This window comes from Pithys albifrons, chromosome 13 (assembly GCF_047495875.1).
Source record: "Pithys albifrons albifrons isolate INPA30051 chromosome 13, PitAlb_v1, whole genome shotgun sequence".
In the NCBI taxonomy this organism is placed as follows: Eukaryota; Metazoa; Chordata; class Aves; order Passeriformes; family Thamnophilidae; genus Pithys; species Pithys albifrons.
The window spans coordinates 15,660,356-15,802,609 of NC_092470.1; the positions used below are offsets into that span (position 1 = coordinate 15,660,356).

Here is a 142,254-nt window from a genome sequence, read left to right on the forward strand (position 1 = left end):
TGTGTCCTGTATTACCAGACTCCACTGCAAAAAACATCCCCTCCTCACATTTCCCACTGCACCCATACCAAGCAGAGAGTGTGTGGTGTGATGACATGCACACTAATGAGCAGCTAAGAGGCACGTGCAGCCCAGCCCAGCAGGATGGCAGATGGCCCTCCTCATAGTCTTCCTACTCCGACTGTCTGGAGGTCAAGTAGGGGAAAAAATTTTCAGGAGACACAGAGAAACTTCTCTTTGGTTCTAAAATGTTTTCAAGTGTGGCTGGACACACCAACAAGCTTGAAGTGTTGTAGGAGGCACTGTCAGATCATGCATCACAGTGTTCCCAGCACAGAAAAGCTGGATGGTAGGGCTAGGCTGAGCTGGCTGCTGTCACACCTGACTCCACAGAACCTCCACCTTTTGCATCTCCTGAACATCCTCAGCAAGTCTGTCATTGCAGGTATAATTTGGGGAGAGGCTGAGGGAGCTGGGATTGTTTAGCCTGGAGAAGAGGAGGCTCAGAGGTGACCTCATCACTGTCTACAACTACCTGAAGGGAAGTTATAGCCAGGTGGGGGCTGGTCTCTTCTCCCAGGCACTCAGCAATAGGACAAGGGGGCACGGGCTTAAGCTCTGCCAGGGGAAATTTAAGTTGGATATCAGAAAAAAATTCTTTACAGAGAGAGTAATCAGGCATTGGAATGGGCTGCCCAGAGAGGTGGTGGATTCGCCATCCCTAGAGATTTTTAAACGCAGATTGGACGATTCTAATTACACCTTGTTGGCTGTGCCTCAGCAGTTTCCAAACTTTGCGTTTTCTGGGGTAACACAGGAATACATGCTGGGCTTAGAAAATGTGTAAATATTGAAACCAGAAGTGAGGGAACTTCTTTGCAAGAGTTAAAGAGCTCCCTCCTACAGCTCTTCCTCCTGTAGTTCCTCTAATATATCTGCCCCTTTTGATGGTGATTCACTTCAGCACTGAGGCAATGCAGAGTAAGCCATGAGCTCTTTCTCTTCCCCTGCTGATTTCACAGTGCATTCACTGTGTCCTGGCTTTGGAGAGAGAAACCACCTGAGCCCAGAGCTGTGGGGGCTGTTTTGGGTCAGTGTGCACCACCCCTATCCTTGATGCTGCTGACAGGAGGCATTTTGCACTCCCTCCTCTGCCCCAGTCCCCTGTCTCTACTCTGTATGTACTGGCTTGTGTGCTCAGGGAACTGATACTGAAAAGCAGAGAAAAGTAGAGCTGAAAAGTAGGAAAAAAAAGGAAAAATATGGAGTTTGAGCCTGGATGAATCCATCAGTCTGACTGATGATAAGGGTACTTGATAGGAAGCATCTCCACAAGAGAAGGGGCTGCTTTCTCCTTGAGCAGCAGCTGATCTAAAAGCCAGCTATTACAAAACATCTTTGATGTTCACTCCTGCTTCCCTCCAGCCTTGCCTGCTGTTTCCCAAGCCAACAGTGCCCCTGTTCTGTTCTCTGGTGGTTTCAGCCAGGGCTGAGCTGGCTGGAAGCTCCTGGTGAGTTTTCAGCTAAATTAATCCTGCCCCAGCACCCTGGGTGGCTCCATGTCACCGAGGCTGATGAGAAGGACATCCGTCTCTTCCCTTAACACTACCATGAATTTGTGACCAATTAAAATGACTACTAACTGTGGCCTTCATTAGTAGGACAGACAATGGAAACTTTTAATCAAGCATCTGGCTTGCAAAAGAGGCCGAGGGAGAGGATCACTTCTCCATTTACCACAGATAAGTTACCGGAAAAAAACAAAAACAACCTAAAAAAATTTCCCTGCTAGTAATTTGAGTGTGATACAGCTGGATTATAAAATTTAGGATTTAGGTGTGGGAGGGAGAAAATATATCTTAAATCCCAACTTTCTCTCCTCAGAGAGATGAAGTTTAGCAAGGATCAGGTTAAGGTGACGACCGATTTCCATGCTGGTTCTTGAGTGTTTCAGCCAGAACTAGATTTTTGTGTCCCATTTATAACAGGGCAGGAGCAGCAGAAAGGAGCTGTAATGGACATGCTGACACCACTCCAGCAAGGGCAGCCCTATTAGTGATGCCCATGGAGCTGGAGGAGCCAACTTGGCAGCTCATACAGGGGCAAGGCTGACAGAAAGGCTCTTTGAAAATAATTTACTGTTCCAAAAATAAATGCAAAAAGCCCAACCTTCTTCACATGGAATGGGTGGCAAAATTGCTCTTCCCTTTATGGGAGTCCCAGGACATTGTCCAGGGCTTTCTCAGCCAGTGCTGCTGTGGGATGGCATTAATTGCTTGAGGTGTGGTGGGAATTATTGGCTGTGATTTAATAACACTCTACATCTAAAGGGAGTGAGCAAAAACTAGCTAAGCCAGAATAATCCTGGCTTTGCTGAGGCTGGAGGGATATAGGGTGCAAGACTAAAGGTGTCTTGTCTATCCCATGTCCTTCTGATCCTGAGCAGAGCCACTAGCCACCAAGTGTCCTCCCAGCCCCACAGCCTAGGTCTGTGCCATGCTGCTGTGGTCCTCCTCTCAGCTTCCTCACACATTTTCCATGACTGCGATCCCTTTAGTTTGCACGGAGTGGAAATACCTTCCCAGGGAGAAGGAACAAAGTCTAGGTGCTGTAGGCTTTGGGAAATTTCTCAGGATGTTTTTGGCAGAATTGCCTTCTCTTTTCTCCCCTTGGAATGCACATTGTGCCACAGACCATAGGGCTATAAGGAGGCAGAGCAAACCCACCGCAGGTATGGGCAGCAACTGCCCTGCTCAGTGCAGGGCACAAAAGAGCTGGTGCTACAGACAAGAAGTTGCTGTTTAATGCCAAGTGAAAGTGCATCAGCTGGGGACACCACCATTTATCAGGTTTTTCAAGTCCAAAGCTGAATTTAGAGCAGTGCTAAACTCAGCTGTTTGCAGTGCGGAGAACTGTGCAAAAATCAGGAAGTTCTGGGTGTTGCTGAAGCAAAAATGCTCATTCAAACCACAGAATCTAAAGAGAAATTAAAGGTAGCCTGGAATTTTCAACAAGAAATTGTTCCTTTTAGATAATGAGAGTTTCTCATAGCAATGCAACATTTTTAGCAGGGAGGTGACATCTTGCCAAGAGGACCCAGAGCACTGAGAATGCAAGGGATGCTCAGGAGGTGGGAAAACAATGGGGATATCACAAGCTGGGAAAATTAATTCAAAATGTGTATTTCAAGTGATCTTATAGTTGGAAAGTGTAGGGCTTACTTGAAAAGCAGGCTATGAACACATGTTTAAATTCAAACCGTATTAAGGTGAAAAGCCCCAGCACAGCTGGGCTCAGTGAGGCCCCCAGCATGGTGCAGCACATCCCTTACTGTCATGCACTGCCTTGCTTTGGTAAATGTGTTTAATTAGTGGTAGCCAGTGCTGTGTTTACCCATTACCCTGTGACAACAGTGTCCACTGTGTGGAAACCCAGGTTACATTAGCAAAGCTAACAAAGACAGGGCATCTTTGCATTCCCTCCCTTCAGCATGCTGACTGAACTCAAACACTTTTGCTTTCTTTGCTTCAGAGCACAGCCTTGGAAATGCAGAAGAATATTCTAGAGATTCCCTCCAGCTGAGCAGAGGCTGCCACGTGGGCAGGTCCACGCCTGACCACTGCTCCTCATGTCTTTATGTAACTCCAGCCTCAGTCAGATTAACTTTCACCGGAAGGCAGGTTTGCAGCTATTCCAGGGAGGCTCAGCAGGAAGCCGCCTGTGCTGTTAAAGGGTTTCATTTCATTTCTCTGTACAGCTTGTAAAAAGGCTTCTCAGAAACCAGATCTTTGCATTTTACTTGAGTTCAGTTATCTGCCACAAGCTGTTTTAAGTTACTCTCTCTTTCCAAGCCATATTAAATGATCAGTAGGTAAGAAGGAGGCAGCAACAAGTACTATGTATCTTTGTTGAGAACTCTCTGCGTCTAATTACGTTCCCGGCTTATAAGCTTTAATATCGAGGACTACGAAATGAGGTCAACCTCTATTAAATGTAATTACTTTCCCTGTGGAGTGTGCAATAAAAACAACCCCCCAACAAAGGTTTCTATTTAAGGAAGAGGAAGTTTCTATTACAAAGAAGTCCCCTGACTTCGTGCAGCAGCTTAATTTTCATTTGCTAGCTACAACAAAGTGAAAAGATTTGGGTTGAGATTTTAACCAGTGCTTATCTGAGAAAAAATGGATAGGAGAATTAAACATGAAGATGAGGAAGAATAAAAGCCCTGTTGCTGCAGAAGCTGACCTAGAACCAGTCTGGCAAGCAACACCTGAAATTGCTGTCAGCTTCAGAGAGGGCAGAAAGCACAGCTGCATCCCTGAGCCCCACAACGGCCACCATGAGATGCATGCAGAGAGAAAAAAAGGTAATAGCGAGGGGAGCAGCTTTGCCTTTCTCTTTTTGCTGCAGCCTGGACAGGTTCCCCACAAGTGCCTCGAGAACAGGCAGCGTGGTCTGCTTCTGCAGGAGATGAAACTTGTAAATGGATACCGCAGCTCATTTTGAACACTGCAAAGAGCACGGGTTGGTGCTGTGCCCACTCGCCAAGCAGCTCCTGTGCCTGTGTGCCTGCAGGGCAGATGCTGCCCAGCCCAGTGTGCAACTCTGCACATCTCTGGTATTTGAAAGTGCTGTAGCTTGAACGGGTTCTTTAGCTGCGTGTGGCTTTTTAGCTTGGTGTTCAAAGCCAGGTAAGCACAATGCTGTCTTAATAACTAAATTCTCTTTTATACCAGAAACTGGAGGTAAACATGGCCATAATTTTTTAAAAATGGCTGTTGCCTTAACAGCCTAACTTGCAAAGTTCGCTCTTTCTTTAAAGGTGTTTGGTTTTTTTTAGCTTCCTGCAGCCTTGCAAGCAGGAATTTGCCAGGCAGTTGTCAAAACATCGCGCCTGCCAAGCGCAGGATTATTTTGGCATCAGCTCTCTGCTCGCATTAACTGCGCCGCGCTCAGGTCGCCAAGTTTGGGCCGCGCCTGAAGCAGCACCAGGGCGGCCGCTGCCGCTTGTTCAGCTCTGGCTGCTCTGCTCCCCCTTCTCTCGCAGCTCTGCTCGCTGCTTTGCCCTTCTGATCGCCGCACTCGGCCGACATGCCACACAAATGCAGTTCCACCACATTAGCGCCGCGGCGCACTGTGACGCACTGCGGATTTTGCGCAGGAAACACAAAATGACCCCGGGGCGCACTGGGAAGCGGGAGGAGGATCAACCTTCCCCGCCAGCAGAGGTACTCGCCCTTTAAGAAAAAGCCTGCAGTAATTTTCCATTACCCTGCGCAGTCTTGTCTACGTGGCAGGAATTGTTTGTGGAGGCAAGAGCATCACGGGCGAGGCGCAAGCCCCAGCTCGGCTGCCGTTGCCTGGCTACGCGCTCCGCATGCCGGCGGCACGCCAGGCTCCTGGGAAGCACCTTTGTTCCCAGAAAAGGGATTCGAGTTGTGTTTTCATGCCGAAAGCTGGGGACAAATGCTGCTTTTCTCAATCAGCCTGGTAGAACTGGGCTTTCAAAACAGCACGAGCCAGCCAAAGCACTCAGGGATAATAATATGCGTGGAGTCCATCCCCTGTGATGGTTTCTCTTCCTTTTGAGCAAGGAAATGTCTTGTTGCGAGCTCATGATGCTTGTTTGGTGTTGCGCTGATCATAATAGTCACTTAAGCAAGACAGCACGTTGAATTAAGCAGAAATACTGTCAGCAAAATCCTCCCCTGCTCTTGTTGTTTCCATATAATAAACCAGACGGATCGCTGTTGTTCTGCAACTTGATAAGCAGATTATTTTTTTTAATGTAAGCTCTGGAGTCCTGACAGGAGAGTTTCTGCTCGAGGCTGCTGAAGGTTGTCTGAAACGCCTGAAATATTTCAAATGCCACTGGCAGAATCCACAGCAGCACGGAGAAGCAGGTCTGTATGCCTTCCCTGCTCGCCGGGGCTTGGCTTAAAGTGTGGCAGCAGCGTTAGTGCAACAGGCGTTTCCGTGATATCTCGACATGGCCTCAGCTCCAGGATAGCTTATTTTATCTGCGTCAGGTTTGATACTTCCATTAATGAGAGCTCCGTGTTCCTGCTACCAGCCCGTGCGGTCAGGGACTCTCCCTGCACCACCAGCCAAACCTACACAGAACTGTTATGCAAACAAGACTGTGTTCCCCCAACCCCCCGCCATCTGCACCAGCTTCAGGCACCTTCAGGAGTTTGAATGGACATGCGATTTTGGGGTGTGGAAACGTGAGAATTGAAAAATTTTATATAAAATGGAACACACTGAGCATCAACCTTAATTCTGCTTCATGAGGCATGTGAAGCCAGAGGGGAATTTTGTGCTTGTGGTCTCACATCCTTCATTGCAGAGGAACAAACCTCACCCAACAGAGCCCTGGCACAGCTACAGAGGGACCACCTACTCAGCCCTGCTCCTTGATGGGGGCTCCAAATGGATGCTTTGAGGCATCTCTCCTGGGCAAAGGCGTAGCCCTCCCTTCAGCCCTTGTCACCCTGCAACAGTTGTCTCCTAACCACAACCTCTCTGAGGTTTACAGTTTAGATATATTGGCTTCCTGCAGTTTCTCTTGCAAATTAGCCACCTTCTCTGTTTTCTGGACTCCTTTTTGGTCCTATTTTCTCACATCCAGCCTTTCCACCACCTCCTCTTCACTCCTGCTACTGAGGGCTCCATTGCTGCCAGTTGATGCCCAGACCATCTGGGGAGACCTGCACAGGTTTCCCCTCCTCCAGGAGAGCCAAGCAGGAAGGGTGGAGCTGGGCATGTTTGGTACCTTGGCTACATGCTATCTGTCACCTGGAATATGCTTGTCCTCCATCAGTGAAGTGTGCCTTGTATGATGGGAATGACTGAGCAGACATTTAGGATGGTGAGTTTCCATATGCCTAGGTCAGATTTTCCTGTATGGGGAACTTGATGGTTAGGAACAGTTCCTTATTCACATGACACTGTGGTCAGTTGACTCTCTGTTCAGTGAACTTTTTGACTTATCTGTCTTTGGATTTTTTTTTAAAGTAAACTACTGCTTCTTAGCAGTTTTAGAAAACCTTGGTATCTAAGAAAAGATGAGCTTGGCTCTTGAAAACTGACTGCTAGTAGTAGCCTTTTTCGTTGTGTTTTCAGAAGTGAAAAGCAGATCTTCTGAACTCTTCATTTTTTCAAGAAGGCACATAAACACAGAGGTGTGCAAAGTAGGTTCCCTTTCCAAAATACATTTGCCCTGTGCACAGCTTGCCTCTCCTTGGGATTTGCTCCACGCAGTAGAATGCGGAGTATCCGGTCTGCCAGGAGGGTTTGCCTCCCTTGTTTGCACATTTAGGAATGTGGGTGAGTCACTGCCTTATTTGAGGAATGAAACCTTCCATGGAAGCCCTTTTATGCCTTTGTTTGCTTTTAGAATTGCAGTGTTGTTGAAAGTAACTCAGACTCCCGTGGCTCCTCTGTGACTCAGGTTTAACATTTGGTTTCACATTTTGTATTTCCTTCTTAAAAGCACAGAGATGGGACTACATCTTCCGATGTGTGCTACAAAATCCGTAGGGTCCAGCAGACCCTAAGAGATCAAAGCAGGCAAACCCACATCCATTCCCGAGTGAATGAAAGAGGATGGTTTCCGTACAACCCGTGTAGTTCTTATATAGCAACGTCCTTAATTAAAAGTGACAATTTCTAACTACAAAATTAGAACAATTTTTGAGGACGATTTGTTTCAGGAAGGCAAGAAAAGCAGAGAAGGAAAGAATGTGGAGGAAAGACACAAAAAACACAGCACCATTTTCTAACTTTTCTAGCTTTCAACGATTTAAACTTAGGGACCTGTGGCTATTTGGTGAATGAATTCTCTGATTTCAGAGGTGTTTAAATGCCTCAAATGATACCTACCTTGAAAATAAAGTCCTTACTTTATGTAGATGCTTGAGTTTCACTTCTTTGTTTTGCAGATAGAAAAAAATATATAAAAGACTCTTCATACATAATTTGCCATTTTCCTTGACTGCAATTTGACATCTAAACCTGATCTTTTTTCCTTACATAATAGATGATTTCAGTCTTGGTGTTTGTTTGGTTTTTTTACACTTTAGGTCTGCCAGTTATTCCCAAAAGCCCAGGACTTATATTTATTCCACAGCAAGCATGTGACTGGTGCAATTGCATAATTAGATCAAAATGAATTTGGGTTCCTTTTGTTGCAAAATGTTCTAGGGCTACAGATACATTTTGAGTGCGTAATAAACTCTGGGTATTGAGATTACAAGAGAAATAAACTGCAAAATCCTACGGATTAAGGTCATGTATGAGATATTTAATTCTCCCTGCGAGGTTCGATTGCAAGATACAGTCTGCTTCCACTAACTTCTTAAAATGAGAAAGCTTGAAAAATTGACGAGATTCTGTCAAATTTGCTTTGCTGCTGGTGGAACTGGAGGTGTTGGAAGAAATGGGGAACTGTGAGGAAAGGCAGAAGCGGGGACCAGGAGGGTCAAAATCCCTGCTGGCTCACAGCTTAGAAGTGAGGAAAGACACTAAGATGACTCTTTTTTTTTATTTCCACAATTTGATCCACTATAGAATTTATTCTGTCAGAAGGGGCAGCTCATCCCCTTCTTTGTTGCTGACTGCAGCAGTGTCTCAAGGCTGTGGTTGGGACTAAGGCTCTGTTGTGCTGAGGCAAAGAACATGTCCTTGCGAGTAAAGGATGCAAAGGGAGGATAGGAGCAATGTAAGAGCAGCCTGGAGGTCATGGGGGAAGCACCTTAGTCCTATGGAAACTCAGTGGTATGGGGTTTTTCCTCTTGAGATGGATGTATCAGGCAATATGACACAGAGACTTGAAGGAAGGTAAAAGTGGAGCTGCTGTCTGCAAGCCTGCCAGTCTCCAAGGCACTGCAGACCACTGCTCACCTCCCCATTTGCCAGGAGCTCAATTTTTATTGTTTTTTAATAGAGGTGAGCATTCTTCTGCCTGAATTTTCTCTGAGATCATAATTTCTTTTTTCCATAAGCTATTGAAAATCATCTGATGGGAATAACTTCTAGTAACTGATTCTGCAGTACAAATGAAGTGTATCCTTATGAAGATCAAGCTACTCCACTTTTAAGTTAAATACAGATCAGCTGCATGCACTCTTGTCTCAAAAAAAAAAGGCTATGGATGTATCAATTTCACTCAGTTGCAGACATGATTAGTCACTTCTGTCCTTCATGCCGTCTGTAACTAGGGCAGTGCTGCTGCCTCACTGCCTGTACCAAGGGATATGGGTAGTGTTTGTGCAAAGGCGATTGGGCTGAGCAAGGGGTGGAGAAATACAGCTCTCGGCCCAGGATATATTTAGTGAATGCAGCTGTGGGAGGCAGCAGGAACAAGAGAGCTCTTGTATTGGCAGAGCTCTGACAGCTCACATGCCTTAAATAATCTGCTAGTTTCTTAACATTACATTTCCCCGCCATGCTCCCAGTGTTTCTAATTTGCATGCAAAGTTATACTTTAATGTAGTCACAATCCTTCCTGGAGCTTAAAAGTGAGTGTGTTACAGTGTTAGCCTTGCTGTAGCCCTTCAAGCGAAGCAGCACACAACTTCCACAGGCACTGCACCTTCTCCATGGCAAGCAGGGAAATTTGACTTCATTTTCATCCATGAGGGAGGGTAGTGATGTAGGAATATACCTTTTAAGTGCACTGCAGTACTTGCTTGGGCTGGAAGCCGACCTGCAGCACTAGTACAGCTCCCCCCATGTTATAGAAGTTTACTTCTTGCCAGGGCTGCTGCGCTGGTGCACAGAGCCTGCTTTTGGTACACTGGGCACTCCATTGTGCTGTGCAAACTCTTCTGGTCCTCCTGGCATTCCGAGGAGTCTGATCCAATATTCACTGGTACGTCATGGGATAAAAAAGGAGGACAAAAATAGGTTTATCAACCCTCTGGGTCAAGCGGGAGCAGTTACTGTTGATGTGCATTAGGACTAATTGGTCTGTGCTCTCTGGCCATGTTCAGACTTGACTCCAGAGAAGATGATCAAGTCTGGGAATTCTCTGTGCATCTTCTTCCCTGGCTTGTTCAGCTGTGCACAACAAGCCATGAGCTAGTCTGCCTCAGGCATTAAAGGTTTATGGCAAATTAAACTGCAGAATATAAAAAGAACTAATTTTTTAGTCTTGTTCTGATGCAGTTAAGGGGTTGGAAAGACTGGTACAGGGAGGTCCAAAGCATATCTTTGTGTCTGGATGATGGAGACATCACATTTAGAGGGAGACAGACTCTGTCATTGCTTCAGAGTTTGCCCCACCTTAATGGTGTTTTTCCACCCACAGCAGCTTTGCGGGGAGATGTTGCAGTTACACATCCGGCCTTCTCTGCCAGGGCAGCTTCCTGACCCTTCCCACCCCACCATGGATTTGCTATTCCTGTGGCAGGGACCTATCCCCACCTGAAATCCCTACTGGAAATGCAGCTCTTTTGGGTGGCTTTCATGGTTCCCCCACAGGCTGTCACAGATTCTGGTCCAGCTTTGAAAAATCTTGTGGTATATGTGTTCTGGATACAGCCGGCCCACCTTTGCATGCTGTGACCTAAGGGAGTTTCAGTGGCCAGTTTGTGTATCGAAAATATTTAGTAATAAAGTGTAGAAAATTGCGTCTATGAACAAATCTGCATGAGCTCAATGCTCTGCATACCCAGACAGGCTTTTTTGTTTCGAATCCCGCTGATCCCATGCCTGACACTGGATTCATTTCAGCAGTGAAATGGTTAACTGGAGGACTAATTGGCTCTGAGAGCTCCAGTCCTTTGCAACAGATTATTGGCATGCTGGTAGGAGCAGCTCCCTTCCTTCCCTTCCCCCTTCATTATAAAAACATGTACTGTAGAGAAACCAAATACCACATGGCGCCCTGCGCCGAGCCCGTCAGTGCTCCCGGCTCCGTGTTCCGCACAAACAGTCCCTTTATATTTGGGAAGGGGAGGGAGAAAATTCTGGAAACGCAGGATCGTGGCGATAGCGATAGAATCAGCACATTTATTTACAGTGTACAGGCGCTGGACCCCACAGCCCCCCACACCCACGGGCCCCGCGCCAGCATGGGGGAGAATCCCAGGGATATCCAAAAGGGAGGGCAGATGGGAAAGGCTGTTCCCTGAACAAGGAGAGCTCTACGGTCCCTGTTGTGGCGTTGCAGAGGGCTCTTGGGGGTCACCAAGTGGCTGAATGTAAAGAGAGAAAAATGAAAGCTTTAGGGGAAAAAGAAAAAAAGAGAATTGCATTTCTGTTTTCCCGAGGAGCCATGGGCGTTTTTAGGCAGCTGCCTGCAGAGGTGTCGCCATTTCGTGAGGCCGCATTAATGCAGCAGGAGGAGACATGTTGTGTTGTTCATGGAAATTTGGATTTTAAGGTTTTCCTGCTTGGTTTGAAGTGTATTCATTTTGCCTTCACCCTCTTTCAGCCCAAATGCTTTCACTTTTAAGCTTAAGGGAAAAAAAAGTAATAAAAAAGAGAGGAAAAGTAGGGAAAATAGGAAACGTTCTCCTGAAGGGATTACAGTGTGCAAGCAAAATCAGGTCTCTCTTCAAGAGACCGAAAATTTTACAGGTGTAAATTAGTTCCAAAAATGCCCCCAAGGGCATAGGGAGGATAATCAGGATGACAGTGTGGCTGTGCACTCAGCATCTTGGGGCATAGCCCAGGTGTGCAGGGAAAATGTAGTTCATCAGGCATGTTTTAAATAGAGGATTTGTTTCTGGTATGAAAAGATGCCTGACTGGTCTGTGCACAACACAAAACCAGCCCTTTGTGCCTTGCACAAGCTGACTTGACTTCCAGGTATTGAGATACTGGTTTTGATGTAAAAGCCCAAACTCTTGCTAGTGCTGCAGAAGCGCTCATTTGATCAAAGGGGAAAATAGGGATTGTGACAGGAGGAAGGTCAGGCAGATCCCCCTCAGTGCAAAACTCCTGGAGCAAGCTGCAACATTTCTGTTAAGGGCCTTCAGTATTGCAGTTGACTTTTTCCACTCCAGAACCTTTCACTTGCAAAATACATTATAAGGCTCATTTGTTTAACAAGTCTCCAGGACCTGTGAGAGAGAGAATTAATGCTGGCATTTGGGAATACAAGTGATAGTGCTGCATTTGATTTTGGTTTTGTGTCATTATTTTCTGGTTTCAGAGTCAGGAAAAGCTGCTCATTTATTTTTCATGTAGCTGTATTTTTTCCCTGACTTCTTAAGGAGGCAGGGCTAATGAAATCATGCTGTAAGAGCCCTGGAGCTTTTTATCTGATGTTCAGTGTCAACAAATTTCAGTTCTGGAGTTTCTGCACTTTGAGGGAGACTGCAGAGAGAGGAATTAGTACATCCTGAAGGAGGAACTAGAAAATGAGTGCACAGGGTCTCTGTTCACTTTCCTTGCTGACCCAACAGTCAGTATCTCATTGCCAGCTGACTGGTCAGTGAAGTGCAGCTCAGGAATATTGCAGCCACTGCTGGAATATGGCGCAGGATCAGGAGTGCTGCAGCAGTGCAGCACCGTTGGCTGTGCAGCTGCTGGCTCTCAGGAAAGCAGCCGTCATTATTTCAGCTGCTCACAAAACACTTGATAACCTCCAGCATGGATTCAAATCCCAACTAGGTTTGCAAGAAGTATCAGTCATATTTAAAATGAAGACTAATTCAGATTTCACCACGTTAGCTGAAGTTGAATTTTGCAGGATCTCTGATCTTGCTCTGGCTCCCAAGGTGTTTTCTTCTTCAAGCCTGTCACCTGCAAAGATTTCTCTGAGGTAGTGATTCCTTCATTATAGAAAAGCAGTGTAGAGAAACCTGTTTGCCACCTCAAGATCATTATTTCCTTAATTGCCCTTTTGTACTCTGCTACAGTTACATTACATCTGCCGGTCAAATGTAACCTGAATGCAGCGTGCACCGATCACATATAGCAATGGAGGCAGTACAGAGCTTTAGTGTGAACTTTGTGCACATCCTTGATTTGTGTAAAGCTGTGTATTGTAAAGATAATATAAAGCATCAAATAGTTTCCATATATAAAAATTACATTCCTAGCATATACTAGCCTTTCATAACCTTCTAATTGGATTATGTGTTCTCCTAAACTTAATTCCATTTTATTAACAACAGTTGAGTAGACTTCAACTGCATTTTTTGTTCCAGTTTTCATTCTGTTCAGTGCATGTGTATATATATGTATATACAAGAAGATAATCCTTTATTAATCTCTTGAGCAGAACAGTGTTCATTCAGGCTGCAGAAGTCCTGTCTCTGAATGTTCATTATCAGCACCTGATATGCTAGCCTGGAGCACAATATCCTAATAATTGGAGTTTAAGGGGAAAAAAAAAAGACAGATATTAAAGTCACAGTGTTTCATTTCTGTGCATGTTATGATTCTAAATTATTCAAGCATTTGATTAGCTCTTACACATAGAAACCTATGTATTCCCATGCATTTTTCCAAAGTTTTCTATGGCTTCCTTTGTCTTGCACTAGGTCAGAGTATTCAAATGCACTGTGTAGTACTAGTAGCATATGTGGCTTGTTACAAGAAAATTTGAGATAGTTTCTCAGTTAAATGTGTTTTATTTTGACCTATTTGTTTCTATTTGAATCTAACATTTGGTCTCTTCATAGTCAGTACTCTGTTTTATGGAAAGGTTTTTAAGTTGTACTGAAGGAATTAAGAGGTGAAGTACCTAGCACAATTTGGTTCATATTATTCCTTTTGCTATTATTAATAAAAATAGGAAAGAAAAAGAAAATTTGAGGAAAATACAAGGGGTGCTGATGCCGTTAAACCTGCATGTGCAAAGCTACATGCTTGCCTTTTCTCTTGAAATGTATACCTCTGCTTCACATTCTCTTTCCTTCTACAGACTGGGATAGTTAATTTCAATTGCATTTTCCAACTACTGATATACCTGTTCATTCCTAAATCCACTTCATATGCTTCCAAATCCTTAGGACAACATGTGGTTTAGACACACCAAGAAAAACCTGGAGTGATTCCACTGACCTAAATGTAATTACTGAGTGCTGAATTAAAGGCACAGGCACATAACTTAAGACCCATGTGTTTGGGGTAACAAGAAGAGATCAAAATGTCAGCTTCTGCCATTAATGTTTGTAGAACTTAAACCAAGACATATTTGTAGAGAGGTGATAGCTTATTGTGTTAGATGCACTGTTCAGTCCTGAAGAAAATAAATCATGTTTTGGACCTGTAGAACCTTGTTGGGGTCTTCCACTGGGTGAACTGGCAGTGAAGGTGGCAAACAGATTTTTCAGGTGATCAAGTGCTGTGGATGTCTCACCCAAGTCGTCTTGTGTTTCCTCTGCTGCTTTAATTGCACAAAAAGCCATTGACCTCATTTTGTGACAGGACTGTACCAACAGTGTTTTCTTGGGCTGCTTACATCTTCTCCCAGCTCACCTTCTAATACTAATCTTTGATTAAATATTAAAACAAAAAGTGTGCTGTAAATGGTTTTAAACTGAAACAAGATTATCACTGTTAAGGGCTTGGTCAGAGAGAGTATTTGTTTCACCAGGTAAATCTCTTGCCTGCGACAGTTAAAGCTGCTAATTCTGGAGTTTGGGTGGCTGACATGCCCAGAGCTGCTCTAGTCCCTGGGCTGGTGAGAATGCCCAGCTGGGTAAAGCTCTGTCAGGAGCGAGTTTACAGTGCATTCACTGAGGGAAGAAAATATAAAAGCTCATGGGAAACATGAACCTGACACAGGAGCTATATCTGTTCAGGTGACATTCTAATCCGAGTGTGTTGATGCATCGCTACAGCAAAAATTGATTTGACTCCACATCTAACAAGTGTTGACAAATATGAAGAAGTTTGTTTTGAGTTACATAAGGGGTCTTTTTATGTATGTGGTGCATTACAACAGGGTAATTCAGGGCTTTGTCAGACTGTCTATAAAAATAAAAAAATTATATGCTTGTAAGATTTCAGAAGAATGGGTGCAGTTTCTTTTCTCTGCATGTGGCAATTTGCTGAATAATGCATCATTTTGTCAACTCTCATATAGTAATCGATAAACGCCCTACGGTGCTACCTGCTCATGGGAGACAAGAATGAAGATTGTTATGGAAACAGTCTTGAAACTTGCTTGAAATAAAAATACCACTTCTGTACTTGTGGTTTTGGAGGCCTGGGCTGTTTTTCTTTTCATTTTGGAGGAGCTGTAATTCATCTTGTTCAATTTGAGTGAAATTCATCATGTTTGCAAGGCTAGGATGAAACCCTTTGCCTGCAAAACTCCAAGGAGATTTACCAAGAATGTATAGTTGTTGTTATGCTCATCATCTGAACTTTCCAAAGTCTCCACTAGAACTCAAATGGAGAGTTGGTAAATATAAAAACTAGAGCTTATAGTTGGGAATTTTGTTTTGTCCTTGATTTTGATGTGTAAACACATATTTGTGCTAAGCCTGTTTTCCCTTTTCTGGTCATACTCCTCAAACACAAGCAATCAAGCTTTACTGGCTCATGTTTGCAGCCAATAAATTTCAAGGATGGACAGGTAAATGCCTTCGGAAAACGAGCTTTAAATTTGCACAGGGAAATAATCATACTAAAATTTCAAATTATCTGAGTTTAAAAAATAAATTGTCTATATCTACTAAAAATGTAATTTTGCAGCTACATTTAAAATCCAAATATTCTGAAGATTTGGCTTAAAAGTTGTGAAATGTTCTGCCTCTTTAAGTAATAATTCTGTTACATTGGAAAATGGGAGAGCAGTATCTTTATTTTGAACATAAGATAGGGTATGGCTCTCTTAATTGTGCCAATTAGCAGGCTCCTGCTAAAACAACAACCACAGAACACTCTTGTGTCTCTTCAGACGGTGTTTACAGCCAGAATGGTGAGATAAAGAACACTGGTTGCAGCTGCTAACTTTTAAAGTGATTTTAAACCCTACCACTATGTCTAATACTTGGAAGTTTCCAGTCCTGCAACTTCCCAAGCAGCAAATTTCATCAGTGCAAAGCAGTTAAAGTTTGTAAGTCAGGTGTCACAGCACCTGACTTTGCATGCTGTATCTACAGGCATTGCAGTCCCTGGGATGGTGCACTTCAGTTTCTTATTTGCTTTCAAAGGTGATTTCAGTAATAAGCAAAGTTGCATCATTCTTTTTCATGTAAGGAGATGTGTAATACCTTGTTAACATTTTTAGCAATTCCAGTGTCTAAGTAGGTACAAGGCAAAATGGTCAGTCAGTGTTTTTCCTGCCATGCCCCAGTCCTCCTTTAAAAGTTGTCCAAGCCAAGCAGAAAAGCATTTTTGTTACCTGAAAGCTGACCTTGAAAAAACAGATCATTACATACAGGTAGCAGGGGTTAAAAAAGAGGGTGAAGAAACAGATTTGTTGTTCCAAGAACAGTGGTTTGCTTTTAAGAAACAAACATTATTATCCAATCACCGATATTCTTTAAATAGTCTGAAGTTTTAAAGTCTCATATCATCAAAATAGGGCCTGCTGTATCTTTCTGATTTTACCTCTAAGGCCGCCATTTAAGGCAGCAGCTGTGTGTTAATCTTGACCAAATACAGCATAAATACCTTGAATGAGATGGTCTCTATTTTTTACAGTTAAGATGGCAACAGGGCATAATTTGAAGATGATCTGTAATAATGAGTTTCAAACCTCCTTAAGAAAGGTGGACTTGATTTCCCAAGAAAAATGTGTGTATGCTCCTTAGTGAAGTTAATATAAAGTGCAAGAATTAATCCTCCCACTAAAGAATAGTTGCTGGTCTGTTACGTCTTACTGTACACAGGAACTCATGCAAAACTGAAACAGCAAGGTGGGTCTGTTGTTAAGGAGCTCATAGATCTAAAATTTGACCTCAGGCCACAAGATAACATGTATGGGAACAGAACCGATTCTTTGATGCAAATTTAAATTTTGCTTAGAAGAGACCATTAAATCCCACAAAATATTTTGAATCCATTGCTGATTTCCATTTAGTCTTTATACTTTTTATTAATAACTTATTTTTCTTTGAAAACAGGAATAAAAAGAGCTGAATCTTGGTAAAAATTGTTTCATTTTGAACAAACTGAAAAAAACATTGGAGTTTGGCTTAGACTGAAAGATTTTTTTCTTTACCATACGTTTTTGACACTGATAACAATTTGTTTCTAATTACTCATGCTAATAAATCTTTTTCTTGCTGCACACAAGGTTCATCATTCTGAACATGAGCCCCATAAAAGTGCCAGCAACCCCCCCCATATTAACATAATCTCAGTTTCCAGTGTTAAATCCTGGGAACCAAAAGGGCATATGTAAAAGTTCTCTCTATGTGTTTGCAATTATTCATTACCGGCTGGAGCAAAAGTCTGGATTTGAATTCCAGTTCCAGGCCCTGAGCAGAACGAACAGCATAAGTTCCTTGCTAGAGCTGAGTTTTATCCTTGCTGCTGCTGGGTTTATTGCTAGTCTTGTGACAGTAGGAAAAAGCTTTAGCTGGGATCAATACACCATAATCATCTCCACCAGTCACACGGGGATGGTGGTTCCTTGCTTAGAAGGTAAATTTGTATCTACCTGTGCAGTTACTGTGATTTTCACAGGGAATTACTGAGGAAGGAAACGGAAGGGGGAGAAAAGTGGAGATTGATTGTTTGACTGATATGTTACACATTACATACAAAACCTCAAAATAGAGCTCTATTTGATTCAGGACAAACAGACAACTTCAGTGAACACACAGTTTGCAGGAAGTTAAATGCCTCCCACAAACAGCTCACTGTACTCAAAGGGCATTCAATGTCCTGTTTGCATATTCTGTGTCGAAGTAATTCAAACTATTCTCTCTATCTTAAGGCCCAGGAAATTGGCAGTGATTGCTCCTGAAAAGTGAGTTTTGGATTGAAGGGAAGTTTGGTGAAATTGCACATCTCTCAGTCTTGCTTAAACTCCTCTTTTCCCACTTTAAAAGGCAGACACAATATTTAACTCTTGTACCCTTTGTATCAGAAAGAACAAGCTGCTTCACCAGCCTTTTGGCATCCTGTGGTACAGAGGACGTGTTGGGGCAGGCAGGGAAGGGATGGTGCCCTGTGAAATCAGTGTGCCTTTGTATGTTGTCCCTAAGGGATAATAACACTGGGGCTGGGAGGAGGGAAAAAGGATTCTAGAAGAAAATGGAGTACCAGAAAGTGAGGTTGTGTGCCTCCATCTGGAATTCCAGACGTACATGCAGTCTCAGAAAATAGTTCCCAAATTAGTAATGGAAACATTAAGTTGTCTCGTTACTATCAAACATGTGGTTCATAAAACATGGCTGAAGTATTTGTTCTAATGGTACACAAAGGAAGAGTGTGTCATCTGAAAGAGAAGGAATGAACTGTATGGAGGAAATTGCAGTGTAGAAATGCTGAATTGAGAAGGAAAAGAACGGGGTAACTGCAGAGGCAGTAGAAGTGAGAATTTTGTTCCACTGTTGCATTAAGAAGAAGACAAACAGACTGTTACTGGTAAGGAACAGCAGAGCTGTGTGAGGAGAACCATGGCTCTGGAGAGAGCAACTCAATTGGAGCCAAGAAACAGAGGAGTCGTGGATACTCCTGTAAGGTTTTTTTGGAGTTGCTTTAGGCCTTGCTGCCCAGGAAGCAAAAGAGCGGCACTGAATACATGTAATGAGGATATTGGACTTCGGTATTTTTTTGGTTACATGTAGCAGCAACAGAGTAAGGGAATTCCAAAAACATTTCTGTCTGTAAAATATACATGGATAATTTTTTTAAAGAGAAACAGTCTCTTATACTAGACAGTCTAGTATAGTTAGAGAAATCAGATAACAGTCTGAGCACACAGGTTAGGTCTTGTTGGGTTACAATCTTAAGCTCTCTTGACTGGAATCACACTACTCTTACTAAGTGCAATTATGTCTAGAATGCCTCATCTCTTCTCTCTTTCATGTGGTTATTAAAAGTGATCAGACTTTATATATTTTTCTAGAAATGTCCTTGTGTTCTGTGGAGAAACAATAGAAAAGCTGAAAATTTTACATGGAATTTCCAGTCTTGGTCCGTGCTGGGAGGTTGTACCTTGCAGGGTCAGCTGAAAATGCTGATGTAAGCAGAAATGCTGTTACTGCACCCTGCTTTTATCTAATTCCTGCCTTATCTTTGGTTGCCTTCCCCCTTTTTTTCACTGTTGGTTGTTTTCCAAGGAGAACAACATCTGGGTTCTGTCCATGCAAGCACCTTTATATACAGTTATGTGTGAGCAGTTCCACTGAGAGAGCAAGAGGATTGGCTTTTGCAGGAATCTGAATAGCAATGAAGTTGCAGAGCAGGCCTCCTGCTCTCCCCTAGTCTCTGCAGACCAGAACTTCAATTCTTTTTCTTACAAGGGAAGACACGAAGGCCTTTTGCCCCTTTTCAGTGAGAAGCTGTGTCTGCTGTTTTGTTCCACCACTGATTCCTTGGTTGAAGGCTTCCGTGCTGTGGTATCTTTATGTGGGCCACCACCATCTGTTCTTTGAGGATGGTGACACCTTATCTGTCTACAAGCAGCAGATATTCCCTGCTATCCTATACAAGAGCTCAGCTTTTTCTCTGTATTTTGAAAGGAAATACATCTCTTGGCTCAAAGTCATGGGGATCGATTCTTTTCAGCTGACCACTTCCTTGAGGCATTTGCAGGACCCAGCTCAGGAGAGAGCTGCCAAAAGTCCAAATGTGTGATTCAAGAGCCAGACTGTCTCCTGAGACCTTGCATAATAATTTGAAGCATTGTTGGTTTAATTCTGCCATAACTACCCACATTGTTAGGATGAAAAAGGAAGAATGGGAAAATTTCTTTCTGGTTTTAATGGAGTGAGCTGGGCAAATGAAAGAAGGCAAAAGGCACATCTATCATTTAAAGTGACTGCTGAAGTATGTAAATACTAATTCCAGTCATGTTTATTCTGTGTGCTTCTTGCAGAGGGACACCATAACTGGGGCTGAGGGCAGCACTGATGGCAGTGACCAGTAATGGGGCGGAGATGCCCTTCCATCCTGCTAATATATGAAGTGGTTTCCATGGCTGTAGTCAAAATAGGAGACAGTGTCCTGGCGAGGTTGGCACGCCAGACAGTTTCTATGGTGCTGCCTATAAAAAGCAGGACACCTAGTTTTATTTGGGTGTCTGTGCTGTTTCTGTAACGAGGGCTGGGCCTGATGTGGCAGACGGGCGGTGATGGGCTTGTGCCGGCTCAGTCCCTCAGGAGCTGAGGGTGCACAACATGGGGGTGCGTACTCGGATCAGAAGAGAGAGGTTGTGGCCCCGCCGCTCTCTGTGGTGAGCTTGGCGGGGGAGCTGCCCCTGGGCCAGGCCGTGTCAAGGGCTGAGGAGAACAGAGGTGCTGTCTGTGGGATGGCAGCAAGCGGGGCCGTGAGGCGCGGGGCGCCAGCACCCAACAACTCAGGGGGCTGAAGCCCCCTGCATATCAGTGCAGGCAGGCGAAGGGACGAAGAGGTGTCTGGAAAAGGGTCTGGCCGAGAAGGCGGCGCTCGGACGGAGCGGGGTCGGGCCGCGCTGGGGCCGGCGGAGGTGGGTTCGGCCCGGCCAGGTGGGGCTGCGAGGGGGCGGCGTCCGCTCCCGCTCCGCTCCCGCTCCCGCCTCCCCCTGAGGGGCGGTGGCTGCGGCCGCGCGCGAGGAGGGGGCGGGAGCCAATGGGGAGCGGCCGAGGCGGGCAGCGCGGGCCAATAGGAGGCCGCGGCCGCCGCGCGCGCGAGGCCCGGGGCGGGGGGAGGCCAATGGGGACCGGCGCGCGGCGCGCGCGCAGCCGAGGGCGGGGCGGGGAGGGGCGGGGCGCGCGCGCGGGGCCGCCCCTTCCCCGCCGCAGTGAGGAGCGAGCGGGCGGCCATGTTGTGCGGGGGGAGGGGAGCAAGGAGTTGAGAGGAGACGGCGGAGGCTCCTCACACACACACGGCACAAGATGGCCGGGGAGCAGCCGCAGCTCCCGCACGGCTCCCGGGCGCGCTCCCCGCCGCTCGCACCGGGGACACCCGGCCGGCGTCCCGGGTGCCGCTCTCGAGGGGCAAGTCGGGCCCAGCGCTCTGGGGGCTCCGGGGCTTCGGAGGGCGGCGAGCGGGGCTGCCGAGCGGGGCTGCGCCGGGCGGGCTGCAATGGCGCCGGGCTGCGGAGCGCTGCCCGCGCCGCTCCCTCGCCGGGCGGGCGCGGGGCCGCCCTTGGCCGCGGGCAGGGCGAGCAGGGGAGCAGCGCCCCGTCCTCGGGGCCCCGGGTGCCGGCCAGCGGGCTGCCCTTCGCCGGGTAAGTGCCGGAGTCTCCGCGCTCCTCATTGTCCTTTGTCCTTGGGAGGAAAAACAAAATGTCCTTGGAGGGGGAGGGGGCGCTGCCTCTCCCTGCCCCCCCCCGCCCGCGCCGTCGCTCGCCGAGGGGACCCGCGGGGACTCGGGGGGACCCGTGTCCGTGTCCGTGCGGGGCTGGGCGGCAGCGGCGGGACAGGGGGAGCCCCGGTGACCCTCGGCGGCTGCGGGCGCTCCGCTCCCTGCCCTGCAGCACCCGCGGGCTCCGCACGCCCCGGCCCCGCTGCAGCACCGGGCGGGCAGCGGCGGGGTTTGGGCGCCCGGTGCGGCACCGAGCACGGGGGGCTGCAGAGCGGCGTGCCAGGGGGGTATCTGCAAACCAGCCTGGAACTCCAGTGCAGCAGAGGAGGGAGGGGGGAGAGGTAAAGGCTGTACGACATCATCACTAAAATGTTTAGCCCCGTGTCTGTGTAAAGAGCGTTTGTTGCCCGTCGCTGTTCGGATGGGGATATGTTTTCGTAGTTTGTGAGAACAAAGACGCCATGTCCTTTTCTCTTAAAAATAAAACTTGATGTGTTTTTCTTTTTTTTGGTGGGGTGTTGGCTTTTAACTCTTTGTAAACCAGAAAGAAAAAAAACCAGACTGCGGATGAGACAGATTAGTACTTTACTGAGACAATAGAGAAATTTGACTGCACTTGAAAAACAGCAGTTCAGGTGCAGAACTTTAAAGAAAACTCTTAAGAATTACTTGCAATTGGATTTTGCAATTAAAATGGCAATGCAGAAACTTAAAAGCTTGGAAAAAACAAAGCTCGGTCATGCCAAGTCTACAGTTTAAAGTTGGCAAAATACTACGGTTGCGATTTAGACGACGCTACGAGAAGAAAAGGTAGTTACTTAAATACGAATTACACGATAAGGAAATGGATGAGTTTGTGTGTTACGTGAAAAGCTTTTAAAAACATTTTTGGGGTGTCAGGTTTGTTTTTAATACTCAATTTCTGCGTTTTTCAGAGATCTCAGTCATTTCTGTTTACAAAACATTTTTATCGTCTTTTCGATGTTTGATAATTTTAGAAGTTGTACAACACCTATTGCAAGACTCTCTAGAAAAATGCAAGTTTAAATGGAATGCCTGACGTTTGTTTAGCGTTGGCTCGCATTCAGCAATTACCAGTTTAAGGGTAAAATCGTAATTTTTAGACGTATAAAAAGTCGCTCTGGTAGAGCAAGGGGTAATATTAAGAACTTTGGTTTTAATTGGAGGTTGTGTGTAGCCATATTTGTTGGATTTATGTGGTGTTCACTTGTGGAAGGTTATAAAACTCCGAGCAGGTTTTAAACATTGCAGTTGGAGGCAAATCTACATTTTTCGGTACTTCCTCTGCAAATGTGAATCCGTCATTGCAGTAATATAAGTTTGACTTTTTTTGGAAATAGAAATACAAGTTCTAGTGGTCACTGGACTTCCATCACCTTTATGCAAAGAGTTCAGTGTCTTTATTTTAGATTTGGATTATGGTGGTTTTGTAACCCCAGCACCAGTTCTGCAGTGTAGAACAGGTTCTGGCATTCACACTTTGCCCTAGAGAAAGTTCTAGCTTTAGGTGGGTGTCTACTGAATTTCTCTTAAATATGTTAGGGGATAATTCATTTAAATACCTTTTGACTAGTTTCTCTCAACAACTGAAAATAAAACAGCAAGTAATTATCTCAGAAAAGAAATTGCTCTTAATTTGTAAAGTGTTTTGTTTAACAGTTTTGATTTTTTATTTTGAAGGTGTAGGAATTTGAATTTGGATACCTTTTAATCTAGCAACAAAAGTTTTTAAAATTTGTGTATTTACAGAGTGTTTCGAGGTTTCTTCTTAAATATGAAGTAGTGGTGGTGATAAATAAAACTGCTGTAAAATAAAATGTTTAAGCCTTTTCACAAACGGCAAGAAAAGTTGGCCAGGACTAGTGCAAATATGGTGTTCCTTGTGTTAAAGAGCATAGTTTGGGATCTGATTAAAGGTTAAAGAAGCTGAAGGCTTTAAAACTCTTACTCTGAAGGGCAAAAAATACGTATTTTGGGGGGAGATCAAGTAACTTAGGACTTAAAATTCAGAGGAGCTGATGGCAGAAGCCATTTTGAGATAACTTTGCTATCAATAGAAGTTTTATTTAATTTTGCATAGACTACTTTTAAAGACTTTAATATGAAAAAAATGCAAGGGTTGAGGGGTATTGGGTGATAAATTACTCAATAAAAAAATTTAAATTTGCATTTGATCTCTAAATCATTTAAAATTAAAGTAATGGAAGGCAGAAGAGCAGATTGCAGTTACTCGTGGAGAACACAGATCGTGTGTGTGTTGTATGACAGTCACTTTCCAGTGGGTTTTCCTTCAGCCAAGAGTGTACTTTTATTTTTAGAGTTGAGTTCTAAAGGTACAGTTACTGCTGTCTTAAGTTTTTTCTGACTTAATAATTACATAAAGATTAATAAAGTTCAGGCGTGTGACTTGTTCTGCTTTTCTAAAGAAAAATGCTGAAAATTTCCATTCTTTTTTTTTCAGGTAGAATTCCATGAACAATACCTTGTTCCTGACTGGCTTCAGAGGAATCATTCGTGCCTTATTTTCTTAGGTAAGAGTGGCTATAACTTGTGGTAGAATGTTCATTTCCTTGTTATTTTTTTTATCTTGGAATTTACTTTTTTGCTACTGTGCAGAGGGGAATTAAAACTCATTTTTACATGGAGGGGAAACATTTTGTAAATTATCTGGACTTTTAAAAAGCCTTTTTTTATTTGCAGATGCTGGTAGATTGTCTTCAAATAATGTCATGTTTATGTGCTACTTCTCTATAAATTTTAGTTTACCAAGGTTCTTTATTTGATTAGATTGTTATTTTTATAATCTATGTATATTCATACATATGCATTGTATTTGGTGTAAAAAGACAGTATTTTCACATAAACCCAGGAGTTGTGTGTGGCCCATTTCACCAGTGAGAACCTGCATTAAACTTTGAAAATGCTTTGGATTTTGTACTTGAGTTTGTAGCATGAACGTTTGGGGATGTTGCACTCTTTGTATACGACAGTATTAGCACAAGACTTCACCTATTTGTAGAGGAGATTTTTGGGGCCTGTTGCTTGTTTGTGGGAACACAAAAGCTAAAGCTTGGCAAGGATAGAATGCGGAGTTTCTGTACTGTTGGTGGAACTTGTATCAATTGGAAGATGTGTTACCAGAACGTTCATGTCAGTCAAGAACATTGGGATTGTAGGTGAGATCTCTGTACCAGACAAACCTGGTTTTGTTTTTTTTCTTTGTTTTTAAAAGGCTCTCACTGGATACTGTTCTTCCAAAGACTGAGACGGCTGGTTGGGTGTAAGACCTTGAGCAAAATCCTGTCCTGTGTGTGCCAGGTACGTTATACTGAGTTGTGGGGTTTTGTTTGTTTTGTGGGGGTTTTTTAATTATCCTGGAAATAATACTTTTTCAAAATAAACATTAAACATTTAACCTTCAGTGTTTTACCTTGTTGAATTTATTTTCTTTCAAGCTTAGTTCATTTGAATAGTGTTAGCAAGTACTGACTACAGGAATGTTCACCTCTCCTGCATCTTTGAAGATTTTTATGGTCACTCTCAAATACAACTTTTAACAATCCGCAGTGACCATGTTGACATGTAGTGAAGCCATCTGTGCTCTGAGGATTGTTCTCTCCTACAGACATTCTCTAACCAAACTTTAGAAACGCTTTTCCTTAGCTCAAGGTATTCATTCAGTAGCAAGGGACACTCAGAAGCTTTTTCTTTCCAATGAATTGTTTATACAATAAACTGAGAAATTCTCCTTTTGGTGCAAATTTAACTCTAAAAGCCTGAACCTGCATCTAGTCCTTAAGATGCATCTTGCTCTCCTCCTGCAGTACAAACAAATCTGCTTTCTAATGTTTATTTTTACACTTTTAAGATTCTGCATTTAGACTGAGGCACGTGTTTCCTTTGGGTCAGGCTTTCCCCACTGTGTGATGGAGCTGGGGAAGCCTCTTGGCCTCTCACTGGTTTCCTTTCACAGCATGCCGTGCTCAGGTGCCCTCAGTGGGTGCTCAGGTGCCCTCAGTGGGTGCTCAGGTGCCCTCAGTGGGTGCTCAGGTGCCCTCAGTGGGTGCTCAGGTGCCCTCAGTGGGTGCTCAGGTGCCCTCAGTGGGTGCTCAGGTGCCCTCAGTGGGTGCTCAGGTGCCCTCAGTGGGTGCTCAGGTGCCCTCAGTGGATGCTCAGGTGCCCTCAGTGGGTGCTCAGGTGCCCTCAGTGGGTGCTCAGGTGTCTTCACGAGGACATGTGTGTCAGGAGTCTGAAAAAATACTCTTGATACTTCGCTTTCTAAAATCACATAATTTGCTGTGATAACTGAGTGATACAGTCGTGAGCCCCTACCAGAGTTCAGCTGTTTACTTGGCTTGGATGAAGCCTTCAACCTGTTCATATAAAAAATCATGCACCAATTTTGCATAAGCTTTATAAAGCTGTCGTTTCAGGTTGTAATAAACCTTTATCTGCCCGAAGTCACTGCTGATGTGCAAGGCAGAATTCAGATAATGTTTACAGATAATGGACATGTCCATCATTGTGGACGTCCTGCAGCAAACACGGCTGATGAGCAAACACACTTTGGAACTTGGCTGTTAACTGTGATAGGATTTGTAAGAACTAAATGTTTGTGTTAGAAATGATCTTGTACCTTAAGAGCAATGGAGTATATCTGGAATCCCATGTCACTTTTCATTTTCTAGGGTCAAAATCAAAGATATTGCACAGCCTATTATGATAAAGGCAAGGCCAGCCTGAGTCACACAAAAGTCTGATAATAATCAGGGGACTGAGCTTGTCAGACTCACGAATTGTGTTCCTAATGTTAAATCCTGAAATGTCTAAAGCTGCTCTTAAAAAATTAGAATAATTAAATAGAAAAATTAAAACCCACGGTGCTTAGGAGCAGATCTTGGCTGACCTGTGTTCTATGATGAATGTGAAATTGAGCACTTTGATCTTAATGGTCTGCACCTTTCCTGTATTGTCCTGGTGCTGTTTGTGCTGAATAATAGATATTACAATAAAGGCAGTTTTAACTGTCCCTTGTCACTTTTGTGAGCTCTTTGGAGCTGCCTTTTCGTCTAAGAGCAACATGTTTTCATCTAGCACATGGCAGCTTGACCTCTAGTTTGGGTAGACTTGATTAGGTCAGGTGGACACTGCTGGGGCTGAGGAAAATTTTAAGTCCCACTGCCCTGCAATGTGCTCATGAGGAGTGGGGTGCTCAGCAGAATCTCTCTGGTTGAGCCCTCATAATCTTTTCAGCAGAAACTGTTCCTTCTCTGGGGACAGAAAGCCATATTGAGTATTCTCGTAGAATGGCTTTTTGAGATCTTACATGGAAGAGCTCTGGCATCATAATATATGTCATCTTTGCCAGAATACTTTAATAATTAATCCCAGGAGAGAATCTGATACCAGTTAATGGCTTTTGGGTGTCTGACCTCACCTCTTGCTGTAAAGGGCCTGTTGTTATGGTTGGTGCCAGTCTTGGGGTGAGGGGCCTTTGATTCAGGGCATGTTCTGTGTGGCAGAGGCTGTACTGCCCTTACAGCATCTGTGATTTTAAAATAATAAATATAAGCCACAGCTATCAGACTGCCTGAAAAAAGTAAATTCATGTTTATTTTTAAAGAGGAATGGATTTTTTTAATCAGATGAGTTACAACAATTACTGCAAGTAGTCTGATTAAAAGACTTCAATAATGTTTATTAAATACAGGAATTACTTGTGTCAGCATGAAAGGTTAATTTTGTTCAGCCAAGACTTGTATTTCCAAGTTCCATGGTTTGTGGTATGTTCTGTAATAGTTGTAAAATTACTTATATACTCATGTGAATGAAATGTTACACATTATCAACTTCTTGGTAGTGTTTTTACAAAACTCATTATTTAGTTCCTCCATTCACTTCCAAGTAGAGAAGTGTTACTATTGCTCAGTAACAACATCCTGACAAACATTATATTCCTTTTGCAAAATTGTGTTGAGGTCGGGCCACAACTCGGTCGAGTCTTTGCCATTAGAAGAAGCTCCTCTGTGGTGACAGAAAGTCATTATATCCTCATTAAAGTTTCTGTGGAACTGCTGTCCATAGCTGTGTGCTCACTCTAGAACTAGAGGAAACGGGAACCAACCTGAATGCAGGTGATGAATGTGTTGCTGTGTTGTGAATTATTAAAAACAGCTGAGAGCTGTAAATTGAGAATCTTGCAATCCTTAACTTACTTGTCTTCATATATTAGAGTGTAGTTTCTAAGTGGCTTTTTGGGGGTGAAATGACGCAGGGCAGAAGGAGATTTAAAGGGTTGCAGTGAATGTATTTACGTGGTTCATTTTCATGCTTTGGGTGGCTGGTGGAGGCCTCGGGGATGATGCAAGTCCAGCAGCCATGTTGTGTTTTTGATAAAATGGTGGATGGGCACTTTGCAGAAATTCTGTCTCCATTTAATAGCAGCTGCTGGAGCACATTTAAGTACGTTTTTCAAACCTATAAATGTCATGTTCATCTGGATGTTCTACATGTTTATTCCAGTTTACTAATACTATTTTTTTGTAATTGCCCTTTTTTTAAAGGGATCTTTTTTCATAATAATAATTTCAAGTAAATTACATTGACAAGGGAATGACAATTCTGTTCATCACAGCTTGTTTTCTATGGATCTGAGGAGATACCAATGGAAGAGAAGAATTTAGAGGATTGCACAGTATTCTGTCACTGGGATAGATTCATTAATTTTTATGTATTTGAGGCTATATTTCAATATAAGATTCTGAGAAATCACAAGAGAAGCAGTTTGCTCGTACATGTTAGGGGATAACCCTTATGGCTCATTGCACACAGTCCAAATTTACAGTAAAAAGGAAGTTCATTAATTGTTTTAGTTTTAGGTCTTACTTTAATCTTATAACTGCTGTTTATGGTGACTGTGATTAAATTTTTGTTGGCCTTGATTGCCAGTAAACATTTTCAAAGTAATTTTTTCCCATTGGGACCTTGCCCGTACAGGGATAACTTTGAGATAGACAGTGGATGATTTGTTCCATATAAATGTCTTACATAATTGCCCTTCATCCAGTTGATGTCACCTCTCAGTAAAGAGAGTATTTTATTTTACCTTGTGAAGGGCAGGTCAGTTTAAGTTCATTTCCACTTGATGCTTGCCTGATCTTTTTCAAAAATTAAGAAAATTTTTTTTAAATTTCTCAAGGCATTTGTGTTTGGGACTGGGTCTGAATTTCTTGGGTGTTTTTCATGTATTCTTTGATAGCAGGTCGCCTAGTAATACTTCACATTTTTTATAAAAATGTCTTTTGTAGCATATGCTGTGATCTGGAATGCTTGGGGTTGTTTTCCTTTGAGGGTAGGACTTCTGTAATACTCATAGGCTACTGCTTGGTCTTCCAGACCTTGGGATTTCATTTTTATTTTTTATTTTAATACAAGTGTTTTAATATTCCATTTTCCCTGCAGATGTGTTGAGGAATTGATTTACTCACTGTAAGCAAAATAGCTGCTCTTGGTTGAAGCACTGGTAAGTTGTTATTCCTACTAACATTTACTTTTTAGCTTTTTTAAAAAGACCAGCCACCAGGCAAGGCTATAATGTTTGACTGGCTGAAGCTTTTGGTTGAATACATTCTGAACCTTGTGATTGTGTGGCCTTGTGCACACGTTTGTTTCAGAAAGACCCCAGGATTGTTCCTGCTGGGCTCTGAGGAAATGAGCAAACTCTCACCCTGTCTCGCTGCAGAAAGAGCATTCACAGCTGACTGTAGTTCTTTGGTCTCCTGTGATTTGACTGTTTCGTTGAGAAGTTTTCTGTTGTAGGTTGGCTGGTTCAGAAGGGTTTGGTACACAGATGTCTGTCTAGAGAGGTACTACACAATTTGGATAACAAATGGTGTGGAAAGTATTGCAGGAGGAACTTTGCTCACAAGCATCTTGTTTTGTCCTTATGCTTCTGTCAGGATCAGTGAGAATCTTTGAACAGACAGTAACTGTCTCCTGTTCTGCAATTGTTCTGTTGCTGTGCTTCATTCACAAAGCTCTGATTTTTGCACAAAATGATATATAATGCCAGTACAGTTTCCTGTTTGGTTGTATTTTTTTTAATTAAACTGCTAGCTGAGAGGCTTCAAATCATTCCTCATACAGTCAAAACACAAAATTGGCAGGCTCAAGTAGAAAAATTAATTCAGTTCTATACTGGATGAATCTTTTCCAGTTTCCATAACTAAGAGGAATTTGGTCTTGACCTTTTGTTGTCTCTGGCACATTCTGTGACTTTCTTGGCAGTTTCCTGTGGAAAAACAAAAGTCCTTTTGTCTTCCTGTCTTAAAATTCAGGCTCCTCAATTCTGCATTTTTAATTAGGGCATCCATTGCATTTTGTGAAAATGGTTTAACTTTTTTGTGGAAAGCTCTATTCCTGTGGCACTCTGCCTTGGAATATTATATGCATTTCTTTAAAAGAAGCAGTTTATTGGAACCAGTTCTTTCAGTCTGACATGCTACCTGGTTGAGAAGGACCTTCCCTAGGCTGCAGACAGCTTGGGGAAATGTACCCAGGTGCAAATCCTCTCATTTTAGTGGATAGATGACAGTGATGTTCAGCTGTCCTATGGCTGGGTGTGTTGGCAGAGCCCTCCAGCAGCCACTGCCATCTATGGTGCCTTCAGTACTGGAAGAGCAGCTGCTCCCTCCTTGCACTCCAAAGTTCAGTGTTTTCCTTGTCCACTCCCATGATATGGAGACCAATCTAAAGGTCTTTGGGAAGGGAAAAGGAGTATGTGGGGATAAGGTGCAAACCCTGTCTAGGCCATGTTGGTCTGGCCTTGTGCTGCTTCTGGGTCCAGTGTATTTTGGACCAATTTTATCACTGAGTTTTCAGTCTTGAAACAAGAAAGTTGGATTAATGAACTTTGAATTTGGTTTTTAATGTGGGTACGTGAGCTCAGTTTGGATAATTTTTGACAAGTATTTAATCTCTTCTACTGCTGTGGTCTGTAAGTTTTATTACTTTGTTCCTTCAGAAGTCTTAAGCTATTTTTCCCCCTTCAGGTACATGTAAAACAGCAAATTTCTTTCCATATTTCTTCTTCCAGCTATTCCTCAAAACTCTTCCTGTGCTATCCACTGATGCCTTTCTAGCCCCAATCACCTGTAAGAATCTCTAAATACGTGACTCATGTTCCATTTTTATATTAATCTTCATCTGATTCCTACATATTTCAATGTACATTTTTATTTGTTGTCTCACTGGGTTGTAAATTAGCTGTTGTCAGATCTGGTTTCTTGAGTACACACTGAATAATTCTTCCATCCTTTTCTGGTTTATAATCCTTACCTAAAGGAAGGGGTGAATGTGAAACCCCTGAGTTAGTGAAACACTTGTCTGCCAAAGAAGTTGCTTCAAAAAGCAGTTGCAAAAGCATCCAGACATGTGATCTTGAAAGGTCCAGTATTGCCCTCTCTGGTTAACAAAGACAATGCTTAGATGAAGGACTGATTTTTACTTTCAGTTCTTTGGTTTTTTTAAGAAAACAGGGAAAATACTTGAAAACACCAGGAGCTTTATTGAAGTTGAAATACTTCGATTAATGCACTAAAATTTATTACTTAAAAATAATATCCACTATTTGTGAATAAAACCACATCTTATGGGGAATTAATCTCTAAATCTTAGAAACCTGGCAAACAGCCTTTTTTAGCTAAAAATGCGCAGAGCTACATAACTTTTGGTTTCATTGCTGGGCTTAAAGAACATCCAGTTGTGGTAAAAGCAGAGTTAGGGCTGTCCAGAGCGCTTAGTTACTGTTAAAGACTGCACAGAACAGCATCGTGGACTTCAGTGTCAGTAAAAGACATGTCTGCTCTTTTCTCCAGTGTGAGTTACCTGAGATGTGTCTTTGAGAATAAAACCTTGCTTTAGTGAACTTTGAAATGTAGAACTTGAGGTTTGGTTTGTTCACAACCTCAATTTGTTCATTCAATTCCTTCTCTGTTGGAATGAATTCCCTTTTGCCAGGAGGTCACCTCGGTTTTTAAATTTAAGCCTCAGATTTCACTCTGGAAAACTTGGTAAATGTTTTCGTGTCTCATGCGCAGGTGTTGGATGTGTTGAGTTGAAACAGAAGGTTCCAGTAGATCTGAAATGGCTGAAGCCATGGATGGTTTGGCCTTAAGGGATGTCTTTCATTGCTATGGCCTTTTCATAGAGCAACAGATAATTGCAAAAAAAAACCTGAAGAGAAAAACTTTGTTTCAAAACGGTTGCCTTGAACCCTTAGTCAATGTTGGGAGTGTTTCTCTCCCTTGGCAGGGAGTGTCACTTTCTTAGCAGTGCCTGGAGGAAAACTTTGTTACTATGGCGTGACTGCTCAGGTCCCTGATTTATCATGACCGAAATACTTTGTTTGAAACCAGACCAGTAACTGGTAGACAACAGAAGCTTGAAAAATGGGCTGATGCCTAAATGATGTTAGAGAAGGAACAAACAATTCATGCCATCTAGGAAAAGAATTGGGCTTTTTGGTGTCTACCTCAAGTTAGGATCACTACATATGTCTTAGTGGAGGAGTATGTTTTTGTAACATTATGGAAACTTCTTAGTAAAATGAGCCTTAATTCATAAGTAAACAACTGCTGTGAAATCTTTTAAACCAAATGTAAATTTCATAAGTGTAGAAGTTGCTATTCATATTTTGGCCATTCCTGTGGCATCTTTTTGATGTATGAATAACTTTGAGAATAAGAACACGTTCTTAATTACAATATGTTATCAGGTCTGTTTACTGCCAATTATTTTACAAGGTTGGGAGAAGAGTTTAAGATGAAAGTTGTGGGTTACTTGCAAAGTTTTTGGTGCAACCAAAGTAGGTGAACCTGGGAGGGAAATTTGCCCTTGAATTGGTTTTGGCAGCTCTTCTGAGTGTCCAAGGCAGCGTTTGACCCAACTGGAAAGAGCCTTTCAAGGGTGACTAATATGTAACTAAATTACCTTTTTGAGAGGTGGGGAAAGCTGATGCTGGTAATTAAATATGTTAAGCTTATTAAAAATAACTATAAAAATTATTTTAATGGTCTTATTTATGGGGTTTCCACTGTGCTTATGTTAGTACTGTTGAGTGTTTGATTGTGACAATAATTGACAACTTTCTGGTGTGTTCTTGTATTTCAATACCTTGGTCAAGGCATTAACATTGAAAATTATGCAAAATTTTAATTCATATTCAAATGCCTAAATAGATTTGAAATTAAGTTAGTGAGAAATGGGTGGGGGACCAAAACCAAAGCAACCCCAAAAACTGTTTATTCAGTTTATTGTGGGGGAAAAAAAAATCTTTCAAAATATTTACCACCTCTCTTAACTGGGCGTGAGTTGAATGCTTAAAACAAAGCATTTTCCTAAACTTGTATCTTCAGTTTCTGAGAACATGAAGATCCTGGGGCTGAATACTCTTGAACCTACACACGTTTCACAGTGCAAAGTGAATTCCCAGGTCCTGTATTCCACTTCTGTGGGCTGTACTTTTTCATTGTAATTAAAACATGGAAATCTGTAGAACATCATAAACCAGGACACATGGGCAGTTGTGAAAGTCAGACCGGGACTTGTTGCACTCATTGCAGTGCTCTTTGCTGTAACTGGTTATTTTGAGAGGAGACTGGGGAAACTGGGATGCCAAGGCAGAGACCACTAGATGGCCCCACTGGTTCTTGCTGGGCAGTGGGTAATTTCTGCATCATTTATTGTCAGAATCAGCCCAGGGTTACCAGGGAACCAGGGCAGTGGTGAATTTGGCTTTCAGAGTCAAAGGAGGTTAAACTTACACATATTCAAAAGAATAAATTGACATTGGAGTGCAGATACTCAAAATCATGAAGACATTTTAAAAGCTTTTGTGCATGTCAGTCCTACAAGTCAGCATTGGTTTCAAAATGATGTTCTTAACACTTAGTGACTTCTGTACTGAGTTTTGCATGTGAGGAGGAGGAGTAGGGTTTTTCTTAAAGCAAATTGAACTTAAATTTCTTGGAAGAAGATGGAGAAACAGGGCCATTTGGTTTGTATTTAGCCATGTGGGTGTCCTTTGGTCAGTTTGATCTGTCACACCTGTGGGCTTGGTTGCTGTTCTGTGATGAGTAAAGTTGAAATATGGATCAGGAGGCTTGCAAAAGGCAGCTGGTGTAGCTTGTTACCATTTTCATCTGATTTCTGACATGTCTTTGCAACCAGTAACTATACTTGTAATTCTATTTCTATGTGTGTTGTTGCTCTGTGTCTTTCATGAGCTGGAAGGTTGGGCTAAGATGGTGGAATGTTTTCTCTCCAGTCACCATCTGTTTATAAGAAACCAGTTTTTATGCCTATTTCATTGGTTTTGATGGATCTATGCCTTTGAAAAAAGGAGCATGGACAGTAGTTACAAATTTTGGCTTAAATAGCCTTGGTGTTTTACTGAGCAGTGTCAGCCTCAGGAGATGGGTCAGTGCAATGAAGATAGTTGCAAAAGCAAATGTGTTGGATTTCCCACCATTGGTTTCTCTAGTGGTTTAACACTGAGAAAATTTCAAATGGAATTTATGGACCATGAAAGGGTTCTTGGACTTCTAATTGTTTCTCCCTTTTATATAGTTTTGATTAAGTTTTATATTTTTATTCTAACTGATGATTTATGACATTGCTCCTGATAAAAGTAGATATTATGGAATGTGTAATATGGAGTGAACATCAGTTACATGTTTGAACTATCCTGAAGGTACAGTACTTGAATGTCTTAGTTTAAAGCCATGATGTATATTCCAACAGCATTTTTCTTTTAATTTTCCATAAAGTGCCCAGTCAGATGAAGAGTGTCAGAAGGAGTCTACGAATGTGACACCAAGATGGCAGTTCCACTGGTGATTGAGAGGTTGAGGAAATGGACTAATGCATGAGTGCTGTGATGTGTCTGTCCAAGAAAAGGATGTTAAAACGTGGACTCTCTCATGTTGTTAAAGCAGAGAAGATCTGGGTTGTGATCATCCTATCAAAATGGACTTTGCACTTGAATGAATCAGTGACTATCCAATGATGGATCTGTTTGAGGACTGGGTGGCAAAATTTTCCTTTCAGGTTGTGTTTTCATAACAGGCAAATGATTTTGGTAAAAGATCTGTTGCTACACCTTTGGAGAAAATGTAATTTTTAACTGACTTTTAATAAAAAGGTTTTGGTTTCTTTCACACTTCGTGTTTGTCCTTTCTGGCTGAATATTTTTATTGTGTTGCTATTGAAGTGGGTTACATTTTGATGGCTATTAAAGTGAGAAATACTTTAGCAGCTGAGTACTGAAGACAAGGTAAAATTTTGTGCTATACTTGATTTCAAATGTGGTTTTCATTTGCAAATTATGTTCACTTTGCCATGACTTTGAATGAATTTTTATTCGCTGGCTTGTTCATTCAGGTGCTTAATATGAGGGGTTTTTAGTACCTGGCCTATTGTCAGGGCCTTGCTGCTGAACTTTGTGGTTACTTTAAGATGGAATTGATACCAATTGAAGGCTGGAAAAATATAATAAAGGGGTACTTGAATGTTTTGTGTAACTCTTGTAGGTATGTTCTTTGTTGTGTGTGGGTACAGAAACTTTTCAACAGATTTCCTGGACAACTTCCTAAATAATCTTTGGTCTTAAAATTGTTCTGTGCAAGTGTCCAACCTGCTTCCCTGCATGTGGCCTGGTGGGGCCATTCTGTACCGTATGTTTGGGGAGAAAGAATGGGGTTATTTTTGAAACTGCTATAGATGACACGGAAAGCTTTGCAAGTGAATGTTAAAATGGTTCTAAAGTTCAAAACCCAATTTCCTTCCAGGTTCCTAGTGGATCAAATAGTTTAACTGCAGCCACTTCATGTATTTGACCTGAAATTTGGTTGTCTTCATTTTGTGGGCCAAGATGACACACGTGGGGCTGAGATAACCGTGGTGTTCTCTTTGAAAACCCAAACAAACCCTCATTCATTGTGTGTTTAGCCATTTGCCTTGCTCAGACTTCTTTGCAGATTCCCATTTTTGCCATGTTGAGTTGCTCATACCTGTCAATCCAGCCGTTTTGGTGCTCCAGCTTGATTTTGCCATGTGTTGTTTTGTGTTGGAGTTGGGTACTGGGACCAACCTAAAGGGATCCCCATTCAGATGGGTGGATTTCCTTAGTGTTAGCCAGAATTGCTTGGAATGGTCTTGCATTGTGGTTTTTTAGTTCTTGCAGTTCAGGTGCAACGAGTCTTCTGTAAATAGTCGGTAAAGTGGCATTGTGGACTGTGACAATGGAGTGTTCCTAATGAAAAACCCTTTGTGGAAAGAGGATGGGTGGTTGGAGGATGCAAATGGCAGGTGTATGTTGAAGGGGACTATGTTGAAGGAGGAGTTGAAGGGGACTATGTTGGTTCTACTGGTTGAAGCCACTGGTTTTGGACTGTTGGGATGTTGTGCCACAGATGTCCCTAAAGTAGCCCATTACTTTCCCCCCAGTGGTCCCCAGTGTCTCATGGCTCTGTATTGTTATGGATATGCAAGGTGTCCTTGTGCTTTCAGGAGTTGGTTTTGCTTGTGGAAGACAAATGGTAGTCAAAATCAAGCAGTGGGGGATGCTTGGATCGCCTCCATTCCATCAGAGATACATCCTCTCAATTCCATGATGTTGTGTTGGGAGGTATCCAGTGATTTTCCAGTTCTGCTGCTTGGCTATTGTGTAGCTTTAAAATCAATTTGCCACATTAAAATCTGTTAAAGACCATGAATGGGTTAAGGAAGTGCCTTATCAGTAACTGGTTTAATGGTGTCAGACTGACTTGACTGCAGTGCCTTGGTGGAGCTGATGGAAATGGTGTGGCTGTTGGATTTGGGTTGTTGGGGAAAACCACTAGGGAGGCGCTGTCGAGCTGGAGGGGAACATGGACCCTGCTGGGCTGGATTGGAGCTGGTGTTGCTCCTGTCCCACCCTGCCAGTGCCAGCGTTGGAGGACAAAGGGAAGAGCTCTTGTCTGGGGATTGTGCCACCGAACTGGGGGGAAGCTCCCCCTTGGGTGGGGTGACCCCAGGGTGGGCTGTTGGTGCCTGCCTGGCTGTGAGCTCCACTTCCATGCCTTCAAAATGGCTTGTAACAGCACCACTTCCTGTCCAGGGAGGAAGTAATTTTAGCCCAGGCACTGAAATATTTAGCAAATCTTTAAAACAAAAGGCACAAATTCCATTTCTTTCTGGTTTCCAAAGGGTGTCTGAGCCACATGGGGTTAAGGTACCCCTTGAGCTGGGGTAGTTGGAAGGAGCCAGGGCTGTTGGGTAGCAGGCACCCTTTAGGTGGAGGCTCTCTCTTTTTTTGGTAGAAATGAAGGGGTGGGTCTATGGTACATCACCTGAGTTGTGGGGTAAATGTAGAGAGTGTCAATCAAAGGCAGAGCTCAGAGCTGGGAAGGAGCTCTAGATGGCGGCTGTGCCTTAGAGAGAGCGCGCTCAGCTCCGTGCCTTCCCCAACACTTTACGCAACTTTCCCCAACTTTCGGGCAGCCTCAGGGGGCCCCCGCAGCCCCTTGCCTCTCCTAGGCACTAATCGGGGGCTGAGTGGACCTTTTTCGGGCAGAAAAGCAGCTTTTGAGGGCTCCCTTTTCGTGCCTTGCTGGAAAGAAGAAGCCGTGGAGAGAGCCCAGGTCGTTGTTTTTCCAGCTTAGAAGCCATGGCGTACCTCCATTTTTGTGCGCTCTCCTAATGAGCTTTTTTCCCCGGACATTTTTGTACTAATTATTGCTTCTTTTGCTTTATCGGCAGCATATTTTTGGGATTAGTATATATATTTTTTTCATTTTCTGAAATTTGTATTTTATCGGTATAATTTTAAGTATTTTGGATCTAATGTTTTTCCACTACCCGAAACTAATATCGACTTGGTCCTGGCGGCGGTGCACGGATCAGGTAGGTGAGCAATTAATAATAATAATTTTTAGATTTCTGTCGTTTTGAGTACTTTGATTTTCGACCGATTTCTGCTGTATTGAGATGACGCAATAAAATTCAGAGATTATTTGCATCCAGTGTTACTTTGGGAAAGTTTGCAGGATGCTCCTCTACCGTGTTTATTCTCGGATTTTTCTTGTAAAAAACGATTATTTGTTTTAAATCTCCGTTTTGCCGTGTTGATCAGTGTTGTGTATTGTTATAACAATATCATTGCAGCGTCAGGACTTTGTTCCTGATAATGAAAGCCAGTGAAACGAACTGGGACCTTACCTTTCTTTCAACTTTTGACAGTAAATACCTGGGCACAGGACTTCAAAGCAAACAGACACCCCTGACCCCCTCTTAATATTTTAAGAATAAAAAGATGATGAGAAATAAGGACAAAAGCCAAGGAGAGGAGGGTTCAGTCCACAGCAATGCATCGAGGTATGACCTATCAACTTTCTTTTCTTTTTTTTTGTAAAACCTGTGAATAGCCTGTTTACTTTGACAGCCTTGGGTTACTGTCAGTGCTTAACAGAAAACATTTTACTGATTTTGTTTCCTTTTTAAGGAATGACCTTGAGATTGTTAGCATGCCACACCCTAATTTTTTTTGGTAGCAATTTCTGAAAGTTGTGTTGTGACTTAAGGGCCCATGTCCTAGGCAAAAGGTACTGTACCTTTATTCAGGGCAGCCCTTGCCTCTGTAGGATGTTTTTCCTGCTTTTGAATTTCAGTTTTTAGGTTTTTTGTGCTGTGAAAAATGACCTTGTCGGTTTAGCCATTGCTGCATTGCACCATTTTACATACAAGGCAAATTTTTCTTTGAAGAATCTCAGAAGTCTAAACTTTAACTGAGGGCCATACAGAAGCCTGGTGTAGTAGTAAATTATAGTAAATAGACACAAGAAAAAGTTACATGAATGAAAAAAAGCTCATTTTAAAATATAAACTGGAAAGTACGTGTTTGTCTGATACCCCTTACTTCAAATTTTATTTGGGCTTGTGGAACTTTGATATTGTTCAGGTATTTTAGAGTATTTTTATACAATTTAACCAGACTTTGTCCTGCTGGTGATGGCATTTTGTATCATAAAATATACACTGGGACTCCTAACAAGAGGCACCAACGCTTTGCTTGTTTTGTTTAATATTTTTTTGTTCAGTGATTTTTATTTACTTTTGTCAAGTAATGAGATTCTTTACAGATTTTTATAAACTTAATCTTGATGTGGGAAAAGTATTGAAATACTGGAAATGTTTGTTTGCTGGGAATGCTCAAGTACAATTACCAAATCACTCATTTTGTATTTAAAGGGTCAGCTCTTTCGAAAAATGGAAATTAAATTATATGCATTTTTGTTTTCTAGTTTGTAAATGCTTTTGAGTTTTGCATTTTGTCAATTTTAATTGAATCATGGCCTGTTTCTTTTTCTCTGGTGTTGTCTTCAGTCATTTTTAACCAACATTAATAAAAAGAATTCTGAACTGTCTGTTGTATCACATGTGCTCTATGTGATGTTCAGGTGTTTGAATAGAATTCCTGATGTCTTGATTTAACCTTCCTTATGCACACGAACTTGAAATACTGTGGGAACAGATATATTATCAAATTACTGTAACCTTTAGTATCAATTTGGATGATATTCTCAGTGTATTAAAATTGCAGTCAAATTTTAAGTCCTAAAATGGATATGGGTAAGTTTGTTTAATTTGAAAATATTATCTAAATTAGCCTCTGGGATTGTTGAAGCATTGCATGTAGCACCTCTACAGCTTTTCTAATAATGCAGTTTAAAATACATGGGATTTTCAGACTGTGCTTTCTTTACTGTAAATGCTGTGCACAAAATACGGTGTAAAATCTCGCGATTTTAAGAAATTATTTATGATTTAGCTTGCCTAGGGTTTTATGGTTTTTTAAAGTGCAAATTTTCAGCAAGAGCAGTCACAGGCAAAATTTGTTCAGGAAATCGGAAGGAAGGTGTTTTTTCAGTGTTAGAAATACTGTGCTGAATAGAAGCTGAAATTAGAGCCATGTAGCACAAGTCCCACAGGAAGAGAAGACCTTTGGGGTTTTGTCCTTAGGGGTATGGGATTTGCATAGTGTCTTTATGTATCTCTAGTGTGCTTTTGGGGTTTTCATTGAAAGGTTATTTATCATAACTGATTCATTTACATGTAACACCTGTTGTGTGAGATTACCCTTCTGCCCCTTCATGTATTTTTTTCTCAAGATAAACTCGCTGTGGGGTAACACCAACTCACCTGAACTGTGGGAACAGTGGAACACACAGAGGATATTTGCAAGTGAACTCTGTCAAGCTTATTTCTGAGCTGTGACTCAGCTGAATGTCATAAAATGGGCTTTACTTCCTGAGGTTGACCTGAAGTTGTAGGGGAAATGATTTCTAGGAAGTAAAGCCACCACTTTGCTGTACTGTAACCCAGAAATGCACCAATAGTGTCTGCACTTCACGTGCTGCTGAGACAGGTTGGCACCTGTGGAAGTTGGTGAAGTCCTGTGATAAAGTCCCTGTGTAAGTCCGGGGTGGTGAGGAGGTGGATGTGGCAGGTGCCATTCACCTGGGCTGGAGAAGCAAAACTGCACGACTGCAGAAGGGGGTGAAAGTGGAAGAAAATAGAATTCCTGTACACCACCTTAGTGTCCTAATTGAGGAATGTATCTTGAATGACTCCCACCTTTCCAGTCCTAAGGAAATGCAAGGGCCTGTGCTGAACAAACAATACCTGAGGATTGTCTCAAAGCAGATGATTGTTCTTGGGAAGGGGGAGATGGCATTAACTCTTTGCAGTTTGTAAGCTGAGGGGTGTACTTGTTTCCTTTCCAAAAGAACAGCAAGACCTGCCCCTTTGTGCATTGACAGTAAATCCAAACCTGGAGCTGTGGGATTTCATGTAACTTTCCCCACCTGGGGTAGAAATTGCTGTGGGTCTGTTGCAGTTCCTGCTGACCATCACCCGTGTGCTGGGGGCTTGCATTACATAATTGAACACCACAGGCTGGTGTGTTTTCTAGCATCTTCTGTGCTGTGTTTCTGCAAGGCAGGTGCGTGCCAGGTACATCCCTGATGGAACTGCAGAGGCCAGAGGCGGGCTGGGCCCTGCAGCGGAGTTTGGGAGTGGTTTTGGAGCGATAGCAAGTTACAGAGTAGGGCTACATTGTTTTCCCCTGGCCTGCTCTGTTGCAGTTACTCTCCATCTCCAAAATACCGCCCGTGGGACTCGTTTCTGCTGCAGAAGCTGCAGGATTGGACAAGCTTGTGTGTTTGTATCCAGCTGTCAGCTTCTTTAGCATTAAAACATTAATATGACGGGGGGTGGGGGGTGGTAAAAAGGTTGTGGTAGGTTAGCCGTCAGCCCATTTTCTGTGCAGAGAGCTGGAGCTGTGGGGCTTGAAATGGCGTGTGTTCTCAGCAGCCTCCCCCCCCGAGCAGGGCTGTGCAGCCTCGCTCGGCACAGCACAGCACCCTGCCTGGCGTGGCAGCCATTTTATGGAGATGTCTGTACATGCGAAACAGGACTTGGCGAGGGGGGGAGAGCAGGGAAACCAACATGTTAAGCAACAACTGCCCTCCCTGGCTTGCGTTGGAAGCCGAGGGCATCCCTTTGTTGTTCGCGTAGCGCTCGGGAAAGGGTCGTGGGGGGCCGGAGCGCTGTGGCCGCGGTGCGGGAGCGGCGGAGTCACAAAATGGCTGTTCTTTGTGCCGCACTGGCGGCCGCGCCGGAGCCGCGGGAGCCGCGCGGGGTTCAAAGGCCGCCCCGGGCTGGACGCGCCGCCATTGGCTGCGCGCGGGTGCGCGCGCATCGCTCCGCCCCTCGGAGCGGGACGGGATCGCATCGGGGGCGGCCGCGGCCTCTCCCCTGCCCTGCCCTGCCCTGCCCTCCCCTCTGCTCTGCCGGGCCGGGGCTCCCGGTTCGCTTCGGGGTTTTTCTTAATAGTGAGGCTATTTTGAGAAGTGACTTGATAAAGAGCAGAGCTATTTTCAGTGCGGCTTTTGTCTTTGTTTCTTTTTAACTTCAAAAAGGATTGCAGAACACCGTAGTATTCCTGGAACTTTTCTTTCTTTTTTCCCCCCTTTTTGTTTGTTTGTTAAATAGCGTTACAGCTTTCAGTATCCTTAAATCGCAAAAACTCATTGTTTGCTTTCAATGTGCGTTTTCAAATGATATTCTTTGTGATGAGTGTAAACATTAAACACGTTTATTAAAATTGCTGTAGCTGTGGATTTCAACTTTTTATCCAGCTGATGGATTATTTTTTATCCATTGTGGCCATCGTGCATGCACGAGACTTTCATTTACACTGCTGGATTCTTTAACAAGAATTCCCTTCCCCATCCCCTTTTTGAGCTTTAACCCTTTACGAAAGTGTCCAGAGCCTCTTTTGAAAAGGGAAAACCCTTGATCAGTGCAGGACACAAGAAGAATAATGTGCAAGGAGTTCATACGAATCGTGATGTAATTTGTGTGCACCACAAAGGAGATTGTTCTTGTTTTGCTTTGTTACTTCTGTTTCACATTATCCTCATGGAGGAAATGTCTCATCTAATTACGCATGCACAATCCTGAGGCTTTCCACTGCTCTGTTCCTGGTTTGTGATTGCTGCCAGGGATGAATACAGTATATACAGTGCTATAAAAAGGGCTCACCAACTGCAAGAAGCCACATTTAGCTGGAATTTATTATCTTGTGGATCATTCATTTTTAGTTAAACATCTTAAGCTAATTAATCAAATTTTATGTTTTCTCTAAATGCATGAGTTTTGCTGAATAAAAATGGGAAAATAGGAATCAAGAGCTCACCTGGGTACTTCTGTAACCCTGCCCAAGTGTGTCTGTGGCACAGCGTGTGCTGGGCTGGGGCGTTGCCGCAGCGGAGAGCACAGCACGTGTGTGCAGGCGTGTTCCCACGGCTCCTGCCCGAATCCACCGCTGCCTTCAGCCAGGGCACGGTGACGTGGCTCAGGTCATAGATTAGAGTCTGTTCCACTTTCTGCCGGGTTGGTGTTTCACCTACTGCTCTCTGAGGGCAACAGTTTCTTTCACCTGCACCTTCCCCCATTTCCTACACCAGCTGGAGCAGAGCTTTGCCCTGGCTCAGGGGTGGGATTTCCAAGAAATGATCCCATTGCTGTGCCTCGGGAGCAGCACGTTTGGGCTACAATAACCACACTTGCTCTGCATTAAAGAGAACGTTTCCCCTGTTAGTTTTGAGAGAGCTTGGAGGGAGGGACAGGAAGGCAGTGATGTTTATTTTCTCCAATTTGGTGTAGTGATAAACCAGTTCCTATCTTTTTGTGTTTCACCCCTCAAAAAGCTGTTCATATGATTAGCATGTTCCTGAGTTGCTAAACCTGTCTCTGAGGAATTTTTATACTGACCCTTCTCTTAACTCAGATTTATTAGTGCTAGTTTTGAGGAGCTGGTGAGGGATACCAGTGGCAGATGGTATGAGGTGAAGGCCCTAGGGCTGAGCAGGAGCGGAGGGACTGAACTGAAGCTTCTGATGCCATGGCCTGGCTGCTTTTGAACTGGAGACATCTAATGTAAGCGTGCTGTTAAGTTTTGAAGACAGAAAAGTCTTCTCAATCTCCCCTTACCCTTTGCTGAAATGCAGCTTAGGAAGGGGGTGATAATGGATGGAGAAAGATTCAGTTCTGCTTTATCTCTTGCCTCCTTCAAGGAAAGTAAATACAAATAGCACAGCACTGGGGGAGGGGAGGGCCTGGATTGCCATAATTAGATAGAAGCAGCCTTGTAGCAAAGGATGTGCTGTTCTACTGACATGGTGTCTTACATCAGTCTTTCTTGTGTGTTTTTATTAAAAAAAAACATGCTGAAATGCTGCTTGAAGATGCTCTTTCAACAAGTGCTGGTGTGTCTTTAAAGCCCACCTTTACACCCTGTAAAGGAGCCTTGAAATGAAAGCAAAAAGCCTAGGTGAAAAATTTACCCCTAGTAACTTGCACTGAAGCTTGAGTAGGTCTGTCACAGTGATAATGCCTCCTTTTCTTGGAACAGGAGCTGCCTTTTGGATATAATTATCCGTATGTTCCTGAGTCTTTCCAAATGTGCAGCAGCTCTTACTCCACCACAGCTTGTGCACTGCTGTTGCTAAATTATAATAATTTTCAATCTCCAGCTTGCTTTATATCTACCTGTGGGCTGAGATAACCTAGATTGTACTACGTGTGCTTTTTTGGCCTTGACTAGTAAGGGTTAAAAAAAACTTTGGAACGGTGGTCTCTGATTCCCTTTTGGTATCGTGCTGAAAGCTCTGGCAGGGCTTTTGATCTTGGCAGGGCATCTATGGAATGTGTCTGCCAAGTTCCACAGACGGGATGGGGTGGGCTGCTGAACGCTTCGTTGCTCATCAGCCTTTACCCCGGCTATGAACAAGGGTGTTGCAATGTCAAGAATCCACTGAGTCCACAACACCTGACTCCTAGGAAAAAGTTTCGTTGTAGCTATGTATGTTTTTTGCAAGTGTTATTGTTAGGCATAGATGACTTAAAAGAATTGCTAATATGTTAATTGTAGGAGTCATTTGCATCTTTCATGGGAAGGAATCTCTGTGCTTCACTATGCCGTGTCACCAGTTAAGCTTTGAATGGCCTGTGCTGTCCGTGAAAACTGAGGCTTAATGATGAGCCTTAAATCTCTTGGTTAAAAAGAGCTTGTAACACTCACTTCCAACCCCCTCAGGCCAGATCAGGTCCCCTTTTCTGAGCTGCAGGTCACCTGAAACCAGAAAGGAGTTTCTGCACTATCATGTTCTTGTTAATGGGTTTGGGATCCTAAATTTCTATATACACTGCAGGATTTAATATGAGAGGTTTTAAAGGAAGTTTGCAGATGTGAACAGTGCAAAACCAACCACCTTTTCTGTACTAATTTAAAGCATAACTGTGTGTGCACACTCCAGCCCACTCGGGCATCTTCGTGTCCTTTACAAGTGAGGTGCAGCTTGTGCGGAGTCCCCTTTGTGCTGCTACTGAGCTTCAGCCCGGTGGGGACACGGCGGGAGCTGGAACTGCACAGGGCTCAGCGAGTTAACCCTGCTGCTGCCTCATCTGGGGAAGGTGTGCAGCCCTGGGCTCCTGCCCTCTCACTGTGTGGGGTGAGGAGGTGGTGGGTGCTGCCAAGATCCAGCCTGGATCCTCCCGCTGATGGGAGTCGTGGAGCCGGAAGCGCTCCAGTGCTTCCCGGGGAGGGAGAGATGGGCCCTTTCAAACCCTGAGAACCGCAATTGTTCTCCCCTTTCTGTGCAGGGAAGGGGAAGGATGGTGCCTTTGGACAGTATCAATGGTGATCCTTAATCAAGCAGACAGGTTTTGACTCCTTTTGTCCCTCTGCTGGTTTTTTGCCTTTTTTTTTTCTTTTTTTTTTGTTTTCCCACTAAACATCCCAAGCATTTTTAGCCCCTGGCTTAAAGATCAGAGAGTGAGAGAGCGAGCTCTCCCCACCATGAATGAACTGCTCATTTTGCTTGCTTATGAAAGCACAATGTGGTGTCTTTGTAGTGGAGGAAAAAAACCTAAAACAACCCACTTTTGGAAAATCGTTGTCATTCAGGATAGGCCAATGTGCCTTACTGAGCTGCAGCAGAGCAGTGAGGGGTATATTTAGCTCAGGATTACTTTGGCATTTGGGAGTGTTGGGCTGGGCTAAGTGGCAGTGGCCAGAGTAGGCTGGAAATGCTTACAGCCCAGTTCAGGTGGATATTTTGGATGAGATACCTGTTGGATGCATAATCAATCCCTCAGCTGGTACAGCAGAACAGTGGCCCAGTTGTGCCTACTGCTGTGTAAATGTAATTAATACCCAATGCTGCAAGCCAGGTTTGCAGACACAGGTAGAAGAGATGTGGATTCTCCATGGGAGCTTCTCACATGCCTATTTACAGGACGAAAAAAGAAAAGAAAAAAGGTTGCTGGTCACAAAGTGAGGTTGGAAAAATATTTTCCTGTTTTTTGAAGTACATGTTGGCAATCTGGAAGGGGTAACTGTGGGGTTTGTTGTGCCCTTTGAAAGCTGGCCCAGAGTTGGCCAAATCATATTGTGAGTATTCAGTTGTTTGAGGCTTGCTCTTAAACAGTATGAAGAGTCTGGTTGTGTTTTTGATATTCTTGTTTAAGTTCCTGCTTAGAGACATCACTGTTAGAAATACCATGCTAGGGGTATGGAGAGTAGAGGAGCAGCAATATTTTTCTTCCTTCTCTTCCCCCCATTTCTACTTTTGCCTGCAGAAAATAAATTGGGGAAAAACTCTTTCACTGACCCTTCTCAAGGCTTATTGCTCAAACTCTGTCTTGAGAGACAGGCAAGCACCAATCACTTTTTAATAGACTTTCAGAATAAAATCAAAGGCACTCCAAAAGCTAGGAACAAACTTATCTTCAGTGTTGCAATCTGCCCTTCACTTCCTCTCCTGCACTATCTGTGTGCTGTGTCTGTGTGGCCTTGTCTATGATTACTGTGGCATTTGCTCATTTCCCTCCCTCCTCAAGACAAGGAAGAGATCCCACGCAGTTCTTCTCAGTCCCCTGTGGTACCTGTATTATCCCCTCTTTTTCCAGTGATCTATAGCCAGAGTTCACCTTGTGTTCCTCTCCCGGCTTGTTTAGTGGTTTGTTTGTAAACGTGTCTTATAGCCTTTTTACAGCTACCCTATGACTCGAGTGCATGTGGCAACACTGATGCTGCTTGTTTGTATTGCAACATATGTAGATATTCCATATAGTTTTATATGGAATCTTAGAGTGGCCTGGCTTGGAAGGGATCTCACCTTGTTCCACCCCCCCAGCCATGGGCAGGGACATAGGGACATCTTCCACTACACCAGGTTGCTCAGAGCCCCATCCCACCTGGCCTTGGACACTTCCAGGGATGGGGAGTCCACAGCTCCTCTGGGCAACCTGTGCTGGGGCCTCACCAACCTCACAGTGAGGAATGTTTTCCCAATACCTAATCGAAACCTACTTTCAGTTTGAAGCCATTCCCCCTTGTCCTGTCACTACACACCTTTGTAAATAGTCTCTTTTCTTAACAGGGAACAGCACATTTATAGATAAAATATTCAAAGGAAATGTTTGACAGCAGCAGAGTGCCCATGCTGTGTTTACATAATCTGTGGGTTGTCACTGTGCCTGTGTGTCCCACAGTTCATGCAGGTCACTTTAGAAAGACAGAGCCATTTAAATAGGAGTTAAACATAACTGTTTCTGGTATTATCCAGCCTCTGATATTATCCAGCCATGTGATAATGTGCCAAGGGCCTTCAAGGGGTGGTTTTGCTGGTGCTGAATCCCTGTGGAGCTTGTGAAGCCCAGTGGATTGCTGCTGTTTGAATTCAAACTTGTTTAGATTAAAAACATTCACATTAGGTGTTTCAGCTGGGAGGAGCTTGATTTGGGTCATTAATCCTCCTGGCTGAATTAAATTTCTGTCCCTCAAAAATCACATTTTTAAACTCTGGGGCAGAATGGTCCCAGTTAGAGCTATTCCCTCGTCAGTTTTTGGTTTAAAAAATATGTATTGGGGTCATTTTTTCAGCTGTCTCACACGTTCTAGAAACGTATCTACTGTTTGTACTTGCTGAGAGCTTATAAAATGGTTTGTTGCTGTTAGCTAGCAAAGATGATTCTCTATAAAATGAAGTCATATGTGAAATATTAAATGCAAAGTCTTGCAATCTTCAGGCAGGCTGTAATTGCCTTTTAAACTTAGATGCCTGATTGTAAAGGGTCTTATCACTGCTGTTCAGCTACTTTTTTCTCAGAAGGAACATATCCTTCTTGGTAAGGAATGATACGGTTTTCTTCCCCCTCAAGTCAGGAACAAGCTCTTAATTAAAATGGAATTACAGCCTGAAGTATTTCTGGGAAACCAGAGGAATGTATTTGGCCGAGTCTTTGCAGATTTCAACTTTTTTAGGTGTTTTTCACTTGAGGGAGTTTACCAGTGGTCCTCATGGGTGTTTCTCCGCTGAATTTGAAGGAGGGTGGACTGGTTAAATTGTGATTTTTTTTTTTTGACAGTTACAGCTTATCCCTCACAGTTTAATTGAAAGTAGGTCTTGTTTGAATGCTGACTTAACCGGATTAAAACAGGGCATATTCCAAAAATAACTTCTGAAAAGAGGACTTGGATCTCCAGGTATGTACAGTGTAAGGCCTCACTTGACATCTAATGTTGCTAATACTTTATACTCTGTTGGCAGGTCTAAATGCTTCCTGATTGTCCCACTGACAGTTAAAAAGGATTATTTTATGGAAATAGCCTTTTCAGTTGTCCTTTTTATTCTATTAATGTAGAAATGAAAACAAATACATATTCTTTTATCTTGATAGCTTCCAGGTTGTTTATTAAAAAGAAATTATTACTTGCAATAGCCTTCAGAAGGACGTAACCACTTCTCATCTATTTTTTTGCCTTAGTAGGGCAAGCACGTGTGCAGGCAAATACCTGCACATGCAGATGTGTATGTCCCTAGAGAAGTTACCCTCTTTTCAGATGACACAGTTCACAGCTTGAAAAAAAGAATTACAGTGTTCAAATAATGTTGTGGATGAAGCACATGGATTATGGCTGTTGATGTGCAGAGAGCCCATGTCCTGATGACCTTGAAATAAAGCTTAGGGCTTTGAGGAACAAAGAGCTCCAGAGTGGGAGGAGGACATTAATTACTGTTCTGCCTGTCAGCAAACACTGCTAAAGCTGTCTGGCCTCAGTCTAGCCTGGGCTCTCACAATTCTTTCCAGTTATTGCTAAGAAATCTGATGGAAGGAAAAACTCGGGTTCTCTTCCATGAGTCCCTGTGGAACATGGGATGATGCCAGTGGGACTGAACCAGAGCCTGATGTTGCTGCTTTCTGTTGTGACAGCAGAGGTTTGGATGCTTCCAGATTGCATTTTTTTGTGCAGGTCGAGCCTCCATTCCTGCAGGAGGCTCAGTGGAATGGTGTCCTGCTTAGGCCTGTCCCTGGACACCGGAGTGTCACTCCTGGAGTGAAATGGCACAGCTGCAAGTCATGGGTGTTCAATGGAGGGCTGTGGTGGAGAACAGGGAGCTGTTGTAGAGATCGCAGAAGGAGGGGTAGGTACAGTGGGACAGTGTGCTTGCGGCTGTGCCTTCTGTTATCGTGGAAAGCTTCTGTCCATGGACAGGGACACGCAGAAGGGTCTGGGCAGACTGGAATGGCCGTGGTTCAACTTGAATTTCCAGCCCTGCTTGGAGGAAGCGATGTGATACCCCCTGGCTGGGACGGTGAAACAGCAGCCATGGATGACGGCTGCCCCCGCTCCTTGCGTAAGGGGCCTCCAGGCTCATCAGACAGCCCCTTTCCCTCAGGCAGTGCCAGGCGCTTCCATTCCTGGGCTTGGGAACAGCCCCGCGGCCACAAGATGGCGGGGGGGGGGGGGGGGGGGGGGTGTCGGCCGCGAAATGGCGGCCGCGGCGGCGCCTGAGGGCGGGACCGGCGGGCGCTGCTGCCCCCTGGCCGCGGGTGTGTTCCCTGCGAGGGGAAGAGGGCCCGTGGGTGCCACGGCCGTGGGTGTGTTATGTGTGAGGGGAAAGGGTCCCCTCAGCTGCCACCGCTGTGGGTGTGTTATCTGCAAAGGGAAAGGGTCCCCTCGGCTGCCACCGCTGTGGGTGTGTTATCTGCAAGGGGAAAGGGTCCCATCGCGGGTCAATTAGCCCTCCTTGCATGTGGGGATCCCTGGGAACAGTGGTCGGGTTTGGGGGTGCGTCTCCATATCCCTCATTAATCCCTGGGGATTTGTATGTAATTGTACACCTGCTCATGTTTTTTGGGTGAGTTGGTTTTTTTCCTTTTTTTTTTGTATGTTTTTGGTTTTTTTTTTATTTCTTCCTTGAATCATGAAATCTGAACAAAGCCTTTGATGTACCTTGCTATTTTGTACAGAGGTAAAAGAAAAATAAAAATCCCGTTTTCCCTCTGCAAAGCTTTCCTGACTCTTCTTTTGCAATCTCTTATCTAAGTAAGCCAATAAATATCTTAAAAGCATCCAGCTGCCGCTGAAGAACTGACTGGGAGAGGCAACCTCCTTGTTCCAGAGGTTTGGAGTATCCTTATCACTGCACTGCGTTTTGGGTTGTGACAGAGCGGTGTGAGTGATGCTGTGCCGGCACGTGTGGGATACGATGCACTGAGTTTTAAATCTTTTTATTGGATTTTAAATTAAAAAGTAGAAAAGTAGATTTCAGAGTGATTGGACAAAGATATTTAAATATTTTGGCCAATTAAAATAGTTTGGCCTCTCATTGTCTTGTCGAGACTTTATGTTAGGGAATATTCTGTGTGTTAACCCGTGTTAATGTAAAGGTGAAAAAGAGAGAAATAGACCTACTTGGTGTTCTGCTCTCCCATTATTGGCTTGGGAACTTCAGTCTGCACAGCACTGGTGTGATCCTTCAAACAGGAGCTGCCCCAACCACAAGCCCATATAAACTTCTATCTGCTGCTCTGCTGCTGAATTTATTCTTTTTTGCAAGAAACATTATATTTATTATGAATTGTGGTGTTATGGATACAGTATTGGGTACTGGCCTCTTCCAGAAATTGGATATCAGAACTTCTTTTAACCACTGGCTATAATAGGGTGCAGTGGAGAGCCGTGCTGGGTCAATGGCTTATCTTTAATATAGCAGGATGCTCCAGCTCCCAAAATACCTTAGTCCTGCTTGCTCCAAGACAGCCAGATCCTCCTCACAGTACCTGTGCGGTTGGGATTACTGATGCTTCTCTTCAGAGTACACCACTGTTTTTGTTCTAGTGATGAGCAGGAGACCCTGGGCAGGGAGTTTTGGGACTGCACTTCACCCCTGTGTTCATTACCTGTCCTGGGAAGGAATTGCCACTGCTGCAAAAAGGACAGTGCAGGGTGTCTGTTCAGGACAGCATTCACACTTGCATTTAGGCTATTCCAAGCCTATTGTTGTGGCTTGGATATGTCTCAGGTTTGCTCGCTGCATATTTCAAGGCTGTGACAGTACAGTTAAAATGTAATCTCTTCTTTCTCTACCATTAGTCACTCGGCATCCGAAGAAGCCTCTGGCTCTGACTCTGCAAGCCAGTCTGAAAGCGAGCAGGGCAGCGAGTCAAACAGCAGCTCGGAGTCCTCTGAGAGTCAGTCTGAATCCGAAAGTGAATCAACGGGTTCCAAATCTCAGCAGACCCCTCCTGAAACCAAAGAAAAACCAGCCTCTAAGAAGGAAAGGATAGCAGATGTTAAAAAGGTACTGCTCCTGCTGCTCTGCACAGACACATTTTTGCTGTACTCGTCACGGAAGGTCAGACAGCAGGACCCCAACAAAACTGTCTTCAGCTTCCCAGCCACTTTGCATGTGGACCAAAGGGCCTCTGAGCTCTCGTGTCCCCAGGTCACTCTCTGGCTGTTTGGTCTGTGTGCTGGAGCCCTGCTGATGTCACCTCTGTGAGCAGGAGCTGGTGTGTTAGTGGAACAACCCTTTGGGCACCAGGTAGACAGTGATGGGGCTGATGGTGAAGGAGGGGCAGGCACCTGCCAACAACATGTGATCCTGTCATTTCATCCTCTTTTTCTGTCTTTTCACTCCTGTCTCCCCTCGCGGAAGTGTGAAGCCTCCTTGTGTGATAAATAATCTGGAGAAGGCTTGTCTAGCATTTGGTCCACTTTGTTTTTTTACATCACTGTCTTCCTCTGAAAAAATATACAGAAAAAAAAGAGGAGGATTAAAAAGCTATTTAACTAAAATTATTTGTTATGCCTAGAACGATGGTTCTTTGTTGTGGTTTGTTTTCTTTTTTTTCCGGCAGCTTCCCAGCTACTCCCTAGCAATACCACCTTCAGGTTGCCAGGTTTTCCCTTCACTTCCTGCCCAGGAAGAAAAGAGATTTTGGATTGTAATGCACCTGGTGTCTCTCTGCACCTCCCTGTGCAGAAGCTGCGCCTCAGGTACCTGCTTTACCTGAGGGATGGAGGCACCTGAGTAACGTAGTGTGGGGTGAGAAAGAGGAGCCCAAATATCTCTTTAGAGACAGGAACTTGGAAGGAAGAAAGTCAGGTTAGGTCAGATTGTTTGGGGTGCGTAACCATCTGATTGTCCCTCAGCTATGGCATGTGCTGGGCACAGTTGCTTCTAGAGAAAGTTACTATTTGTGCAAAGACTGAGAAGGAAGGACAGTGCTTCCAGCCTGGGTTCCCATGTACCTGCCAGAGAGAAAGGAAGGATTTTGTTACTAGCTTCACCCTCTCACAAATCTGCAGGCTGTTGGCTCAGGTTATGTCTAAACCCTCCGGCATTCAGACTGGCAAGGGAGAATGCGTTTGCAAGGCAGTTGTGGTAACACAATATTAAAATTTCTGGTTTATTGTTGATAAGGAGGGGCCAAAGAAAGTTTTCTCTTCCTTTGAGGGCTTCTAAGAGCATATCCCTAACAATAAGTGTTAACATTATCCCATGAGGAAGCACATCCAAACACAGGGTGATAATTAACATGATGAAACATGAAAAGGTCAGGGCACCCTCTAATAAGAAAGCCTCTCCCTTCCTTAATTTCTCTGTTAATGGGTGTTTTCCTTAGCTATGGCTAACTTAGGCATGTTGATACCTGTTCCTCTTGAATAACCAATGCAATTAATTATTATATTACTGTTTATTTGGTATTTATCTAGATACACCCATACAGGTGAGGTTAATTTGTTAGGTGCTATTCAGATTTGTCATGGGAGTTGATCCTGCATTCAAAACCCGTGTCATGTAATAGATGAAAAGATAAATTTTTCAGGTGGTTTGGGGAGTATTTTAATTTATTCTTTCATGTGAATTCATCTCTATACTTGCATGCCCAACAGGTACACACTGTTCCAGTCTGTCCGTTATCCCATTACTGCTTTAACAGAGGCAGGAAAAATTGCTGGGCTGCAGCCTTGTATTCATCATGCTCAATCCCTATCACTGCTGCATATGGCAATTGTTATTTCCTTTTCCTGCTGTTGGCTTGCAGAGATATTTGAGAACTGGAGGGAGAGGGAATCAGAAAGAGAATGAATAGATTTAGAAAACTAAGAGGATAAGCTCTGCTGAGGTAGAGGAATTGCTGGTGTAGTGTTTGAGGGATGTGTGGTGGATGTGTGGTGGTTTTTATCTGCCCTATAGCTCTTCTGGTGTCCTGTGTTACAAAGCTCTGCATTCACACCCTCAGGGCATCTCTTCTTATCTCCCTCCTTCTCCTCCTGTCCATCCACAAGAACAATTGCATGGGGTTTCATACAGGGTGTATTAAACTGGTGAGGGCCTCATTACAGCACGTAAAGCACAACCATTCCCAGCAGTCATCTCTCCACATCCACGTGTCCTGTGCTGCCAAACCACATTCCCATCAGTGCATTCAGAAGAAGAACCGGCAGCCACCACCTTGCCTTGCCAAAGGTCAGGTGCCTTTCTCAGTTTGCCACCCAGGCTGGGCCACAGAATTCTTTTGAAGTTGCTGCTGGCAGTGTCTCCAGGCAGCTGGTGGGGTTTTCCTTATGGAAAGGAATTGTGGTGGAATCTGTTGCTGTCAGAGAATTGTTCTTTTGAGTTGGTAGGTCCATTCATTCCACGTGCCTCCTTACTTTTGGTACTGTTGCTGCAGATGGTTGGCTGCCTCAATACTCTGTCCTCCAGCCTCAGTGAGCTGGAGAGTGATTTGTACCCTGGTGGAAAGACAGACCACTGTAAAGATAACACTGAGATAAAACATGCTGCTTTAGAGTCTTGCCAAATACCCCAAAATAATAATAATCTTTTTCAGCCAGTTTTTAAAGTGTCTGTCTACTGGTTGCTAATGGGTTTATGTTGATTCTTTTTAATACATCATCAAACTTCTCTAAAGTGTCAAATAATTGGGGTGAAGCAGGCCTTCTGATGGTCTGTTTATTTTGCAGATGTGGGAAGAATATCCTGATGTTTATGGGGTTAGGAGGTCAAACCGAAGCAGACAAGAACCATCACGATTTAATATAAAAGATGAGGTAAGGAAAAAAAAGGATGAGGGATTACTCAACACATAAAACCAACTAAACCCAAAGAGTGAAGGGAGGTCTCGTCTGCATTGCCTTGTACACACTGAGTCCTAATTTGGTGTGTGGATGTTGGAGCTCACAGCTGAGGTCTCAGTCCTGCAGCTGGATCTGCTCGGCCTGAGACCTCTGGAGTCAGCGGGACACTGCGTGGGCTGAGATCTGCATGCACTGACAGGGCGTAATGCAAGTCATGCTCTGCTGTAGGAACATCCTGGAGAGAATGAGTCTGTGTAATAAAAAAACCAGAACAAAACCAAAACGCAACACAAATCCAACGAGGAATAAAGGAAAGTTCCCAGAAACACCTCATAGCAACAAAACAGTCATTGTTGCCCATCCTGGAATGGGTCCCACTAATAAACACATTTGTGTGTGCGCAGCTTTATGAGCCATCACTTTTCTTTGAATGCTGGGGAGCCTTTTATGCTTCAGCTGAAGCTGACAGTGGTCAGAGCCTGGCAGCCAAATCTTCTAACCATTCCTTTTCCAGAACATTGTTGTTTTTTTCTAAAGGTGTAAGAATTAGATGCCACCTTCACTTGCATCTAACAGGCTTTGTGCATGGAGCGTTGAATCTGCAGGTCTTCAGGAAGGTCAAGCAGTTGTAGAAGAGTGGAAAGGGGACCAGAGAGAGGCTTCTTTGGAAAGCTCTGGGCTTAGGGCTAGGAGTCTGAAGATAAGTAGCAGACTTTCAGCAGAGCAGGAGCCAAGTGGTGCTCTCTGACTCAGGCTGTTTGTGCTTCACCACCAAAGTGTGCCTTTGAGTGCTCGAGGGTCCAAGTTGTGCAGCAAACACAGTCTCCAGCTCTTTGCTCTGGTGTGTTACTGTTGAGCCTTGCAGCACCCCCAGTGCCACCATCAGGCCTCGCAGACTCCTGTGCTGGATGTCCCGCACAGCAGCAGGTTAGGAAGAGGCTCGGGACACACCATTGACGTAGCTTTTGTTTTCCTTTTCAAGTTCGGCAAAGGCCAGGCTCGCCTGCACTGTGCCGGCGATGTCACACCCACCTCAGACCTCCGCTGCACACCCCACTGCCCTCTTAGGGGCTCAGGTAAGTCCCATCTTTGTTTGTTTTACAATATTACGTGGTTTTGCAAATGTTGTTTTCTTTTTTGATATCTTTATTTCCTATTACTTAAGGTATGATAAATTTAAAAAAAAATGCACAAACTTTGCTATACCACAAAATATTGTAAAAAACAAAAAAAACCTTCAAATCACCTCACTGCAACTTTTGTGAAACAGAAAGCCAAAATTAACGAAATTGGACTGCCCCCTTTCCCTCTCTCTCCCCAAAGCGTCACTGACTTGTCCTCATAGGGCAGCTCCCATCTGCAGCAGAGTCCGATGGAGGGTGTGACGTGTCAGGAGCACAGTGCTGGGGCCTCGCAGAGAGCAAGAGGACATGTAAAGTCTTGCTTTTGGAAGAACTAAACACCAAGAGGGAGGAAATAACATAGCTCAAGCCTGGTCGTGTTGAGCACTCCTTGGTGCTCCTGGAGCTGGCAGAAACCCAAGGCACTTGATACCTCTTAAGATGGCCTTTTACCTTTGCAGGGTTAATCCTGTCACCATGACCTGCTTCTGTCGCTTGCTGCTTGGGACTTCCAGCACAGTGTCTGGGAGCTTGTAATTGCCTTCTTCCCTAATGCTTCTCTGCAGTTTAGCAAAGAGCATCACCCAGGCAGAGTGGCAGTCTCAGAGACCAGAGCAAGGATGAGGCATCACAGGTCCCCACGTGCCGTCCATGACTCACCTGCATGGGGGAGATGGTGCGCAGGGGGAGGTGGTTCAGGTTTTGGGTCACTACTCAATCACTGTGTCCTCCAAGAACAGCAGTTTGAGTGGGGTTATTTGTGTGTTAGAAATGGTTGCCTTCTGGAGATTCCTGGGCACACTGTGTGTGTAGGTGTCCGAGCTGCGATCAGAGAGGGTAATAAACTTGTGATCAATACCCAGGCGTGGGCTGAGCCATCAGGAAGTGAAAATGGAGCTTTGCATAGGAGCACAGAGCTGCTCAGAAGCCTAGAGCTGTCTCCAGGAACAAGAGCATCTGTGAATTTTTTAGTAAAAACACTACTTGCCCAGGCGTTTCCTTTGCAGTTAATAAATCAGCTTCAGTTTTCAGCCAGGGGATTTGAGGCATGCAAAGCCAGGTGCGTTTCAGAGTATTCAAACTGAAAGAGCAGAAATTTAATTTAGATATAAGGACGTAATTCTTCTCTGTGGGGGCGGTGAGGCCCTGGCACAGGTTGTCTAGAGAAGCTGTGGATGCCCCCCATCACTGTAAGTGTTCAAGTCCAGATTGTATGGGGCTCTGAGCAACCTGGTCTAGTGAAAGGTGTCCCTGCCCACGGCAGTGGGGTTGGAATGAGAGGGTCTTCAAGATGCCATCCAACTCAAACCATTTTGTAATTCTATCATTTTGGGGCAGTCAAGAAATAAATATGTCCAAAATAGACATGATCTTTTTACTATGAAAAGGACAGTTTCAGGTTGAAGTTAGTAATAAATGTCACAGCGCATCTTTTCTGTGAGAGAGAGGCCACAAGACATACACCAGAGTGTTTTCAAAATACAGCTGGTTTTATCATTGGAAAAAAAATTCTGCTCATTTGCATATTGGTCAATGCTTTGCCTCATGTACTTGCTAAAAGTTCAAACACTATTGGTCTCACTAGGAAAGAGAAGTTCAGCAGATACAAAACTAATCTGGTGAGCTGAGTTTCTCCAGCTTTTCTGGAGCACTAGGGCATGACCTGTTAAGTCTGAAATGAGCAAATTCTCACTTTGACTTTAGTCCATTTCTTGCCTTTTTTAAACAAGTCTTTATCTCTCCTAGTAGGCAGTGTGAGCTCCAGAGGTTCACCTGGGCCTCCTCTCTGATGATCTGGAGTCTCCATTTCTCTTGCCCTGGAATAGCAATGACACTTGTGGACAGTCTGAAGGAACAGAACTTGATAGCTGCTGCTGCATTGCTCTGCTTAGTGCTACATATGCAGCATCATTATGTTTGTACAGTGTTGCTCCACAGCAAAATACAGTGTAATTAATCTAGTGAAATCATGTGCACTTTGTGTGCTGGGAGAGAGAATAAATTAGATGTGAGGAGTCAGCCAGGCAAGGAGAGGGAAGGCTGATCCCTTCACTTGGAGGTGGGGAAGAGAAATGGTGAGAGGCCACTTCTAGTCCAGTTGGAAGCAGTGATGCAGGAATAAGCTGGGCACATTTGTGGTGCTTGGCTGGGAAGAAGGGGAACAAGGGAAGACATGTCATCTTTCCCCTTGGCCCCAGCAGCAGCACCCAGAGGTGCAGCTGGAGCCCAGCTCTGCACTCGGGCTCTGAGGGTCAGCAGTGTGCCCCTGGCATCTCCTGCTGGGCTGACAAAAATCCCACTGGGGACTGGGAGTGGACATTGCCAGCTTAGCTCGCGTCATTCAGGAAGGTGATGTTATTAAAATTCAAGTGCATGTGATTTCCCAACCAGTCTGCTTCCTGATGGTGATGGGTGGCAGCTGGAATGTAGATGAGATCTCAGGTGCACCTTCTGGACCTGGTGAGCCCCCAGCTCTCTGGTTTTCATCTGCATTTCCTTAACCAAGGAATTTGCTTTCAGGAGACAGAGTTGGTGGTAAGGGAGCAGGGAACAGAGGCTGAGAAGCTGCAGGCATGGCACTTCCCGGCACTCTCTACTGGGACAGGGAGGATGTGGGAGCACAAGGCAGGCAGATGACTCAGGCTGAGGACTGGCTGTGTCAGAGGAGATACTGCTGGGCTTGACACACATCCAAAACAGACAATGGTGTCTTTGAAAAATGTGAAGGCGGCTGAGCTGCAGTCACAAGTTAAATCTTTCAAGCAGGAAGAGAGGAGGAAAAGACGAGTCATTAAGAGATTGTCATCAGCTTTGTAGAGAGTGAGAGTACAAGTATTGGGAAAATGAACACTGGAAACCTGAAAAATGGCATTTTGGCAAAGAATTGGAGTTAGTTTCAAAGACCTGAAGGTTGTATTTGGTTTTCTCCTAATGTGATCTGCTCTGATGCAGAGCAGAAGAGAAATCCACCTCTCTTTGCTTGTGTCTTGCCAAAAGACAGCAAAAAGTAAATGTGCGCTGAGGACAACTCTCAAAAACCATGCCAAATTGGAATGGCAAAGCTTCAGAAAGTAGATAAGGGATTAAAAGAGAAAAAAGTACACTGAGGACTTTTAAACTTTGTTTGCCAAAACTGAAATCTGTGGAATGCTTGGCTTGTGTTGCAAGGGTAGGCAGGGCTCTTCATGGTGTTTGCCAGTCGCTTGCTTCCTGGATGCTTTGTAAATTAGAAAAGGATTTCATGCGGGGCCATGAAACAGATGGATCAGCACGTGTTTGTAGTAAGATATGGTACAAAAGGTGCTATTGTGTCACATGCAAATCTGACACCAAACCTCAGTGAAATTCAGCACAGCTCTTGGTGTGAGGACCCATCGAGTGTTTCTGTGTATTTTCAGGGATACACTAATGCAAGCGAGAGAGAAGTTTCTGTTGGTGGAAGGAAAGCTGTAAAATGGAAATAGAGGGTGCAGAAAGAGAACCAAGGGGTGAGCCATGGCTCTCCAGAACCTCCAAGTTTTCATGTTGCAACTCACACTGTTCCACAAAATTTTGTGTGAAAAGCTCTCAGCTGAAGCTGTGTGAGCTGTATCCAGGAGGACAATGCAGGTAGCAGGGGAGTGAGATACCTGTGGTGATGGATGGACAGTACCCAGAGACAAAGATGAATACTGCAGCAAAAAGGAATTTGAAGCAGTTTCCAGTGAGTGTGTAGCAATCAGCCTTGGAGGCTACTTCTGTCATTTTAGTACTTCTTCAGAAATCTCACATGGGTTTCTTCACTTTGTCCCTAGCTATTTGTGTTTTCTGGGGCAAGTGTGGTTATCTGTTTTCATGGTTGACTAGTTTTTATGAAAATGGGGTTGTGTACAACCAGCCTAAAGATTTTTTTAGCTATCTTGGTCTGTAGGAGTTAAAATAGTACAGTGAGTAGTTAGAATAGCTCTGGATATATTTAGCCAGAGAGACTTCGTTGGTGAGACTGGAGGATTAGGAGGAGCGAAAGCAGCAGGACATGGCTCTGATCCAGTCAGGTCTTCAGTGACTTTGGTTGGGGGGGAAAAAAAGCCAACACCAAAGCAAGGACACTCTCGTGATAACAATATTGGGTTTTTTATGAGAATTTCCTTCCTTCTAAGAAGTTTCTGTAATGAAGGCAGAGATCATAATTCATTGGCAGGGGCAGTGTCACCCTGTATGTTTGTAATCCATGCAGTGTTGCACACACTGTAGGTCTGGTGGCTGCTGCTGCCACAGCATCTGACGGACACTGGGGGTTGATGCTGAGTGGTCCTGAGCTCAGGGACTCCAGGATGGAGCGTGTTATAGAGCTCTCCAGGCTTTGCGAAGAGTTTCCTTCTTCACTGAGGCTGCTCTGCCACAGCTCTGTCACACAAAAGCACCTTCAGCCCTGCAAGGAAAGGACCTGGGCTCAGCCCACGTGCACATGTTCCAGTTGCATCCTTGAGGAGCCAGTCCAGGGTGAAGCCTACAACCTAATTTTCTTTCTTTTCAATTAAAGGCAAGTAGTGAATCTGAAAATGAGAGCCCAAAAAGAAGACGCCAGAAGCAATTGAAAAGAAAGTAAGTTTTCTAGGGAAAGGGTTTTGAATGGTGGTGCTTTGGTTTATTTTTCAAAACAGTAGTGCACGTGATTGCGTGATAGGAGTTGTCAACATGGAGAGCTTGTAAAATAAATAATTTTGATATTTCCAGTAATAATATTTTGGATTTCTAAAATTAAAGTATGAATATAGATCTACAGGTGGATGTAATTTCCCAACTTCTGTTTGTATTTTCCCACTATACCTGTGATGGAATCTGAATGTCAGGTTCACTTTCTGTTGTCTCCCTTTCACTTCTCCATCAGGTTACTGATTCTCCTTCAGAGATGCTTAAAATGATTTAATCCCTTCTCCTCCCACCTGTTTGATTAACTGAGAATAAAATACCAAATTATTATCCTCTCTATCTTTTATAACCCTCTGTTAAAACAAAAAAAAATCCATAAAGAATGTTTTAGATGTCTGAGTACTGTGAGTTCAATTACAGTCATATTTTACTGCATTTTCCCATCTAATAAGTATCTTTTAGTTTTCCCAAACACTAAGGTGAACTAGGGAACTATGAGTTTCCTGCTGGAGAAAACTGAAACACAGCCACATGATTCTGCCCTAAACGCTTCATTAGTTGTACACAGCAGTATGGACCTCTCCTGGGCAAGGGGAATGATCCTTGAGGATACTCCATGCCCCATTGGACAGAGGAGGGATTCCTTCAAAAGGCATTTTGGAGCTGCAGCTTTGCTCTGAGCTGTCCACAGAGAACATGCTTCTTTCCACTTGATTTGGCTTCACACTTGGAAACTTTAAATGCCTGAATTTAGATGGCAAGAGACTTGCTCCATTTTCTGGGCTCTAAGGAGCTCATGGAACTGTGCATGTTGCGGCTCATGCTCCATAAGTGACAATGAGCACTTCAGATATTTCCAGCCAATTTCAAAAATGCAGAAATAGAAAAAAAAGTAAATCAATCAAGAGATCAAGGCAATCCTGCCACTGTGTGAACTAAAACACAGGTGCCTAAGAGTTCTTCCTAAAAGCAGAGGATTGCACCATTACACCCCCCTGCACTGCTCTGAGCAGTCAAGGGTGCAGTCTGGAACTTTTCCTTATGGTTACAGCCTTGATGGCTTGGATGTCTGCTCAGTCAAGTATTTATGTAGAAATATAATTGCCCTTCATGACCTACATTTCTGACTATAGAATTAAATGGAAAAGAGAGGTCTCTGCTGGAGAGGAGGATGAAGATGGAGGGGAGCAAGGCACCAGCGGAGAGAGTGAACCTGAACCGAAGAAAATTAAAGCAAGGAGACCTGTGCAAAGGAGGTAAGGACTGGCTGGTTCAATCTCTTTTCCTGCCTCTGCTGGGTGGACATAAAATCTTCGTCACTAAAGGAATGTGGATTTTTTCCTGCATTGTTACCCTGGTTTATGGCCTAGTAAACCCAGGGCTTAGTTACTCCCCTCATCTCCCCATCTAATGCTCCAGTGAGTGAGACAGTGGTTTCCATGATAGACTAAATCCCTTAGGAGTCTAACATTTGAGATTCCTGCATTCTAAAAGACTTACTATAGTGGAAGTTTACATAAACCATGCTGTGTTACAGCTTTCTTAATTCTTATTTTAGAACAGTAGCCAAAACTGGTGTTAAAAAGCCCCACAAAATCCAGCGTGGGAAGAGAAAGAAACCAGACTCATCTGAAGATGACGATGATGACGAAGACGATGAGACCCCCAAGAGACAAACTCGACGAAGAGCAGCCAAAAATGTCAGGTATGAAGAAGTGTGGGGTTGCTCAGTCATGAGAGTTGGTTGGGGAAGAGAGGCATGGCAGGGCCCTGACTGCCTGAATGATCCTTCAGAGACCCTGCTCTGCCCTGCCAGTGCCTGTGGCTGAGGTGTGGTTATTTTGTGGTTCATGCTGTGAACATCTGACGTTATCTTGTTTTGCCATCTATAAAGGAAGGAGTATTTACCAGTCCCTCTCAGAGAAATGTGAGGGAGTTTATGTAATGTTTCTAAAGCACCCTCAGGTGAGATTAAAAATTGCAAATAATAGATGAAAATGAGCAGAAGGGAGCAGCTGTGCTGAATGGGAGCAATTGTCAGAGAGTGGCTGATGGGTTATGCCTTGGGACAGAGTGTTGAGGCATGGTGGAGGTAAAGCTTCATCACTTCCCCAATGTGCCTTCTCATCTTTCAGCACTCTTAGTAAGGGACTTGCAAAGAACCACCCAAATAATATTTTGTGGTGGTTAAACATCCATCAAAGATGAGAAGTGTAGTTCCTAGCAGTGTAGGCACCCATGCAACCTCTGTTGTTAAACAAAAAAATAATCTTCCCCTGGAGAGTGCAGACCTTCTCTGTTGGTAGCCTTTTTTCTGCTGCAGTGATCATTCCACCTCCTTATGGAGCATCTGATATTAGCCAAGGTCAGAAAAACTACCTGAACAAGATAAAGGATTAGTCTGATCAAGTGTAGCTATCTGGGTGGTCTTGAGGAAAAATACTGAATGGATGACTTAAGACATGCATGTGCTGAACATGCCCTAAACCCTGGGATAAATGCCAGAGAAAGTGCCTCCCAGTCTGTGCTGTTCTGTGTGTTTCTGGATTGGGAAGAGTCAAGGGGTTTATATCAGTTTGGTTTTGTTCATTCAGTTACAAAGAAGATGATGATTTTGAGACGGATTCTGATGACCTGATAGAGATGACTGGGGAAGGAGCTGATGAACAGCAAGACAACAGTGAAACTATTGAGAAAGTCTTGGACATCAGGCTTGGAAAAAAGGGAGGTGTGTAGTTCTGGTAAAAACCTTTACTTCTGATGACAATTATGTATACTTATAGTTTTTCTTGAGCTGGTGCAATGCTTTTGTAACTTCAAAAGGTGGCCAAGTCTTGTTTCAGTGCTTTTCACTTTCCTCTGTGCCTCTTATTTATATCTTGTAACAGCTTTTGTAACATGCAATATTGAAAAACCCAAAATCTCTAGTTTATGTGTTTGGCAGCTTTCATTTAACCTGCACACATTTTCAAGATGCAGTCATTGTTCTGCAATTCCTACTTTTCTCTTTTTTGAAATACAAAATAGATCTTCCAGTAGAGTCAGTTTTCATATCCCCGTTGACAAAGCCATAATGAAAATAAAGCCGATGTTTTGCTCTCAAAGCGTTACAAAAGTGGTTTTGTAAAACTGAATGGTTGTGAACTTTTCAAGAGGCCTTTGAATTACACTTAATGAAAAGGTACTTGTGACAGAGAGTCTTAAAAAGATTCTGTTTTATGGAAAGCTTTTTGTGCCTGCCTTATAGGGTTGCAGAATCTGTAGGACATTCTTTGTGCTGCCACAAAAGATATATTAGAAGAATAACTTCCTGCTCTAATGCAATTCTTGTCCAGTGATTGACAGTGAAGGTACTGACTGCAGCCTGATTTCTCTTGCAGCCATTGGTGCTTCCACCACAGTTTATGCGACTGAAGCCAATGGCAACCCCAGCGCGGACTTCGATCCTGAAAAGGATGAGGGGGAAGTTCAGTACCTGATCAAATGGAAGGGCTGGTCATACATCCACAGCACCTGGGAGAGCGAAGAGTCGTTGCAGCAGCAGAAAGTGAAGGGCCTGAAAAAGCTAGAAAACTTCAAGAAAAAAGAGGAGGAGATCAAGCAATGGTAGGCTTCACTCAGCCAGCAATTTGGCCTTAGGCAAATTGTTTTTAGCCAGAGGTTTGCAGAGTCGTGACTGAAAAGATTTAATTTCTTCTTGCAAAATGTGTTTCATATGCATAAAACTTGGGGCTGTCTTTACCCCCCAGTGAACATCCCCCCTCACACAGATGATGTTTGTGGTGTTGATGTCTATGAAGTGGAGAGGAAGAGGCATGAAATCCACACTATTGCCACTTCCAAGGCTTAAGAATTGGGGTAGCTGACTACAAATAAATGGTGTACAAATTCACCTGGCCCAGGTGGTGCTGTGAGGACTTTCAGCCTTATTAACCCTTATTATTTATGGGCTTGTCTTATGCAAGTTTTTACATCAGTTGATGTCCAACTGCTCCAGGAACTATAAGAGGACCTGTGGTGTGTTTCCAAAGTGGTGATGCTGGAATAGCAGCTTCCATCTCTGATTCTGGTTTTGAGACTGATTCATGCATTTGAGTAAGATGTTGTTTAACAGGGAGACAGTCTGAACATTTGCTTCTTGGTAATGATTTATAACTATAGGAAATTTAAGAAATATATCATATGAGCATTAGTCTGCTCCAGTGGCTTGTCTGAATGACAGAACCATAGAGGAAAGTAGATTTTCTATATGTGGCATTCACGAGCATTATGACAGAAGCATTGTATTACCTTTTTGGTTTGGTTTTTTTGCATGTAGGCTAGGCAAAGTATCACCTGAAGATGTAGAATATTTCAACTGCCAACAGGAGCTGGCTTCAGAGCTGAACAAACAATATCAAATAGTGGAGAGAGTAATTGGTAAGTGAAACTAACATTTTCATAAAGGCATAAAGTAAGACTAGAGTCTTTAATCTCTCTGTTAAAGCAAAATAATTCTACAGCTCTCTCATCTTCCCTGTATTCCATTATCTCTGAATTTAAAAAAATGGTGGTAAGTGTATTTCATTGTGTGAAATTCAGAAATTTGGACAGTAGGAATGCAGGTTTACAGATTTGTATTTACAAGCAATACGAATCAGTCAGTCTCCCTGCCTGGAGTATGGGGCGAGTTGCTGCTGCTGAAGTTCTTTGACTTCAGCCCTTTGGATGCAATGCGTTTGAATCCAAAGCAGCAGTGCAAGCCTGGCTTTTGTGAGGGACCACTTTCTGTGATGTGGTTGAGGATGTGGTTAGGCTGCAAGAGAGCTCAGGGTTAAGCTTTTCATGGTTAATTAATAAAACCAGCATTTACTGAGTACTTCAGTAATAGCACAGTCATGTCAGTCAGAAATGTCAGCAGTCAGTTGCTTCGAGAACCGGCTTGGAGAGCTATTTAACCTGTTCCCAACAGAATTCCTATAAAAACGTGGGATGTGTGGCAGTGACAGCATTCCCTGCTCCCTCTGCTGGCTGCCAGTGCTCCAACCCTTCTTTCCCTTCTCTCTCCAAACACAGCTGTGAAGACCAGCAAATCTGCCACGGGACATTCGGATTTCCCAGGTAAAGGAGCATTATTTGGTCCCTCTGCACTTTTCCTACTTGTCAAGACCTCTCTTGTGGCTGTAGGGGCAGCTCAGTGTGAGCCTCTGAACTGCGCTTGTGGTTCTGCCACTCAGCCACAGGTGCTGAGGTTTTGGCTTTGCATATTTTACAGCAAACAGTCGCAAAACATCCTCAAATGACCCTGAATACCTGTGTAAGTGGATGGGGCTGCCCTATGCCGAGTGCAGCTGGGAAGATGAGGCTCTGATAAGCAAGAAATTTCAGCACTGTATTGACAGCTTCAACAGTCGGAACAACTCCAAAACCATTCCCACCCGGGACTGCAAGGTTTGCTGGCTTCTCTCCTCTCTTTTGCTGGGTTTCTCCAGGCTGTGGGATGATGCAAGCAGTGGGAACATGAAGTTTTGTCAGGATAAATGTCAGAGACCATTTTCCCATCCTCCCACCTGTGTTGGAAGGGTGGTTTGCTGTTCTTGTATTGTACTTCAGACAGAGATGTGAACCCCTTTGAGTTTCATTTACTCTGTGCACAGTAAGAACATTATGTCCCCCCCGGGGAGTGGGAGCCTTAATTAAGCCTTGCAAAGTGCTTCCTCCTCAGAAGGAGCTGCAGCAGTTTTAACATCAGTTGGATGAAAAAACAACACACCTGGGAAAAAAGAATGCCTGCAAGATGCTGATACAGTGGAGAGGGACAGAAATAATGGGTGAAAAACCAAAAGAGAACAAAGAAGAAAGTGTAGCTTGTACCAACCCATATGCTTCATGTGCAGCTTACTGCACTCCTGGGGGGCTCAGAACCCTGATCATCAGAACCAGAGGACAGCAGGCAAATCACAAGAAATGCAGACACAAGCACTGGCTGGGAAAATGTGGATGGACTTGAATCAACAAAAAGAAACACACTCTTTGCTGAATTCATAGATTTCATTGCTAAATTTTCAGCCTTTCAACCACTGACTGGTTTATCCTTCTCTTCACTGGACTTATGGCAGCATTTTTTTCAGGTATTGAAGCAGAGACCAAGGTTTGTTGCCTTGAAGAAACAGCCCTCATACATTGGTGGTGAGAACCTGGAGCTGCGGGATTACCAGCTGGAGGGCCTCAACTGGCTCGCTCACTCGTGGTGCAAGTATGTACAGATGCTGTGACGTTCATTTTTTGTCTCCTGGGTTTCATACCAGTAGGATTTGGCCCTCTTGTTTTCAAGTGAGGTCTTTACCTGCCCTCCTTCTGCAGCTTGAAGGATTTCAAATGTTATCATGCCCAGATGCATTGCAGACACTGCAAGCAGGAACTATCTAAAGCATGAACTTTAAAAACCTTGTGTGAAAACAAAAAGCATTTTCCCTGTCTAGGCCTGTTCACATGCTGAATTTAGCTGATGTGTGAGCCTGGTGCATATCAGCCCTAGTTTTTCCATTGACTTAATGGAAAAAAGGGTTTCTGGCTCAACATGTTTATATACCAGTTGAATTCTTTGAGAAATGTCCTTCTAAAATTAGGCCACTGATTTCCCTCTGCCTTCGTCCTCCAATTTGGAGTCAGCATAGTTCATTTTTGCACGTTACTGTGCCATGTACAGTCTGGCAGTCTTGATGTTCCTGGGATCCACTTGGAAGTGCTCAGACAATTATTTTTGCACTGCCTCTCTCTGTCCTTGTCATGGATGGCTGTTCCTGTGAGGGAACACTGAATTACTGGTGGTGGAAACATGCACTCAGACAGCATTTTTGTTTGTTCTCCTCTTTCTCAGGAACAACAGTGTGATCCTGGCTGACGAAATGGGGCTGGGCAAGACAATTCAGACAATATCATTCCTGTCGTACCTGTTCCATCAGCACCAGCTGTATGGCCCTTTCCTGGTGGTCGTGCCCTTGTCCACTCTCACCTCATGGCAGAGAGAGTTTGAAGTGTGGGCACCCGAGATAAATGTGGTGGTTTACATCGGAGACCTCATGAGCAGGAACATGGTGTGTAACCAAAGAGCAAGGGGTGAGGGGTTGGGTTGAAGCACTGGGTGTAAAGCAGCAGCTTCTGTGTGACACATGTTCTGCTGGAGAGGCTGCTGGATATTACTGACAGCACTGCAGGCAGCTGGAGCCGGTGTAACAGCACATGGGTGTAATTCTCTGCTGCACAAAATTTTATACCTTGTTTTCCCTCTTGGAGTGAGCACAGGAATACTGGGTTTTTTTCAGAGAGTCTGGAAACTACTACTGGGCTGAAACATGCTTCAGTAAGGAGTCCAGCAGAGTAAAAGTGCTTGTCTCCTGTGTTTGGAATTATTTACATGACAGAGCACAGTGGTGTTGGGAATCTAGTGATGTCCATGGTGAGGTGATGCATTTGTTTAGCTGGTGAGGTTCAAGTCACAACAGCAAATTGACCTAATTTTGTTACCTGTGCGAGTGCAGCTGATCCCTGTGTGCACTAAAACAAGCTGCTCCTTGGGCACCCTTAGCTCATCAAATGGCACCTTGAACAACAGGGTTTTGGACTCTCTCGGAGTCTCTGGCTACAACTATGTTAAAGTTATGATTGTTAACTCTTTCCTTTTGATAATCTTGGTTGAGGCTAACATCTCTCTCCTCTCACAGATACGTGAATATGAGTGGATCCATTCTCAGTCTAAAAGATTGAAATTTAATGCACTTATCACAACATATGAGATCCTCCTCAAGGATAAGGTGAGAAATGGATCAAGAATGTTTTTACTTAAGATTTCTCTCATTTTCAAAGGGAGAAGCCAGCTGGTGAGTTTCACCTCTTCCCTCTGTGGTGATGGAGAACAGGCAGTTACTATTTCCTTTTGCTTGCCAGTAATGCACAGGGAATGTGAGACATGTTAGAGTCTCTTCAGTCTTGGGCTGCACAGTTGTTTTATTCTTTTTACCTGTAAGACGTCTGGCAGGGCAGTAGCTGGACTTTTACCTGATTTAATTTAAGCTTATTACATTAACATTACACTGAACCTCTGGCCACAGTGTCAACAATATCTACATTTTTACACCTTGGAGAAATCTGTCTGCGTAGGACATACTCACCAGCCCTGTCAATGCATCACTGAGTCCTAGCAGAAAAAAAAAGCTTAAAAAAAGAGGAAAACAAAATAAAAATCACAGCTCTCAGATTACCTGAATTTTTAGTCTTGTTCATCTGCTTTTCTGCTGCTGCTGCTGCAGTGAGACTAGCACTACCCAGGGTCCCAGGAGCAGGGAAAGAGTGGAATAAAGAGCTTGGGGAGGACTGTGCTTTCTGGGTAAAGCAAAGGAGGATTAAAACAGCTGTAGTTACTGCAAGACTATCCAGGTGTGGCAGGATTGTTAGCCTTTTTATTTCTGGGGAGGCAAAACTAGTGTAGGCATCTTGGTCCTCAAATTTTGTTAGCAAGAAACTCTTGTGAGCCAACTCTGGCTGGGGCAGGACATCCTGAACCGCACACACTGCAGTACTTTCTGGCCATGGAGAGAGAGGCCTGGGCAAGGTGGTGGTGCTTGCCTGACCCAGCATCTTCTTGGCACCTATGATTTTTCCTTCTCTTTCTCCAGACTGTTTTGGGAAGTATTAACTGGGCCTTTCTAGGCGTGGATGAAGCCCATCGGTTGAAAAATGACGACTCTTTGCTGTACAAAACATTGATTGATTTCAAGTCAAACCACAGACTGCTGATCACCGGCACCCCGCTTCAAAATTCACTCAAGGAGCTCTGGTCGCTGCTGCATTTCATCATGCCAGAGAAGTGAGTCCTTCCAAGAAATGTCTGTGTCCATTCTTGTCTGTTAAATAAGCACAAGGGAGTGCAGCATGGCAGAAATCCCTGAATTAAATCCACTTGGTGGAATGACAGCAATGAAAGGGGAACAGACATTTTTGGGGAAAATCAGAGGTTAAATAACTAAGATGAGGAGTATTTCTGGCAGCAAACTGAATGGGGAAACCTGATCCATGCCTTTTAAATCTGTCTGCTGTCTTCGAGCCATCTCTAAAGAGCTTAACTTGTTTTAAGCAATCAGCCATTTCTGAGGTTTCCAGTACACTGTGGTTCAGGCACCCTTGCCAACCATTTCATGGCTGGCTCTGGGAGTGTCACTCCAGGACAGTGCTGTTGGCTGACTGTGTGTCCTCAGTATAACAAATATTTTGGGTTTTTTTAAATAAAATGAGTTATGGGCATTGCTTAGGCAAGCATGCCCCAAAGCTCACTAAAATCAAGTTTGACTGAAAAAAGAGCTGTCCCCCAGATTCTTTTTGTTGGATCAGAAGAAGAGAGAAAGATAGGTTTGAGGTCTCCCCAGTAGAGGAGAGGAGCAGATCTCCACTTTTCAAAGTAGATGTCAGAGGAAGCAGCAATCCAAAGGAGCCTTCAGAGCAGGGTAAAACATAGTCCAGTTGTCAAAGCCCTGCCTGGGAGAAGACACTGTGGAAAGTTCATAAACTGCTGCCAGGTAGATGCCAGCAAAGCAAAATATTGGCAAACTTGGAAGTTTGGGTCTTAGGAGTCAGCGTGGAGCTCAAATAAAAGATGTTAGGAAGGCATCTAAGGCCAGAGAACTTCTAGCTTTGCCACCAATCTGTTTGGTTAGCAAGGGCAGAGGGAACCTGTTATCTTCCACTGTGTTTCATTGAATGCATGATCTCCTGTCCTATGCAGTAAGAAGTGTATCTGATAGATGCTGTTGGGTGCCATAAGATGAGATATTCTGACCCCCTCCCTGCTCTGCATTTCTGTTTCTAGGTTTGAGTTCTGGGAGGATTTTGAAGAGGATCATGGGAAAGGTAGAGAGAATGGCTACCAGAGCCTTCACAAAGTCCTGGAGCCTTTTCTCCTACGCAGAGTAAAGAAGGATGTGGAGAAATCTTTGCCAGCCAAAGTGGAGCAGATCCTCCGGGTGGAAATGTCTGCTCTGCAGAAACAGTATTACAAGTGAGTCATTTAATAAGTTACTGGGAGTGCCAGTAGTAATGGGACTTGGGAATGTATTTCAATATACTCTGGATACTGTGGCCTTCAGAGTGCAATATGACAGCCATCACCTGTCATACCAGGAGCTTCCCAGTAGGAATCTGAGGCAGGGTAGTTGGTATGTTGCCTTCAAAAAATCATCTCCAGACCACTGGAGATGCTCTTGTAGAGTAATACAGTTCAGCTGGCCAGCTTTGCAGGACAGAGTTTGTCTTTTCTGAGGGAGTAAAGATCTGCACAAAACTGTGATGTTGTCCAATATTAAACTATGATAATATCAATGGGAAAGTAAGGGTTTATAGTGAGGAAAGAGCAATGTCCTGTAAAAGAATTGAGGAGAGATGGAGGGAGGGAAGTAGACTGACGCCTGAATGACACATCCCAGAGGTTTTTGTTCTTCCAGGATTCCAGCATGTCCACTCTGCTCTGTGAAGTGATCTGGACTTTCATTTTCCTGCCTGCAGGTGGATTTTGACAAGAAACTACAAAGCTCTTTCAAAGGGAACGAGGGGAAGCACATCTGGTTTCCTGAACATTGTGATGGAATTGAAAAAGTGCTGCAACCATTGCTACCTTATCAAACCTCCTGAGGAAAATGAGAAAGAGAATGGCCTTGAGACTCTGCAGGTGAGTGGTGCCTTTGGTCACCACCTTTTTTCTTAACTTCCCTCTTTATTCTGTCCTCCCAGCAAGATAAGATCTGGTGAAGCTTTGGCTTCTGTGGCTTCTCTTTTAGAAATAGTCCTCACGATTAAGCCACTTGAACCCCTAGTCCTCCACTTTCAATGAAGGCAATATTTTGTGGTGATCTAGAGCAGGAGCTGCAGGCAGTGTAAGATCTGTCTTGATTGATTCATTTTGTGTGTGGCCTCTGCTTTGTAAATCCAGATGATTTGATTAGAGATGTACAAGAGATGCATGATCCCAAAAGAAGCAGGTCTGTGCAATGTAAGATTGGAAAACATCAGCTGGAATGATGATTATTTCTTCAGTCTCTGATCAGGAGCAGTGGAAAGCTAATTCTTTTGGACAAGCTGCTGACCAGGCTGCGGGAGAGAGGCAATAGAGTGCTGATCTTCTCCCAGATGGTGAGGATGCTGGACATCCTGGCAGAGTACCTGACTATCAAACACTATCCTTTTCAGGTGAGAAACATCAGCATGGAAAATAGTGGAGTTCTCTTGAAAATGTGTGAAAATGCAGAGGGAGCTTTAGCAATGGGAGTCACTGAGTTTTGCAGAGATTGGTGGCTGGGATTACAGGTTGCACTTACTGGAGGGAACTGGAATGTCCCTTCATTTCAGTGTGGCCCCATCTCTGCAAAACTCCTTTGACAGGCCCCTGCTTTGGGCTGTGTCCTATGATAAACCCTGAGAAGAGTGAACACAGAGAGCCTGGCTGGGAGCCTGTAACAGGAGCTGTGGTGTCACCCGCTGTGTGACTGTTCCCTGAGCATCTCCCCTGTCCTTGTGACACAGCTGAGGCAGTGCCATTATTTTTAATTGGTGGTTATTTTTAACAGTTAAATGCTGCAGGCTGCAAAGGGGGCTGTAGGGCTCTCAGAACCTGGGTGCAGCAGTTCCTCAGGGCTCCTTTACCTTCTTTCTTTTATCATTATTGTTGATCTTTCCAGCGCTTGGACGGCTCAATCAAGGGGGAGATCCGAAAGCAGGCGCTGGATCACTTCAACGCCGACGGCTCTGAGGTACCACAGTCCTGCCCCAGGAGGGTCCGGGTGGGCTGCCCAGGCACTGGGTGTTGTGGCTGAGCCACAGGTTGTGACTGCCATGAGGGGATCAGTTCAGTTGATTTCTTTCACCAGGAACCCAGATACTTTTAAAGAGACAGCTATACCAGGTTTTGTAACTGGCCATACTGCTTATTTTAAATCTTCCGCTTCCAAGGAATAGGGCTGCAAGTCACATCTCCAGAAAGTCCTGGAGGCTGGGAAGAGCTAGAATTCAGCAATTCTCTCCCTGTGGTCTAGAGAATGAAATGCTTGCTAATTGATTGTAGACTGAAGCTCTTTTTGCATATGAAATGGCAAAGGCAAAAGGAGGATTTTAAGTGTTGTCAAGCAGTGGAGTCTGGTTTTGGAGGTAAAAGTCTCCAGTATAGTAGGAGAGGGCATCTCAAACCTCTCATCCAGGACTGCTGACTCACAGTGACTGGTGCAAGGCCCTTGTTTTTGTGTCAGTCAGCCCAGCCATGACAAATACCTTTCCTCACTCCAGAAGCCTGGGGTGGAAGGGAATTCTTGGCTGACACAGGAGATACACAGACTCTTCGTGGTTGCAGGAAAGTTAACAAATGAAAATAAGAAGGAAACAGCAGCATGAATGGGGAAGGAGCACAAATGCCCATAAGAACTTGCCCTTTCCCCTCTTCTGAGGGCATCTGTAGGGGCTCAGGCATCTTGGCATCCTGTGCCCTTGGGCAGTGACTTGAGCAGTCTGTTAGTTGCTGATCTCACTCCCTGCAGGATTCAGGCAAGAAAAAGCAGATGTTGTCTGCTGCCTTTGTAGGAGTCTGGTGGTCTGACCTTCAGAAGTGACTCCAAGGTGCCCTTGCTCTGAGCTGCTTTGTTGCTGTCCCAGGTTGATGCATACCTAGATTAGCACATCTTTAACCCCTGCCAGCACTGCCCCGCCATTAGTCCTGGTCTAAAGACCAGTGGTGCTTAGCCTGTGTGAGCAGGGTACACGGGAGGGAAATCCTTTTTCTTCTTTAAGAAGCATGAGTGCAACAGAGCCTTCCATTTCCTCGTAGAGCTTTTGAGTCACCATTGCTATTTTATGTCCACAGTTGCAGGCTGGCTAACTCATGGATACCTTTTTTTTCCCTCCCCAGGACTTCTGTTTCTTATTATCAACACGAGCTGGAGGGCTTGGAATTAATTTGGCTTCTGCTGATACTGTTGTTATCTTTGATTCGGACTGGAACCCCCAAAATGATCTTCAGGCTCAGGCCCGAGCTCACCGAATTGGACAAAAGAAGCAGGTCAGAAAAGCTGCCTGGGTTGTTTTCTCTGTGGCTTCAGTATGAGCATCTAAACAGGCTCCTACCACACCAGAGCTTCTGAAAATGTGATCTTTTTGCCCCAGTCGTTACTCCAGAGAGTGCTGGCAACTGCAGGGAATCTCACTGAAAAACTAGGAGACAAAAAAATGGCCCAAATTTGCCAGATGCCAAGTCTTTCTGTTGGCTTTCGGTTCTGGGATGGTTCAAACCCAAGAGCCCAACCTGTTACAGTTCTCAGCCTAACAGACTCTGTTCTTTCTTGCCCTGAAAAACTTAGCAAGTAAAGCATCACCTTTACTGGGGGGTTTATTAGGTATGTGAAAAGTTTGGTGCTAGTTTGAATTTAGCATGATTGTTTCAGAAGAAAATTTACTCTCTGCTTAGGCACATTACAAGATGTGTTTTAACCATCATGATCTTAACTAGGTCCCATGAGATGTAGAGAATGTGCTTGTTTTTATTCTGAAAAACCACATCTGTGTGTGAAAAGACAATGTCAGCAGACCAGTCTCCTGTGAAACAGCTGAGGGTTGCATTGCTGTGTCAGCAGAGCGTGTTCAGGTCCAGGAAATAGCTCTGTTCTCTTTTTGCCCCTCAGGTGAATATTTACCGCCTGGTCACAAAGGGGACAGTGGAGGAGGAGATCATTGAGAGAGCCAAGAAGAAAATGGTGCTGGATCATTTGGTTATCCAGCGTATGGACACCACTGGCCGAACTGTTTTGGACAACAACTCTGGGAGATCCAAGTATGTGACTGTCAGGAGGCAGAGATGTCTGGAGCAGCATGTGGCATCACCAGCCTCACCTGCTGGTATTGCCCAATATTTGCTGGATAGGATACAGGGCAGAAGACTAACAAATAATGGCAGCTTCCACTGATTTGGCTTATGCAGCCATTAATTTGGACCCAGAGGATAAAGATGATTGGAAATTAAAACCTATTTTTAATGCATTGCTTTTTTTGCCTTCTGCCTTCCACCTAGAGATCATCCTGGTCTGAGGGAACTTGGTAGTGGTTGTGGAACAGGTGCACTTTGGCAGTGACTCCCCTTACAGTCATTATTTGTGCTAGAGCAGGAAAGAGATTAATAAAAATGCTTTTTTATAGTGCTAGATAGAAAACGTACTCCTTGCTTCAATTAGGAAAACCATGGATATGATTTTGTGCTGTAGCAGCACTGACTTAACGGCTCAAAACACCTTTTCCTTCTCACTTGTTCTTGTAGCTCAAATCCTTTCAACAAGGAGGAGCTGACAGCTATTCTGAAGTTTGGAGCTGAAGATCTCTTCAAGGAGCTTGAAGGGGAAGAGTCAGAGCCTCAGGTAGTTTGAAATTGAAATTACATAGTTTGTTGTCCTCTGCAGGTCTGCATGAGGGATTGTGTGTGGTTGGTCCCACTTTGTACTTCTGTCCCCGAGAGCAGGGCAGTGAATAGGACGTGTGTGAGTCTGGAGAAGCTGAGGGAAGACTCTGGGATTGGAGTATCAGGGGGTTGAGAAGAGCCTAGTTGTTGGGGATTAAATAGTAATGGTCACCAAGGGAGTCCCTTGTCTGCTGAGGATTTGTTAGCTAGTTATAGCACAACCTGCTGAAAGCTCCTCTCTGCCTCTTCTGAGCACTTACTCAACATCCTTTTTTGGTTGTTCTCTGAGCAGTAGTCAGCACAGTGAAGTGAATAGGTCGCCTTCTCCTGCCTTGGAGCAGCATTGCTTGACAATATGGTATTGAGTGCTTCGACCAATTCTCTAAATGGCTCAAGCAGCAGAGCTTCTCCTGAGGGCAACAGTCCACAGTTCATATATCTCACTGTCTGGAAATTTTCCTGACTGTTCAGCCTTGATAGTCCTTTTCTTCTGTCCTGTCACCTTATTTATATTCTGTTGTGCCACTTGAGATAGTTCATCCCTGCCCTTGGGGATGGCACCCTGAAGATATTTGCACTTTATTTAGCTCATATCAGCACACGAGCCTCTTCTCAAAGCCTCTTACATCCCGCTGTGCTCAGTGCCCTCTGCTTTATCCCTCCTTCTCTCTGACTGGTAGGAGATGGACATCGATGAGATTCTGCGTCTGGCTGAAACGCGGGAGAATGAAGTGTCCACCAGTGCCACCGACGAGCTCCTCTCCCAGTTCAAGGTACGGACCCCCAGGCTCTCTAGTGGGGTGTGGCAATGTGGGTCCCCACATCCTGCCATGGTGGCAAGGTCAGTAACAGGCAGGAACACCTCAGAGAGATCATGGAATCACAGAATGGTTTGGGTTGGAAGGGGCCTTAAAGATCATCTATTTCCAACGCCCCTGATGTAGGTATTAATTTAATTTCAAGTAAGTGGTTTCGAAGGCTGTGAATAAAGTGCAGAATTTACCAAATTTGGAAACAAAGCCAGTAATTTACACAGGCTCAGCAGTACTTCTTAAACTGCACGTACTTCCTCAAAAGCTGTTAGTCCAAAAACATGGCAAGAAACCAGGAATGTAGTGACATAGGAATTAATTATGAAGTAGTTTATGGAAGTGTTGGCAGAATTCCTATGGGGAAGGAGTTGAGGCTTAGCAGACAGCTCAGGAGTGTTCCTGCCAGGGGAGGGAATTGCTAAAATTTTTCTTGTGCTTGTAAAAGGTCGCCAACTTTGCAACCATGGAGGAAGAAGAGACAGAGCTGGATGAGCGGTCTCAGAAGGACTGGGATGATATCATTCCAGAGGAACAGAGGAAGAAGGTGGAGGAGGAAGAGAGACAGAAAGAGTTGGAGGAAATCTACATGCTGCCTCGAATCCGGAGCTCAACTAAAAAGGTACAGCCCATCTCAAGTAGCTGAGAGGCAGGAGGCAAGAGCTGGCAAAGGCAGTGTTCAAGTGAAGCCTCCTTGCCATCTGAACTTCTTTCTCTCTTCCAGAGCTGACTGGGAATAAAGCACAGAGGCAGAACATTGCCTTCTTGTTAGCATCATGCACTGGGGCCATGGTTTGGGATGCAATGTGAGGGCATAGACTAGATTTGGTGCGACTCATCTTAACAAACAAAATTAAAGAGAACCTGTTGTGATGACAAGGCAAAGTATCCAACTGTGTTGGATTTTACTGCAGAGTATGCCATTTTCTGGCTGTTTCCTTTCCTTGGATTCTCTAGCTCCCTGGGTTGCTCTTGCCTAAATGGGGATCTTGAGGAGCAAAAGAGATGGTCTCTTTCCAGGTTCTTCTTTCTTTGATGGAATCTGCCCCAATCCAAAAAAAAGCTGGCTGTGCAAGGAAGCTCTTCTGGGATATGGATCTTTTACAGGTTATGGATTGTTCTCTGGAATGAGCTGGGGAAAAACATAGAGAGAAGGAAAACTGATATTGGATGAATCCAGATTAATTTCAAAGAAGTCCTGGTTTTCAAAATAGTCTAAGGGACTGTGGCACAAACCCATGGAAATCAATGTGTTTTAATGCTTCTTGTAGCCTTAGTAAATCAAAATGCAGTTATGAAACTGCTGGCTGTGCGGGAAGGATGATCACCAGAGCCTTTGCCATCTGGAAACTGCAAGGGTGTGCAGCCTCTGTGGGGTGGTTATGTGCTCCTGCATCTTCAGGAATGAATGCTGGGGTGTTTTACGGCCTGTACATTAAATAGTGCCAGTGCAGGAGGGACAGAGAAGGTATTAGCTGATTAGATTAGGACTTATTAATTGCTCTCTTGTTTTTCTGGTTCGTACAGGCTCAGACAAATGACAGTGAATCAGATGCAGAAACTAAGAGAAGGCTACAGAGATCATCTGGATCAGAAAGCGAGACTGACGACACTGATGATGAGAAGAGACCAAAGCGCAGGGGACGTCCCCGGAGTGTTAGAAAAGACACTGTGGAAGGATTTACCGATGCTGAAATCAGGAGGTTAGTGCTGAGCACAAGAGACTGTTCAGGAAACAAATATAGAAACCCCATGCAGGTGGAGAAAATCCCATATTAATCCAGGAAGTGTTCACCTGTGAGCATGTCAGTGGTTTAGATGGAGCTGGTTCATTGGGACAGCTTCTGCATCTTTATATAATTCAGTTTGCTCCGAGCTGATGACCTTACCATACAGGTCAGTGAAGAATGGACTGGATTGTCTTTAGTCAGGCTACGGTGAAGCTGGTATGTTCCTAAAATTAATCCTTGTTGTAACCACCTTTTCTGGGCCAAGTGGATTGAGCAATTCCATATAACACGTGAGGTCTTAGGTGCCATGAGATACAGAGCTGGAAAAGCCAAGTGGTCTGGCCTTCCTGACATTTATCTGGCAGTCATCCTGCTGATTTAAGCTCTAAGTAAAAGGCAGGCTCTGGCAAAGTGACCCCATGAGAAGCACTGGTCCCCTTGATCCCAGTGGTTATGTGTCAGTCCTTGAAGGCAGCTGGGGGCTGACTTCCTGAGTGTTATTTTCTTCTTGTATCTTCTAATTCTTAAATCTTTACCAAAGATCTTTGTCTTACGGTTCTGTGCTGATGTTCAGCCAAAGATGGAATAGAGAAGGTTGTCAGGTTTCCTTGACTCTATATCTGATTTGGTATATTTTTAAGCAGGAGATACCAGACTGTGGCTACCCCATATCCATCTTGAAACCATGGAGGCAGGAAGGATATGCAGTATAGAATAGAGCAGCCATTTAGGTTGTTGTGATATAGCAGAAAGAGACTGAAAGAGGAAAAGATGAAAAAAAGAAGACAAAAAATGAATTTTAAAAATAACCTGTAATTGTAGCCATTTGGTCTACTACCAGCATAAGGCACTGTTCAGTTGCAGAAACAATATCTGACTCTTGGTCTAAAGTTGTGTTAGCCATGGCAGGGATTTTTACAATAAAAATAAGACATAAAAATAAATAGCAATCCTTGATTACAAACTTCTGTGATGGATTGAACCTCACTTGGGTTTCTGTGATGAGTTGCCACATTTACAGCCTGAGCCTTAAATTTACTAATGACATTGATTTAATGCCTCTTTTCTTCTTGGAAAAATGAAGTTAATAATTACCAACATGGTGTGAGCCAGTACTTTCTTCTGATTTATTTTTACAGTACAGTTATGACTCTCCTCTTTTTTGTTTTTTGGGGTTTTTTGTCATCTGTCAAACACTCAACATTCATAATAATGTTGTGTTCTTCTCCAGCCAAGGTCACAAAACTTTTTGTGGGGGCTAATGGACAAAGCTTCCCAGTGCTGAGGGATGTTGAGGTAATCAGTGTGGAATGCAAGGGTGATAATGTGGCAGGCTGCAATTAATATATTCAAGTGTCTCTGTGATACTGGACCTACTTTTTATGGCAGTTAGTTTAGTTTTTTGGTTTTTTTTCCTTAGGTTTATCAAGGCTTACAAGAAGTTTGGATTGCCTCTTGAAAGGTGAGTCCCACCCTGGCCCAGCTCCAGAGGGGAATCATGGAGGGACATTGTATTTCTTTGCACAGCCAGGCACACACTGCTGTCATGTCATCAGGAACCCAGACAGTGCTGTGCAGTCCCTCGTGTCTCAGATGGGCACTGATGAACGCTGGCCAAAAGCATCTCAAGCAGTTGTGGCGCCGGGCTGTAACAGCATTGTCCTGCTGGCAGGGTCCAGCCCTTGGGGCATTCCCACTCTGCCTAGAAAAGAGAGGGAGCAGCTGTTGGAACAGCAAATGCTACCCAAAACACTTGCCAAGCTTCTCTATGCACATTAGTCTTGAGACTGAATTCAGAGCATCCATCCCCCTTGAAGGGACACAAGGAGGGGCACATGCTGTCCTCGAGAGTGGGTCTGCAGAGCCCTGACGAAGTGCTGTGACCCAGCATGAGTGAGGGAGGAAGTGGCATACCATGTGTGCTGGTGCTGGAAAGTCCCTGATGAGGTTTCAGGGCTGAGGCAGGATTCCCTGCATATATAGTATGAGAATTAGAGTGGTTTTTCAGCTGGTTGTACTCTCCTGTTGTGAAACACAAGGCTTATGTGTGTCTTGATGTTACTAACTTCAGGCAGGCAAAAGGGACAGCAGATGGCAGCTTTGGATCATCAGATGGAGTTAATATGGAACTGGGAAAGCCTGAGGGAACACTGGATAGTCACGGAGGGTCCCTCTTGTCCCCAAGATAGACAGTTCTCACCTTTGCTTTAGTGCTAAAAAATCGAAATGATTGGATCATTTATTCTACATTTGCACTACAGGTGTTAGACCTAAAAATAGACTAAAAACTTGCTTGTGTACTGCATGAACTCAACTTGTGCTTGTTTCATACAATCATATGTGTACACTATTGAGTAATAAAAGCTGTGAAACAATTGATTAGGAGGAGATGTGTTATATCAAATACAAAACTCTTTTACCCTTTCCCAGGTTGGAGTGTATTGCCAGGGATGCTGAGCTGGTGGATAAATCTGTGGCTGATCTGAAACGTTTAGGGGAGCTCATCCATAACAGCTGTGTGTCAGCAATGCAAGAATATGAGGAGCAGCTGAAAGAAAATCCAGGGGAAGGTAGGCAAGGAGGTTGTGTGCTGATGTTATGATGTTTTTGGGGTTGTTTCATAGAGCTGGAGAGGAAACCATTCCCATGCTGGATGCAGAGGTGTGCCACATTGTGACTTAGAAGCAATGAACAAGCACATATTTAAACCATCCCATCTCTGCCAGGCAACCCTCACCAATGGAAAGAAGCCCCTGAGCCTTCTGCTCAGACTGGAAAGTGCCACTTGGGTCTGCTGGCTTCTGCTGGATATGTGTTTTCGTGGGGAGAGGCTGAAGTGATCAGCTTATTTAATGCTGGGCCACAAAGCCCAAATTTCAACTGCTCCTGGGACTGGGAAGCAAACTGGTGTGACATACTCCATAGTAAAACTGAATCCACGGTTAGCACTTCCCAGAGGTGGAATCACCATCCACTCTGCGTATGGCTGTTCTGTGGTGTTGGTTTGGAGATAAAAGGTCAGGCCTGCATTGCTTCATGGGTCTCTGCCTGTATTGCTGAACAAAGGTGCTGAAGCAACAGCTCCAACATACTTAGATGTATTTTTAAGAAAACAATACTGGGCGGTGTTTGGATTGCAGATGTAAGTGAGTTAGTGGAAGAACACTTACATTTTGGGCGTTAGGAGGTTGCAGTCAAGGTCTTGTTCACTGTCTGTGAAGCCATTTTTACAGACACTTCTTTCTATAAGAGTCCTAGTTGCTGTGTTTTATGGTTGAGCAGGGAAAGGACCTGGAAAAAGACGAGGTCCTACTATCAAGATTTCTGGTGTCCAGGTCAATGTGAAATCCATCATCCAACATGAAGAGGAGTTTGAAATGCTGCATAAATCCATTCCCACGGACCCAGAGGAAAGGAAGAAGTAAGTTTGACTAAGTAGGCAATGCCAAAAGAGGCTCAGGGAATTTGGATTTTGTAGTGGAAAGAGAATAGCCTGGATATGTGGATTTGCTTTATCCTCCACAGCATTAAAAGTAGCTCATGTTTGAAATGCCTTTAGGTACCGCCTGACGTGCCGTGTCAAAGCTGCTCATTTTGATGTAGACTGGGGAGTGGAGGAGGATTCTCGCTTGTTAGTGGGAATTTACGAGCATGGTTATGGAAACTGGGAGCTAATTAAAACAGATCCGGAATTGAAGTTATCTGATAAGGTAGGTCGCTTTGCTTGCTGCTTCCATTGGGTCCATTGAAGTGTTCATAAGAGAACGTGCTTCATTTAGTCCAGAGACAGATGTTTATATTTATAACCACTCCAAAAATAATAATAAATATTAATGAGGAAAACAGTGACCTTCATGGAATGTTGCATGCTCAATGGAAAGCAGAGTTGTGTTATTTGATGGGCAGTACATTTTCCTGAGCAGTACCACATGCACCACACTGAAATGATGCAGGAAGAAAATGGCAGTGCTGACATGTGTGGTTACATGCATAGGACAGAAGAGGCTGCATTGCATAATCGTGACTTGATGTTTTCTTGAGCATCTCACAAGAAGCTGAGTCTGAATTTCTATGTGGGAAATAATCTTTCAAGGACTTGACACTTCTTTTTTCAAGCCTGGTCTATGTTAGCTTTGAGGGTATGGTTATGTGACTGGTGATGGCAGCACAGCCAGCTGGAAAGCCTCCACCTAGTTCTTCTGTTCCTCAGTCATCCCCACAAGAACAGTTGAAATAATCTGGGTTAAAAATAAGCCTCTATCCATTGTATCAGTGCAGTGGAAAGAGCAAACTGCAGCACAGGGTTGAGGAGGAGGGAATCTCCGTATAAGCTTTGCTGCCAATATGTGACATTCCCATGATATCCCTGCTAGTGCTTTTAGCAAAGATCAGGCTGTGGCTGAGATCCCTTCATGTCTGCAGTTCAGAAAGGCATTTTACAGTGAAAACAACTGCCTGAGACACACCACCCCACTTCCAATGAAGTATGAAACTAACCTAGTTGACAAGCTGGGATACTTCCCACAAAGTGGCACATCATAGCCTTGTTTTTCACTAAAAATTCTGGATCTATGCCACTGCTGTAGCGATGGCTCAGGTTACCAGAGGGACCAGCCTGCTGTTGCAAGGCTGCCACAAACAAATCTGATGTGTCAACTAGAGTGGACTCAGTTTTGCAACACAAGGCCCCAAATATAGTTTGTAAAGGTTTTTTTTGCTTTGAGAAAAGATATTTCTTCTTCAAAAGAGATTGCAGAGAACCTAGAGAACTGTCTTGGGGTCCTTCAACTTCTGCAAAAGCCCAAGGGGAGTGATGCTTGTTTGCTGGGAGCTTCACTTTTGGCCGGACAGAGAGACACTGTGAGAGGGAGAAGAAATGCTTGAGCCTGCTTGTTCCCCCAGAAAGTGCAGCATCTCCAGCCTTTTGCTGGGCCTGGAAGGACTGCTGATAGTGTGTATCTCTTTTGTCAAGCTTTGTGCATGTAGGTATATAATCTTTTTTTCTGCTTTATCAAAGATCCTACCTGTTGAGACAGACAAGAAACCTCAGGGAAAACAGCTCCAGACCCGAGTTGATTATCTACTCAAACTGCTGAAGAAAGACCTAGACAAGAAAGAAAACATGAAAGATGGGGAAGAGGTGAGATGTGGCTGCCTGATTCTGGGGATTTCAAGAGGAGTGGTTGGCTGATGGCAGGGGACAGCCTGTGTTCCCAAGTCACTGAACAACATCCGTATTAGAGAATATGGGCTTGTCTTTTGTCTGATTGCATTGTGATATTGAAATGATAATTAGTAAGGGGCAGGTAATTGTTGCACTTTCTCAGGCTCATCAGTCTTCCTGCCATCCTTCAGGACTGCAGCTGTTTGCAAGGTGTTCAGGAGATACGATATTTCCCCAGGACGTAGCTGTAGCTATTTGCTTGCCCTGACTTCTGTGTTTTCACCAGGGCAAGCTAAAGAAGAGGAAACCACGAGTAAAGAAAGAGAACAAGGCTCCCAAAGTCAAAGATGAGCATGGGAATGAACTCTCCTCTCCTCGGCACTCAGACAACCAATCAGAAGAAGGTGAAGTCAAGGTGAGTCAACCTGGTGGATAGTGGCTTTTCCAGGTTTCCTTGAGCTGTGTTGTTGCTGCCCAGACTCACCCTGAGAACCACCCCAGCAAAGCTTTGGGGAGTCAGGGGGCACTACAGAGTGAATTCCCACAGGATTGTCAGACTTCAGAAAACATCCATACAGCTGTCAAGGTGAAAGGACCTTTCCCACCTATTCTTTTAGGTCAGTGCTTAAGTGTTTTGGGGCATCCTAGAATGGCTACACACATCCACATATTGACTTGGAGAAAAGGTTGTCTCAGGACAAAGCCTGCTGCCCTTATAAAGGAGAGAAAGAAGAATTGTTTCTGTCTCCTTTTGGGCACATTAGCCAGTGGTGAAGTTGGAGTTTACCAAGGTCATGCTGTTGCTTAGAAAACGTTCTGTCTTTGAGTGGTTTGGCTTGTAGTCTAAGGCTTTTTGTTCATGTGCTGATCAGTATCTACCTCAGGGGCTAAGCATTCTGGAGCACAGCTGGCACAGGAAAGCAGAGCAGATCTGCATCTTGCCAGCATGTCACAGACTTGGGCTCCTCTGATTTTTATACTCTTTTGTCAAGTTTGGGTGGATGGCAGCTGCTTAAGCAGGGCTTGCTGTCTGGTTAAAGAGGTGTGAGGGCAAATTTGGATGGACCTCAAAAGTTGCTGGCGTTTTAAGGATGTAAGTTTTGTGGAAGAAAGTGTACATGAGGTGAGGGACTCCAGCTTTGTGCTGTGACTGATTTTCTAGGAGGATGGCTTGGACAAGAGCCCGGTGAAAAAGAAACAGAAGAAGAAAGAGAACAAAGAGAACAAGGAAAAACAGACATCCTCTAAGAAAGAAAAGGAAAGCGATAAAGAGAAAAAGAAGACAAAAGATAAGAAAGAGAAGGTATGTGGTACTTTCAGGAGCAGTTTGATAGGAAAGTCCCTGAGCAGAAGGACAAACTATGAGACTTAGTATTCCTTAAAGGTCCTGTGTGAAGAGACATCAATGAAGCACTCTGGGGTGAGGTGGTATCCCTTTTTCAGTCCTGAATTGCTATGAAAAAATAGAAAAGGCAATATGCTTGATGGAATGTGAGCAAAAAGGAAGAGATTTTGTCAGACTGCCTTTAAAGTACCGTTATCCCTGTGACAGTGATATGGCCACACAGCTGATGTTAAGGAAGCACAGGGGAAGAGCCTAGAGCACTCAGATCAAAGTTCTGTTTAGCTGTGATTTATAACAGGTTTGGCAGCTCCTTGTCTCTATAGCCCTTTAATTTAAGCTCACCCAAATGTCCCAACTGTCCACATGCATCAAGACTGAATGTTGTCATTGTCACTGTTCAGGACTTAGAAAAATGGATGTTTCAACATCACTGTTATGTTGGAGACTAAAACGTCTCTTGACTCTTGGGTACAAGTGCCCGGAGGCTGGGTTCAAAATGGAAGGGAGGTAAGAGCTCCCGCAGTAATGACCTGAAGTACTTGTCCAAGGAACAGGTATGTACTGCATGCCCAGTGTACTTTGACACTGAGGTCATAAGTGCAAAACCAAGAAGTTTTGTAGGGGAAAATTTGCTTTCCAGTGATTTTTTGTATGGCTTTGACTGCAGATAAGTCATATAACTAAAATTTTACATGAGCAGGCCATGATTTGAGAACTAGTGATATCACATGAAGTTGCACATCCTCAGATGTAAGACTACCCTGAGCTCTGTCCTTTGTAAGGAAGAGATATTCCTTGGTTTAACCTCTCTTCCAAGTCTTCAACACTAGTTTTCTCTCCATGAGTGTGAATATCATATTCTTGTCCAACCTGTTGGCTCTGACTTCTCTGTGTTCCCTCAGGGATGACGTAAAGCTAAATATAGCCATTGTAGCTCAACAGTTTGAGATTCTGGGAGGAAAGTTGTAGGAGCATTGCCCAGGATTTAACAACTGCCAGTAATAATAGTGCAGAGGCTGTTGGTTGGATCACTTGGGATCCTACAGTCTGGCTTATCATGTGATGTGTGTAATTTGTCCTTGTAAAGCCTAAAGGTGGTGAGGCCAAATCTGGGAGCAAAGGGAAGAGATCACAAGGTCCCGTCCACATTACTGCAGGAAGTGAACCGATCCCCATTGGAGAAGATGAGGATGATGATCTGGACCAAGAAACATTCAGCATAGTGAGTATTTTCCTCAGGAGATGGGAGGGCAGTGGCAGAGAGCACAGTAAGGCAGCTGGGGTTTGCTGTTATCCAAGGATGTGTTGCAGGTATCAGGGTGTGAACCCCCTCCTAGTGCCCCACAGGGATTTCCTCTGGCCAATCTGAGAGCAGGGCAGGACACTCCTGGACAAGAGCTTCCCATCAGCCTCTGTGCTACCCACTGGTAGCATGTCAGCAGAGCAAGCACAAAGGCTCCCTGCTTCAGCTGCTAAATTCCCACCACTCATTTGGCAACCCTGGGTTACAGAAGACCCTGCAGCCTTATGCAGCAATCTGTCTCCTGTAGAAGCCAAGAAGCCACTGGGGCTCTTTCAGACAAGGAAATAGAGTTTGGAGGGTGACCTTGTATGGCTCTCAGAGGTACAGAGATGTGTATATGCTCTCACAGCAAATGTGCCCACAAGGATCATTGTAAAAATAGCCTTTGATTTAAAGTTGTCATGGCAAATTCTCCTTGGCTGAATCGCCATTTCTTAAAAACAGTTCTCTCAATGCAAATCTGTATATTCACCTCAGGTCTATGTTTTTTAGTCTTTTCCCATAACTTTCCCTCTGTGATACATGAAAGGTCCAGTCAGGCAGTAGAAACCTGTCTGACTTTGTGTCTGTGCACAGTGTTGATGTGCACAGCTGAAAAACATGCTTTTATCTTATGTCTCTCAGTTTTGGTAAAAGGGAGCATTAAAGTGACCACAGATGGGGATGGACAGGATAGAGTGAGTTCTCCTTCATCTGGGGCTGCTGGTTCAATGTGTGGATGCTTGGATATGCTTCCCTGCCTGCTGTGGGATTTGTGTGGGCACAGACCATGTGTAGGTATGGCTTACAAAGCAAATTGTTCCACTCTAAAAGACAAGAGACAGTGGAGGTGGGGAGACTATTGTCTTTTCCTGATTATTGTCTCCAGCATGTCTAACGAATTGCTATTTTATAGCTGATTTCTCCTTGCCTAATGGTCAGATAAAGCTAATATCTCATGCTAATGAACTTCTTGCAGCTTTGTGTGATTAACAGGGGAACAGTGTAGAGACCTGTGCCAAATTAATCACTTTTTCCTCTCTATTCCTCTTTCAAGTGCAAGGAAAGAATGAGACCAGTCAAAAAAGCACTGAAGCAGCTTGATAAGCCTGATAAGGGACTGACCGTTCAGGAACAGCTGGAGCACACACGCAACTGCCTCCTAAAAATTGGTGATCGCATTTCTGAGTGCCTTAAAGCCTACACTGACCAAGATCACATCAAGCTGTGGAGAAGGTGAGAGATCATTTTGTTTTCCTTGGCTGGTCTAGGATATTTTGAAATGGTAGTCAGCGGCTGCTGGGTTTTGTGGAGATGAATGTGCCATTTGCCTCTTACTTAACCTGTGAAATCTTGTGTTCTCTAGCCCACTCCGTCCGTAGAATTACAGAATTATGGAATGAGTTGGGTTGGCAGGGACCTTAAAGATCATCCAGCTCCAAATTGCCTGTTGTGGTCAGGGACATCTTGCACTAGACCAGGTTGCTCAGAGCCCCATCCAGCCTGGCCTTGAACACTGCTTGGGATGGTCTTCCATGACCAGTCCCAGCTGAGGGTTTTCTCTGCAAGTGTTGATTTGATTTACCTTGATTTTAGAGCTAGTTTAGGTAAACCAGTGCAAACCTCTTTATTCTACTTTGAGGAACTTGGTTTCAGCCCTCCTGATCATCCTGTCCTGTGGTGGGTTGAGACTGTTTACCAGGGAGGATCAAATTGATTTGATGTTGGTTTGGAAGCAGTTGGCAGTTAAACTGCTGGTGTAGCAATTAACCAAAAATGTTCATGTGCTTCTAGGAACCTATGGATATTTGTGTCAAAATTCACAGAATTTGATGCCAGAAAACTACACAAGCTCTACAAGATGGCTCATAAGAAAAGATCACAGGAAGAGGAGGTGAGAGCTGAAGTGCCTTGCCTTTGATTGCTGTCTTTGAAAGTTGCTGCACTTGAAGTGTTAATACTTTTTGCCTCTTACTGTGGGTGTTCTTTGTTGTTGTTTGCAGTCTGTGATTTTCTCAACATCCAAACAGTGTTTGCATTTGCCTTCTCTTTCATATGGCATTTCTGGTCACTTTGTCCTGGGTATTCTGACCAAGAAAAGATATTGTTTGGTGTGGCACATGGTGTTGAGTTACCCTTTAGAGAAAGAAGCCTGGCATGCTACCCTGTAGAGATAAGGTGTAGAAGCAGAGCTGCAAAATTGTGCCTGTCCTCCACCACATTTGTACCATGCTTGGGCACAGTTGGTTCACCAAGTCTTCAAGGAGGCAGGAAAATCCAGAGCCTGACAGACAAGGCCATTGTTCACATAGCCCAAATCTTTTGATGGAAGACCAGCTGAGCTGTATCCCTGTCTTCCACCTTGCAGGAGCAGAAAAAGAAGGAGGACATGTCCAGCATAAAGAAGCCGTTCCGCCCAGAGCCTTCAGGCTCCAGCCGCGATTCCGTCATGTCCCAGTCTCATGTGCCTCACAATCCTCATTCCCAGAAAATCCACATGCCCCCTTCCCACACCCAGCAGCAGATGCATGGGCACCCACGTGACAACTATGGCCATCCAAATAAGAGACACTTCAGCAACACAGGTGAGTGCTGGCAAGCCAGGAAAAGCCATCCCTTCCACATGCTTCTGGACACAAATCCTTCTCAACCTTGTCAGGTTTAAAGATTATGGCATAGAACATGTATTACCACTGTACTTATTGCTAGACTAGAAAACATGATGATGTAGTGAGGAAAAGAATATAAGAATGGGACACAATAAGATTTGTGAGAATAATGATAAAATTCAAATAATAAAATTGGGCCCACATAGTTTAGGGAGGAGAAAGTTAAAGGGGCATCAATAGTTATAATTTCTGTGAGAATTCAGCAAAAATACTGGGCTTAAACCAAAGTATGAAAGAGACTTACAGGTGCTCTTTCTTTGTGGCAGATCGAGGAGACTGGCAGAGGGATCGAAAGTTCAACTATGGTGGCAACAGCAACCAGATGTGGGGTGGGGAGAGGCACCACCAGTATGAGCAGCACTGGTACAAGGACCACCACTATGGGGACCGGCGGTCGCGTGGGGATCCCCACCGGAGCTCTGGGAATTACAGACCAAACAACCTCTCCCGCAAGAGGCCGTACGAGCAGTACAACAGTGACCGAGACCACAGGGGCCACCGAGACTATTATGACAGGTAATTAATTCCCTTCCACCTCAGACAGGCTGTCAGGAGTTCACAAGGAATGCACTGACTCTGGAGACCAGGCTTGCCTTGGGGAACTGATCTCCGTCCATTTGTTTTCCCTCCGCAGGCACCACCATGATTCCAAACGTCGACGATCCGAAGACTTCAGGCCTCAGAACTACCACCAGCAGGATTTCCGACGGATGTCTGATCACAGGCCACCCATGGGATACCATGGCCAAGGACCTTCGGACCACTACCGGTCCTTCCACACAGACAAACTGGGAGATTACAAACAGCCCCTCCCTCCCTCTCACCCTGCAGTGTCGGACCCTCGCTCGCCCCCCTCTCAGAAATCCCCCCACGATTCCAAGTCACCTCTCGATCACAGGTCACCTCTGGATAGGTCATTGGAACAGAAAAACAATCCAGATTATAACTGGAACATTCGGAAAACATAAAGTGACTGAGAGGGGAAAGTGCACGTCTGGAATACTTGGATTGGTGTGACAGTGGCTGCTTTCTCCAAGCCAGCAATGAGAAACTCTGAACATGCTGCTATCATCTGGCTGGGTCAAGAAGGATTTTAGGGGAGTGAGTGGAGGAAGATTTTTTCCTAATTCTTGATTCTGGTTTGGATTTCCATTTCCTTTCCCCTTTTTTACGATTGAACTGTTCTATCATGGAACCAGCCTAGCTGCCTTGGTCTCTGTTTTGTTTTTGTTTTCCTCAGTCCAGTGGACCCAAGGGAATTTTCCCCAGCCAGTGTTTCCTCAGAAGGAGAAGGCAGATCGATGCTGCTTAGAGTGGTGCAGAAGGCTGTGAGCCTACTCCAACTTGATGTTATGTGACAGATGCTGCTTTGGGATAGGGGATAAACTGGTTGGGCTGGGATTTGTGTGTAGTCAGCATGGGGCAATGGGAGGATGTATTCAAGGAGGGACAGGAAAGACTCTCAGCAGCCAACCTTGGTTGAAAGAGGGACTTGCTGTCCCTGCAGGATTAGCTATGCTGGTGACAATTCATCACTTTCCTGGCCATGTTATCATTTCCATGTCTTTATCCATTTCAAGAAACTGGCTCTGCTTTGATTGATTGCTGTTATGTCCCCCGCAATAGGAGAGCTGGGGGAGATCTTCCTTCCATCTCCAGGGCTGGAACTGGCAAATCTTGATTCTGGGGAGGGCAGGTATTGGGATATATGAAAAAGAGTAGTTAGTTCACTTCTAACCAGTAGGAAAGAAATTGGGGTGAGAACAGTGTTTCTCATTGGACAGGACTCAGGAATTCATAACAAAACTTTTCCCTTCTGGCATGGGCAGCTTGGGTGGTCCAGGAATTAACAGATGCTGACTGGGAGCTGCAAGATCAAAAGATGGCTCTGGACATCTGGGGATCCGGAACCTCCCAATCTCCCTGCCACTGAAGCACTCTGGTCTCTGGGCAAATCATTTCTCTCTGTGCTTCACAGAGCAGTGATCACAAACCTTTACTGCAACTGAAGGGTAAAGGATGATAGAACAAAGTGAAATAGGAATTCAGCGGAGTGATCATTGCCCATTACCTTCCTGCAACACTTCCAGCAGTGACTCAGAATTGCTAAAAGTACTTGCACTTACAGACCTTCTGTCTGTCTAAATTGGAAATGAGCCTGGGGACTTAGCATCTCGGTGAGCAGGGAGAGAATGAGGAATTCAGGACTGATCCTTAAATCCTTAGAGCAAATGTCTTAAGAGCCCAGCATGACAGAGGGAAAAGAGGAGTCTGTAGCCCAGCTCAGTGGACTTCAGAGCAAACACTCCAAGTATTCAAGCCACAGCACTAGATGCAAACCAGCATCCAGCCTGGACACTACAGTGGTGAGAGAGGGGTTGGTGGTGCACAGATTGCTGGCCAGAAATAGTTGGGGTGATTATTTTTCAGATTGGAGTTTCCTGGACACCACAAAACTTTCACAACAGCCAGACTGCCCAGAGCACGATGTTTGGGGATGCGTCACCTCCCAGAGCTTAGTGTTAAAAGACCGGGCTGGTCCAGACTCCTCTCTTTGGTGAAGGACAGAAGCTGGGCGTCCTATTAAGGTGCCAGTATTTAATCCTAATAAGCTGTGATGTCCTTTCCCTGAAAGTCTGAGGGCAGGTGGGTGTTCAGGGCTGGCTTCCTGACTCCAGTCCGCGCCTTGGAAGGCGCACGCAAACTGACACTAATACCGCATGTCCCCTCCATGCAGTGTATCCCTGGCAATCTGCCATCACTCCTCCTGAGCCCGCTGCTTTAACAGAACACAAGGGAAGGGTTTTTCTTCCTTTTTGTTTTTATTTTGCAAGATTTCCACCAAATTTAGGGCAGTTTTATTTCCTTAGGGGCATTTGCTGCCCTGAGAAAGTGTTACACTTGGGTTTACCTGTGCAGGGCGAGGTGAAGGCAAGTCTTCCACAGTCCCCCTTGGAGCTGCCAGGCAGTGGGAGGTGTGGAGAGAGCACGTTTCCGCAGCGTTTCCCACTAAGCTGTGACTGCAGCCTGTGGTGTTCAACAAAGAGAGCCTTTCTTTTCAGAGGTATTAGCTTTTAATGTGAAAATGGAAGAAACCTCAGAGGGGGCAAAGAGAATTACTCTGTTTGTCCCTGAGTGGTGCTGTCATGGTGGGAAGTTTGTGCCATACTCTTGTGAAAAAGGCAGTACTGGCCAGCCAGTGTTAGGGTTGGTGCAGGAAAACTTGAACCTCAGCAAGAGGCATTTTCTGTGTCCAGATGTGGGGGTTTCTGCACATTGTGGGTTCTGGGTGTGAGGTTGGTTTGGATTTCCTTCTTGTGCAACAGCAAAAGCTTTACCCATGTCCACAGAGAGTTGTCCCCACTGTCACTTCAGACTGATGCTGAAGTCACATAATTTTGTCCACTTGTGGTGTATGGGTCTTCACTGGGTTTGGCTTTAATGAAACTGGAGAATAAGATTTGGGAGAAAGTTCTCCCTGAGCACACAAACACAGCCACATTCATTTTATGTCCCCTCAGCACAGGGACCATGACCAGACACAGTCACTTGGATGTGAGTGGGATTGGAGGGGACATGTCCACAGCCATAAACTTCCCTGTGGTGTTTGTGTCAACACCTGGTACAGCTCTTCCTTCCAAACCAGCTGTGGGATTCCCTCCAGCCTCTTACAGGAAAAAATAGTAACTTGATGGGTTTTTATCAAAAACCAAACAAAAAAACACAAAACTTTTTTAGCCTGACCTCTTTGGAAATGGTGTAAAGTTGTGAATTCACATGGTGGAAGTCCTGCAGACAAAAACCTACTGTGGGGACAGGCGATGTGGTCCCAACCAACAGAGATACGTAACAACGTGCTGAAGTCCTTGCGTGAACGGTTTGTGATCCACACAAAAATATTATTCTGCTTTCACCCATTTCCTCCCAACCTCTGCCTCCCCTCCAGGGAGAGAAGGACTCTTACTGTAAAAAATATGGACTTTTAAACCTGTTGACTAAAAACAGTAATTAATATTAATTTATATTTGTGAAAGAAATGCCACTGTCCTAGTGATTTCTGATGTAAATATGTTGTTTATATAGTATGTATGAAATTTTCCTACATTGTAAAACTGCTGTACTTTTGATTCTTGTATATTAAAAAGTGTTACTGAGATTTTCAGAACGGCCCCAATGTAGTGTCTCGAGGAGGTCCTGCAGACCCCTGGGTATGAAGGCAGGTCTTGGGGTTGAGTGCCTGACAGAAGGGCTGTTTTGGGATGACAGGCCCCTTCCCTGCCAGCCACAGGCAAGCCATAATGGATACTTTTACCACAGGAATAAGCATGTTCTTGGCTGTTTTTACATAGTTTCACAGTCTGTGGTGATAAAGACTGGGAAACCAATTCAGATGGGAATTTCCACCTGATCAAGAGGAGCTGTGTTCCCTCACCTATATACACCAGGATTTCACTGGGACTGTACCAATATTTGTGTTTATCCAAACTGTATTTGCTGGATCTCTGGACATGTGTAAAATGTTTGGCCCTTTCTGGAGAGAATTTCCCATTTTCTTTAAGGAGTTATGCTCCTGCTATGTTGGTGGAGTTCTCCACTCTGTCCCTGGCCCCTCCTGGGCAGGATGTGCTTCTCCCCAGGGGGGATGAGATGGCACCCAGTGGGATGATTTGGTTTTGTCTTTACCCTCCACTGCTCACGCTGAGGCCCACACGGCAGGACAGGGAGCAGGGACTGGAGCCATTTCTCCCAAGTTATAAAAGCTCATTGTAAAAAGCACTTCTCACACCTGTAGCCACTGGATCCAGCCCTTCCCAGTTTCTGTTGCTGAGCCAAGTTTCAACCAAGAGTGAAATTTCACAGCTGAGTTATATGCTCCTGAAAAATGGATTTCCTCATGGAAAGAGTGACTGGCTGTCAGCCATGGGGCTGTGGCAGGGAGAGGGGCTTGGTTGGAGAGAGGCACTGGGGGCTGCAGGGAGCTGGTCTGGGTGTATGTACATGGAGCACAGGGCAGTGAATCTACCTGAGGCCGGTGATTGTTTTTTTTTTTAATTTAAGGAGGCAGGTAAGGAATGGGCACTGTGATGCTGGGGACATTATCCTCCTGGTACAACTCAACCCAGCATCCCCTGCCCACCCATATCCACAGCACTATACTGAGAACAGTTAAATCCTTCTCAAAGCTGGAGAAATGACCCCTTCCCACATCTTGCTGTCAGGCAGGTCCTGTCGGTCCCACAACAGTGTATCATCCATAACGACATGGTCCATGCAGTGCCACGGCCATCCCGGAGTGCTGGGCAGGGCCGGCGTTCCGGCTGGGAGCACAGGATGGAGCAGTGGTCACTCCTGCTGGCTCACCTTGGAAAGGAGACCCAAGGTGTCCGGCAATGCCGACATGCCAGCACAGGGAGCAGGACCCCCAGCCCTGCCTGGCACCCACCTCAGTGAGGGCATGGGGAGGCTGGAAGCCCCCGCACTGTGCATTATGCCAGAGCGGATCCTCTAGAGGGCAGCCAGTTCCCGGAAAAAAAGGCATTTTTTGGTGAACAACAGTATTGAGCAGTTGTGGCTGTTCCCGGACAGCCGCTGCTCAACCCGAGCTCTCGGATGCAAAGCTCAGAGCAGCCCAGGCAGTGGCCCGAGGGCAGGGATGCGCAGGCACAGCCAAAGTGGGGCTGGAAACCACCCCCAGACGCTGGGCAGTGGCACCTGAGCTGAGGTCCATTGCAGGGCGATGGGATGGGACCCTGGAGCCCCCCAGGCAGGCCTTCACCAGTCATGAAACATGGTCTAGAGAGCATTTGAACCTCTCTGAGAGGCCACAGGGCCATTGCTGCCACTACCGCTGTCCCTTCATGGCCTGTGCCTTCCCCACTCAACCTCCTGGGGAAGCTTCAGTGGTGCCATGTGTGGTTAATCAGGACCCTTGTCCATCCTTGTCCCTCAGATCAGCATTTTTCCCACCAGGACATGTAGGTGCTGCCTGTTTGTTGCCCCAAGCTGGGGATCAGTGAGTGAGGGAGACCCCCTGTGAATTTTTCGATGACTTTGCAGAGTGATTTGAACCTGAGCTTTGGTGCAAGGGGTGGCAGAGGGACTGAGTCTGGCTCTTCCAAAAGCTGCTGGTTCTCCAGGGCACTGAAGGAGGGGGATGCCAGGTTTTGCATCTCTGGTGCTTACTGTCATTGCATGGATTCGGCCAAATAGTGTGTGTTTTGAGTTGGTGCTGGTGTCCCACCCTCAGAATGTCCCTGTCTCCAGCTGCTGTGACAAAAAGTCCTTCACATTTCAAAAATGGAAAATTCAACAACAAAAAAAAGAAGCAATTTTGGTTTTCCTCATTAGAGGGCAGCAACAAACCCAGCTGCGACAGGAGCGGTGCCCAAGAAAGGCAAAATCATGGAAAGGAGGAATTATGATTACCAGATGCACAATATAATCTGCTGGAGTGAGAAGGGGAAGAATCATGGTACCCACTTGGACTCCCACTGCTGCAGATCTCCTCTTCCAGCAAGGCTCGGCTCTAAAGCTTCATGATCTGTATTTTCTCCCTCCTCCCCTTTTAATTTTTCTCATTTGGCTGTAGATAAACCCAGAGTGAAATTCTCATGAGAATTCAGGACAGAAAAGAGCTCTCAGAGGGTCCTTGGTCACAGGTGGTAGAAAGATGCTTTGGAGCAAATGCAGAAATGGGGCAGCACTCACATTCTATGTGGGGAACAGCACCAGACCAAAGGGAGAACCTGGAACAAACAGAGACCCACTCGTTTATTGTCAAAAACCCTCAAACTTTACTTGTGTTTCTCTCAATAAATAATTTACAGTATATACATGCGGTGACACTCCCGAGGGTCTCAGCGCAGGGAGGAGGTGGGGGGGCCTTCTCATAATGCCCCGCCTTTGCCCATGTATTTTTTTTTTTTTTTTTTTAGTTTCCAAGTATTGGGTCCTTCTTGGCCACACTTCACCTTTAACCAGGACTGGGTCAAACACAACCAAAATAAAGTGCTTCACTGTTTGCTTCTAAAATAGGGATACCCCAACCACTGTACATCAGCGGCCACCACTGGAGCGCCCACCTGGACAGAGGGACCAAGCCACTCCACAACCAGACTTTCCTTGGATGGAAACTATCCCTAAACCACAGCACATCATGCCATGGGGTGATTGTTTTATAAGAAAAGGAGGTCTTAAGGGAATTATTGACCTGTTGGCACACTCTGGCTGGGCCTTCTCAGGCAGATTGCAAGGAGCATTGTGTCTTCAGAGGGATGCTGCGCACAGCTGCTGTCAGACATATGGGGCAGCACTGCAAGAAACACATTTCCTCTTATCCAGCAACAAATTTTGGCTTTTAAAACTTGCATTTTGCATTTCTAGGGAAGATAAAAACTTGTTTGTTTCTTGAACAAAGGAAACAGTAAGTCCAAATCAGCTTGGCTGAGCAAGTAGTGCATTGGGAAACGAAAACTGTCCTGTGCTGCGGTCCAGTGGCTGCTCTCCCAGAGCCTCCAAACTGTGATATCCTTATTTCTAGATCTCCCTACAGAGTATCTGGGGCACCAGCAAACAAAGCAAGGAGCAAAGTAGTAAACACATCTTTTTGTTTCTTTTTTTTCCTTAAACATTTAAAAACCAATTACATCTCTTCATCTGTACAGTCACACAAGATCAATGCCAGGGCTCTATATATTAAAGAGACAATATAAATTACATCCATTGACACAAGTTTGCATTTCTCTGCTGCTTTACAAATGGAGTTCTAGAGCTGTTAGGACACAATGAATAGTCACACTGAGTATTTACACCAGGCTGCCTCTTGGCACCAGTTCCGACTGCCAAACCTAGCCTGTTCCCACCTCTTTTGGTGCTACAGCTTGTCTCATCATGCCCAGAGACCTCCCTTGAGAGCAGAAGGTGCCCCAAAGGTGACACGTTTTGGGAATTGTTTCTGGGAACTTCCCCCTGATAAAAGGAGGGGAAACCCATCAGGTGGTCTCAAAGGCACAGACCAAAGGTGGTCTTGATGTTTGTTCAGTGATGGGGTAAACCACAGAGGAACATGGAGAGGAGGAGATGGGCAACATTACTTGGTGGGGGAAGATTATTGATGGTTTTGAGACAGGAACAGACATGTGGGGCAGCTGGAGGGGTCCTCTGCTGCATCCCATCTCCTGGCTGGATTTCTAACATTACCCCATTTCTGATTCAAGCCCAGAAGGGCTTAAGGTGCAACTGGTCTGCAATGGGGTTGCAAGTCGCGGCCCCAGGAAGGGGAGCAGAACAGAGACCTAGCAGCAAAAAAGAAGTGCCACACTCCTGCTCCATCCCAGGGTTGGGCTGAGCCGGTGTGGGAGGCTGGAGGGAGATGTGGATCGGGTGTCCCACTGAGCAGCCACCCTGCTGCCAGTTTTAGGGGACTGGAGAGCAAATGCTGTGAGGACCTCATCCAACGTGGGCAGAAGTTGCAGGAACCACTTGAATACTGGCCAGGTTTCTCCCATTGCCATCAAGTCCATGGTGGGTCCAGGCAGAGACAAGGGAGACAGGAATAAAACTACTGAGTGAATCAGTTGGATGAACTGGCTAGAATAGGAGATGCCCTTTGAACCACAGCAAATGCAGGCCAAGGCTTGAGGAACATGTCCTCCCTTCCACCCAGAAGATGCTTGGCCCCAGCAGCCAAGCAAGCATGAGATCATCCCCCACCATTGTGGCCCTCTGCACCACTTTCTGCAACAACAGGGCTGGGGGCAGGATGTGCCCAAAAAGCAGAGCCTGGTCACGGTGAGCAGAATGATCAGCCCTGCTGTGCTGGCCAGGTTTGGCCCTGTCTTGCTGCTCCATGCCCTCCTCATGGGCTCCGGCCTCCAAAGACAAAGCCACGTTCATGCACACCAGTGTCACAGTCAGCATGTGCACTTCTGGGACCTGGGGGAGCGCTCCAAGGAGAGTAGCTGCAAGGGTTCCTCAGCCCCCTCTCCACTGGGAGCAGGAAGAGCGGGGAGATGAGGAAGGTCCAGACAACGTACTGTCCAGGAATAACTCCTGACTGGTCCCACTGGCAGCACGTTCCTCTCAGGCAAGAGCTGGGAAGGTAAGGGACTTGTGCCCAAGAGAGAGACTGAGGTTTGAGGACAACCTATACGTCTCTGATATCCAACCTCCTCCTGTTTTCCAGCACCTCCATCTCATCCCTGGTTCTCTCCTGCTCCCCCTTCTCCGCTCTCCATGGTGTGAAGGAACAAACCTTTATAATAAGCACAACCAACACTGACTCAAACACAGCAGTGCTACTGCTACCCAGAGGGTGGGATATGTTCCCATGGGAGCCATGTTGCCCGGGGCCAGGTCCCGTGTCCTCTCATAGAGGTGCAGCTTGTCTTTGTTGGAGTGAAGCATCTTCACGTCCTCAAAGGCATAGTAAGCAGCCAGCATGAAGTTGACATCCCCCGTGGTGAGGAGGTCGAAGACGCAGGACTGGAAGTAAAGATCCTCCACAGGCAGCTTTTCCCTGCACTTGGCTGTGGCTGTTTCATAGGTGAAGGCCTCAGGGGGGGCTGGCAGGCTGGGCCCCTTCCTACGAGTACGACCCTCCGTGGCCTGAGCCGAGCGGATGGCCTGGAAGTCAATCTGTTGGTTGAGTGGACAACCGCGGAGGCACAGGTAGAGGCCTTGACTGTCCCGGTCCTCCACAGCGTTCACCACCTCCTCTGGCATGCGCACAGCAAAGGTGAGGTACCGCCCCACCTGCCTCACCACGATGGTGGTACCGATGTACTTGGCCTGGATCTCGATGTGTTGGCCTGATACCTTCTCAGTGATCTTCAGGCTGTTGGCTCCGTGCTTGTCCCCACCGTTCTTGGAGCCATCAGCAAAGGCAGCAGGGAGCTCGTCCATCTCTGCCTGGTACACTTTCTGATCCACACACTCCTGGAAGCTCTTGAAGATGATGGTGAGCTGTGAAGGAGGAAAGAAACAGGGTTATAATCACTGATGACCACCTGAGAATGCACGACTGCCAGCAGGAGCAGTGTGGAAGGTGGAATTGCTGGACACTCAATCCAGATGGGAGTGCAACCTTTAGCTCATGGGCAGGTGCTTCACGCTAGGAAGCCATAACTTCTAGCCACCCAGACATGGTCCTCCTGCTCCAGCAGTGGGGTGAGGACACTGTGTATGAAGCCAAGATGCAAGGACTGGACTGAAAATACCATCTGGATCTGTGCTGTGATCTCCAGGCCCAACACAGGATCTTCCCTGCAGCTGGAGCTGGGTGGAGTATCGCTACTCCCAGGCTGTGGTGGCATGCCTGTGCACGCAGCACTGCCTTGCCTCCAGGGCTGGCAGATGGCGGCGGGGGACAAGCCTTGACTCCCTTAGAGGTGGTGGAGCTTTTCCTCTGGCTCCCATGAAATTTACATCCCAAGGGCTGGACCTCTTCCTTTCCATGGCCACTCATAGACCATGGTCTTTTCCTATGGGCCTTAGAACATGTCATGCTCCATCCCAACCACACAGAACCACAGAAGCATACACGTGTTCGGTGTGTTCCAGTGGAATTGCCTTTCTAGGGGTGATTTTGTGGTGGTCTTGGAAGTGCTGGGTTTATTATTGGACTCAATGATCCTAGAGGTCTTTTACACCTGTTGTACTATACAAACTGAGCCCAGTGCACCTCCTCACCCCTGGCCAAGGAAGGACCTTGCAGCACTTGCTCTTCCCTTGCTGACTTGGCTTTATGGGGAAGACTTGAGGAGGAGAAGAAGGAGTAGAGTATGCACGGGAAGAAGGGCAACTTGCTCTTCCACCCACACAAACTACTCTTTCTCTTTCACCTCTTGCATAGTTGCCATTCTTCCACCTCTGCCTGTGAGGGGGAAGAGGTGAAGGGGACCTCCTGCCTCGTGGTGCCATAAAGGGGCAGACTGAGACCTAATCAGTGTGGGTCAGGGCTGAGGAAATGAGCAGAGAACACAAAGAGCCCTATGGACCAAGGGCTCCCATCCTTTCTAACAGGACACAGTCCTCCAGCCATGACACAGCAGTGCTTTCCACGGCTCATGCTGCAGATCTCATGACTAATCCTTCCTCATCACAAGCCTGTGAGGCAGATAAGGAGTGAAGACTCAATTAAGATGGTGATCCTGCAATCCCAGCAGGTCCTGGGATCCTTAAGAACCACTTTCCTCAAGCCAGACTTGCAACCTTCAGTAGGTTTTGATGTCTTTTGGGGCATAAGAAGTTCAGAGCACCATTAAGTATCTTTTAGGAGGTTTACCAGGGACAGGTCAAAAACTCAATGCAAGCTCCAGCTCAGGATTCAGAGGTCACACATAGAGCTGAGAAGCAGCCCATCCTACACGTACTACTCTCCCAACACACAGAGAGAAGCAGAACTCCCAGACATGGAGAGACAGGACATTTTCCAAAAGCAAGAGGATGCCTCGAGCTGAGCCTCCCTTTTTTTTAGCACAAAAAGCACCCTTTTAGCTTTAGAGCTTATGCACCATAGGGCAACATACCAGTTCCTGAGCTCCAGGTCTCTCCCGAAGCTGAGGCAGTGCCACACAAGTCCTGCTGCAGCACAGCAGCACGTTTACACTTGAGTTTTCTCAGTGTTTGCTTGTACCTTCAGGATGTTTATTTAGGCTGTCAAAGCACCTCCAGAATGGACTGTTCCCCACAAAATGCCCTGACTTGGCTGCAAACCAGAGAGACAATTGCAAGCCTGGGCAGAGGGGAAGACAGTGTGAGGAGCTCAGCTTCCTCCAGGCTTTTTCCTGAAAGCTGGAGCCTCCCTGAGGTCAGTCCTGGGTTTGCGTGGGCCTTGGGTATTCCCCCAAAAGGTGCTACCATCATTCCTGGTCTGGCTGTTCAGCAATCTGGAGCCCCAAGATGGGAGCCCTCTTAATTTACAATCCCCCACTTGGCCATGATGGCCCCCTGAGCTGCAGCATCTCAGCCTGCTCACCATGATGGGTCTGGACGTGCTCAAGAAGAAATCACAAGCCATTTAAATGAAAGCTGGGGATAAAGGAAGAACGGACATCTCGTATTTAGGGCTGAACATTCTAATGCAGAGAAGCTCATGATCTTTCTTACCCTCCCCAAGGAGAGGAGTAAATGGGGGAAAGGATGGATGAAAGAAAAGCTGTCCAGAAAGGCCTCTGCCCTCCCCCACCTCTGCTCATGGGGACATGCCCAAGGCTCACCTTGCTGGTGGCAGTGGCCGAGGAGCCGGGCAGCACCGGCGTGTTGGTGACCTGGACATTCAGGTAGTTATTGTCTATGAGTGGCCAAGCCCCTTGCACCTTGCAGGTCTGGAAAGTGTCCGTGAAAGTCCTGAGGTGGGGGTCCCCAAAGAGCCCGCAGTGGGTGTAGTTGGGGGTGGCTGAGTGTTTGTGAAAGCTCTTCTCGTAGTGGCAGATTTCGGGGCTGTCGGAGCGCTCTTGGCTGTCCCCGGGGGGCAATGTCCGGAGGCGGGGCTGGGACGTGGGGCCATCCTTGGAGCAGTTGTGCTGCACCATGAGATCGTCTATGCCATGCACGGCGGAGTGGTAGGCCAGGTCTCCCCTGCAGGTGCGGGCAGTGCGGCGGGTGCAGTGCGCGTACGCGCGCAGTGCCGTGCAGAACTCGGGCGCCTCCTCCGCGCCCAGGTGGTGGGAGCCCGACGTGGCTGCCCAGAACTCAGAGTTGCACTTGAGGATCTTGCATGGAGATGTCACTGTGGGAGAGTTAAAAAAGCACAAGGTGGTCAATGCCTGCCTGAGTGACACCCAACTCAATCCCCAACAAGAAGCTGTGTCCTCCTCCTGCGGCCCAAACTCATGACACCGGCTCTACCGCGTGACAGGGCCTCGCTCACCAGATGTGACCCTCTCACATGACCCAACTCTCATGCATCAAAGCCAAAGAAACCAACAGGATCTGCCCCAATTTAAGCCAAAAAGCAAAAGAGCATCCAGCCTTTAGATGAATGTTCCTGGGGGAAAACCATGGTGTGGAAGAATGGGACATATTCATAACCAATGATAAGGGAGAATCATTAATGGGGGAAATGCAATGGGGGCTTTAATGACTTTTTAGGGTTTGACATTCAAAGCTCTGTGCTGCATGAGTTTCTGGGCACTGTGTCCAGACCAAGGTCTACCAGCACAAAAATCTGCCTGCCCTCCTTATCCTCCTTCCTGGGCATGGGGAAACCCAGCACTGGCACAACCGCTGTGCCCAGCCACATGCCCAATTAGAGTAGGACCGTGACCCATTCTGCAGCACAGCCAGAAGCTACCCCACCATCCTCATGCCGGCAGCAGTGATGAGTGCATCCTTGCTTGTGCTCCTGTGCCTCTGGAAAGAAACAGGAGCCAAACGCCCCTCTTTCTTGGCTGCTCTGCCCAGCCCCAGGAGCCTGTTCCCCACCACGGCCCGCTGAGAGAGAATAAGAGGTGGAGGAGAAAGACTGGCGTGGCCGGTACAGGGATGGCAGTGAGCCCCCGGCTCCCCTTGCCACCCGCCATCCATCGCCCAGGCACAGACGAAGGCAGAGGCTGCAGGGCCTCTGCCATGCTCAGCTGGAGCTCCAGTGCTTCCTGGCAAGGCAGAGGAAGGCAAAGAAAATTCGGATCCTGTCCCGTCCCCCCCCCGACGTTTGCTCCCTGGGGGCAGTGTGGCTTCCCTGGAACAGACTTGAAAGCAGCTGTGCAAAAAGCACATGGCCATCCCTGAACGTCGCAGACACTGCTCTGCCCTTGCCCATTTGGAGTCTTGCTAGGTGAACCCAGGCTCACACCACCTACAATTCATGGCATTTTCCTTCCTCTCCTCTTAATCGACCCCTTTGGAATGCTTGGAAACAGGATGGGCTTAGGAACAAAGGCAGCAGGAGAAGACAAGCCTCACCATTTCCAGATGCTTTTGTGGTGCCTCTTGCAGGCGTACCCATATATTCCTGTCTCAGGGTTTGTTTAGAAGGAGTTCGGCAAGGCATTTGTGCCAAAAGCATTTCAGATTTGTTTAAAAATAAAGCTACAAAACTCAGTATTGTTTTGGAGAAAACAGTATGTTTTAGTTTTAAACATCACAGTGCTGGAAACCTAAACAGTTGGTGCTGGAAAATCAGAAAGGCTTATTAGGACTATAAAGCACTGAGCAGTACAGCTGTGACAAGCAAGCCTGTCTCCACTGTTTCCAAGAAGAGTGAAGTGCAAATAGGAAATGGTGACAAGTTCCTCACAGTTTTAAAGCTCATGTTTAATAAACTCAGGTGCTAGCAACAGCACAGAGAACCTGGGAGCTGTTTGGTCTTGGCAGCATCCCATTTAAACCTGCAAGAAGCTCTTTGGAAAGCCTTTAACTCATCATTGACCAGAGGTGACTCAAAAACAAGATTCTGACCTGGAACATAGGCTCACTTTCTGCTAAGTCTTCTGCATGCATGGGAAATATTTAAAAATATTTGTTATTTCATATCCCTCTCTCATTCATCCCAGGAGTGTGGAAGGCAGGAGTCAAAACAGCATGCAGGAGTGTGACCAGTGCCACCACTGCTGCTTATCCCAAACTCTTGTGGCATCAAGCAATTAAAGTCATTGCTCCCTAGTAGTTAAGCTAATGTACAGCTTGAGGATGCCTTCAGGTTGCACGTGGCAGAAAAGCTGCCACTGCATACAGATGTGCCAGCACAGCCCCAGGAGGAGCTGGAGGACACATCCCTGGACACACAGGACCCATGCACCCCACAGAGCAGTATGTCACTGGGATGCACTACATGAAGCATCCCATACAGTGAGCAGAGTCCAGGCTGCAGCACTCTGGCTGCTCCAGCCCTTCAGCTGCTGTGTAGAGGGGTTTTAGTAGGAATAAAGCCATAGTCTCCTTCAAGGACTTGCTTCATTCGTTTGCATAAGATGCAGGCGTGAGCTGCAGCTGCTCTTGGACAAAGAGGGCTCTGCAAAACAGCCCCTCAACACCCAGTGCTAAGCACAGCCCAGGGCTCAGCACCCCTCACTGCCACTCTGCCCGGGATCACACATGACTTTTTAAGGTTCTGAATTAAAAAAACACAACAAAATTGAGGGCAGGGAAGCTCATTCTCCTTCCTCCCTGGGCCTGAAGGGGGAGCGTTCTGCTCTAAGATGTTATCACTACAGTTTTGGCACCCGTCCCTTTCTCGCTGTTTCGCTCAGGGCCCCATATAAGGCCCGATCTCCAAAGCCAGGTGCTGCAGCGCAAGGGCGGAATGCCCTCCTGGCTGCTCACGCCTGGCCTTTCCCATGGACATTTCTCCAACCACAACAGTGACCACCAGGTCTGGCAAATCCCTCACACTGCTGGGGAGAGACCATGGCCAACAAAGGCTGTGAAGGAGAGCAAACACGACCCTTACCCCTCCTGACAAGCCTTGCCTTGTCCCCTCTGGCAGCAGCCTTGGCACAGTGGTGCAGGCTCATTTGTACCCAGGCCAAGAAACGATGTTTATTCAATTTCGCATAATCTATTTTCCATCGACTCACAATGGATCTGTTTTTCAACCACAGATGACTTAGCACGGAAACAAATCCCTCTCAAGCAGGAACCCAGCAAGGGTCTCCTGAGATCTGTAAGACAACCCCAGGTCTGGATGATTTCTTGTCCATGGCAAAGGGTCCTTCATCCCATAGACAAAGGACTTAAACCCCTCCAGCCACCTTCCAAACTCCCCATCCTCTCCCTTCAAGGCCTGGTGGCACTCAAACCAGGGACAAAATTTCCTTTGTTATCTTGACACCAACTGTTTTGGAAATCATGAAACCACCTGGACTAGGGCAGCCCCACTGTGTAGCCGGTGCCCCGGTGTGTTCAGGTACACCTCCCAGGAGGGTTCCTGTGGTCTGTGCACACCGAAAAGCTGCCCCCTTCCTCCGCGGGCTGTTTCAGGAGTTTATCACCTTTACAAAACACGGGTCTTGGTCCTAAGTGGATTTTATCTGACTTCATTGTAAGGACATAAAAAGAACCAGCCATTTTCTCAAAAGCAGTAAAAGGTCCGTTAGTAACCAGTGTGTTTCTCACAAAGATATTTACACACTGCAATCAAGTCCCTTGTCAATCCTCCAGATAAGCTAAACGGTTTGCACTTTTAAGTTCTCACTGGAAGGTGTTTGCCCAGCCCCACCATCAGACCTCCCTCCAGCAGCTTTGTTTCCTCTTCCATAACCTACCACCCAGGACAAGTGATAGGGATAAAGAACGCGCTCACAGCTCTCCCAAGGTTGTTCCTTTCACTGGGACACTGCATCGAGCAGGCACTGAGATGTGACCTTTCCCAGAGCTCCTAGTTGGGAAAGCACTGGTCCTCCACTCAGCAAGCATCCCATGGACCACCAAACACACACTCGGGGGGGTTGGGCTATCATACGACCCCAGTCCTGCTGCTCTGCCCTTGTCATCAGCATATTTTATTACCTGCTGTCAAATTAAGTGCTCAAACATATTATATGCACACATCTAACTCTAAGAGCATTTAATTACCAGTGCCCCCCTATTCTCCCTTCAGCTGGTGTCAGGTAACCTGGGCTTTGTTTACCCCAATCACGTTCTTTCAGAAAACTAGTACAAAATCAACATTTCACCTATTCTTCTGTAATTTCTCAAACAAAAAGAATTACTGCAAATTAATTTCAGTAAGCAAAAGCCAATTCTTTTAAGACTTTTGATTGCATGCTAACCAGACCTGCTAATTTTGAAGCATTCACTGCTAAGAGATTTTGTTTAATATCCTCTTGGTTACTAACAGGCTGGAAAGTATTTCATCACCCACATGTGATGCAAATACATCATCCCGCGTTTTTCCAAATACATAGATTGAAGTGTAATGTGCGAGCCTCACACATGCAGCAAAAGGCTTTTTCAGAGAACACAGTAAAAAATAATTACCTTTGGCCTCAGATCTGAGCACCCAGACTTAGGCTCCTAAACACATATTTATTTAAGTAATCTAAATAAACATATTTATGCTGATACCTCAATAGGAAAGGCACGATTCTCTGAGGTGCTAAATACCAGCAACATTTGCCAGGAGGTAAGAGGTGCTCTGCTCACAGGAGGACAGCAGTCACCACCAGGACCAAAATAACCCCGAAAGAGTTAAAAAAAGACATTACTCCATAAAACCTGGGTTAAGGAACCCCTTCCACCAAGTTTTCAGGAGTCCGAAGCAAAAACTCAGGGAATGAACATCAGCCGTTTGCTGCAAGTCTCCATGAGCCACTCTACATGGTGGCCATACTGGCTCCGCACCTCAACGCCCACAAGGGTTGTGAGATCACACGTAAAAAAGAAACATTTTACAAACAGGGTGGTGAAACACTGGCACAGGTTGCCCAGAGAGGTTGTGAGTGCCCCATCCTTGGAAACATTCAAGACGTTCCAGCCAATGGCTGGGGAGTTGGACAAGGTGACCTTTAAAGGTCCTTTCCAACCCATACCATTCTGTGATTCTATTTTATGACACGGATCAACGGGCGCCTTGTCACACCAGAGAGAGAAATGAGCCCATCGGTGCCATCTGCAGCCCTGACAGATGATGGATGGGGTGTCGTGGGCAGGGGCAGCTCTCCTGAAGCACCACAGGGCACCCTGGGGCGAGGAAGACCCAAGGGCCACCTGACCCAAGCTTGGTGAAAGGATTTGTGCGGGAAGGCAGCGCCGGGCTCTTCCAGCGACCTCCTTTGAACTGTTAATCAAGCACAATCTTGCAGAATAATAGCCTGGTTATTATTGCCTTGTTTGCATAACAAAGAGGCCCAATAAAACTGATTTGACTGTGCTCAGAGGGGGTGTGAAAGATCAGCCCTGAGAAAAGAGCTGCAGGAATGCAGCAAACTGCTCCAAAGCCTCAACCCAGGAAGAAAGACAATGCAATTTGCCATCAAGAAAAGCCCAATAGACCAATAAATTACCCATGTGCAAAGGGATTAGATCAGGTTTCAGTTGCACTGAAGTGGGGGGAGGACCGGGAGGAGGGACTGAGGGAGAAAAATAAACCTGACTCTTAAAGAGCTGGGGCTCATATTTTGCAAGGGTGTGCGTGGGGAGGTTGGCTCGGTGGGGCCACCTTCCAAGCTGGGGCTGGGGCTTTGTGCTCTTCTGCACTAGCAAAAGCAGCACATGCATTTTAAATCCAGGCAAAAGCTGTACTTGTGTACGATGGAGTGACTCCAGCTGTACCAGAGAGCACACCTCAAACCACACAGCCTCGTTTAACCCAGTCCTTGTCTTCCTCAAGAGGATGCTGAGGAGAGACCAGTTCCTTTAAGTCAAAGGAAGGACACAGAAGGAGTTTTCTCGTTTCAACCTGTGTCAATCACTAAAGCCAGAGGACCTGCGACGGCCAACTCCCTTTTGTCCTCAGCGCCGAGTTCACGGCCCCCCATCTCTCCTCTCCAGGCGTCGCAGAGACACGGGGCAAGTACAGGCAGGAAACAAGCAGAGTCAGTGTCTTCACCGGCTGCAGCACAAAATGCTGGATATGCTGCCGAAGGAGCTCTTGATTGCTCCTGTCACTTAGTCAGCTCTTTTGGCTCGGAGAGTCAGCTTACCGCTGACCCGGCATGCTCAGCGGGAGCAAATGGATCTCTCTCCAGCCCCCTCCCCGGCCAGCCCTGCTCCTCAGGCCCCACCTCGACATCCCCGAGCAGGGAGAAGCGCAAGCAGACACCAACGGAGAGGACACCGACCATGCAGGTGGCAGTCAAGGCCATGCCGCTCTGAGAACATCCTGGGAAATCCTAGGAAATTCGGCAGAGGCATGACGAGCTCAGAGGAGGAACCAGCGTTCACAGACAATACAGCAATGGAGTTGCAGACTTTGCTCTTAAATCTTCCTCCTGGGATTCAGGCCTCGGTGCTGCCTTTGCTGCAACCCTTGAGCTTTCATCTGCTCAGAGGAAAGCAGCACCGGGGGATGGTTCAGAGGATGTAGGTTTTGCTCCACCACGAGCTGCTGGATGGAGGATGAGGAAGGAGGGAAGTGATAGGGAAGCGATCTCCTCTGACTCTGCAGAAGGGCACTAAAACGCTGGCTGTGCACCACAGTGTGCTGCAGGCTGGGAAGCTGGAGTTCTGGAGCTGCACACCTGATTTTCCCACTTGGAGAGCACCTGGATGCTTTCACCAACATTCCCAAGAGCTGGTAAATCTCCTTGGCAGAGTAGTCCATTTTACAGATGAGGACACTGAGGATGTGAAGGGTTTCACCCAAGACAAACCCAGTGGGAACAGAGATGGATTTGCCCTCTCATCGGTGCACAAAGCATCACCCTCAGCTTCCTCCCCCAGCCACCACCACCCATGTCCCCATCCCGCTGAAGCAGCGGTACTTGGGTAAGGTCACCTCTGCCAAGCCACCTCCCACTGCCGAGTGTTTCAAGTTTCCAGCAGACATCACTCTCCCCACGCTGAAGCTGTTTCCCAGGGTGCCTTTGAAGGCACAGCTGCCACCCACCAGCGCCCGGGGCCCCCCAGGTGTGGCAGCAGGTCCCTCACCCTCCTCCCCCTCGCCCGGGCCGCGGCGGGGCTGGCAGGGAAACGCTTTCTGCTCACAGGTGTGGATTCCCTCTAGGAATAATCACCCCTGCCGTGCTCTTGTGAAATTTCAACCCTTCAAACGCAGAGGTAAATGAGATACAAAACGACGAGATGGAGGAAAGCCCGGAGCACATAAATCTGGATGAGGCAAATTTATACAATTAAACGCCTGCCAAAAAACTGCAGCATCTCAATCGGAGGCGTTGATTTTGTGCAGGGCGTGGGGTGGCAGCTGCCCGGCTGGAAGGCAGCAGCACCAAGAGCCCATCAAAACTCCAAGTGGACACCTGACTGATGCTGAGCCACACCCGGGAATGCAGGGGATCTTGCACCAGAACCAGACTACCTCCCCATGGCTCATGCCCCATGGAAGACTCAGTATCTGTTCATCCTTCACAGCCACAGACCTTCCGAGGTTTATGTATTTTTAAATGCATTTGACAGCTGCCCCTCCTGGGCTCAGCTTTTAATTTTCAGAGAAAAAAGTAACTTTCTAACTAGAATCCACACCTCCAGTCCCGCTGCTCCCCTATTCGCATCCCCAGCAGAGTGATACAGTCTCATCACTGTGACTGGCAAAGCCCAGAGTCATGGTCCATCCCTAAAATGGCCTGCCACATGTCCTTGTCATCTCAGAAAGGGCCAGCTGGAGTGTGTCACACAGCAAGAGAAAAGGTAGCGTGTCCAAACCCCAAACCGCCATAGGTCATTACTAGGGCTTCGGGGACCAAAGTCAACAGCTGTCCAGGAAGGAGAGGAAACCGAGGGAGGAGAAAATTCTTTGGGCTCAAGTGAAGCTTGCTCTCTGCCTGACCCATAAAACCCTTTATGTCAGGGATAGCTCTGCTTACTGGGAATTGAACGGCCAAATTCCCCTGGATGCTTATGGAGCAGAAAGTGAGACTCGACACCCTTCTGAAGTAGCTGTTGTTCCCACAGCTTTGGGACATGAGCCCCTGGCCACCCCACACATCACAGTCACACAGAACAGCTCAGTCTACGCCTACCAGGGCTGCATGTGTGTTGGAGCCAGCTTGTTCTCCGCAGTAAGAGCCCGATGACTTCATCAAGGGGATGGCATCTGGTTTTGCAGTTGGCCATAATTCAATTCTCCCCCTTGCTGCAGGAATTTCAGCTGGTGGAGCAGTGATTTACTCACTGGGCTGCACTTGAGTGCAAAGCAATCTTGAGGCTACAATCGAACGCCCTGTTATTTTGAGAGCTCACGGACAAGGGAATAAATATCTTCTTTTTATCCCAGTAGCTGCCAAGTGCAGGCTACAGAGCTTTTTAAAGGCATTTAGGAGCTCTCCTCTAACAAGTGTGCTCCAGATGCTGCGCACAGCCAAGCAAGGCCTTGCCTGCACAGCTTGCTCCTGATCAGGATGGGATTTGCCAAGACAGCCAGAAAAAGGCCAGGGCACCCCCTTACCAGCCCTACCACAGCTGCACCTACAAGCATCCCCTGTGTTCCCCAAAAGTCCTTCCCAATTGCCCCAGTGCACATCACTCCTGGATTGCAGCAGCCCTGAGTTCAACCTGGCCCCCTTCAAATCACCTGGGAGCTTGAGGCTTTTGGTCCTGTGTTCCCACACTCCCCCTTACTCCAAGTTTGGTGTCTGCTCCAACAGGAAAAGCAAATCAAATCAAATCAAATCAAACTCATCCAGATAGACCAAAAGCCCTTATCTTTTACTTTCTCCACTGTTCCATGAACACTCATCTCTTGAGAGCAGCAGGGCTTGGCTGTGGGATCCCCTGAAAGACTGACAGTCTGAGGAGGGGCTCACTTGGGCCACACTGCCCTGCCAGAGCCTACAGATGCTTTACGGGATGTGCTCATTAGGGAGCCAGAAGAGAGACCACAAAACTCATTGTCACTGGGGCCACAGCCTGGCTCTCCGGGGACAAGGTTGGTGCAGAGCCCGAGAAGAGCCCCCAGGTCAGGAAGTTTTTGTGGCTGCCCAGCCCTGTGTGCACTTTCATGTGCATATCCGTCTCAGCACAGCTGTCCAGGCCACAGAGAAAGAAACCTCAGCTGCTCCAATGATAAACCTAAAGTCACTCCTAATATCACCTTGTTCCCAGTACCCAAGGGCCAGGAATGTCATGATTTTTCGTGGAAAAAAGCAATATATTCACCCCATTAAAAACAAGGTGCCTCCTTCCAGCCCCGCAACAAGCCTTGCTGGCAATGGCAAAGAACTTCCTGTTCCAAGTAGGAGATGAGTTCCAAGCAAACAACAAAACAGGGAAGCCAAAATATTTCCAGGTTTACGTCTGAATCCCTCCCTTCTCCTCTGCCCTGACAGCATCCCGCACAGGCGCGCTCCTTCCCTGCCGCCACCTTTCCCAGGTTGGGCTCCCTGTTCACAGCACGGGGGGGTGTTGTCTCAGCAGCCTCTAAGCCTCCCATCCCAATTTCAGCTTAATGCTGCAATTACCTCCCTGCTGCTGAGACACAAGCCATTTATCAACCGATCAAATAAATCTCCAGTAGGGTTGGATCCCTATTCAGAATCCTCCACACTGCCTGGATGGACCAAGGGTAGAAAACGACAAATTTTTTTGGAGGCAGGAGTGTATTACAGCCAAAATGGCAAAGCTGGAAACAAAGATGGATAGCCAAAGCAAACCTTAGTATGAGGGGGAGAGCAAAGCCAGACACACCTGAGGCAAAACACTCAGGGCTGGATTTGGGGAGTACAAAAGGATTTGCAAGAAAACTCAGCACAGCCCATACTGGGATGCACAGATGGGTGTCAGCTGAGCACCCCAGGAAATCAGGGTCCCACTTGGGAGGGGAGAGTGCCCTTAGGCATCCAACACTGAGCTCCAAGGAGGACTTCTGCCAGGAAAACTGTAGGCAGTGGCCTGCTCTGCCCAGACCTCCTCCCTCAGCTGCTCCAGAGTCACCCTGACCCACGCCAGTGCCCCCAGCCCGAGGGCACTCACTGGTGGGGGCCGCTTAGGAGGCAGCAGGGCGAAGCCACCAGTGTGAGAAGCACAAGTGGGAATCCAGCCCGAGGTGTGAGTGTAGGGGGGGTTAAGCAAATAAATAAATAGGGCAAGACTCGGCGAGGCACTGATCTGACACGCTGAGCGCCCATTTGGGCAGCCTCCAGTGGCCCTGCTCACCCCCAGCTCTCAGGAGGGGTGCGAAGCCTCCTTGTTGCTGGGAACCTGCTGGGAGCCCATAAATTCCCAGGAAGCATTGGGAAAAAGGGACAAAAGGATATGTCAGGGGAAAATCCCCCCTTTTTCCCACCTTCCCACCCCAAAAAGCTTTCAAAAAATCCCCCAGTGTGCTCCCAGCCCTGGGCACGGGGAGCCCCGTCTCCGCCTGCGCCCCACTCCCGCGGGCTCCGGATTGCCTCGTTCTGCCAGTTCTTTGCACCTTATTTGACTGCTGAAGGGAGAATCAAACAAAGCAGCCAGCCAGATCTCCTATCAAGTTCTTTCTTGCACCGTAAATCTCACAGCCTCGACGCTTTGCAACTCAACCGCTCCGAAAAGGGCGTTAAGCAACACATAGGGGAGCAGCTCCAGAGTTTCCAGAAAAAAACAGGGGGTTCGGCTTCCAGCCTGCTGGGAAGTCCCATGGGAGAAGTGGGATCCAGAGGGGCAGCCCTGAAAGGTTTTCCTTTCGCCTTCAGAAGAGGACGAAGAGGGCAAACAGGGGAGGAAAGGCGTGAAGTAGTTATTTATTTATTTCCTACATGTGTGTGCAAGACTGCTTCACCTACGGTTATGCAAAGGAAAGCACAGGCGATTTAAAAATTAACAAATTAGCAGAAAGAGGAAAGTTTTACTAAACTAAAAAGAGAGATCGGGAGATTTAAGCCTTAAAGATTTTCTTTCTACCTTCTGCTTTCTCTCCTTTTTTTCCCCCTTGCAAATGAAAAAAAAAAAAGAGGTAAAGAAACTGGAGAGTTTTGGAAGGAACAAATCCGCCTCTGTGGACTGGGTTTCCCCTCCCCCAACAAAAACAAGCACTCAGGGCTTGAAGGAATTTGCAGGCAGAGATCTGCCAAAAACATTGTGAAAAACTATGGGGGATTCATTGGAAACAGATGGCGTTTTCAGCTGTAATTCTGAAATTCTCCCCTTTTCTGACACAATACAAACAGCGGGGCTGGGGCTGCAGGGGGGGCAGAGCCCCGCGGCGGGTGCGAGCGGCCGGCCCGGGGGTGCCGATGCTCGCGGGACCATTTGGTTGCTATCCCGCCCTCGCACAGCACAACAGCTCCTGGCCCCGCCAGGGCAAAATTTCCAACAAAATAAAGGTGCTGAGCCCCAAAACCCTCGGGCTGGGCCGGGAGGGGCTGCATGGAGAAGGGGCGCCCGCTCCGAGCGCCCGCGCATCCTCCGCCCGCCGGCCCAGGTGAGTGAGCGCCGCGGCCGCGCTCCCCCTCCGCACACCCCACCTTCCCCAAATCGCAAAGCAACGACCCCGAGCCACTCCGCAACCCCTCCCTGGCTCTGGGCTCCCCAGGGTGCTCGGAGCGGGGCTCCCATTGCTCTCAAGGCAGAAATTTGGCACCGGGGTGTTCAAGTGTGGGTCCCCCGCCGCGTCCCCCCCTTCTCTCACGACACCCGGGAAGGGGAGGACAAGGTAACCCGGCGCTGTCAGGAACACCCCCGGCTGCCTTCGCTGCTTTGATTTCCACCATCTCCTTCCTTGTGGGATGAGCGGGGAGACAAAGACGATGAGGTCAAGGAAAAACACCCACCGCGATTGCCTGGGGAAGGGAGAACTGGGGGGGAAGCACTAAAACTGAGCCCCACTTGCTTATTTTAAACATGTGGCAAACTGCTGCGAGGAGAAGGGAGAGGGAAAGAGGCCCAGGGACAGGGGAACGGGGGCGGCGATCCAAGGGCTGCCAGAAACACAGGGAAAAAGGCTGCAAAATAAAGAGGCTGTTCCTTACCTGAAGGGAAGATGCAGAGAAAGACAGGGAGGATTTGGAAAAGTCCCAGGGCTGTGGATCCTGCCCCTCTCCCCATACCCATCCATCCAGCTCGAGCTTTAACCACTATCCTCTCCCTGGAAGAAGAGTTTAAAGAGGGAAAAAAAAAGATAGCGAAGGAAAGAGAGGAAGGGAGGGGAGAAGGAAAAAATAAATCAATCGAAAGAAAGAACTGGGGGAAAAATGAAATCAAAAGCCCCACATGGCTCCGCGGAGCGCGGCACGGACGAACGGCCCCAGCTCCGGGCTCTGCACTGAAAGATTACACAGACTTTTTCTCCTTCTCCTCCTCCTCTCCGTCCCCTCCCATTACAAACCAGCCCAAGCCATCAATCATCCCGCTGCCTCCCAATGCCTGCATCCTCCTCTGCGCCTCCTCCTTAGAGCGCGCCCGCCTCCCCGGCCATGCTGCGGGAAGGGGCGGGAGCGGCCGCGGCCATGGGAGCGAAGGAGGGAGGGAGCGGGGAGAAAAAGCCAGGGAGACGCAGGCACAGGGGCATTATTGCTGTGGATGGAGCCACCAAACTCTTCCGAGCCCTGTAGGAAAGGGGGGGCGGTGGTCTCACGCAGGATGGGCTGCGGGAAGGGCTCTTGATGTCGCCTTGTCTCCCCCACTGTTCACGCATCGCAGCTCGGTGGCAATTTGGGTGAGGGGCTTCCTCCCATCACATCGGGTCTCAACACCCACTGTGCCCTCTCTGCCCTTATCCCGTGGGCCTAAAAGAGCGCTTTGGATTGCCCCAAAATTAAGCAATTTGGGGCAAAGGGGCTCTAATACATCAGCAGGGGGAAACTGAGGCAGGGAGTCTCCAGAGAGCTGGTGTGGGGCAGGGATTGGTTGTGAGAGCAATGCTGAGGACCCCGACCTGCTGGGGCACCGACTCCCCCCAGCACAAGTTGCTCCTCCATGTCTTCCCAGCCCTAGCAGAGTGGTAGGTGTGTTTCACAACTGTTCCAGGTCATTCACCTGCGCTGGCACTGGCAGCGGTGAAGTAAGGCCAGGTGACTCAGAAACAGCAAATCTCACAGATCCTTATCATTAATTAGACTGGCACTCCTTAGATAGCGGAATAACTGTCAGGTACCCCAAATCCAGCTACCAATCTGCCACGGAGTGATGGAGAGGACTAATGTACCTACACTACACTCTCTCAGGACCTCCACCACAGCCTCACCTGCACCACCAGCCCATGTATGGACCTGGTGGTTCAGCGTTCGCTGGGGAAAAATCTCACCAGCTGTGTTGTAGGGTTGCTCTGGGGGTCTCGCTCTGCAAGCCCTGCTTAGAGACCCCCTGGGCTGCCCCCAGGCAGGCAGCAGCCCTGAGAACCTTCCCTATTCACAGACCATGGAAACAGAGCAGCATCTGGGAGCACACAGGCATTTGCCTGCTGGACTTCAAGATCCTCCTGCTCTTTTTCACCTCCTGCAATGCCACAGTGTGCAGAGGTGGGCAGATTGGATCTTCATACCTACCATCCCAGGGTGCTGCTCCACCCACGAGAGGGCTGGGCCAGGAGCAAGGCATCCACTTAACTTGGCTCTCTTAAAAATTTCCCTTGAAGGATGTTTAAGCCACACTGAACTAAGGCAACTTTGTTCACTAAGGCACCCTCTGAAGGAGGGTGCCCACGGGTGTAGGCTTTAATAACTTCCCTGTTTTGGATCATTAGCCCTCCTTTGATCAAGTGCCCCTTTGCCACTCCAATGTTTCATCTGCTTTCTCCTGGGCTTTTTACACAATTAATAAAAGGAGGGTACTTGTTTTACACAACTCTTCTCCCAGCTGTGTAAGACCATAGGTCTTCCCTCCTGCAGCTTGGTATAGGCTATAGGTTTGAGTTGCTCCTTGACTTTTCATGTATTTGTCCTTGGAAACCTCTTTCTCTTCCTTCCTTAAGGATGCTTTTTGGAGTGATAGTAGCTTAAAGTCACCAACAAGAGTTTGCAATCTCCTCCCTGTCTCAGATTGAATTTGTAATGCAGCTACAACAAATATCTCACAGAAAGAGGAAGAGGAGACAGGAATAAATATCCAATAAGCAAAGATACCTATTAACATCTATTTCTCTGTGAGGGGTGTGATCCCCCTGCCTCCAAATAACGGAGGAGCTTCTCTGGGGCTTTATCCAGGCTGCAACAGGAATTAAAACACTGAAGCTTTTCCATGTGGCACCCAGACGGGATCCAAAAATCCTGTGGCCTTGCCTGCCTGACTGAGATCTGTCTTGGTCCTGCTGGTCCTAGAGCTGCACTCAGACAGTGTCCACTAAAGTCAGAAGGAGCTTTGTGTGCAAGGAGCTGCCAGAGCGGGCAGAGTTGGGCAGGAGATGAAAGCTGGCAGGCCGGATCCAGACCTGTAGCAGAGGCAGTGTGGGAGGAACGCCGACTCGAAGCACCTCTTTGTGGGGGATGTCAAACAGGGGCAAATATGTCCAAACCCTGCCAGCTGCTCCTACCACCCAAGAAGAAATGCCTGCTGATGGGATGTGTAGGCAGCTGGAGCTGGAAGGGGCCTGGGAGGCTGAAAGGAAGCTGGGGGGAGGAGGGAGAGGGTCTGTGAGCTGGGAAGAGTTCACAGGGAAAAGTGGGAAGATCCAGGGGATGGAGTTTCAGACTCCAAATCCCTCTTGCTCTCACCCTCTCTTCTTACAACATGACTTTTGCTTTTATTTCAAAATGAAAAACATCACTTCTGCTGTTATCCTGACTGATGACATCTAACATGATCTATTTATTTTTAAGTAAAAAAAAAATCTGAATTATGAACTTTTAAAACCCAGCTGTTAAATAGCTGCTGCGAGGCTGTTCTGACGGTTTGACCTAAAGCACCACTTTGTATTGCCGTTTTGGGGCAAGCTGACACATTGCAATGATAGCCTGGAATCCAGTTTGAAGCCTTATATTTAAAATAAGACCCTTGATGGAAATTCTGCCTTTGGTGTAGGGAAAACTGCGCTGCCATAAAGCAACGGTTGGATGCCCCTGGCTCCAGTTTGTTAAAATTTCTCCTTGATTTTACTCCGTTGCATCATGCATTGCAAATGGGATTGCTGTTCTTGGCACCGATCAAAGCAGCGGATTTTACTGGAGAAAACAACAGATGTGTCCAAACCATAACTTCAGGGAGGAAAAGGCCCCAAATAAGGTGTGTTTCTGAAATTCTGCTCCCCCTTCTATGTTTTTCAAATAACCTTCACCTTTCTGATTAGCTCAGTCAAAGACCTGGACTTTAAATCGCCTACTGAGTCACAGGCTGTCTGAAATTCGGATCTCTGCCTTGCTGAATGGAAACATGGAGCAACTGCATTTTCCCCAGCTTCTTCCCCTTTTAAAGTCCATCCAGGACTCCCTGTAGGCAGCACTGAGCCTGATGCTCTTTGCAAACAGTGTGTGGGAAACCACCCACCACTAAAATGCAACCATGGCACAGCTCCACCGTGCAGCGGCTCAGCTCCAGGGCACAGGCACCTCTGTGGTCATCTGCACATTGATCCCGTTTGGTGTCATTGCAGAGGGGTGACATGCAAATCACAGCCTTCTCCAAGGTATTTGCAGGATGAGCTGGAAGATTCCCAGTTCCCATGGGACACTCAGCCAGGATCACTAGCCTGAACATTACTTTCCTCAGCCCTGCGTCACACTGTGGGTGGCTGTGGGATTTAGTGGGGCTGATTTGAACCCAAAGGTTTGCAGATGAGAGCTCTTCTTTACAACCTTCCTAATGGAATTATGCACTACCTGTAATTATATGGCTAAAATAGTAAACATGGGTATTTCTGAGGCCTGCAAATAGTAGTTAGAGGAGTGGATGTCAGGGCTCCTGGTCTGCCCCTGACTCTCCCATGAACCTTCTGCATGGCCACTTTTCACACCACTATCTCCACACATGTGCCTTTGTCTGCTCGGCCTCAGGACAAGGTGTTCAGCTCATGGCTTGTGTGGGATATGCCATGATCACCCCGCAGGAAGCTAATCCTGAAATGTTCTGCAGTGATATGTGTGGTTTTGGGGTGAGCAGCAAAAAGCAAACTGCTACTTAAAGGAAGAGAAAAGGAGTGGAAATCCTCAAGTTTTTGTCTGGAAAGGTTTGACAACTGATCCTAAAATGTTTGTGGAGGTAAACCCAAACAGTTGTGTTCTGAACAGTGCCCTTACTAAATAAAAACACCTCTGAACAAAAACCAAAAAAACCCTTAACATCTGCAATAACAGCCACCTCTGATGTCTGCAATACTGGAAAATGCTGCAGTTAATTTTAAAGACCTTCCTCTTACTCATCATCCCATTTTTTTATCATTTTACAGTTTCCATGGCTGAACAAGCAAATGCTCTCCCTGAGCTGTGCACCTCAAAGCTGCTGGATACACATCTAAACCCCCTTTCCTACCAACCAGTTGCCTTGCAGGTAGAGCTTCTGACAGGTAAAGTGTCCCCTCAAGGTCTCCTTAGTGCCCTGCACTGAATGTTGGCAGTAGCTGAAAGGGGAAGGCAGAAGTGATGGCACAGAGCTGGTCTTTGAAGACTGACCAACTCCTTGCATAGCAAAGTGCAGAGAGGAGTTTGCTGGTTTAGAAAAATCTCTGTCCCCACAGCTGCCCCTGTGAACATCAGACTCACCAACCTGGCTGTGTAAAGAGAGGCCAGTGTGTTGAGGGTGGAATAAAATACAGCCTTGTATGGCCAATAAATAAAAGAATGACTTGTTGACCTGTGTCTTTGCCTCTGCAGATTTGGGGATTATCAGCAGCCCCCACTGAAGTCATGGTGGGTAACCCTCTCTGCTCAAAATGCCTGCTTCAAGCTCACAGCCATAAAAATAATCTCTAAATGCTGAAAACCAGCCATGCTGGACGAGGGGAAGGGATGATGGGCTGGTGGAAAACTTCCAATCTCACCCGTGACAGAAAGCAAAACAAGCAGTGATATTTTCAGAGTTCATCACATCAACTTTTTTTTTGACTGGTGACATTCGCTCATGTCTCTCCCCTTCCCTTGCTTGCAAAGCCCTGTGGGGTGAGGCCTGACTCCTACACGTGTAACCACGTAACCAACCATCCCTTATTCAGCAGCGTTTGGAGGGCTGGCTGGAATTCACCATCTGTATATTTAGTTGTCTGGAGGGAGCAAGTCTTCCTCTCCCAGTCTCCTCTTTGAGGTAAATATCAAGCAATATCTCTTTAGTGTATCTTCTTCACATCTGGGCTCCTCTCTAAAACAAAATAGGAGGTGGGCTGGGAGCTTCCTGAGAGCAAGTTCAAATGGCCAAGTGTTAGCTCAGCAGAAAAGAGGAATAAATCTGAACTGTCAAAAAATGATCAGAAGCACAGAATCACAGAATGGTTTGGGTTGGAAGGGATTTTCTCTAGTTTCAACCTCCCTGTCATGGGCAGGGACACCAGAAGAGTTGTAGACAACTGAGTGTTTATCAGCAGAGACCGAAGCCAGTCTGTGGAATGGTACAGTCTTTCTGCACTGCTTTTAAAAGCTCCTGATAAATTGAGAAAGTGCAAACATAGCTCTCTAATTCCCCTCCTTTGACTGAGAGGTCAGCTAAGGACATCTCCTCAATCTCATTTAAGGGCGGGAGATGGCATCAAGTGTTTGCAAATTTACGTAGGTAGTCCTTTGAGCAAGGGGTGTTCGAAGGGTCCCATGGAAAAAGCTCTGTGAAACCCAACCAGCTTTCCCAAGTCCCCTTCTGTCAATTCCTGACAGTAGCAGCCAGAAACACAACCCAACACAGAAAGCTTTTCCTGAGCTCTTGGTCATGAAACACTAAGTGCCAGTGTCCCAGCTAATTTAAAACTTTGTCCTGAATATCTGAGAGCCATTCCTTAGTATGGGCTGAGGGAAAAAAACCAAACAACTTTTCAAACAGCTCTGTAGTATTGTAACAAAAGAAACTGGGAAGTTTTGTGGAGGGGGAGCATCTTGGATGTGGCATTGGGAGTCCTCCCAGGTGTGCCTGGCTCAGGTCTTGAGCTGGGACTGGGCTGGGACTGGAGTTGGGTTGGGACTAAGGCTGGGACTGGGGCTGAGGCTGCGGCTGGATTTGGGACTAAGGCAGGGCTGGAGCTGAGCTGGGACTGGGGCTGAGGCTGGGGCTGGATTTGGGACCAAGGCAGGGCTGGAGCTGAGCTGGGACTGGGATGAACTGGGCTGGGCTGGGACTGGGCTGGGCCGGGGTTGTGGCCCCGCTGGGTGGTGCTGTTATCCCTGCGCCGCCTGCGAAAGTATCCAGTTTATAAAATAAATGCAATCCAACGCCGCCTTAAACCACATGACATAACAGCAGCTTGCGAGCTCCCATTAAAATCTCAATTTGGGGAAATTGATTCTACCTTTGAGCAATTGCGATGCAATTACTCCAACAGGCAGCAATCAAGAATCACATCAAAACAACACCAAACTTTGATCTCCTGCCTCGCAACCACCACCACAACAAAATGCACCTGTCTTGCAAACGCAGCCCGTTTTCCTTAAATATATATAATTTTTAGGAAGGGCAATGTGCAAGTCCCTGAGTGGAAATGAGCCTGGACAGGGTCTACGCTGGCTGGTGCCGATGAACTGTCCTGGCTGGGGGCTGTATTCTGTCCCCCGTCTTCTGGATGAGGTGTAGAGCAATTTACGGGCTCAGGGTATCAGGAACAAACTCTCTCCCCCTGCCCAGCCACTCTCCAGCTGCCCTTCCTCTCCCTGCGCACAGAAGTGCCCATCCCTGCCATGTCCCACATCTGTCCAGCTGTCACCCTCCCCACCTTCCTTCTCTCGGAGCTAGCAGACCCCCCCCGCGCTGTGCAACCAGAAGAGTTCAAGGAAAGCTTTGTGCCCCTGCTCCGGTCTCGATAATTGCGATTAGCCCCGGGATAAGCTACCCAAGGGAAAGGAGGAGATACTGGGAAGGATGTTTTCAGTTCTCATCAGTGGTCTGCAAGGAATTACTCGATTGACTTAGCGCAGCAGGGAGCAGCTTTAGTGGCAACCATCAGAAGGGAGGATAAATGAATAACCGCATGCACGCCAGCTAGCGCCGAGCCGGGCAGGGAGCGCTGGGCAGGGAAAATGGGAAGACTCGAGGTTCCTCATAAAAACCGACCGGGGAAGGGGGAGGCAGGAGGGGACCGAGAGCCTCAACAGGTCCGGGGGAGGAAGGGTCATGCAGGGAGCCGGGGACATGCGGCTGGGGAGGGCCCCCAGCCCCCCGCCCCGCTTACCTTGGCGGCCGCATCAGCCTCTCCAGCCCCGCGGGGGTCGGTGCAGGCAGCGGCGTTTTTTTTTTTTTAGTTTAGTTTAGTTTTGATTTTTCCAGGACGGGTCAATAAAACAAAAATAAAAACCTAAATAAAATAAACCCCAAACGAAATAAAATAATAAAAGCCGCCGAGGGTCGAAGTGGGGGTGGCGGGGGTGCGGAGGCCGAGCGGCGCGGGCACCCCCCCGCCCTGCGGGCAGCCCCGGCGGGGTGCAGGCGGCCTCGCTCAGCGGGACGCGGGGAGCCGCATCGCCCTCCCAGAGCATGTGAGAGGCAGCGGAGGAGATAGAGCCAGATAGGGAGGTCCCCTCCCTCCTCCCTCCTTCCCTTCTCCCTCCTCCCTTCTTCTCTCAGCACACGCTGAGCAGCGTCGCTCGCAAGAAGCGGCGGAGGAAGGGCAGGCGCAGCCCCAGCCCCGCAGAGGGTGCTGGGGGTGTCCCCCCTTCACACCCTCTCCGACCTCCAGCACCCCCGCCCTGTGCAGGCAGCCAGGGCTGGGGAAGCTGGAGAGGGGCTTGCAAGCGTTCACCGCTATCCTGAGGGATGGGGATGCTCCACCTGCAGCGGGAATGAAGGGAAAGGGAGATTTGGATGGACACCGTCTCTCCAGCCAGTGGGGCATGTATAGGTGCAGAGAGCATCTTTATGGTGACTTTATGGGGTTGTGTCCAGGATTGGTACTGGGGGCAAGAAGGACTGTGTTTACGAGGTGGGGAAGGGACGGCACCCCACACCCCAGCTGCCCCAGTACTCAGCATTGCCTAGAGTTGGGCAGTGTGGCAGGTCCCCCCGCAGCCTCCCACCATCCCTATGGCGAGCACCCATCTTCCAGAGGGGCGCAGGAGTTCTGATTTTGGCATGCGTGCGTACCAGCGTGCCTGCCGTGATGGGAAAGCTTGGAGTGCAAGGCTCGCCAGCCAGTGTCAGACACACAATTAATTACTGCAGCCCCAGAGCCACAAACACTAAATATGCTGTCGCCGTAGTGCGTGGATAATAGCAGCCTTTTGCAAAGTGTTTCTCCCCTTCCTTTTTTTTTTCCCCCCTCAGTGCAAGAAACAGAGATTGCAGAGAGTACACAGCAGCTTGCTGCTGTTTAAGTCAGCAGTGAAGACAAAATATGCCTGCGCAGCTCAGGCTTAAGGAGGGATTTGTGTGTGTGTTAGGTACAAATTAGAAAATGGATGTGATTTAATCACAACAAATCTAAACAGTCCTGCTACAGAAACCTTGCGATCAAAGAGGACTTTGTCTTAAATGTGAACACAACGGGTGTATAGTCCTGACAAAGGAACATGTTTGGGGATAAGTTGCTAAAGCAAGAACAGAGAGAAGACTGGGGAAAGGCTGATGTATACCAGATAAGTTATCAGCTGTAGAAGGAATGGCTTCCTTCTGTAATAATTATTTGCAAATCATTCCACAGATCTGGATACTGTGGTATCTGGACACTATAGCAGAGACAGAGCTGCTTCTGTCAGGCTTGGGATGCTGTACAGACAGGAAATCAGGCACAAACCCTGCCTGGGAGAAGGTAAACTACTTGTTCAGAGGAGCCCAAGTGAATGCAGCAGACAAAGAGGAGGGGGGAGAAGTGATGGCAAGCCCAGGCCTTCCTGCAGGTGTGCACAGTGGGTCGGGCATGAGTCCCAGGCTGTAAAATACTGTACACTGGAGTGTTACTAATCCAAGCACTTGGGGACTGTGCCCCCGCCGTTTGAGGGGACATTGCCACCGCAACCACAGCAGCTTGGGTTATGCTGTGGAAGTGCTTCCCTAAGAAGACAAAGCACAAGACAGAAGAATGCTAATGCACAGGGCGCTGAGGTGCCTTGGTAACAGCAGCAGAGCATCATGGTGGCGGCAAACTGGTGCTGAGCCTGGCTCTTCTTGGGAACGATGAGCCCTGGAGCAGGGAGGCTCCAGCAAGGCACAGCTGCCTTTGTGGGAATTCTCAGAAGTCTCTGGCCACTTCCCACACCTCTTATCAGCAAGCCGTTAATCTTCGGCACCACCACAGGAGTTGGCACCTCCAGTTCCAGGTGCAAGGTGCATGTTTTTGGCCTTGCCATTTCCTCCATAAACACCTGGCGAGGTGTAGAGCCGAGGCGTGGGTGTAACAGCAGCCTCCATGGATACCCTTCTGTGTGAGCTTTGCCCCTGGGGTGAGAGCAACACCCATCTAACCAGGCATTAGTGTAGATTACTGTGGATTATGGGAGAAGAGAAGGACTCAATGGAGGATGGACTATTGTCCTTTTAGATGGACTCCAAGAGTACTGACGTAAATTTGCTCCTAGTGTGTAAAGTACCTGTAAAGTCAGGTGAAAATTAAATTCAGAATATTCTGATTTCCATTTTCTTTGCTTGTCTGTACCAATTTGGTGCCTGTGACTGGTTTCACCTACTTGTACTGTAGGTGAATTTGTCCCTCTGCCTGCACAGGGACCTGCTTGGCCACAAAACAGACACAGCAAATTGTGCCAGTAGAGTTTGTCCTTTCAGAAATGATGAAGGCAACACAAGTAAGTAGGCAGTTAAAGGAGGAATTTGGTCATGGGAGAAGAGGAATGGTAGGGGAAGATCGATTATCAGGAAGCAGGTGGCTGTCCTGAGAAGCTGGAGGGCTTAGGTGACCTGGGGAATGTTGATGGGTTAGGTCATGTCATAGAATCATAGAATGATTTGGGTTGGAAGGGACCTTTAAGATGAGGTAGTTCGAGGCCCTCTGCAATGGGTTATGTGGCAGAGATCGCTCCACAGCTCACTCGCACTGGTAGAAATCATCTTCAAGTGTCTGTGGGCATCACCAGGCTGAGATGCCAGGGCAGTGGAGAGTGTAAGACAGATGAGTTTTTCATCTGCCATTTTCATCTGTGTATAAGGGTTGCCTAGGCTTATTATTTTGAAGGCATATTCCATGCTGCAGCTATCTTCCTTGACCTCTAAAAGATTTGGCTGATCCTGATCTCAAGATGAAAGATTGCAACCTCACGGGCTGTGAACACCCATCTGTGAGATTAGGCTCTGAATTATTAATACAATCAATGACTACCTCTTTTCATCCTGGAAGAGGCACAAAGGAAAGCTACAGGGGCCCTGAAAGGGAGGGAGGATTCTTGAGCAAGGGGGGAGAAGTCACCAGTGGAAACTGGTTTTCTTTGGGTGGAAACGCCTCCTGTGTCTTTTATTTTGGAGGCAGGAACAATGGCACCATTCAGGAGGTGACAACCCAGCTGTGTTGGTAGTGCTGATGGTGGCACTGGGAAACCTCCCATGGGGACTGTGTGAGAGTGTGTCCAGTCCCTTTCCTCTATATCGGTGCATCATGGGCTACACCAAAACAGGGTCCTTAAGAGCCTGAACTGCAGAGCTAAAGCACGTGGAGCCATTGAGGAGAGGAAGGGCTGGGCTGGAGGGATGTTCATCCTTCCAGTACCACAAAGCTGCTGACACCTATGCACACAGGTGAGACTTGACCCCCGGGCAGGTGACCAAGCCTATGTTTTGTGGGATACATTTAGCTTTATATGGGATTTCTTCACCTTGGGAAGGACACTGGACTGGAGTGAACCAGGTAACCAGTGAGAGATGGACTGCAAGGCTGTATTTGCTGTCTGGAGCACAGCAACCTTTTCTTTCCCCTATCCCCCATGAATGCCTCAGTGTGGAGATGCTGTGAACGTGTGATGCTGGGTTGCTGTTCTGATCTTTAGCCTTTTCCTTGGCTTGAGCCTGAACTATCTATTTGGGACATTTTAGTGAAATCAATTCCTTTCTTGGTTGCATTTTGGAGAAAGGTGCCATGGCCCCATCCTCATCAAGGGCCAGAGAAAACTCCCCAGTTCTGAGCCCCACAGAGAAGATTAAGCCAGTTGGAAACCCAAAATAAAACACTAGCTTCACTCCATTTTTCAAGAGGTTAAAAAAACCCCAACTATTGTGCTAATGAAGCTATTCTTTCTGAGTAGATAATCCAAAACATTGCTGCAGAGCTGGCCAAAATGTCTGAGGAACAATTTCCCCCCCCCCCATTTTCATGAAAGTTCATAGTAACATTGCAAATAAGATAAGAAAAGAAGTGTTCAGTTACAATTGTGTAGTGCTTTGTGATCACAAACAGATTCTGTAATCCCTACTCAGGGGGTTTCAGAGCTGAATTTAGCTTATTTCAGAGCATAAAGTTGAGCTCAGCCAAGACTGCTCTCCTACTCTGTATGATCTTCATCTGCGCTCTGATCACACAAGAGACCTGTGGGGCAAGCCAGGCTGCACAACCAAGCAACATCTCACAGATGTATCAGCTGCGCTGGCTGGACCCCAAACTTCCTTTTTGCCTATACAACAATTTATTAATATTCTTCTATTTCTTAGCTTTAAATTGACTCTTGCTTTAAGCATCAAAACCTGATTCCAGTTCAGCTGCAGCCACTAATGGCTTCATATCCCAGAGATGTGAAGCTCTTCACCATGGCTGAGACTGAGCATTTATGGGCTCTGACCTGGTCAGTGTTGTGGGGATATGGCCCATGGGCAAAGGCAGGATCCTGAGCAGATGGAAATATCCCTCTTCCCTTGCCTGTGCTTCTAAACCATCTGACCTCAAGGTATTTGCAGCAGGCATGGGAGTAGTCCCTTGGGTTCAGCGTGGCCATCTTGTGTTAAATTTAGGCACAAGTTAAAATACCTAACTGAGGGAGGGCCTTGGAGTGATATTTATAGCAGAGCAATCCTTGTCACTTATAGGGACTTAATGGAGCAATGCAATCCACAGGAAACGTGAAATTCAGTGCCAGGCTGTGCATGGATAAAACTATAGGGACAGAGAGATGGACAGGAGTCAAGTGCTTTTGGACTTCTGGAGAGCAGCCCCAGCTGCTCATGGCTTCTGCTGCCATTCCTTGACTTTATGTCACAAGATGGAAAGAGCAAAGGACAGAAGGTCAGTGGCAAGAGGATGCCCTTCTGCAAAAATAGTCCATCACTGAGGTACAGAGCTCTACCTCCATTTCCAGACAGCTGTTAGAGAAACATTTTCACATCTTATGTCTCCTAGAGCAATCTACAAAGAGTAGCTTAGAGAGGTATTTGGGTTTAATGTGAATTTGGGTTGCAGTTTGCAAAAATGCTTTGTTCCTAAAGTGCTGATTAGATTTGCTGCAGAGACTGGTGCGTTAGAGACAAGTCTAGCTAGAAGGTGAGTAAAAAGTCACCTGCCAGGTGATTTGGAGGGCCCGGAACTTCTTAGATAATTCAGTCACATCAGGTGCCTCATGCAAGACACCAGCTTTAGAGTCTTTAGTTCAGAAGGCTGCATCTGGAAAGTGAGTGGTAGGGGAAAATTAAGTTCACTTGTAAAGTTCAGCTGAGAATTTTGGGGTTGTTTTGCAGATAATGTTAACTTCAGTCTTAATCACTGGGAATAAAGAGTAATGAAGGTTGGCGTTCCAGAAAGCAAAGGCACTCCATGGAGGGGCTCAATGCCAGCAAAATGGCATGAAGACCCTGAAGAAGGATTAAATTATTAATACCAGTTGCTGAAGTCATCTAAAACCCTTCTCCCCCAAAAGCGGCTATTTCAGGCTGTGTGTTGCCCACCCCCGTGGAGAGGCTGAAGCCCCACCGTGCAGGGCTGATGTTCCTCTTCCCGGGACCCGCCACCGTCCCCTCGCTGCTGCCAGTGCTTCGCTATCACTCCCTGCTCCGCTCCAGCGCCTCCTCACCAGGGGAATACAAATTGGGCAGCACTGAAGCATATGGAGGGGAAGAATGCTCAGCTGTGAATTTCGGGAATGGGTATTATACAAACCCAGCCACCAGCACGTCACCTTTTCAAAGGCTTCAAATCCGCTACAAATTGCTTCTGAATGACAATGGGAATTTCTCGCCCTTCACAAAGCCCCCCATATTAGCATCTTTATTGGAATAAACTAGCTAATTTCTGCGTTGAAGGGCTGGTCTGGAGAATCCCTAATTCTAATTAGATGGATATTCAGCAGCACCCTGATGCTTGCGGGGTGTCCAGTCCGGCAAGGACTCACCACCTGTCCAAGTCCGGATCAGACAAAGAGAAGGGGACAGCTCGGTCCCTGGGGCCAGCAGCAAAGCAGGACATTGTAGGGACCGACGGGTCCTTTTAATCCTCAATTTGTTCTTTGTGCCATTTGCTAATTCCCAGGCACAGGGTGGGGAGGATGAACCTGCCCTTGCAGGAATAATGAAAATCTGTGCCCTTCACCATCCATCAGGTCTCTGTATGACAAATATACCTACGGCTAAGCCAGGCTGACTGATGGCAGCTGGACCAAAGCACTTATGGAGTAGAAGGAGATTCAGTCTGTCTGTCTATCCATCCTGAACAACTGTGTGGCAGCTTGTAATTATTTTCAGCACTTATCGTGTAAAATGTTTATGGTGTTTCTCCAAACCAAGGGCCGATGCCTTGCAGTTGGCAGTGGTGCACAGATGAAATTTCTTTTTTGTTGTTAACAATTAGAGTCCATTAGGAAAAAAGAAAAAAAAAAGAAGAGATATGCCAAATTCCACAAATATAAATATTCCAAATCTAAACTTTGATGATTTTGCAGACAAGCAGAGCTTATTTCTCACTATGGATTGAAAATGTGAAGACTTGGGAGGGCTTTGCCTAGATGTGTGCTCGCTGGAAGAGAGTATAATTGAGCAGTGCTGGCCTGGCAATAGCCAGGATGGCTCAGCACTGTCCCAGGACTGTCTCCCCAAATAATCCTGATCTAGCTCAGAGTACCAGCCATACTGTAGTAACTGCAGTGTTACCAGAGGAAGACTGGGCTATGTGACTTCTTGCCTGTGGCAGATATCATTCATCTCTGATCTGTTTGGCCAAAGTATCTCAGATCAGTTGCATTCAGTTGCTCTCACTGTCAGCAGGACAATATTTCCTCCTTGTTTTTATGTTAAACTCTCAGATTTAACCCATGGGGCATGGTTGTTCAGCAGCATTGAAGTCTCCATGGTGACATTTGTGAGGAACAGGTCCTTTGAATTTTATTCTCTTGCAAGGTCAGAATAGGAGGAGGAATGCTGAAAATTTCTCATCTCTGTGCTGAATAAACATAGCCTGAAGGCAAAGCAGGGATAGTTTTGACACTGTCTGTTTAATTGTCGGAAGAGTGAAACCCCCACAGATGTGCAGCATCAGAGGCAAAGCTGGTGAGTCCAGAGTGATTATGACTGTTTCGCCTCTACCAGTGTGCTGTGGACCAGGCAAAGCAGTAAATCCATGCCAGGTTGCTCACTCCATGCTTCTCCTATGGATAAATATAGGCTCAGCCTCTCCCTATGGTGCTTCCTGAGAGCAGCTCGCTGCCCTTTATGCAGAGCACCAACCACCCAGCTTGCAAACCCATTCCTTTTCTCTGCCTCCCACCTCTCTGAGGGTTAATGGAAACAGGAGATGGCCTGCTGAAATGCCAGTAAACAAGGCTCAGCTGCTGAGGGGGGAGAAGGTCAAAGGACAAAAATGAGAACAAGTCCATACGCAGCCCAGCGGCTGCTGCTGCCACCTGCCCCAGCCCCAGGATGGAAATTGTTGCTTGACTCTCCCTTCCTCCCATTGAAGGTGTCACCCTTCATCCAGGCTCTTCTTGTATTTCAGTGTATTTGCCAGAGGGTTTCTTCTTCCCCAGACCAGCAGCTCATAAAGGTCCCATGGATGCAACTTATCCCATTCTGGTTGTCTCATTTTTATGAGGAGGCACAATAGATTTTGCTGAGGAGGGGATTTGAGCCAACATGTGCAGAGCAGTGTGTGTTTGCTGCCCATCACCCACGCCACCAGGCCACCTCCATGCCTGATGCAGCATGTTACAGAAGCGGATGGCAGAGCCTGAACCATGGTGATGTGTGACCATGGATAAGCCTTGGAGCAGACTCACTTATGCTGGAAGAATCATATTTGAGAATATTTCCACCAACCACTGATAAGCAGCCACTGCTGGGGTGGGATGTAGGAGCCTTGATATAGGCTTTCCTATCCCTTGTGAGTGCTCCTATCCCAAGTATCAACCATCTTTCAGCAGTGCTCTGGTGATGGGATTAACATGCATTAGGAGGTTTTGTTCTCGTCTCTCACAGGGAGGATCAGATGCAGTGAAATATCTCATTTTGCTGGTTGCTTTTTGAAAAATGTGTGGTATGTGTTAACGTTAGAAAGGCAAGGTCAAAGGAACAGGACTATAGCACACAGGGCTGGAAAAACCCTAAAAGGACAAGGAGTTTGACCATGTTACCATAGTCCTGTTTGCACTGTTTTAGAAGTAGTGCAGTTGTTTGCCCTCAGCACATGTGCTGCAAGACCGTTCCTGGTTCCCAACTGTTTTCTGAGAAGAAATGTAGAAGAAAAGCTGCGGATCTTGTGTCACTTGTCCTTCAATAAGAGACCAAACCCCTGTGCCAATTCAGCGCAGGCTCTGTCTGCTGCACCGACAGGCATTATCCTCCCTTGGGAGATTTCTGCTCTACCCAAGGAATACAAGTTGTTGCTAATATTTATCCGAGAACTTTACATTGGCCATTCTGGCTGGAGGAATGTGAAACTGAGGTTCGGCTGTTTCAGCAGAAATCAGCACTGAAGGGAGACTTAGTTCAGTCTGTAGGAGACAACTATGGGATGGTTTAGGAAGGATGTTGAGAGTATCAAATCCAGCTTAAGGAAGCATGGGTACAGGCAAGTTAAAACACCAAAAGACATTTAGCCAGCATTGGTACATTGCTACTGGCATCAGGTACAGCTGTTAACTAAGTCCTTTGGTGGACAGAGGGTTCCATGTGATATCTCTGCCAACTACTCTCACTGATCTGTGACCAATGCCCCCAGCCTGACCTGTTCAAACTCAGAGTCATCTCAACCTGTAACTGTTCCTCATGTGGAAGCAGAAGTGGTTTTAAGTCAACTGCTTGAGAGTAATTTATACCGCTAGTACACTAGAAGTATAGAAGTATCCTTCTATGCTTCTAGGTACTTCTAGCTTGGTAGGTATAGTACTAAGAGCTCTGGAGAAATTCCCTTGTAATGATGCCTCACATATTGCTTTTCTTGGCTTTTCCCTCCTGAAGTTCATCCTCCTTCCTGGACCACAGTAATGGATCAGTGTCCAAAGAGAGTTGCACCTTCACCTAAGCAGATGTGACACTTAGGAGCAACCAGAGATGACCACTGAGTGGATCTGGGTCACACACTTGCTGCATGGCTTGAAACAAGTTCCACACTGAATGGTGCAAATGGGATGGTTATAAACCCTTTCAGGAAAACAGATTTACAGAGACAAGGGTTGTTTTGTAAGCTGTGGAGTGAAATTAGTGGTAGCCATGGCAGAAACATTGTTTTTGTGGTGAAGAAAACATTGTGTGCCCAATGCCAATACAGTGCAACCAGCTTCCTGGAAGAGCCTTTGAGCAATTTATTTCCCTTTGGCTGTTGGCACCATCTCCCAGATGTATTCTGTTCCCTAGGGATTTTGGCTAAGCTGGTGAGTTTTCGAAAGTCAGGTCTCCAAACGCAATGTTGTTGTTGAATCAGAGTTACATTTGCCAGAAAGTCTTGGACTCAAACCTGACTGTGAGCTCTCTCCAAACTATCCTAGACTAGTGCTGTTGTCCCATCCAAGTTAGCAATCACGGATGGAATGGTTGAGGTGCTGTGAATGTGTTGGCCAATGTCTTCGCTGCCAGGTTGGAGTGGGAAGACACAGGTTGTGGTTTAGGAGGGGCACGTCTTCTCTTCCCATGCCATGAGTATTGTTGGCTCCAGTTCCCTTATGCTGAAAGTTTTAAAGGTTTTATTGCACATAAAATATTAGAATGTCCTGAGCTGTAAGGGACCCACAAGGATCATTGAGTCCAGCTCTTGGGACATTGTATATTTGAAGAGCACCTCTGAGCATGAACATTGGACAGACATTTCTTCAACGTCTCTTACAACAGGGATGCACTCTGTGTGTCTTTTATGCTCCTCATGCCCACAGCCCCAGCTGCATGGTGGGATAAAAATTAACTGGGGTGGACAGTTCCTGAGGGGATGTTACTGCATCTGGGATGTCCCAGCAAACCACACAGTGCTTTAGGGGAGGAAAAGGAGCTGGTGTTACTGTGAAGGTGGAGTACACACCCTCTTGGCCCCCCCCAAATCCCTGAAGGCTGATGGGACACTAAAAGGAAACTACTCACACCAGCGTTTGTCAGAATGCTGTGATTAGGAGTCATGACTCTGCTTGTGGGAGATTTCCATTTACAAAGTTAATAATGCACTGTTGGGAGGCAGCGGGGAACAAAAAGCTGGATTTTTAAACTGTTAATTATCAAGGTCACATTGCTTTTATGCTGGATTTTCCTGCTGTGGTGTTTTAGTTTTATTACTGTTGTATTTGTTAGGATGGAATCACACAAGGATTTCGGTTGGAAGGAACCTTAAAGACCTTCTAGTTCCAACCTCACTGCCATTGGCAGGGACACTTTCCACTAGATCAGGTTGCTCAGGATATAGCTGGGATGAGTATGGATGAGCACTGAGAGAATTTTTCCTGTAGAACATGCTTTTTATTTCCCAAACAGGCAGTTCATGTGTTTCTTGTTCATAGCAGCGTATTTCTGGAAGACAAGTAATTTTCATCCTTTTAAAAGGACTTGGGGAAAAAAGGGCCATCATTTCCAGGCAGAAATTTTTCTGAGGAGGATATTTTTGCGCCTGGCTAAGAAGAGACACAAAAAGGTCACAGAAAATTAAAATCACATGCTCAGAACATTTTGGGGCAGGTGTTTTTCCTAAGCCAGAATTCAGTCTTTGGAGGGTGTATCCCAGGATTTGTGCTCCTCCTAACATTTCATTTGTTGCACCAGTACTACTGGAGGGTGAATGATTTCATACTCCCTACAGCCTGGTTTTCTCTGGACCCAGCTCAGTAACATTGCTTTAAAACACTGCAATTTTGCAACAAGAAGGAAGCCTCAGACAAATGCTCCGGTCTGGCTGCTCATTGCTGCTTTTCACTTGGCATGTAGGCTACAGATGAGGAATGCACAGAATTTCCTTTTCCACCCTGTCAGATCCTCTGTCTCGAGCCTGGCCCAGCCCCAAGAGCACAACGGATGCAGCTGGAGAAGGGCAGGTCCAATCTTGCTGCTAAGCCCCAATGACACTTAACCTCCTCTGCTGTGCAATCTGCCAGCAGCTGGAGGTGGATGCTCATAAGTGGCCGAGCATCAGCTGCTGCTTGTTGAAATGGGCTGTTTGTGAGGGAAGAGGAGTTTATTTCCCAGACTGGAGAGGTGATGGAGCCCAGGGTTCTCATGGAAAAAGAAAGAGGTGGCCTTGAATCTGAATGAAGGTTTTCCTGGTTTTGCATCTTGATTTTTCCCTTGAGCAGGTAATGGAACTGCAGACTGTCTCTCTGCCTTGCTGATTGCAGCCAGCAGCTTTGTCCCAGTGTGAAAACTGACTGCAACTAATTGTAATTCCTTAGTGTCAGCAGTAGGTGGGAATCAATAGGGAGCTTGAGCTATCAAATAGTGAGACCACTTAATCCCTTTTGTTGCTCTAGGAAAGGTGTTTGGGAGGAACGTTAAGCTCTTTGGGGCAGATTGTCTTCTTGGTGACACCTATGCTCTGTGAGACAGTGGGGCTTTCCCACAGGTTTGTTAGTTTGGCCTTGATTGCAATGGGGGCTGTAAACACAGGATTAGATTCTGTCTTATCTCATTCCCCAAAATTATTTTTCTTGGCCTGGAATGGAACATGAATTGGCTTCTTTCCTAAAGCAGCTGTACAGCAAAGACGGGTTTGAATGAACCTCTTTCCCTTGAGCTTAGGAACAACTCAACATGGGTAGAAAGCTGCTATTGCATCACTGGTACAGGAATAGCTATAATTGACACCATGTACAAAGATAATATACTGATTATTAACAGTGATGGCTGTACTGGTCACAACTATCTTTATTACATGAAGAATGCAAGCTATATCCCAAGGACACTGCTGAGAAATGGAGAAAGGCTTCTGGTTTCGTTTGGGTTCTTCCCCCCCCCCCCCGCCCTTGCCAGTGGAAACATCCCAGCAAACAGTGTATAAATTGCTGGAAGAAAGTCAGACTTCAGAAGACATTAGAAAATATTCCTCTTCCTCCCCAGACTATAGATTTCCTTTATTGGAAGAACAGTGCCTTGAAATAGCCCCTAATAAAATTGGCTGTTTAATTAGTCTTCATTTAATTTATGTATTTAATTTTGCTGGAATGGTTAAAGACTGCTGAGACTGAGGGAAATTCCTTTCTGTTTTTCCTATGTATTTCCTTATCTTAGAATTTTTAGGGCTGTCAAATGTTCTCTTCTGGTTTTGCTAGGAGGTCTTCCTTAGCTGAGTAGAGGCAAGTTTGCCTAATAATGTTTATTAACTTAATCAAAATATTAACAAAGACCTCTTTTAAACAAAGTGCTGGCTATGCACTGGAATGAAATAACTGTTAACAAAACCTACGAGTTTAAACTAGAAAAGAACTTTCCGCAATCATTCAGTTTTGTGTTCCTAATGGTGTCATTATTTTGCTATTCAGTAACCATATAGAGCTCAACTCTCACTTGAATTTCTCACATCAAAAATCAAAGAGAAATGAAAAGTAATTTCTACAGAGACATTTTTCAGACTTCTCTCTCCAGCAAAAATGAATCTAATCTTAATCCTATGTATTGCTGTCCCTGGCCTCTTGGCCACTTGGGTTGGATATAGTTTAACCCAAAGCAATCATCAGGTCATGGTGACTCTGGAAACAATTTTTTTTTCTCCAAACTGAACTACTTTGTTCTTGTCTCTTTCCTCCAGTTGCGATAAAGCAAAAGGCTTCAATTTTCTCCAGGGAGATCAGCAGCGGCAGAACAAGTGCCATGCTAATGAAATCCTGTCTTGGTTTAATCTAAGCAGGGATTCGGGTTAAATGCTGTTTGTTCAGTGACCCCCCCCCCCCAGCACAGAAGTGCCCTGGGGATGGCTCAGACTGTAGGACAGTCCTGTGGAGACCAAGCCTGGGGGCTGAACCCAAGTGGTGGTATCCCAGTGCTGATGTTATCCGCAGCTCCTAATGCTTTGCTGGTTATGACAGGGATAGAGTGGAGGGGGAAAAGTAACTGGTCTCCTCTGTATCACTGGGAATAGCTTTGTAAGGTGATCAGCCACCACAGTGATGCCTTGTCGCTCTTCTCCCTGTACTGGGGATGCCAAGCAGGTGATGGGGAGCAGGAAGGGTGCTGCCATCTTGCTGCTCGGCAAAGCATCCCCAGAACCCCCTGCAGCTGGCACAGGATGTACATGCTGTACCATCCATCTGCAGCAGGCAGGTAAGAGCACAGCCCCACCTTGCCATTGGATGGTGTGGAAAATTCCCTCTCAGCCTCTGATGCATATTACAATGATTCAGGATGTAGAAAATGGACAGCATTTGAAGTGTTTCCTTATAGGATAATCAGAGGAAGTCATTGTATTAAATATCCATTTGTGTCATTAGCCTTTTATTTGGTGCTTTGTCCAGACATCCTGTTTGCTTCCCCTTTGAAGTAATGAATATATTTCCCGTGTGCCAGGTCCGATCCAAAGCTCTCATGTAAGAGCAAAGCAAGCTGAGACCAGCCGTGTACTCAGTGAAGAAGGACGTCTCCAGACTCACCTCATGTGAGGATCTTTGGGATAAATATAGAGCAGTGTTTATTGGTTGCCCTTAAAACCACAGTCCTTGGGCTGCTCTGCCTAGAGATTATAGCTACCTGCTCCCTGCCCTATAGCAGAGAGGTTTCTGACATTTGAGACCACACTATTGTGGTGGGACATTACAGAAACATCACCAGGTCTTCCTGACTGGTCCAGAGGTCTTTTCTGGCTCACAGGGTGCACAGAGTGAATGCTGTACCATAACACTGTAGTTTAGAAGGTATCAGGTGCAGGAATTGGGACCTCTCAGCCGTTAAACCTGGGAAATTGCACAACTGCTCTGCATCCTTCTCCCTGCCTCCTTTCAGCTCTCACTGATTAAGCTCCCATTGCCTTTCATGCAAGGAGGATCCATGTCCAGCTACTTGTCTGCAGTAATTGCTTCTTCATGCCTGCTGCCTTAGTCATTCTCAGGGCTCAACCTGTGATCTCCACACTGGCAGCAAAGGCCACTGTCACTAAATCTGTGTCTGGGAGAAAAGATAGAGGTTTTGTATATGGGGTGTGGGGGTGGGGCCATGACATATGCTAATGGTAGATTACAGCCACATCCAAGGTGCACATTAAATACCAGGAGGAGTGCTGTGCCAGCATATGGGATCCTGCCCAACAAACAGCTGGAGGAGCTGAATAACCCCTTTGAATGCCTCTTCACTCCTGACAAGAATGGGGAGGGAAAGGGAAGGAAACCAACTATTTGTGTCTATCAAACCAGTGCAAACCTCTTTTACTGCCAGATTGGGAAGGGTTAATCAGGGAAGCATAGCCCCTAAGGACTCAGACTGTTGTTCTATGCAGATTGGCTTGTTCTTGTTTCTTCTATTGATCGAAATCACTCAGAGCTGTGCCTGTAACAAACTGCCTTAAATCATTGCAATCATAATAAGCACACCTTGGTAAATAATGCATGAGATGTCCGTAAGCCTGTATTCATTAGAAGGAAGGTGCATATAGACCTTGGTAATCATCAGGGCTTGAGAGGGGGCTTGACTGGTTGGATTGAGATGTAGTAGCTGCGAGGGATGAGCCCTGAACTGAGCTGGGTTTCAGAAAAGCTCCCCAGCCCCTCAAGATGTTGGAAATATAGACAGGCTCCTTTTCAAGTTCATGAATTTTGCACGAGATGTTTAAAATGCCTCCAAGGTTCACAGCATAATACAGGTTGGGCGGAAGCAGGCTTGTGGCAAGTCTCCAAATAGCATAATAGCAAGGCATCACAATTAATAGTGTTTAATATATCTTAGTGACAACAAAACACAGAGTGGGTAACAAGTTTTGCTGTGAAAGCCTCATAGCCAAGTTAATGGTCTGGATATTAGAAGCCTTTGTTTTAAAATGCAAATTAAAAATGCTTAGTTTTCCATTTGTCTTGAGGCATGGTGTTAAATTGTGGAGCTGCTTAAGGGCAACTTTGCTTGGGCTGGGGGTTGGTGCAGTCCTTGGCCAGACCCCAAAGCAGGGCAGGCTTGGATGCTGTAGCCTTCATTAGAAGGTTCCCAGGGCAATTTGCTGGAAAAATTAGTTATGTGGTAATTTTCATTCTAGGGAGATGATTTTTTATTTGTTGGTAAATGCCAATGATAAGTTTGGCTTTTGTCTGATTACAAGAGATGGAGGAGGAGGAGGAGGCACAACATTCCTAGTTATATCAGACAGCTGCAGATGGTGATGGGTCATTTCACTCCATTATGATTTCTGGCAAGTGAGTATTAAAGGGGGTGTGAGGGCATCCTTTCTCAGCAGTGACTTCATTTGGCTGTCTAAACAAACAGCCGTTCCTCACCAGGTCTAAAAGGCCTTGTATTTTTTTCCCTCCATGAAGGGAAAAGAAATACCTAAAGTGAAAATAGCACCAATAGGCTGTATCTGCTTGACAGCCATTGTGGTCTCTGCCTCCTGCAAAACAGCAGTGATGTGAGCAGGGAAAACTCACTCGTCCATGCTCAGCCCTGACCGGGTGCCTTCATGGGCAGATGAGTGGGTTCAAAAGTCCAGACCCCCAAACTCAGAGCTTCTGTTCACACTGGTCGGCTCTAGGTTGTCTGCATCAGGTATACAGGTCAGGTCTGCTGAGAGTACTCACAGTGGGCTGAGTAAAATCTGAGCTTGCACAGGACATGAAGGTCTTAAGGAGCAATTGCTGAACCCTTGTAAGTTTGTGCTGGTGGGACAGATGAGCCTCTAGTGTGCTTGGTCTACCTGAGATTGACTGGCTTCTGAAAAACAAGTGTGGGAACTGATCTTGTGAATGAGTCTGGTCCTGAGAATGGGTGAACCTGTCTGCTAGCTCAATATGCAGCCCACTTCTACCTGTCCTCCTGCCCCCATCCTTCACTGCTGTAGCCACTTGCACAGAATCACAAAATGGTTTGGGTTGGAAGGGACCTTAAAGATCATCTCATTCCAAAACCCATCATAGACAGGGCTACCTCCCACTAGACCAGGTTGCTCAGAGCTCCGCCCAGCCTGGCCTTGAAAGCATCTGAAGGTTCACCTTGCCATGCATCAAACCTCAGCAACCCCCCTCTTTTTGAAGTCAGGAAGCAGAAAATTTAGAAGTGCTTAGAAATCTACTGTTCCTGTAAGATATCCTTTTTGAGAGTGCCAAGAGATCAGCTGGTTTGGAAAAACACCTCAGCTTTACTTCTTTCTGAACCAAACCAGAGCACTTTTTAGATACAAACAATTTAAACTTATGTCAGATCCCTAAGTAGGCTACATCTCAGATAAAGTTAAAAGCCCATCTCTCCTGTTGGCAGCCACTTCTTAAATTTTCATTAAACTGCTCTACCTTAACCTCTAAAGCTGCATTTTTGTCCTTGATACTCTTCCCAGAAGGCTGTTGCAGAAATTCACAGCTGGTGGCTATGGTTAAATATAAGGAAGAATAGTAAAACTTTTCCTCTCTAAAAGTACGTTTCTGAGTGCCAAGCTCAGCCTTATCTCCAGGAACAGTCTGTAAACGTTGAGATGATTTTTGGATCCATTTTTTTTTTTACAGAATCAATTATTTTTACTTCTAGTGTAATTAAAGAAATAAATCCCCAAGCAGCTCAGCCCATCTAAAGCAGAGTCCCTCACAGAAAAGTGTGATCCTAGCTATTTTATAGTTAAACTATATTAAACTGCATCATCTCTCAGAGAGAGAATCAGAATGATAAAGAGAGAAAGGGTCAGTAAATTTTCACCTGATACAGTTAGACTGGAAAAAAACCATCAGCAAACCCAAGAGAAAGTTAATAAACAGGGAAATGTTTCCAAGCTGTCTTGGATGCTGTTGGCCTTTTCATGGTCATAAGAGACGTGGCAATTTGTAGCCATGAAACTGTCAGGTTTAGTCAAGGTCCCCTGGAAGTGGAGTCCCAGTATGGGTGTTCTGTGCAGGGTCATGGGGTGCTGAAACTGCATGTGGTGTGTAACACATCTGCTGGCCTGGCTGCTCCGGAGGCAGCGTTGCCCTGCAGACACGGTCAGAGCACATCAGACTGGCTTTCTTTGGTAACCTGAGCCAGGATTTGAGCTGAGGCCTCCAGAGGTGAAAGGCTAATACGCTGACCTCCCTCCCTGCCACTGAGCCCCCGTCGCTTTGTTAAGACAATGCACTAACTTTGGGAAATCACTCATGAAACCCACAGACGATGCGCAGGGATAATTCAATGGCTACTGGGCTGTTTGCTCTGTGATGGTCAGCAAACAGGCTGTAAAGAAAATTCAGCAAGATCCTGGACAAAAGGAGAGGACAATCAACTAGAAAGCTTGCTGGGTTCAGTTATGGGCTGGCTTCCCCCACCCCCAACCATTTGCCCCCCCTAAGGCAAGATCTCTCACAAGTAGGTTTCTCTAAGGTCTCAGAACAGCATGCTGAGGTATTAGGCTCATAAAGGGTTTCTTATTCACACAAAGTCCTGTAGTTGCTGTGAAAGCTTGTACAGATTGTGTCTGGCTGAGGCCACAATGCTGGAAGTGGAAGAGGCTGGGATGTTCTTACTGCTGGGAAATCCAGGCTGCAAAGAAGAGAAGAGTAGTTAAAGCCCGTAAATAGTTCTCAACTAATGAAATTGCGGGGTGGGGAAAAGGGGAAAATAGCGCTTTTTTAAGGCAGATGAGGCTAACATGCCTCCCAACATATTTTCTGCTCATAAAACAGTCTGAGTTTCTAGGTAACTAGTGGAGATACCCCAGGGAGAAGTTTCTAAGGGTTTCCCACAGTTGCCAGCTTTGAATAACCAAGTGCTGGCCATTAAGTCAATCTTATACAGTGTGGCTTGTCCCATCCCACCTCTCCTGAGATTCACTTGTGTATGAAGCAAACCTGAAAGCCTGGATGTCCTTCATGTTGGGAGACCCACCATTGGGATCCAACATTCACCAAGTGTAAGACAAGGAGGGACCATTTTTATGTGACCCAGTCTGATCTCCTGGATAGCTCTACTGAAATTCCAGTTTTGTTCTCTATGTTCAGTGTTGTTCTGGCTCCTGGGACTGTCCATCCTCTCACAGAGCCATATTCTTAGGATGACTTGTTCACCTGCTGGATTGAGATTTAGAGTCTGACATATATTCATAAGATAGTGATCCTGCTCTGGATCTTACTGTTTCTTTCTTTATTTTGTTTTATTTCAAAATAAATTTATTTCTAAGCAGCCATTACTTTCTGGAGCTCAAATTCTCTTCTGGTCTCAGGGTCCCCTTCTGTCCTGCCTATAGCCGTACTGTGCTTTGTAATAAAGTCGTGAGTCGAATTAGTTACCAAAGACACAGAGAAGTTCAGGTGTTGGGATGGGGTTTTTTTCCTCACTGGCCATGCTTTGCTCACAAGATCAGGCTGGAAATAGTGGGGTATAAGCAAGGAAAGGGGCTTCTTCCTTCCATTGTGAGCGATGGAGCTGGGAGTGACCAGTGGTCCTGTTAAAATTATTTTTATGAATGTTGCTTCATGACTCTTTGAAATAGTAGGGTTTACCCCAGTTAGGATTGCACGGGAAATAAGCATTTAGATCCCAGATAAGCCTTGATGTGAGCTGAGGCATTACAAGGAAATCAAACTGGATGAACAGTTGGTTTACATGGGGCTTTTTACATACTGGTTCCCCATCTTTACTGCGATTCAGACCAGTTAATCCCATGTGTGAATGATTAGCTTGTACAATGCTGCAGTGCAAATCAGTGTAGGGCTTTTGCCTGTCATAAACTGAATCCTGAGTCCAAGAAAGTCTTGAATGGCAAAGGAGGGAATCCAGGTGGGATAAATGCACTAGTGCTGCTTTGTGCAAAAGGGTGCTTTATGTCTAGGTAACAAACTTTGTGTTAAAAAGAAACTGTAGAGAAAGTAAAGAGTCAGCTGATCATTCCTGCAATATAAGACGGCCTCAGGATGGAGAAGATGCAGATACTTTTCTGGTGAGGAGTAAAGGGTCCTGCAGGGATAAATGGCACAGACATGATTTACCCTTGTGATTGAATTTAATATTACTCCTATGCCCATGCAAACTGGTGGCCACAAACTGAAGGTGCTGAGCAATGCCTGTGTCCTTCCCCTCATGTGGAGGAAGGTGAGCTGCTGATGTGTATGGATAAGTTCACAGCAAGGTGACATGTTCCTTCTTCCAGAAGCGGGATGGCTGAATATGGCTGCAGTGAAATCTGGCAGTAAGTGCTTTAAAAGGGGTGTCTTTCTGCAAATGCAGAGGTCAGGTGTGATTACAAAGGCTGAGAAAATGCTCAGTGTCTCAGGATTAATTAACACAGGCGGCCAGTTTCTGCAAACACAAGCTGCTCTTGTGTTTGCAAACTGGAAGGAGCTGTAAATGAAACAACAAACTGTGGCTGACACGTGAAGAGATTGCTGTCTTAATCAAAGTCTCAAAAAAATTGTCTGGCAAACTCACTTCAGATCGATTCCAGGCTCAGGACTGGTCAGTCCCTGTGGTTGGTAAAGGTGTCAGGCAATCCCCCCTGCTGCCCTTGCCTTTCCAATGTGCCATGTGCTGTAGCTGCTCTTGTGGGTCATGTTTCTGGTCATTTTGTCCTAATGGTCAGTTTCTGCTTCCCAAAATGGCTGTCCTTGTCCCTGCTCCCAGACAATCCACTGTACCACACCAAGCTGCTCTTTGTTGTTCGGGGTCTGTCATTCCCTCCCAAAAGCAAAGGAGTTAACAGATTGTCTGGTGTGACTGAGCCTGTCTCTGACCTCTCTCTTGCTTTGATACACTTGCTCTCTCTCTAGTCCTTGACTAGAGCATGCTTGAGCATCCCTTTAGCATGGCGTTTGCAGTTTAGTACAATCCTAGATTTCTGTTTCCTGATATCTTCTCCGAAACCTGTTCTAGTTGGGCTCAAACCAATTAGGCATCATTTCCTACCTTACATGATAGTTTGAAGCCCACAGGAGCTGTTAAAGGCTGTTCAGGTGCTTAACAGAGGTTGACGTGTGTTGGGAGCAGAGGACTGTATCTTCTGTACATCCCTTCTGCCCTGAAGCCATTGTTTTATCCTCAGATCTATTTTATTCCCCCTACTAGACACTTTGGGAGGACAGATATAAATTAAAAGCAAATTATGCAACCTGATACCATCAGTCAACAGACACCTATCTCTGCCCACATATGCCGAATAAATGAAACCACCATTTTATCTGACTACAGACTATGGAAAAGCTGAGGGAGAGGTTTGAAGGTCAAAACACTCAGACACTGTATCCATCATGTGTTTGGGCAGATTCTGAATAGTGCTGCATCAAGCAACTGTCTCTCTCTTTGTGGTCGTGCTTGGAAGCTCTGGCAGTTTCAGGTGACAGCTATTGGATCAAAATGCAGAACTGGTGGCATGAAATTCCCTTCAGAGGAAAGATGGATGGTGTGCCTTTCTGTTCACAGTACAGAGTAGCTAATGCAGTCTGGGATCTGCTTCTGTTATGGGGAATTTTCTCTGCAGGTGCACAGACCTATGCAGAGCGCTGACAGCCAGGTGAAGGGGCACAGGACATCCTTTCCCCCTTCATTTTGGGAAGGGGGTGCACATTGTCACTTTTCTTTGCGTTGACACCAGGCACATAATCCTCCTGCTTCCCAGGAACTCAGTTCAACTGATGCTGGAAATCAGGGTTGGCTGCATGCATCTCATTGCCACCTTTTCACCATTGAGAGTCCTGGTGTCTCTGGATCCATCCCATACTGAGCGCTCCAGCCATCCACTCCCTCCTCCCAGCTGCAGTCCACCATCACCTGTGTAAATGCATCTCCCTGTTAAGTCCGTGTTTGCAAAGCTTGAAAAGGCTCCAGACACTGAATCCCAAGTGCTTGGGGTCATACTGCAACCAGCTGGGTGCTGTTTATTGCCCCCAAAGCTCGCTCTAATTGCAAGAGGTGGGGAGGGCTCGGCTGCAGGCTCCTGTTTCATTGGAGGCGGATGAGTGCAGCAGTTATTCCCTCACACTTTCTCCCACATGAGGATTTTTTGTCTCAGGATGAGATACAGGTCTGGCTGCTCAGTATGAGCTCACAAAGCTTGGCAAGAGCCCATATCCCCCCTTCATCTCTGCCTTTTCCTCATGGGTAGTGGAGGGGTGACCCTCACATGGAAGGGATGCTCTAGCCAGAGTCCATTAAAGGGATTTTTGTGTTTCTGTCCTGTTCTCTACAGAGCAGAAGAGTTAAGTTTTCTTCTGCAAACCCACTGTTCAGCTGGAAAAGGATGAGGCCAGGCCTGTCGTGAAGCTGAATGCTCTCCTCTGACGAAAGGGAAGGCATAAAATTAGGACGTTGGAAGGGGCTAATGGAAGATGAGAGTGAGCCCAGAGGTTCAGTTTGAGCGGCCTGTGGAGCAGAGACCTTGAAACCAGTGTCCTTGGGACTGAGGACAGCCTCCTCCCTGATCTACTGTCCGTTGGTACCTGCTAAACTTCTCCATTCCCAATTTAGTTGATTACACATCAAGAGGCTGTCCTTGTCACAATTTCTGGGGATGGCATTCCCTTCCTCACATTTGCTTCTGTGGCTGTGCAGTAGGAGCAGGATGATATTTCTTCTTGGTTGAGAAAAGCATCCAAACTACTGTCTCATTTGTATGTTGATGGATGCAGTGAGTGGGAAATGCCCAGGTTTCCTTTAAATTCTCTGCTCTCAGTGACATCCAGGTAGCACTGCAGTAACCCTCTGTGCAATTTTGAGGCACTCCCTGTCCAGAGCTCAAAGAAATCTATTGTGTTTCAGGTTGGCTGCATAACTTCCCCAGTGACAATCTTAGCCCAAAAAGAGGGCTCGAAGGGTATTACTGCAATTTCCAGGAGCACTCTGCTTTTGAAATGCCCTTTCCCCTGGTATTAGGAGTTCTGAAAGCTGAAGGCAGCCAGAAGATCAGTATCTTTAACTATACCATGAGGACTTCTTCTGAGAAAATGCATCTGCATAAGGAATTGTCATGGGTGCATGAATGAAGTTTTGAAAATCAGCTGAGGGGTAGAGTGTACAGGGGAAGGTGTGTCTCTGGGTGGGCTGAAAGGAAATATCTCCAAATTGGTCATTAAAATTTTCATTTTAATGTCTCGATTCAGATCTTGTTTATTCCAAGACAATCAGAAGGAGCTCCCTGGTATCTATGGCAGTACCTGGCCAGTGCAGGAGGAGGAATGTGGGAGCAGAGTCAATCCTTGCATGTTGGACTCTTCACTGTGTTGAGGCATGCAACAATTATAATCTCAAAATCCACCCTGTTTGAGGGAATGCTGCTGTCAATATTGAACATAACCCCCAGGTGCTGATTCTTTGGTCTACCTGGCTTTGACCATCAGTGAGTCACTCCTTGGTCTGCTGCGCAGAAGGGCAGTAATGCTGTGTTGGCAGATTTTTGAGGCAGTTCATGAGTAGTCATTCAAACACTGTTCAAAACCCTCATCTAATAAGCTAGTAGCAAGGCAGCTTCCAGAGCTGTGCTCTATTCTAGCCAGCTAGAAATTACACTATTTTCCGATTTCATTATTACCTCTGTTTTTTATTATAGCATCATTAGAGTGAGAAAACTGGAAAGGAAGTGGGGATTGTATAATGCAGGAAATAGTGAATTAATACCTCTACCATATGATGGAATGGTGCAGAGCTGTGGCTGTGTCAGGAAAATACAGAGCAAATAAAGATCATGCTGGCTGAGTGAGGATGGGACTTTTCCACTTGCTCAGAGGAGTATTAACTTGCAAAAAGAATTATTTCTCCGAAATGTAAGATCTGCATTTTCTCTTCTCGTGCATGTGTGCTTGCTTGTGATTAAAGCTATCACAGGGGTATGGAATATGGAGAGTAAAAATAAGCTTTTGCAGTGCATAATTGGGCTTTAGTGCATCAGGAAAAGCTGATTTGTTGTCTGAGAAATCGTGTCAGGGCATTTTAAGGAAGGGGCTATGGTATGGTAATAACAAGGAATTGTCTATTCCTTACCCTGTGCTTCTCCAGTGCTAAATCCTGAGGAGTGTTTATTGGCTCTTGAGCATTTATTACTACTGGCTTCAGTGGGCTGGGATCTGGATAGGAAAGTGCAGCTTGTGACAGCCAGGAATGTTGACGGTTTTGTCTTTTTTATTTTGAAAGTGTAGGCAGTGCTAAATAGTGCAAAACATCTTTTTTTTCCTTCCCCCCCACCCTCCCCTCTTTTATTTTTCTTCCCTGCCACTTTTCAAATGATGTCTGTATTTTCAGGCTCACTGACCTTACACTGGCATACACAAATCAGACAAATAACCTGCTATTTGCTGTGTCCCCCTGAAATTTCTGTGGGAACATGGAAATTCCACTGCTATAATACATGGAAATGGCATTGCCTGCAGTTTCTGCGGGTGCTTGGCTAATAAAAGGCTTTGTAAAATTTATCCCCTAAAAACCCATTTTGTGTGTAGTAACAGCAGAAGGTAATTAAATACACATATATATAATTTTTATTTTGACACTGTCTTTGGGGAAGGGAAGTGATTAGTTGGGGTAACCAGCTCTGCAGCACAAACTGTATCTGTGGTGTAGTTGTCAAACCTCAACAAATGTGCTTTTGCAACAACTTGTTATTCCCTTCACTGGGTTGCAAATAGATGGAGGTTTTA

At 46.0% G+C, this 142,254-nt stretch overlaps 2 protein-coding genes across 12 annotated transcripts; one reads left to right on the plus strand and one right to left on the minus strand.

Moving 5' to 3' along the window:
• The first annotated feature begins 4,091 nt into the window (after positions 1–4,091).
• Positions 4,092–90,800, plus strand: CHD2 (chromodomain helicase DNA binding protein 2). Of its 11 annotated transcripts, none has more exons than XM_071568789.1 (43): positions 4,092–4,366; positions 23,858–23,927; positions 24,629–24,714; positions 28,858–28,918; positions 34,224–37,338; positions 37,675–37,809; positions 50,444–50,651; positions 53,324–53,410; positions 59,081–59,142; positions 60,324–60,446; positions 60,749–60,895; positions 61,785–61,918; positions 62,571–62,796; positions 63,509–63,609; positions 64,246–64,290; positions 64,445–64,620; positions 65,301–65,425; positions 66,050–66,266; positions 66,894–66,983; positions 67,845–68,035; positions 69,032–69,220; positions 69,724–69,886; positions 70,252–70,404; positions 70,893–70,964; positions 72,110–72,259; positions 72,879–73,027; positions 73,508–73,604; positions 74,326–74,418; positions 74,903–75,076; positions 75,982–76,157; positions 77,605–77,646; positions 78,615–78,754; positions 79,464–79,605; positions 79,744–79,894; positions 81,202–81,324; positions 81,635–81,763; positions 82,511–82,651; positions 83,781–83,915; positions 85,033–85,211; positions 85,770–85,869; positions 86,344–86,560; positions 86,911–87,160; positions 87,279–90,800. In XM_071568789.1, exons 6-43 carry the CDS (start codon positions 37,748–37,750, stop codon positions 87,610–87,612), a joined length of 5,493 nt encoding a protein of 1,830 aa, XP_071424890.1. In that variant the 5' UTR covers positions 4,092–4,366; positions 23,858–23,927; positions 24,629–24,714; positions 28,858–28,918; positions 34,224–37,338; positions 37,675–37,747; the 3' UTR covers positions 87,613–90,800. The 11 variants fall into 11 exon arrangements, with proteins under 11 accessions (XP_071424890.1, XP_071424893.1, XP_071424892.1 ...); XM_071568792.1 differs by lacking the exon at positions 4,092–4,366 and adding an exon at positions 4,606–4,691; XM_071568791.1 differs by lacking the exon at positions 4,092–4,366 and adding an exon at positions 6,799–6,871.
• A 2,592-nt stretch (positions 90,801–93,392) lies between these two features.
• On the minus strand, positions 93,393–118,691 carry RGMA (repulsive guidance molecule BMP co-receptor a). Its single transcript, XM_071568655.1, has 4 exons — positions 118,407–118,691; positions 111,148–111,263; positions 98,863–99,374; positions 93,393–96,607 (listed from the first exon to the last, which is right to left on the minus strand). Exons 1-4 carry the CDS (start codon positions 118,418–118,420, stop codon positions 95,900–95,902), a joined length of 1,350 nt encoding a protein of 449 aa, XP_071424756.1. The 5' UTR covers positions 118,421–118,691; the 3' UTR covers positions 93,393–95,899.
• Between the last annotated feature and the right edge of the window lie 23,563 nt (positions 118,692–142,254).

Coding starts and splice junctions, on each gene's coding strand:
- CHD2 (XM_071568789.1), top strand. CDS start 37,748: ATGATGAGAAATAAGGACAAAAGCCAAGGAGAGGAGGGTTCAGTCCAC. Junction 69,221..69,723: donor CTGCAGAAACAGTATTACAA/GTGAGTCATTTA, acceptor TCCTGCCTGCAG/GTGGATTTTGACAAGAAACT. Junction 70,405..70,892: donor TCAAACACTATCCTTTTCAG/GTGAGAAACATC, acceptor TGATCTTTCCAG/CGCTTGGACGGCTCAATCAA.
- RGMA (XM_071568655.1), bottom strand. Junction 99,375..111,147: donor TCTCTGCATCTTCCCTTCAG/GTAAGGAACAGC, acceptor ACTCTCCCACAG/TGACATCTCCATGCAAGATC. Junction 96,608..98,862: donor CGGCCACTGCCACCAGCAAG/GTGAGCCTTGGG, acceptor CCTCCTTCACAG/CTCACCATCATCTTCAAGAG.